The 144,179-nt window shown below is 39.4% G+C and overlaps 2 protein-coding genes across 2 annotated transcripts; one reads left to right on the top strand and one right to left on the bottom strand.

Annotated features, from left to right (window-relative positions):
• Nucleotides 1-28,510: 28,510 nt before the first annotated feature.
• Nucleotides 28,511-89,072, bottom strand: LOC149176429 (cyclase-associated protein 1-like). The gene is made up of 10 exons (XM_089419911.1): nt 88,451-89,072; nt 50,402-50,570; nt 50,195-50,259; nt 49,561-49,894; nt 49,324-49,477; nt 48,913-49,022; nt 48,594-48,649; nt 48,391-48,447; nt 47,906-48,049; nt 28,511-28,985 (listed from the first exon to the last, which is right to left on the bottom strand). The coding sequence occupies exons 1-10, from the start codon at nt 88,778-88,780 to the stop codon at nt 28,899-28,901; spliced, it is 1,506 nt and encodes a 501-aa protein (XP_089276037.1). The 5' UTR covers nt 88,781-89,072; the 3' UTR covers nt 28,511-28,898.
• Nucleotides 89,073-95,475: 6,403 nt separating this feature from the next.
• On the top strand, nt 95,476-110,438 carry LOC149176430 (uncharacterized). The gene is made up of 2 exons (XM_089421466.1): nt 95,476-99,117; nt 109,491-110,438. The coding sequence occupies exons 1-2, from the start codon at nt 95,476-95,478 to the stop codon at nt 110,436-110,438; spliced, it is 4,590 nt and encodes a 1,529-aa protein (XP_089277592.1).
• Nucleotides 110,439-144,179: the final 33,741 nt, after the last annotated feature.

Below are 144,179 nucleotides of genomic sequence, written 5' to 3' on the forward strand. Positions count from 1 at the left end.
GAGGATAGATATAGTCCATTGGAGCTCCAACAAAAAGGGTTGTTAAGGCTCACTGCCGTCTCATCTGGGATTGGGGTGCAGTCCATGACTAACCACCAAAAACACGCATTTCTTTATTTCATGATTGCTGCAAACACAGTCACGTTATGTTAGATGCTTCCTTGTCATTCACACCTGCACCACACTCCTTTACCACAGCTTCATGCACATTCTCCTTCGCGTTTTGGATTGCTGTTCATTGAATTTACAAGCACAGGTAGTTTAGGTTAATGCATTTTCGGTTTGGTAACAGTCACAAGCATTTGGTTCACTTGCACTGCCCTCTCTCGTCCATTACTTCATTCTCCATCTTGATCACGCATGCAACACATCTCCTCGACCTTTACCCGCTCTGTTATCTCCCAAAGTCTTCCACTCCTCACGTAACTTCATTTCCTAGCCTCTTGTTGACCTAGCCCTCTATCTTCCAACCTACTCCCTACACTCATTTCTCATCTCATTCCTCCACTTCTAGAGCCATCACCAGCCTCATTCCCACCTTGCACATCTCCCCCTACCATTCCATCACTCCTCCATCTCTTCAAACACTCACGGTAGGTCATCCTGTAGCAGTTTATAGACATCCTGTAGAAACCTCTAAGTATCCTGTAGGATCCCCTGCAGACATCCTGTAGGAGGCCACTCACTCGGTTGCTGAGCTTCTGAATGTGAGGAACCTCTGTGGATGGATGCTAAGGATCCCTAGGGACCTCTCCTAGCCTTCCCAACCCGTCCCACGTTCTCCTTCCTTCTCCATTCCATCTGCACAACCAAACCCTAATTAGCACACAATCACAATCATTCCACACACTTAAAGGAAAAATACAAAAACATGTCTTTTATGATGCAAGCAGCTTAGATCCATGCATTTTCACTGATTAGAGGTAACAGCAGCATTGGTAGAAGTTTCCTTCACATTCTTTGCATTATAGAGGTTAGACTAGTTAAATTAGGGTTTCCTAGGTTTACATGCTTTGATTTGCTTTCAGTTCGTTTTTGTCAAGTAGATTAGTCTCCTTTGAGCTAGCTTTCGTCCATCATTGATAAAGCTTCTTCTGTGAGCCTATAGAAGTTGGCTTGAGCCCTAGCGGACTTGTGCCAGCTGACCAAGTGACAGCTGCGACAAGAGCTAGTACTTGTGCATACATCACCGTCGCTTCCAAGTTTGTACGAACTACCGGGTTGATAAAATGAGAGACAGGAAGCCCCAGGAGTTGTAGCATTATTGCTACAATACTGGAGCTCACCATCTTTTTGGCGCCGTTGCCGGGGAAGCGTCAGAGTATTAGTAATTGTTGCTTTTCTTCTACTTTCGTACTCTTACTTCTGCTCAGTAGTTTATTTCATTTCCATTCTGCAAAAGTAGCTTAGTATTTCCTGCTTTCATAGATTAGCATTTCCTGCTTTCATAGCTTAGTATTTCCTGCTTTCATAGCTTAGTATTTCCTGCTTTCATAGATTAGCATTTCCTGCTTTCATAGACTAGTATTTCTCGCTTTCCTAGATTAGCTTTCTAATTCTGCAATTTCATTTGAGCAATATAGTTAGTTGTAGATCACTTTGTTTCAGTTTTGCAGGTACCAAAGAAAAAGCAAAAGCACTCAAAAAAAAAGAAAAGTCCTTTCCATTTCATGCCTCGTAGGAACCGAGATAGATCAGGCAAATTCCTACCTAACACCCCCACCACATCACTTAGTCACCCTTCACTCTTCGGTGGCGACAGTGATCCAGAGGAAACTATAGGTGAACATCCCGAGACATACCAAAATCCTATAGAAGAAGAAGAGTTAGAGACCACTCCATCCGAAGCTATGGCTGACAATAGAGAAGATGAGAGAATAGAAGGAGCTTTCCCCATCCGAGAGACCAACGGAGAGATGAAAATGAAAAACATTAGCCCCTCTGCTTTGCCTCACTTCCATGGACTGACCACTGAGGATCCTGATACCTTCCTATTTGAGTTTGTTGTCCTCTGTAGAACCTATGACTATACTGAAGATGAACAAAAGCTAAAACTTTTCCCTTCCACTCTCAAGGATGCAGCATTACGCTGGTTCATGGGTTTGCCTGGGAATAGTATCCCCACTTGGGCTCAGATGCAGCAAGCCTTCAATACCAAGTATAGGGATTATTGTAGGTCCAAGGAAACCAAGGGAGAAATCTTTCGGATGACCATGGGAAACGATGAGTCTTTAGAGGATTATGAGGAAAGGTTCCAACTTAGTTACAAGCGGGCCAGGTGCACACTTGACCCTGAATCCCTTAAGTTGGTTCTGCTCCGAGGAGTACCTGAAGAACTCTTAGATACCCTTCACATGTTAGCTGGGGGGGACATTTACCAACTGCCTTATGAGGACATCAAAACTGTGTTTAGAAATCATTCTAGGGCAGCTAGGAAACGAGGTAGAGGAAATCTCCTCTCCACTGGTGTCCCTTTCTCCAAACATGAGTTTACAAACCAATTAGAAGATCTTAAGAGTGAGGTGAGACAGACCATTGCCATGCAGCTGGACACATTCAGGATCCAGCAGAAGAAAGAAGAAGCTGAGAGAGCCCTGGCTGTCTTCTGCCCTAGGTGCACAAGAAGACATCCTAAGAACGAATGCCCATTGCATTCGGTTGAAGTGTGTTTTGTTTGTGAGGAGGACCATCCTACCAATCAGTGTCCCACCTTACCTGGGTTTAAATCCATGTACCAAGGGACTGAAGCCCCCACTGAACCTCTCTACTTCATCAACCAAAGGAGACCACAAGGATCTAGACCCTATCAGCAGGGAATGCAAGGGGCACCACAAGCCTATTACAACCCCAACCAATCGACTCCTATGCCTTCCTGGGGTCCCCCTGCTCATCCTTCTTGGTCCATGCCTCCTCCATGGTCTTATCCACCTCAGTATCCTACTCAACCCACTACTCACTCATATCACTCACATGCCCAGTCACAGCCTCAGTGGAGTGCACCTCAGTCGGGGTGGAGGCCCCAGTACAACACTCCTCCCGCCATTCTGCCTCCACCTCCAGTTCAGCCACAACCATTACCTCCTGCTCCTCCAAGGCAACCTCAAATGCCTGCTCAACCGAACCCGAACCCCAACAATAGACAGGCTCAGCAGGTATATACTGGGGAGACCTCATGCCCTACCTATGCTGTGGAGATCCAGGAGATCAATCTTAGATCTGGAAAGACTCTTCCAGATCGCCAACCTCCTCCCCCAGAGGATGAGGAAGACCATCAGGAAAGTGAACCAAAGCCTATTCCACCCTTTCTTGAGAGACTTACAGCCACCACACAACCCAACCCGGAAGAAGATGAGCTTCTGGGAGAGCTCAAGCAGTTGTGTGTGAAGATACCCCTTCTCCAGGCCATCAAGGATGTGCCAATCTATAACAAGCTGGTTAAGGAGAAGTGTTTCAAACATCCAGGCAGACGGAAGAAAGATGCTTCAACTATCAATGTCATAGGACAACTGTCTGACCTTATGTTAGGACAAGTCATCTGCCCAAAGTACTTAGATCCTGGAAGTCCTGTAGTAGATGTCCACATCAATGGCACCATCATACCCCACACCCTGATTGATCTGGGGGCTGCCATTAATGTAATGACCAGGGATACCATGCTCAAGCTCAATCTTCAAGGTTCCTTGAGGAAGACCTCGACAGTACTGCAATTAGCAGATCGCTCCACTGTGACTCCCGAAGGGATTGTGGAGGATGTCTTGGTCTCTATTGACTCTTGGGAGTATCCTGCAGACTTCCTGGTTCTGCAACCAAAGGCAAAGCTTACTGGATATCCTCTCATCTTGGGAAGGCCTTGGTTAGCTACTGCAGATGCTTACATAAGTTGTCGGGCAGGAAACATGACCATAAAAAATGGTCCCATGTCCAAGCAACTAGTCCTATACCCTCCTGCCCAACCTTCTTTAGAGCATGATTTACCACTCTGGTTGGAAGAAGGAGAAGAAGACGAGGTGTATTCAGCACCTCTGTGTACCATAGAAACCAATAGAAGAAATCCCCCAACCGAGGATGATTTGATCGAGAACTTGATCCAAAACCCACCTACCAGTGCACTACCTTTAGAGAAGTTGGTGGAGGATGCCCAAGCTAGCACCTTAGTGGATCTTTGTACAACCAACCCTGTCACTCCCAGAGTCAAAAGTGTGGAGTTCGGCCCTGAGAGAGCATTAAAGATCAGCTCCTCCCTATCTCCTTCCCAGGAGAAGGAGTTGTGTAGCCTATTGGCCAGCCACTTAGATGCTTTTGCTTGGAGCTATAAGGAGATGAAAGGAGTCCATCCCTCGGTCTGTACCCATCATATATACATCAAAGAGGATTGTAAACCAGTTAGGCAACCCCAGAGGAGAATGAATCCAGCCCTTAAGGACATTGTCAAGGAAGAATTGCAGAAACTGTTGGATGCCGAATTCATCTACCCCATCTCAGATAGTGAATGGGTGTCCCCTCTAGCGTTGGTTCCCAAGAAGAATGGGAAGTGGAGGATCTGTGTAGATTACCGTGAGCTGAACAAAGCTACCAAAAAAGACCATTTCCCTCTACCTTTCATAGATCAAGTGTTGGATGGACTGGCAGGAAAGAAGTTCTTCTCTTTCCTGGATGGGTTTAGCGGGTACAATCAAATCCAAATCAGCCCGGAAGACCAAGATAAGACCACCTTCACTTGTCCTTGGGGTACCTTTGCCTACCGAGTCCTTCCCTTTGGGCTATGCAATGCTCCTGCTACGTTTCAGAGAGCTGTCTTGAGCATCTTCTCGGAGTTGGTCCATGATGCAGTGGAAATATACATGGATGACTTTACTCCTTATGGGGCCAACTTCCAGGAAGCATTGTCCAACCTGGGGAAAGTCCTAACCAAATGCACCGAGATGAACTTGTCCCTCAGCCCTGAAAAATGTGAATTCCTAATGACTGAAGGGACCGTGCTAGGCCATACCATTTCTTCCCAAGGATTGCAGGTGGATCCTAACAAAATTGCTCTCATCAAGAGGGTTCCACCTCCTCAAAAAGTAAGGGATGTCCGGAGTTTCTTGGGATTAGCAGGATACTACCGGAGATTCATTAAGGACTTCAGCAAGTTAGCCTCACCATTGTTTGGTCTGTTGGCAAAAGATGTGGAGTTTAAGTGGACTGACGATTGTCAGAGGAGTTTGAATGAGTTAAAGGACAAGTTGGTGTCAGCACCAATCTTGAGAGGTCCAAACTGGGCCCTACCTTTCCACATCCACACTGATGCCTCGAACAAAGCCATAGGTGCAGCCTTAGGACAAGTTCAGAAAAAACTTCCATATGCCATTTACTTCGTTAGCAAAAACTTGTCCAAAGCAGAACTGAATTACACTGTAACCGAGAAGGAATTCTTAGCTGTGGTCCATGCACTGAACAAGTTCCGACATTATATTACTGGTTACCAGACTTTTGTACATACTGACCATGCTGCTATTAGATATTTGATGAATAAACCCGATGTGAATGCTCGTATTATTAGATGGTTACTTTTATTGCAGCAGTTTGATCTAACCATTGTTGATAAACCAGGAAGAGAAAATGTTGTTGCTGACTTCTTGTCTAGATTGGATTTGTCTGCAGATGAAGATGGGACGGTGGATGACCAGATGCCTGATGAGCATCTGTTTGCTATCTCAGTACTCTCTCCATGGTTTGCTGATATAGCGAACTACCTTGTTTCAGCTCAGTTCCCTCCGCACCTCTCTTCAAAAGAGAAGAGCAAAATCATCAGAAAAAGTGCCTCATTTACTTGGATCGGGGGCAACCTGTTCAAGCTTGGCCCTGATCAGATCTTAAGGCGTTGTGTAAGGGAAGAGGAAGTCTTTGACATCCTCCTCACCTGTCATGACGGGCCTTGTGGAGGACATTTTGCAGCAAAGAGAACTACCTTCAAGATCCTGCAGGCAGGCTACTATTGGCCCACACTTCATCAAGATGTCAGAAGATATGTCAGCCAGTGTGACCAATGCCAAAGAATGGGGAAACCGACCCAAAAGGATGAGATGCCTCTCCAACCTCAAGTGACTCTTGAGCCATTTGAGAAGTGGGGCATGGACTTTGTGGGTCCAATCAATCCCTCTTCGAGGCAGAGATCCTACATCATTGTGTGTACTGACTACTTGACAAAGTGGGCAGAGACTAAAGCAATCAAAGCAGCAACAGAAGAGAAGGTGGTCGAGTTCTTAAGAGAGAACATCTTCTACAAGTTTGGCTACCCAAGAGAGCTGGTGACCGATCAAGGGAGCCAGTTCACATCCAACTTGGTTGAAGATCTGCTAGCTCATCACAAGATCAAGCACAGGACTTTCACCCCCTATCACCCTCAAGCAAATGGGCAGGTGGAAGTCACCAATAGAGCATTAGAAGGGATCTTGACCAAAGTGGTGAGCAGCAGCAGAAAGGACTCGGCAGATCGCCTGGTTGAGGCCACATGGGCTTACAACACCACCTGGAAGACCACCACCGGCTTCACACCTTATGAGCTGGTCTATGGGAAGAAAGCTTTGCTGTCCATTGAGTTTGAGTATAACACTTTGAGGATGGCAGCTCAGCTGGACCTAGATCTCAGCCATGCACAGCAAGAAAGGTTATTGCAGCTGAATGGACTGGATGAGCACCGCATGCAGGCCCTCCTTCACTCAGAAGTGGTTCAACTTCAGAGAAAGGTGTGGCATGATCAACATCTCCATGACAAGCAGTTCCAGCCGGGAGATTGGGCTTTGTTGTATGACTCCAGATTCAAAGATTTCAAGGGGAAGTTGAGAACCAGATGGCTAGGACCATATGTAGTGGAACAGTGCCATGACAATGGATCTGTCCTCATTCGAACCATTGATGAGGAAGCCATTCCCATGCTTGTCAATGGGCACCGATTGAAGATCTACAGAAGACCTCTCTCAAGACAAGAGTTTATCAGCACTATGGAGAAATCTGTTTTGGTCATAGAGAAGGGTTCTGCCTCCACTTTGGGCATACCCTGAAAAAAAAAAAAAAAAAAAGAGAAAAAAGAGAGAAAAAATAAAGATCCTTGGGTGAAAACCTCTCTGAGGCGCCCAAGGCAGGCAGTAGGGGTGAAAACCTCATTGAGGCGCTCCTATTGTCTTTCAAAAAAAAAAAAAAAAAAGTTAAAAAAAAAAAGATCCTTGAGTGAAAACCTCTTTGAGGCGCTCAGGGCAGGTAGCAAGTGTGAAAACCTCTTTGGGGCGCCCCTGCTATCTTTTCAAAAAAAAAAAAAAAAAAGAGAGAAAAAAAAAAAACAATAAGCACAATAAAAGTTTTGCATGCAGATGTTCTATGGAGGAGAAGAAGCCTCTCCACTCCAAGCCAGGGGCCTTCATCATGCTATCAAAGGATGTCATCAACACCTCCTCCAAGAATAACAATGCTTTTCAAGGTATGTGCAATTTTTATCATGATTTGGATCTTCTACAGGAAGATACAGTTTTCTACAGGAACAGACAGTCTTCCTACGGGAAGACGCGGATCTTCTACAGGAAAGTGCAAAATTTCTACAGGAAGCTCTGTGTTCTACAGGAAACTTCCTGTAGAAGGTTGCGATGGCCGAAATGTGTTTCAAGTGAAGATCTAGCGACTGAGGAGTGGATTGAATGCATGCATGCCACTGATGGCACCCCTGAACATTGCTATTATCTTGCTCCACCATCCTCGTCACCATGCAACCAAGATCCCTGCAGCAGCACAACAAAGCAATGAGTTCTCGTGAAAAAACATCTGTCAAAGAAAAACCAAGCACCGAGAGCCATACCACATCCACGTTATGCATCAGAAGCACTGGGATCGTGATCGAGAAGCCAGAACCGCCAGCATGCAGCATGTACCCAAGGAGAAAGGACTGTGACAAGACCCCTCGCGGGGATCCTGTAACAGTTCAACCTGCTCGAGTGAATACCGTCCACAGCACCACCATCCGAGATAAAACACGGGCGCATGAACGCGAAACCATCCACTCCAGCGTCAGCAACCGGTAGCCATGTGCCTCCGGGTCTGTGTAAGCCGTGTGCAGCAGGTAAATCCATCGTCCACAAACTGGAAATCATGTGCAGCCGCGCGCAGGTAAGTGTTCTAATCCTTCTCTCCATCAAATCGCATGGATATTACTTTGATTTGTTTTGCATGGCATAAAGGTGAATGGTTGAGCGGCCGTAAGGCCAGTTGACTGGCCACATCGGCTAGTGAAAGGATAGTCAGATGATGAGGTGGCAGCCACGACAAAAGACACACATAGCACGCACGTGAAGATTAGTCCCGTCAACCGTGAAACGAGTTTAACCGAAAAGGGCGGCGGCAAATCTGTGGGAATGAATGCGGCAGCAAGCGAATGTGCAGGCGGATGATGGGTGACGTCACCCAACGGTCCGGCGGGGACAACTCACCCCCCGCGCCACGAGCTGCGCCGATTCAAAATCTAATCGGCTCGATTAAGCGTGTATATCCATCAACCTCACTTCAAAACTCGAGTAGCTCCTCTGATTACCTCTGCATGTTGATACACCAAGCTCTCGGCTACCTGAACGCTGGTAAGGCACCTCTCGACCGCTGTCCAACTATAGCTCCCCCCGAAGTCTGCGCACTGCTCCTACAGGAATGCAGTCCTACAGGAAGCAGTATCTACAGGAAAGCAGTCTCTACAGGAAGGTGAAGTCTTCACGTAAAAAAGGTGGCGGAAAAGAGGTAACCCTGAAACTCCTTCCGCAATTGGTTTTCAAAGGTGGCAAGGTCATTATTCACAGTCTGGTCATAAAAAAATATTGGATTGTCGTGCCCATACTATCGCTTCTACAGGATAGAGGTATAATTAGACTGTGGTTTTGTGAATTCATTGCATGCTCTGTCTATAAGACCGAATTCCCTTTATATTTACCACCTGTGGTCAAAACCACCGTGCTCATCATGCCTGGTGGGTTTATCAGACGAGAGCCCACTGATTCAACCACATTGAGGAGAAATCAGGCAGTGGTGGAGCTCTTTACACAAGCACAGTGGATGTCTTTTTGTGATAAGTTGCAGGGGTACGATGAGGAAGTGGCCGAGGAATTCTTGCAGGCCCTGAGGCCAAAATCCAAGGTGTTGGCCACAGTCAATTTCAGAGGCTTAAGCCTCAAGATAACCCCGCAGTCCATCAGTAGAATCACTGAGCTTCCTATGGGTCTCTCGTGGGATAAAGAAGAACGAAAACAGAGCCAGCAAGCGAAGAAGGAATTCTTTCCACCTGAGGAAGAATTCTCTGAAGATAAGAATGGAGTACGAAGGAATAGTTTGACACCACCTTGGAACGAGGTCAGCTTGCAGATTATGAAATATATTACATGTGAGGGGCGCTATAGCATCGTCTACGGGTACCATTTCTGATTGTTGAACGAGTTAAGGCACCGAAGTGAGCTTCCTGTAGAAAAGAAATTAAGCATTCCTTATTTCCTGTTGCAATCTTTAATGGAATGTGCTACGAAGCTGAAGGGTGGCGTCCCAGATCAGGTGGCACACCATGGGCTGATCAAGTTGCTTGTAGAAGATGCACTGCACTCCTATAAAGTTCCCCTCTCCTGGGAGTCATTTAGAAATCTAACACGAGATGGGGACATCAAAATGCTGGTCGAAGATAGTGGCTCCTCCAGCAGTGAAGACAAAGAGGCAGTGGCCAAAGAAAAGAGGGAACCAGGTCAGAAGACCCCTGCCACGGTGCAGAGGAAGGAACAAAAGAGGAAGCAAGAAGAAAAGGAAGACGAAGAGGAGGGTGACACACCTGTTTTGACAGCAAGAGAACAGAGGATGAAGAGCAGAATGGACAAAGCGGAGGTGGTCCTTGTCAGCCCAAGCACCTCGTCAGCTCCTGCAGTCAAAGCCAAAAGAAAAATCCATGCAGCCAAGCAATAAAAGGTGGTGACAGTTGCATCTACAGGGAAACAAACGCAGGCTTCTACAGGAAGCCCCAGAACAACGCCTACAGGAAAGCAGACGAAGGCTTCTACAAGAGGCTCAAAAACAGAGAAGGGATCTTCTACAAGAGACCCACAGAGCGTAAAGAAAGAGTCTTCTACAGGAGGGCCGAAAGTGGACAAAGTAGGGTCTTCTACAGGAAGCCCGAAAATCACTAAGGAACAGACTTCTACAGGAAGTCTGGAAACAAAGACAAAGGCTTCTACAGGAGGCCCAAAAATTCAAGAAAAGGCTTCTACAAGAAGCCCAAAACTGCTAAAGGAAAAAGCTTCTACAGGAAGCCCGAAAGAAAAAGGAAAAGCTCCTGCAGGAAGCCCAGACGTGCTAAAAGAAAAGGCTCCTACAGGAAGCCCAAGAGCTAAGGAAGATGCTCCTACAGGGAGCCCAAAACCGGTCAAGGAAGGGTCTTCTACAGGAAGCCCGAAACCAAAGGAGGAGGGACCCTCTACAAGGAGCTCTGAGAGAGCAAAGCACAAGAAAGAGAAGGCTAGCATCCTCGAAAAGGAGGCAGCAGCGGCACTGGCTGCCCTCAGCACACCGGCAAAACCCAAAGAAAAGAGAGAGAGGGAGATCCCTCTACCTTCCGAAGCAAGGAGGAGTCAGAGAATGAAAACAGACAAGTCGCAGCCTCCACCCAGCAGCCAACCCACTTCAGGAGACATCCCTACTTCACCCAGTACAAGAACTCCCTCTAAAACACAGGCCACCCCTGAGAAGGGAAGCCCAAAAGTCACTTCCTGGACGCGAAAAATAAGCCAGTCGCCTTCTGAAGCCCGGCTCAAGGAAATGAAAAAGGGGGAAGAAGCACCACCCTCGTCTCCACCTGAGGCAGAGAAAACAGAGGCCCCAAAAGTAGAGAAGAAGGAGCAGGTTCTGGGCCCCAGCTCTCGGCTAAGGACAAGGAGCCGGGGCAAAATTGCTCAAGGATGAGCAAATGGTTCAGCTGGGGGGTGATGATGAGCCCCAATTTTGGTACAATTTGGGCTCATTTTGGCCTATTCTACTTGCTCAAACCATTCATTTTTTACTGCTTATGCATGCATTTCTTAGTTTATTCATGTTGTTTGTAGGAAGAAGGGTAGGCACTCTATCTACGTGACTAATGCATTGTGATTCCAGGTTTTGGCATTAAAAGGGAGCAAAAGACAACGAAAAGGAGACAAGGAGACAATGAGGTGGCACTGCTGACTTTTAGGAGAGGATGTCCACGGTCTTGGGGACATTCCTCATGATTCCCACCAAGAACTCCGAGCTCCAATCCATCTCCCCTCCGAGCTTAGAAGCAGCCAGCTGTCCTACAGGAACAACAGTTATAACTGTTCTACAGGAACAGTAGTTATGACTGTCCTACAGGATCAGCAGTTAAACTCGAAGTTGGACAGCCGAGCTCCTAAAATCAAGGATACTTGTTGGATCATCGTTTTTGTATAAGTATAGAGGCCTTAGCCTTGGATAGGTTGTTGAAACTCTCGTATTGCTATTGTAATTTTGGAGCACAGTTCAGTTTTCGTTCCTTTTTGTAAGCCAATTTGGCATGATATCAGATTATGAATAAAGAAGGCAGTTTGTGATCTAGTTCTGAGTTTCTTAAGGAGACTATAGCTCTCAGGTTAGGGCCCAACCTGAGAGCCATAGATCCCCTCTGCTGTAGTGTTGTTTCCATTTCATTTCAGCACTTTGAGCTTTTCATTAGCACATGCAATTCGAATTACAGGTTGTTAAGTTGGTCTTTTTCATGAGTTAGATAGGATTTGCTTATGGTGAGTTTGTTTACAGTTGTTTAGTGTAGCAGAGGATAGATATAGTCCATTGGAGCTCCAACAAAAAGGGTTGTTAAGGCTCACTGCCGTCTCATCTGGGATTGGGGTGCAGTCCATGACTAACCACCAAAAACACGCATTTCTTTATTTCATGATTGCTGCAAACACAGTCACGTTATGTTAGATGCTTCCTTGTCATTCACACCTGCACCACACTCCTTTACCACAGCTTCATGCACATTCTCCTTCGCGTTTTGGATTGCTGTTCATTGAATTTACAAGCACAGGTAGTTTAGGTTAATGCATTTTCGGTTTGGTAACAGTCACAAGCATTTGGTTCACTTGCACTGCCCTCTCTCGTCCATTACTTCATTCTCCATCTTGATCACGCATGCAACACATCTCCTCGACCTTTACCCCGCTCTGTTATCTCCCAAAGTCTTCCACTCCTCACGTAACTTCATTTCCTAGCCTCTTGTTGACCTAGCCCTCTATCTTCCAACCTACTCCCTACACTCATTTCTCATCTCATTCCTCCACTTCTAGAGCCATCACCAGCCTCATTCCCACCTTGCACATCTCCCCCTACCATTCCATCACTCCTCCATCTCTTCAAACACTCACGGTAGGTCATCCTGTAGCAGTTTATAAACATCCTGTAGAAACCTCTAAGTATCCTGTAGGATCCCCTGCAGACATCCTGTAGGAGGCCACTCACTCGGTTGCTGAGCTTCTGAATGTGAGGAACCTCTGTGGATGGATGCTAAGGATCCCTAGGGACCTCTCCTAGCCTTCCCAACCTGTCCCACGTTCTCCTTCCTTCTCCATTCCATCTGCACAACCAAACCCTAATTAGCACACAATCACAATCATTCCACACACTTAAAGGAAAAATACAAAAACATGTCTTTTATGATGCAAGCAGCTTAGATCCATGCATTTTCATTGATTAGAGGTAACAGCAGCATTGGTAGAAGTTTCCTTCACATTCTTTGCATTATAGAGGTTAGACTAGTTAAATTAGGGTTTCCTAGGTTTACATGCTTTGATTTGCTTTCAGTTCGTTTTTGTCAAGTAGATTAGTCTCCTTTGAGCTAGCTTTCGTCCATCATTGATAAAGCTTCTTCTGTGAGCCTATAGAAGTTGGCTTGAGCCCTAGCGGACTTGTGCCAGCTGACCAAGTGACAGCTGCGACAAGAGCTAGTACTTGTGCATACAACACCGTCGCTTCCAAGTTTGTACGAACTACCGGGTTGATAAAATGAGAGACAGGAAGCCCTAGGAGTTGTAGCATTATTGCTACAATACTGGAGCTCACCAGAGAGCAACAGTGATGAAGAGCATGATGAAGAATTTCAAATGAATAGAGTGTCACAGTTTCCACTTAGTCCTAATCCTATGGACTATGAAAGCAGCAATGATGAAGAACATGATGAATAATTTCAAATGAATAGAGTGTCACGGTGTCCACTTAGTCCTAATCCTATGGACTATGAGAGTAGTAGTGATGAAGAACATTATGAAGATTTTCAAATAAATAAAGAGTCGCATTTCCACTTAGTCCTAATCCTAAGGACTATGAGAGAAGTAGTGACGAAGGACAGGATGAAGCACTTAGTCCTAATCCTAAGGACTATGAGACTAGCAGTGACAAATGGGAGGATGTAAAACTTTCAGTAAGTAAACAGTCACATTTTCGACGTAGCCCTAATCCTATGGACTATGAGAGCAACATTGACAATGCACATGAGGAAGAATATCCAATAAACATCGAGGCAAATTTTCCATTTAGTCCTAATTCTAAGGACTATGACAATAACACTAAAGAAGGGGAAGATGAAGAATATCCTCCAAATTAGTGTTTCAAAAGCACAGATAAGCATAGTGAGGATAACATTCCTCATAATGATGATGAAAATGCTTATACAAATGATGATCCAATGATGGAGATGTTGCGAGGAAATATTGTATCGAGGAGTAGGAGCAGACCTTTTCGTATCAATCCAAGATGTTCCAGTTATACAAGGGGTAGAGCAGAATACCTGACAAGAATAAGTTCTATCCGCGCTCTCATTTCAAGTGAATGTTGTCAAAAAGATTGCTTGAAACATATGGATTTCAAGTTTGCATTAGAAAAAAGGAAGAGATATTTGTCAATGAATAAAAGCTTGCAAAATTCATATTTAATGGGGTGCATGCAATTTACATTGTTAGGTTATGATTATCATATTGGGTTTTTATTTATTTGTAGAAAGGCTTTCAAAATTTTTCCTTTAATGGGTAATTTTCGTCTCTCAAGAATCCAAGAAAATTTGGAAAAGGATCCCACATTTTATTCAAAAGTACGTCATAAGTGACAATTTAGGCCATTATCAAATACTGCAATGTCATGGATGAAAGATTTATTTTCAAAGCATGGAGAGTGTATGCCAAATAGAGAGATAATTCATATTCCAGATAATTTCTCAAGACGAGAAATCTACAACTTATACAAAGAATATGCAAAAGGTGCTAAGGGACATGGTCAATTTATTACATATCAATATTTTGTGAAGGTATGGAAGAAAAAATTCAATAATGTCTGTATTCCTAAGAAGACAAGGATGGGGATTTGCAGTACATGTGCTTCTCTTAAATAAAAAAGGGATAAATGTGAAGGGTCTGAAAGAGGTAATCATTCATAACTTTAACTTTTAAAATTGTATAGTCGTCAACTATGAAAACGTATTTCTTAATGACTTTCTTTTATGTTGTGTAGATTCCATGTCAAAGAACTTTAGGAGCATCGCGAACAACAAACAAGTGAAAGGAAAAATTTGTACAAGCATCGAAATAAGTGTTATGATAATCCGAAAAATATTTGGGTTTGATAATTGATGGTATGGATCAGAAGAAAACTCTTTTACCACATTTTGTTTGCACACCCAAAAATTTACAGGAGGAAAATTTTATTTAGTATCACTTGGTCGGTTGTATGGTCTTCAATAGGAAAATGTTGCCAAGGGTGTACTTCACAGCTCCAAATATTCATAATGATGCAAATATGACAATAACCATTATTCATGATGTGCTTTCTCATTGGTCTGGTAATCTTCCTGAAGTTTTGTATCTACAATTGGACAACACTTGCTGTGAAAACAAAAATTAGATTGTTTTTGGATATTTAAACATGCTTGTTGAATTGAGAATTTTTTAGAAGGTAAAGGTTGGTTTCCTTCTTGTTGGGCACACTCATGACCATATTGATTAGATGTTCAGTGGTTTTTCAGTCACATTGAGGAGGAAGGAAGTTGGGAGCTTGCCATCATTAATTGAATGTATTAAGAAATCATACATGCCAGAGCCTACTTTTGATGTGTTGGATGAAACTATTGACATGCGAAGGTTTATTCTGGGATCGCATGGTGAGGAGAAATGCATTGAACAAGTTAATGACATTAGCTTCTAACATCAATTTCATATTAAAAAAATTGATGGGAAAACACTAATATGGGGCAAGAAGTATTCAACTACTGCAGAATGGGCATCATCATCAGGTTTGGAACTTTTTGAAGTTCATTCCAGATCATCCAATATTTGCATCAAATATATTGTTATTACAATTAGTTGGTGAAGTTCATAATGCATGCAAACATAATAGAGATATAAATTATTCTGATTGCCTAGAAGAAATTAAAAAATGTATTAGATATACATATGAGTACTTTGACATTGTTGATACAGTTTGGTGGGAGTCATTTTTCAATAATCAAAGTGATATCATTTCAAGAACAAAAAATGAAGATATACCTTTGAAAAATCCATTTATTTGGCCACAAAATGTGTCAAATGAACATGAGGAAAGAAACATTGTTGAACAACAACAATCTCAAGGTATTATTAATTATTCACAGACAGAGGAAAGAGAGATGTATATTTGTTCCAAAAGATCTCATGCACAACGTGAAGCCATGGAAGACCTTTACAGGGGTTCAGTACAGGATATTAAGGAGGGTTGCATGATTGCAGTGCTAGCAGATGGAGATCCCAATGGCTATCCATTATGGGTTGCTAAGGTTATAAAGGTCATTACAGAAAATGAAGATGTTACAGGTGTTGAAGTACATTGGTATGCCACAAATACACACCCATTCAATGGTGTGTATAAGCTAGAGATGGTAGTTGATAAAAAAATTGGCGGAAAGAGAAAAAGAAAGGGTACAAATATAAATCGTCGCCGCACAGACCTCTTAAAATTGGAGGATGTTGACATACTTGTTTATGACTTCAATTTAACAAAGAGAGGAACTCTTCGCTTCAAGACGATAGAGATTCTGAAAAGGTTGTTACCAGAAGGAACAATGTTGAGATGGGAGTCTGTTGAAACCAGTCGTAGATCCAGAAGAATTTTGAAACCTGAAATGGTGGGCATGCATGTGGACTCAGATGGGGCACTAGTTGATGAAAGAGAAGAATATGGAACATTTTCGTCTGCTTCCAGTCATTCATCTGAAGATGTGAATTTTGATGGTGTGCAAGAAAATACGAGTGATTTTGAATAATTGTCTAAGACAATTTATATAACTGATGTTTGCATCGTATCTTGAAATATAAATTTTGATTTCCATATGGTGTTAAATCATAAGTTATGAGTCATTTTTATGTTGTTGGATTATATGTTTTAATTATGATTATTTTTGTTGTTTAGAATATCTACAATGCAACAATAAACATAATGTATGTTTCATTCAATTTACAAATAATGACATTTTGATTAATTTAGTCATGTAATTTGTTCATAATGTCATGGTTTTTAATTTTATGGTTGAAAATTTTCCAACTTTTTTTTGTATCTTTAATGTTATGGTTGAAAACAATTAGAATTTTAGCGATATTTAGTGTCATGTTATTATATGTTTAACAACATTGATGAAAACTAATAGAATTTTAATGTGTTTGAGATCCCATTATTTTATCTTTATCGTCATTATTAAAACCTGTTGAAATTATACTTAGGAAAGAAAAATGTAATTCTACCAAAAACAGTAGTGTGTTTTTTTCCTCAAAAACAATTGTTTTTTTGCACATAAAAATTCGATTTCACTGGCATTTTAAAAAAATGTTGAAAATTGACCCTAAAAAAAAACCATCATTCCAGTATCAACACTTTTCGTTTTCAAGGTGTTTTTTTGCACAAAAAATTCGTTTTCACTAACATTTTTAAAACATGTTCAAAATTGACCCTAAAAAAAACCATCATTCCAGTACACACACTTCTCGTTTTTAGCACTATTTTTCATGTTTTTTTGGGGTTTTTTGGCCAAAGTTCCTGTTTTGGGTTTATAGTTCATGTTTCAAAGTTTACATTGTTAAGGTTGTAAAACTAAACTAGTGTAATTAAAGAGAGAAAATCCTGCTGCACTCACATCATCTGGGACCGCTCCTCTAACACAGGAGTTAAATGCGAGAAAACATCAAAGTATGAAAGAAGGTAGCCCACCTTCGATTTCATTTCGGTGGGTATCCTACCCAGATAGCATACTGTCTACGACAATGTCCCCCTCAGTGGTGTCTATGATTTGAGGTGAACTTAGTGGCCATATTCCTAGGGACTTACATAAGGTGATTGGGGTGGGCTGCCTTGGTACCTAGACAGATGAACCTACTCTGTCTTTGGTTTTTTGGGAGGGTGCTCGTCTTCACGAGAGTACTTGGCCCCTTCTTACCGAGGTTCGGGAGAAGCTCATGAGTAATCATAACTGTCTCGTTTTGGCCAACTTTCTCTTATAGTCCTTCGATATTGGGTTTCATCTCCAGCTAGTTGTGACTATCAAACAAAGTTTGATTGCTTGTTGATATCATAGAATTTTTTTCTTTTTTAGGAGTGTGATGTTTTGATTACTGAGACGATATAAGAAAATCACTTAATAATTTTTTTGTAAATATCTATATCATTCATTGTGGCTTCCACCAGACCTCATCATAGATCTTGATGACTGTAGGGTCTTCCTCCACTTTCTATGGAGGAATTTCTGAGTGAATCAGATTCTCCTTTTACTCAGGGGAGTCAGTCTCTAGTTTCTAATTTTGAATCATTACACACTGACCCAAAGTCAACTCTGACCAAAGACCCTTTTACTAAAGGTCTAGTACCTCCTTTTAATCCTCCTCTAACAGATCTTCTTGGGCTTGTTTTGATCCAGGTAGCACCTTTCCCTACAATGTCTTTGTTTGTTTCCACTCCAAATATCCCAATGACTACTAGTGAGTCATGGTATTTTGTGGACACTTTTGGTCCACATCATATACCCCACTTGTTTCAGATTCTACAACATTTTTCAGTTATCACGTTGTCCAAGCTATATCTAATCCAGGAACCTTACCTACGCCAACTGTGGGTGGCGGGTTGCAATTCGTGCCTCTTGCCAACCCTTCTCCTTTTATTTTGACTCTTGGACCTTCGACTAACACTCCTTTCGGTGTGAATGGTTCACTAACCTTCAATAATACTTTCAGCTAGAATCTGCTTCTAAGATCAATCCCACCTTTACCACAAGGCAAGGGTCTAGGATAGAATCTTAAATCACTGACACTACCAAACCAAGTATCACAACGAAACTACTTTGCACAATAGAATATAAACAATAGTAAATATACTAGTGCACAAATTATAGACAACTTTTTACACAATTTTGTACAATAACCAAACTTAGTTATATTAATCAACCTAAATAAAACAACAATCTGGGGCTCATGTACCAGGGATAATGGCCCTCAAATATCCACAAGTACAAGAATACAAAACTGGGGCTTGGTGTCAATCCATCAACAACCAATCTACCCTCAACAAGATTTTATGACCATTTGGCTGATGTAGCATGCACTCATAGCTCCTCTCGGTCCTACCCTGTACATGCCCTGTCCTTTGACTCCTTATCTACAACATTGCCTCTATCAATGATCCAAGTCCATCTGGCCACTAAACCTCAGATATTTAATCTTCTCGCTAGTTGTGCTTTAGCCCATCGAGGGAAAAACACATTGAGATTCATGTTGATTTGTTCACAACTTCCTTTGTGAACAACTCACAACTGCCCATTGTTTCTCCTCAGTTGCTAAGGGACTTCAACCCACTATAGTCTTCCTGCGCTACTCCAATGAAGACTAACATAGGGCAGGAGGGTTGCCACCTATCACCATCAAATTTCCCTTCTCCAATGATGAACATGGGCTGCATCAATCTGCTCCTCTGGCTGATCAGACCTATGAGCTCCAACAAACAACGTCTCCTAGGCTTACACTTGGTCCACTCTCACGCTACCCTCTAATAGACCACGAGTGACCATTCCCTGTTGTAGCATCTGCTCCTAGTATCATATGCTTATTAGTGTCTCTAATGTGTATTATTTTCTTCTGTTGTTCCTTTATTATTCCGTTGCAATGTTGATGTTTATTGTTATCTCTATATAATTGTTGATGATAATATGATGGGGTGAATGAAATGTGTAAATGATGAAAAAGTCTTAAATGGAAATTATCTACAACAGACAACAATCTAGCCCTAAAAATTAGCAGTTTGTTGCTACAAAGGTATAGAACTCTCATGTTTAGTGCTCAACAACATTGGTCCGCTTCTTTGTTATCCCTTTCTAGATTGTAGACATTGGTTATATTTTTCATTTGTACCCATAATTTCTCTTGTATCTTGGTCAATAGAAGAAAAAACTTATGATAGATATACTGCTACTGCATCAACCAACTCAACTTCTTTTGTGATTGCTACTTCATCGACTAGCTAAGCTTCCTATGATGCTATTGTCTCTATTGTTGGTGTTGGTGATGAAGGTGCTTCTAGTGGTGGTGCTTAAACCCGTCTTTCCATTTTCCTTTGCTTCTATCGCATATACCTCTGCTCTAGTTGTCTGTGTCCTTGTCTTTGCTACTAATCAGAATCAACTGAATCAATAAAGTTCATTGAGTCAATGGCTAGGTTGAGTACAGTTTAATCAATAGGCTCCCTTGCTGAAACAACTAAAGGGGCTAGAGATGGTGCAATTATCACGAAATATAGTAAGGAATAATTATTGAGGGAAAATAGAACACTTGGGGAATGACCTTATAATCCAAGGATATTATAGATTATTAATAGTATTATAGCTACTAGGAATTGGAATCATTAGTTCACTCCTTTCAATATAGAAGTTATCTTATCCTTAGCAAATATATTCCTAGGTATTCAATACTCACTATACAAAACTGGAGCATGTAATCTAGAACTAGATCTCTTCCTATATACAACTTACCTAGGCCATTGATAAATCATCAACTATCCTATCACAATTCAACAATAACATACACTAACATACCAATACCTTCAAATTGACTAAAACAATGAATTTGACTAGTCTTTGAACCAATAAATCCATCCTCCCTCATATATCCTAACAATACTATTTAGCATGGAATATACTAGTAGATATCCTATTACCATAGTTACTTATTTCTTTTTCTTTTCTTTTGTATGGAACATGAATAAAACCCTCTTTCTCTGTTTATTCTCCTTGCTTTCCCTGAATGTTACTGTCATTGAGTGGATAGTCTTGGAAGAGATGCCCATGCCCATGACATTTGTGGAATCTTAATGGAATGTGCTTGTAATTCAGGGTATGGATCCCTTTTGAGTCTTAAAAAGTTATACAAATTAACTATGCCAAAGCATTAGACACATTCATATATACACAAATATGGGCATAAGTAATGTACTTGTTCTTGTTACATGTAAGGTTTTAACAAAGCTTCCTAGTGTATTCCCTATCCCAACAAACATTTTGTCTTCACAAAACTCCCGAGGCAATGAATAGAGGCATATCCAAGCAAGAACTTTTGTGAAGTCTTATTTTTCTAAATGAAATATTCTCGTCTAGAATCTTTGATGCAACCCAACTAAGTTGAATAAATAGGGTTTGTCAAAAAATACTTGCTCTTTATCCTCCATGCTTGCAAATATAGTGGTGAAGAAACCCTTGCAGCCTAGCTTCATGTCCCCTTGCCCCTTTGGCTTCCACTTGGAGTTTATCCACCAAATTAGGGCCTTCTTTGAAGGCCATATACCCATGGGCTTGCCAATTGCCACATGGTCCTTTATGTGTTGTAGATACCCACTTATTCCACTGGAGGTTACCTCATATATAGGGTTTAAGGTTGTCTTTAATAAACTATACCCTCTCCAATATGTTTGTTCTCTCTTTTAAGAGGTTCCTTCTGCACCTTAAGCATGTGGACCCTACTGCTTCTTTGCTAACATTTTCTATCTCTTCGCCAAACATATCTAGTTGCTACCACCTAGAAATTAAGTTCCTTTAATCTACTTAATTCCCCAATCATTATGCCATTATCCTTGACCATGGAAGGTATACCCATTATAGCCTATACGATATTATAATTCCTAGATCCATAGACATAGGGAATATCCCCTAGGGACATAACTATAGTATATATGTTATCCTAATAATATTATAAAAAGGGAATATCTATAATTGGGATCCCCCTAAATAGGCCAGATCATATGCTTACTTTAGTGTTACTTCTAGGGATAGTCCCTTATAGATTACATGGGTATTAACTTCACCTTTATCACTCTACTAACATAATCAGGATAGAACCTCATAAACTATATGCTGATTAACCCTTTTAAAGTTATTTGTGAATTGTTTCATGGTTGAATCTTCAATGTTGCTATCATAATGCTTCCAAACCCTGATAACCAACACTCTGATCATGCCATTGTCTTCCACATACTTTAATCATATGGCCAAATTTCTATGGTAAAAACACTTGTTTATCCTCCAAATTTGTTCATATTTGATAATTTTTTACCCTCTTTTGATTTGTAAAACTTGTCATTTTATTTGAACTTTGTTTGCAAAGTAACTCTAAAAATTCACTACCATTGTCATTATGAAACTACTACTTGCTTCCATACATTTTTAAATTTATTGCTTTACCATTCAATAGATTTTAATATGACATTCAATGTCTATAAAACATCCATAAAGTGATTGCAAACAACAAGTTCTTTTATCTTTTGGACAACCTCTTATATATATATTAAACGTGTTTATGTTTTTCCAATTACATAAAAATAAAAATAAAATTTAAGAAACAATAATAATAGTAATAATTAAAACATTTTGACTCAGTGAAATTACATAAAAATGAAATGAAATTAAAATAAATAAATAAAGTTACTAATTATAATTAATCATTAAACCAATGTAAATCCATCTTAATTTCAGATTTAACTTCAGATCTACCAAGCTCCGTGAGAGCTCAAATTCATTTCCTTTTACTCTAAAATAGGTTTGCACCTCAAGAGATTTGATCTCTCTTAGGGCTTAGTAGATCAGAAATTAAAATGTATATTCAGATTTAACTCTAGATCTACCAAGCTTTGTGAGAGATCAAATTCATTTCCTTTTACTCTAAAATAAGTTTGCACCTCAAGAGATTTGATCTCTCTTAGGACTTAGTAGATCAGAAATTAAAATGGATATAAGCTGGTATTAATTAAAAATGATATATTTTTAAAGAAGCCCGTTATACCTTTCATCTCCGATGTTTACCTTTAATCTCAGACATTTTGTGCATCTTTAATAGTTGTTTTCCATAGTGTAGGCATCCCACACTTGTACTAAGACATCACCAATGAAAGTTTACATGGATCTGTTTAATGATTGAAACATAAATTTCTAATATGTGGAGATCACTTGAAGCCTATTTTTAATATCAAATATTTCATTCTTTACAAAAGATTCTAGTTTTGAGTTTTGAGTTTTTATTATTCATAATATTAGATTTTAATTTACATGTTTTCCCTCCCCGATCGGGGAGTGTGCGAGCAAAAAGGAACCGTGGGGATTTGTGCCATGATTAATGTCAGATTAGCAAGGGTTGGAGGGCGATCTTGCTACAACCCTCACACATTTGTATTGTATGGCAATGTGGCATCATGCATGCAGAGAGTAAATGTCGTAGGGTATGGCCAAAGCGGCACCTTAACGCTAAGGTTTTGTGTCGGCAACTCTTCTTCCTCGGGTGGAAGTATCCTTGTTCTTCTCTCTGGGATCAGTATAGGGTTTCTGGTTAGTTCGAAGCAGAACGTGAAGGAGGCTTTTGTGGTCCGCCACCCTGGTGCTGTTGGTCCCTCTCGCCACATGGTCAACGTAAGCGGGTATGTTCTTTCTCTTCGTCTCTCTTATAGTTCATCCCCTGTGTTCCACATTCATGTGTCATTTCGATGGGGCAACTTTTATAAGTCGAAGCCTGGAATCAATTGGAAACCCTATCGTGAATTATGGAAGGAAAAAATTGGGTTTTATTATGAGTTGTCTGCATACTATATAATTGTTTTTGTTTTCTTTGGAATCTTGCTATCTCGCATGGGGATGTATCAGAACTCTTTTGCATGAAACTCAATATCTATCTCATGCATGGATGTCTGTGTTTATTGTTTGGCTTATTCGTTGTCTCTGATGGTTATTAAGTATCATGGTTTCTTAGGTAAGGCCCTACTCGTTTTACCTCTGTTTCTAGTCTTCAGAGGGCTTGGGGAGCCTTGGGTTACTGTCGTCGGCCTCTTGCGTCATATCCAAATCATTCTAAGGATAATTGTGGGCTTTAGGCCTAATGTTCAATGTTATATGGCTTTATGTTGTGGTACCCTTACAGGTTTACAGTTGCAAAGTGCACGTCGATACCTTAAGCTTGTTATCTACCTCGAGCTTGAGGTTTGGGCTTCTTGTCATAGTGCTTTATACTTCTGTGTGGGTTGTTTGAGTAGCAAGATGGTTCGACCCTCTTCTGGTAAAGGCTCCTCAGCTAATGGAGGTAGAGGGCGTGGCAGAAGCGCGAGGCAGCGCGGTGAAAGCAATCAGGCCCAACCTCGCCAAGCGAGGGGCAAGGGCCACAAATCCTCCTCTAGACTTATTCGTGACTTTGCCCAGTATTTTCAGACTGGCATTCTATTGCAGGTCCGTCAGCTAATCTCTAACTGGGAGGCAGAATTAAACCAATAGGCAAATGCAGAGATAAATTTGGAAGAATGGAGAGACTTGGTGCCAGATCCTGGCCATTCCAGGGGCCGAACTTCTCAATATAAGCAGATTGTATACCTCTACTGGTTAATGAAGAATATCATGGCCAAAGCTATGATGAACCCTCCAGCTGGCTCATCCAAGTCTGATCCTGGTTTACAAGAAATTCATAAGGAATTTCAACTTATTCAGTTTCAAATCCAACAACAGAATGCCCGCCTCAACCGCATTGAGAAACATATTCCTTGTCTCCCTCAGTCTGAATTACCTGGTTCGAGTGCGAAAGACCCAACTCCCGTGGACTCATCAGATGATTAGCAGTATGCTTGGCTCAATTTTTGCTTTAAATTTTGTTATATCTAGATGAAGAATCCGCAGACTATGATATTTTGGTTTAGGTATTTAGATTTTAGAAGGCTTCAAGACATTCAGTCATATATGGCTTTGTTAGACAATCTTAAACTTTTATGCTTTTGGATGGCTTATAATGTTGTTAGGTGGCCAACAGACCTGGTTTCACTATGGGCAAATTGAGGCCACTTAGAAGGCTTCAAAACATTCAGTCATATATGGCTTTGTTAAACAGGCTTAAACTTTTATGCTTTTGGATGGCTTATAATGTTGTTAGGTGGCCAACAGACTTGGTTTCCCTCTAGACAAGTTGAGGCCACCTAACCACTTGAATTATGGATGTAACATGACTTTTAAATAAAATTGATGCAATTTGTTCTTCATTTTTTTTTACCATTCTAAATAGGAAAGCTCTCTAATATCTTAAACTCGAGAGGTCAATATTAGGAATAAGTGTTGAACGGGGAAATCGATGCTGGAAATAAAATAAACATGTCTATTCTTGTGAAAATTGATTTTTCTTTACGAATTTGAATATAATAATTTTTATTTTTTTTTAATATAATAATTTTTTTTTTATTTTTTATCTTCTTTTTTTTCCTGAAAAAAAAAACACACACATTGTAAGTGTATTAAATTTTAGATAATGAAATTTAGTGGATATCAAATCAAATTCCACTTGGTAACTATGCTGTAAATCAAATATCCCTTTCTCCAACATCACATTCCTTGTGGATGCTTCCTGTTCCTCTTCGTCATGCTTACGCTCGCTTCTATCCCCGAGACAACCACTCATGACCATTTATATGGGAAAATGGGTATCATTCTCTACTTCCAAGCACTGAAATTATTGCCATTAAACGTTTGACCAGACTCCAGCATGATATTCGACAGTCGCCAAAATTCCAACACTAAAACTTCATGAACCAAAATCCAGCCTCACACCAGCGAACTCAGACGAAGTTCGTTGCCACTGTTACAGTGCTTCTATTGTACCAGTACCAACCAGAATATCTTGTTAACCAATCAACAAACAAAGTAGTGGATGGGTTGTACCTCTTTTCGAGCAACCTGCTATATTTGTCTCGCTTATGCAGCCTGTTCAAACCTTATCTCACAACCTCTCTCACAGATTTTCAGCTTGCTCTCAACCTACTTGACTTCGATGCGGCCTAAAAATGTCTACATCTATTCCAGTCTGCTCCTCCCTACATCTCCCATGTGCCGTGTTCAATTTCTAGGCCAAGTTAGTTACCTATTTCCCAACTGCACCTCTTGTTCCTGGGTTTCTGCACCATGCGACTCCTGTGTGTATGTATGCTATTTGTGCCCTTCATATTGTTTCCAGAATTTAAACAAATCTAGGACCTATGCACGAGAGGTCTCAGAAGCACCTCGGTCTGGAATTTCGCTTCGAGCTTGCCCTGTTGAGCCTCCCCTGCGCTTCACGGCACATTATTCTCCCTCCCTGATGTCTGCACTATTTTCCAAACAAATTATTTATTAAAAGCGAGATATTGCTCTTTTTAAATTTTGTGCCTGCTTTCCTTGCCTCTGCCCAGTGTTGACAACTTAGCCGCCTTCCCAGTCCTGTGCGTTACTATGCCTTCACTCTATCTCTTTCCCAATTCTCCAGAATCCTTCACCATGCGTCCCGAATTCACAAATAATAAAATTGTAGAGAGCCGTAGTCTAACGAATCCTTCACCATGCGTCCGGTATTCACAAATAATAAAATTGTAGACAGCCGTAGTCTAACGAGATTGTTTTTTTGCCCTATGGAAATTTCGATTATATTTTGATAAATTTCAGTTATATTTTGAATAAAATCGGGTAGAGATTTTTATAAATTGATAAAATTTGGTAGGGATTTTTCTAAATTCATATTACAGTGGTTAAACTTCAATAATTTCAAGATTTTAGGTTTCCATAAGTTTTTGATTGTGCTGAATTTATTTCCATTATCATGATTCGAACACTGCCTCTACAAGATTTTTGAAATTTTTTGAAATTTTTTTTGCCCAGATTCCCACCACTTCGGTTTTCGATTGAAATTTTTTTGCCTAAATTCCGATGACTTAAGTTTTTGATTGTGCTAAATTCATTTCCACTATCATGATTCAAACACTGTTTCTATAAAAAAAATTTGAATTTTTTTACTCAGATTTTGACCACTTCACTTTTAACAGTACAGGCAATGACAATCCAGTCAATTACTCCCCTCCCTAAACAAGTCCAGAAAGAAAAGGTAACTTGGATGATGAGCTTATTCAACGGTGTAATGACATTATTACGTACGAAAAAGGGATATTAACGAATTCATAACTTGTAATTAATAAGCTAACCTGGAATTCCACGTTCTACAGAATTGATTTTTTTTGCTTTCATTAACGTGTTTGATAGGGAATAAATATTCCGGAACGATAACAATGATAGGTAAAAAGAATTTAAAACTGTAAATTTGATGTGCAAGTATATATGTCAAACTAGTTTACAGCAAAGGCAAACACTGATATTACGTAAGGCATGTCCGAAGTTGTTTATATGAGAAGATTGTTTAATAGGTGTTGTCTAATGAGGCTAAAATTTTATCTCGACATTGCGTAAGGCATGTCCGAAGTTGTTTATATGAGAAGATTGTTTAATAGGTGTTGTCTAATGAGGCTCAAATTTTATTTGGACGGCAAAATTTTTTATTGGCATTCAACAAAAAATTTTATGAGAAAAATTTCAAGAAATTAACTGTGGGAGTGTTTAAATCATTTTTTTTGGCAAAAAAGAATTCAGCACTATCCAGAACCCCTGGGGCACCCAAAATCCTAAAACTTCACAACTGTAACCCAAATTTTCTCAAAATCATGTAAGAATTTCTATTATTTTCCAGAGAAAAAATGACATGTTTAAACTATGCGTATTTGTAATACTTAATGTTTAAATAAATAGTTTTATAAGGGATAAACGGCCACTATCCCAAATCTGAGGATTTCAAGAATCCTTTTCATATTTCATTCCATAATTTTGCCATTTAATGAACCATTGAAAACTTCATTTTAAAATCCAACGAAGAAGAAAGGTTGGGTGGTAGAGGAATAATGCAATCTGTATATAAAGATATGAATATGGAAGACATTGTACATTAGGAAAAATCGAAGGCTGTGAAAGTCTTAGGAAGGAGGGCCATTGGAAGACATTGTACATTTGGAAAAATCGAGGGCTGTGAAAGATATGAATATGGAAGACATTGTACATTTGGAAAAATCGAAGGCTGTGAAAGTCTTAGGAAGGAGGGCCATTGGAACTGTGTTTCTGGTTATTGATGAGAAGTATGAAAGAATATCCTTAACACGAGAGTGATTCACAAAATATGCAATGGTGGAAAAGGAGGGCTGGTCAAAGAGAACATAGGAAGAACAATTTGACACTCACAATTCCTACATAAAACATCAAATGACAGGCATGAAAAGCAAATGGCTGTCATCATGACCGACAAAATAAATTTGAAATTCCAAACCTGTTTATGACCTCATATTAGTAACATATTATTAATTTCTTACTGACAGAAGCACACCAAGTACATTAAAAATCTCTCAAGTTATTAGCATTATAAAATTAATAATCTTATGGCCATTACAAATTTCACAAGCTAATCAACCTGAGAAAATCAAGCTTAGAACAAGTACCACGCCTAAGAGTCCAAAATATGAACAATGTCAAAGATGCTTATGGTTGAACCTGCAACTTTCCACTTAAGCAAGATCATTATGTTATATTTATCTAACTTTTGCCAAAAGCTTTTAAGGTTATCATATTTTTTTTTAAATCACCGTGTCATTTTAAAATCTAAGTACTCCTGCACTTGCAAGGATCTAAGCAAGCATATGCCTTTTTCCATACTTAAGCAAGATCATTATGTTATATTTATAGTTTATCTAACTTTTGCCAAAAGCTTTTAAGGTTATCATATTTTTTTTTAAATCACCATGTCATTTTAAAATCTAAGTACTTCTGCGCTTGCAAGGATCTAAGCAAGCATATGCCTGTCTCCACAGAGATTAAAAAAATCAACATAGAGCTGTCATATTCATGCTTGAGTGGGCACTACTCTTCTCTCCATATTTCTTTCCCTTGACTAGAATTGGTTTAAGTTTATTTCCTTGATTAAAACAAATGATGCTCATATATCAAAGTCATCCATACTCACAACGACACCCTTCATTGTTAAACATGTAGCTGATCTCTTACATTCTTTAAACTTTGCAACGTTATCCAGAGAGTTACATTAGAGCAAATTATGTCTAAACTTAACACGAAAACTCGAAAATGTGCTTTATGCCTTGTCACATACAAATAAAAGATCATCACTACACATAATTTCCCGTGCAAAATACAATTGCACTCGCACAGCATCTCCATAATAACAGAAACTCGACTGTGTCGACAATAAGGATGAAAATAATATTTAGGTTTGCAGGGACACCTTTATGATACAATTTCGAATGCCCAAAAATTACAGAAGGAAACATTGAAGCTTCAATGTCTATCTGCCGCAATAAGAATATGAGCCCAAAAATCTAATGATACTACAGACAAGGTCAGAAACAAACATAATACAAGGCTCAAAATGCTCAACATAATTGTACATCTACTGACACGTCACATATTCTTTAAATGGGTGAATGAGTGAAGGTGCTTAAGTCATTCAGCCAACTGAGTGCAGGACGGGGCAGGTTATAAACTGCCCATCCTTGTAGGTATGTATGAACTGTTCAGGTAATGCGTGCTCCAACTGCAGAAAATGGGAACAAGTTATTCATGCACATAGATATTAATGTTGTTTGAAAGTTGAAACTATAGGTAGAACAAAACAAGCTCAGAGTATGATAACCTAATAAACTATTTTAGGTCAAGTATCCGTCCTTAAGCCACATGCTGTCTACAGATTTAGCATAGCTAGGGAAAACAAGTTAAAATTTCTAGCATTGGTTAATGAAGGATGATAACATAATCCTAACAAAATATTTTCACAAAAGCTGAGCTGTATATTACATGCAATCTGATATTATCAACATTTAACAGCAAATAAATCCAAATAAGTTAGCTCAAGTTTCAACCACTTGTCACCAATGTTGCTGGGCATTTGATTAGTTCTGTACCAGTAGTTGCCTGGTTCAAATCCCCCTTGTCAGGGACATTAGTATATAACAACGATTTTACTAGGATGCCATCATGAATGTGGGAAAGCATCCCTTCGGTTTTCCTTAGGAACAAAATAATCCAGATAAATTGGCTCGTCTTTGTAAGAATGTAACATACAATTCGATTTAATGAAGTCAATTTTACATGTACCATTGAAGCAATGAGAGAGTTCCAGTCCTACATCAGTGAAGGCTTGGTTAATACAAGTCATGACAAGCGACGTTTTCATTAAGTTAAAAACAATCAGTTAACATGATGCATTCTGTCACTTCTAGCATATAGTACATATAAAAGTGATACTATTTTAAGAGGTGCTGATGAATGTGACCATTCATGTAATTGCATAAATAGCGATGATGCTGGTGTGAACGTCCCTGGAGATGTAGGAGCTACCGAGGCTTGCACATCTAATGCCTCGGATAACAGATCACATATTATGAGCAAACTTGAATGTGAATTAGAGGAGAAACTTAGTCTTTTGAGTATGAAGCCTAAGGGGAAATCATGGCCATGAAATGGCACTATTGGCAATCAACCGACATATAGGCAGGGCCCAGTGGTGGGTTCCACATTTGATAGACAGGATGTTGAAGGACCATTGTTAATTGAAGGACCATTTGTAAGAATGTAACATACAATTCGATTTAATGAAGTCAATTTTACATGTACCATTGAAGCAATGAGAGAGTTCCAGTCCTACATCAGTGAAGGCTTGGTTAATACAAGTCATGACAAGCGACGTTTTCATTAAATTAAAAACAATCAGTTAACATGATGCATTCTGTCACTTCTAGCATATAGTACATATAAAAGTGATACTATTTTAAGAGGTGCTGATGAATGTGACCATAATTGCATAAATAGCGATGATGCTGGTGTGAACATTCCTGGAGATGTAGGAGCTAAAGAGGCTTGCACATCTAATGCCTTGGATAACAGATCACATATTATGAGCAAACTTGAATGTGAATTAGAGGAGAAACTTAGTCTTTTGAGTATGAAGCCTAAGGGGAAATCATGGCCATGAAATGGCACTATTGGCAACCAACCGACATCTAGGCAGGGCCTAGTGGTGGGTTCCACATTTGATAGACAGGATGTTGAAGGACCATTGTTAGTTTATGGATTTGGGGTAGCATCAAACAGGTGTTCTAGTCTCTAAGGTGTTAGAGAGGCTAAGGAACACGAGATCTCCAAAACCCAGAAAATGTTTCAAGAGAAAACACTTAGAAACCTCTCAATTAAATTAATTGATCAATAATTAAAAAGTTCCTAAGTCTAACTTAGGAAAATTGAATAATTAATGGGTATTAATTGAGGAAATTGACTTTTGCTCTAGAGACTTCGAGAAAAGTGTATTGGAGTCAAATTGATCTTAGCCATCGATTACGATTAGATCTTGGTCGTTGATGCTCCAGGGAGAGATTATAAGAGCAAGTCGATGGGATGGAGATAGACACAGTGGAAAGAAAGTAAGCAAGGCAGATCGAGCTACCCAACTACAAGCTTCAGTGAGGAAGCAGTTCGAGCCAGAGGAAGAGCATCAGAGAGAGGAAGTAGCAGAAAATTTGGGAGCAGGATTCCGGAGAGTTTTTCAGTGTTTCTTTGGTGTCGGAGTGTCAGGAGATAGGAGGCCGAATTATCTGCAGAAAGGCCATAGAAGCCGGTGCAAATAGCCAAAAACCCTTGAGCGAGTTGCTGGAAGAGAGTGGATTTAGTTGCCAGAGGCCGGATTAGCTTCCACGAGGCAGAGCAAGTCACTTCCAGAGGCAGAGGGAGGTAGGACGGCTCACATGGAGCCAATTTCCAGGTAGTGCAAATTATCCAGAGCCAACAGTGCGAATTCCAAGCTGCAGTGCAAGTAGCCAGGCTAGGGTTCAAGCAAGCTAGAGGAGGCCGAGTTGTTAACAGAGATCTGGGATACCCAAATTATTTTGCCAATGTATTTGCCGAAGGATTGTCAGTTGGGCATCCAGATTATTGTACTCTCAAATTTGTTGCATAATAATAAAATAAACCCTCATTTGTCGCACTGGTTTTCCCTTCGGGATTTTTCAGGGACTTTTTAGTCCAAAAATATTGGTGTCTATTTTTATGTGTGCATCTATTTCCCAGTTCCTTATTTTACTTTCGCATCGTATTTTATTTGTAAAGAATGCATCAACGAATTATTTGCTATTTGTCATAAACAAATAAACTATTAATCAGTTAGGATAATAATTTCCAGTTGATGCATTTAGGGAAATTTCACATGGTATTAGAGCATTGAAGATCAGATCAGAGGCTCAAAAGCGAAAGAAGCAAGATTGTGCAGTTTCAAAGGGAGATATGAGCACAATAATTCCAGATCTACGCAGGCTAGCCAAGCAATGCAAATTGTTGGGCAGAAAATCGATTTCCAGAACCAGTGAGGTGGAAAAGTTCGATTTGCTCAGTAGCAGTTCTAGTGGGAAGTGGATTTGCCGGACAGAGGGTTCCAGTGAGTAGATCAGTTGATTCGCAAAGTAGATCTAGGCGCATAAGATTTGTAGCAAGGGTTGCAATATGCAGATCTACGCAGGGTGGGAAGAGAAAAGCACACATGAGATTTCTAGAATTTCTCAGAGGGTTTCCAACTTCTAGTTTCCAGGAGGAGATCTGAGATTTCCAGTTGCAGTAGGTCGAAGCATACTTGTTAGTTCAGCTAGTACATGCTTCAGGAGTACCAATACATGTGGCAGAATCCGAAGAAGAACTTTCGAAAGCTAGAGCAAGTTGCCCAATGGAGGAGTAGTAGGAAGTGCGAGTACTAGAGAAGGATTTTTGGAGGCAGGTGAGAACAGATCTGTGGATTCCAAAGGGAGTGCAAGTAGCAGTAAGAAGGTCGAGCAAGAAGGAGAAGGAGATTTTCAGCACTAGTCTCCAGTTTATTTGAGTTTCACAGAGATGGCCACAATAGGACTTAGGGATCAAGACAGACTTGACGGATCTTCTAATTTTGGCGTCTAGAAGGTCCATATACAATTCCTATTGGATGAGCATGGTTTGAAGGAGTTTGTGACAAATGTCATGGCAGAGCCAACAGATCCACAACAGTTGGCAACCTTCAAGAATGAGATGGCCAAAGCTAAGAGAATGGTCCTGGATGGTGTTCGTGTTAGTTTTTGTAGCATCGGAGGTGTTCTAGTCTCGAAACTTTGTGGAGAGGCTAAAACACAAGAGTTCTCCATAACTCAGAAAAGGTTTCAAGAAAATCCACCTAGAAATGCCTTAATTAAGTTAATTAATCAATAATTAAATTTTTCCTAAGTCTAACTTAGGGAAAATGATTAATTAATAGGAATTAATTGAGGAAGGTGAGATTTCTCTAGAAACTCACACGGATCGATCCAAAAATAATCTCAGCCATCGATTATGTTTTAATCTTGGTCGTTGGAGTCCCAACTGGAGATTATAAGAGGAGGTCGATGGGTAGATGGAGAACACACACTTGAGATTGATTTCCTTGGGCAGTTCAATTTTTTAGAGAGCAGCAACAGTTGTCGGAAGAGTTTGAGCCAGACAAGGGAAGCAGAGACAGAGAGGGGCAGGGACAGTGAGTTTGAAGGTATTTTTTCCAGTTCCGGAGAGTCAAAAAGAGGAAACCGAGATTTTCTCCAGGAGCCTGTGCAGAGGTAGCACAGAGCCTCAAGAGGGCAATTCGATCTAGCTGAAGAGGAGCTCATTTTCAGTTCCAGTGGTCAGGAAAGTTTTCCAGAGGGCCGGAGAGAATTTCTCAGTCAGCCGCAGGCAGGATGGCTAGATTGCAGTTGATTCAAGGAAAGCATTTGAGGGACTGCGCTAGGGTGACATAGGGCCTACACAGACCTGATAGAATGACTAGCTTTTCAAAGGCAGTCAAGTGCTAGGATTGCTCGAAGTGAGGGTAAAACTCCCTCAAATAATTTTTGCTAGTATTCCTCTTAGATAGATTCGCCAGTTTGGCGATATTTATTGTACTCGTAATTTCTCACTGTTGCTTAATAATTAAAACCCTTAGTTGTTACACCAGTTTTCCCAAGTTGGGTTTTTCTAGGGACTTTTGTCCAAAAATAACTTTGTCAAATTTATTGTGTGTCAATATCTTCTCAGTTTCCACTTTATCTTCCGCAGTATTTTTTATTTGTGAAGGTTGCAGTATGATTAATTCGTTGTTGTCATAGCAATAAATTGTTATTTAATTTACAATTAGAAGAATTAATTCCAGTTGCTGCAATAGGATTTCAGTAGTGAATTTTTCACAGTTCAAGATCATGTCGTCCCGCATATTGCAGATAAAAATATAGCAAAGGACATGTGGGATGTCGTCAAAAAGTTGTATGAGGATCCATCAGAGAATCACAAAATGATTCTCTAAGAGAAGTTGAGGACCACTAGGATGCAAAAGGGTGAAGGCATTACTTCCTATCTCACCAGACTTCAGAATGTCCGAGATGAACTTGCAACTGTTGGCGAGAAATTGTCAGATGATGAGCTGGTGCGCACAGCTCTAAATGAGTTTTCCAAGGAGTGGCGTACATTCGTCTAAGTTATTTCTAGGCAAGACACACCTCTAGGATGGGATTTCCTATGGAGTGATTTCACTCGGGGGGAGCTACGACTCAGCCTCGTAGAAGGTACTATCAGCAGCAACAGCAAAGGACCGAAAGTTTAGGAGGAGGAAGAAGAAAACGTAGCCCTTGTAGAAAAAGGGAAGGCGAAGAAGGGTCCCAGTCAGGAACAAAACTCAAAAGGAGGTGAGAGGAAGAAAAAGGACATGTTGAAGGTCAAATGCTTCTGATATGGTGAGCTTAGTCACTACGTCATCCAATGTCCCAACATGAAGAAGGACAAGAGGGGGTAGCAACTTCGACAGAGATAGATGAGTTGACCTCTAGATTAGAGGAATTCACATTGATAGCAGCGATACCTCCAAATGGAGGAGTGTGATGCTTCAAAAACTAGTATGGGTAGGGTCCATGGGTGAGTAGAAGGAAGTCTAGTTCAGATCCAGTAGTTGTTCATATGGATCAGTTCCTTTGCTACGGGAGCCCACAGTATAGAGTAGCAGAAGGGTCGAAATGTCAGCAAGGTGTAGTCAGATCTTGAGAGACAATTGCAGAGCTAGTTGCATTCAGATGCGTGAGCGACAGTAGCAGAGTCAGTTGAGCGCAATCAAGTGCTTAGTAGATAGTGCAGAGCTAGTTGGAGTCAGAGGACTCAAGGGACGTTTACAGAGCCAATTGAAGTGGCACAAAAGAGATCGAGTTTCCAGTTGCAATTGCAGAAAATTTGTGTGTTAGCTGTGTTGACCACTACCGATCAACTACCCATGTAGTACACCCCCCTTTTCTTGCAAAAAGGGGTAGCACTTGATCGACATGTCCGTGCCATCCTGCAGTCATCAGCAGCTTGATCGATTTAATTGTAAACCCAGTCTGCATGTATGAATTGTAAATAATCTTAGCAGATATGAGTCGTGTATGTAAATTGCCTAGGTGGACCTAACTTTCTAATGGTAATCTACGTCCCGGAAGGTTTTTCGTCTCACCGATCCATGATCGGCAGAGTTTTCCTTCAGCCTGACCCCAAAGCCGGGATGGATTTTGTCATTAGAATTTTAGGAGAATCCTAGTGTGTTAATCTGCTAGATTATAGTTGTGTCGCAGAACTGGGTGGTTTATCATTTTATGAGGGTCTATGTTAAAGGGGTTTTCCCCCTTAAGATGTAAATTGTAAAAGTCATGATGTAAAGTGTCTTGAGGGTTGGAGAATGTTTTAAATCCCCTCATGAGTCCTAGGTCCTAGGAGATTTTTCCAAAGGCTAAGTTCGAGGATCCATTTTAAAATGAATTAAAAATTAAAAAATTAAAAATAATAATAAAAAATAAAATATAAAAATTATAAAATAAAGCAAAAACCCTAAAATAATAAAATAATAATATTTTGAGTGAATGCATGTAAAATATCATTTTTTAATAAATCGACGGATGAGATTAAGAGATGTCTTGATTCTCATCGACGGTCGAGATCATTTCGACATGGATCACTCGAACTAGCCGTTGGGATCATTTCCTTTAAGTAGGGTGCTAGGGGTCATTTCAGAGATTAGATTTGAGAGTCTGGTGCTAAAGAAAGCTCTCTTGTAGTCATTTTTTGTGCAATAAAAAAAGACTTTGGGGTTAAAAATCTTGTTGGTGTTACTCTTTTGGAAATGCTGTAAGATTGTTTTATTTTTCTACATAATTTTATTTTCAGCCATTGATGATAGCTTAATGAAGATTGATCTAGGCGCAGGTATCTTGTCTGATATTTGGGGTTTGAATGATAGTTTAGATTTTGAAATATAGTGGTAGGTATCTCCATTTGATCTGGGTTTCACTATTGTTTTCTCCCTCTATGTTAATGGTTGATTTTAAGCTGTGCAGGAAATCTTTTTTTTTTCAAATTACCGGGCGTTAGGGGAAGTTCTCGGCTGAACCAGCCAACTCCCGGATTGTGTTTTCTGAAAGAGCCCAGCTAGTTTTTAATCCCGGGCTTATCATCTGAATTTTTTTATGAATGCATGCAGGGTTTTCTGAAGTATCTCACATTAAAATTAAATTCTGATAATATTACTGTGATTATTGACAAATCTGGCTGCTTAAGAGTCGAAAATCTATAAATGTTGTAATTATTTAGTTAGGGTTTTCAGTTTCGTTTTTTTTGCACATATTATTTTGGGTTTTCTTTTCTTTTGCAGATTGCAGGTACAGGTTTTGAAAAATATTTCAGGGTTTCGTTCAGACAATCTGGAGCAGCTGATTCAAAATTTTATTAAGATTCCTGGAAAATATTGAGAGGCTCTGGTGGAAGTTCTGCAGATTGACTGCCTGGTTTCTTCTAAGCAAGAAGATTTAGATTTTGTTTTCGAGATTTTCTTTTGTGATCTGGGTTCGAATTTTAAGATCTGGAAAATTTCTGGGCTATTTTCCACTATTCAAACCTTCTCCAAACGCTGCCCACAAATATTCCTACGCAACTCTCCACAGCCATCTCCTTTCTGTCCCCACGCATGCTTCTATTCCAGAACTGCAACTCCATTACGCTGGCAAAGAAACCCTTCACGCTGGTTCATCAAACTTTTCTCTGCCAAACCTTCTTCTCAGCCATTCCTCACGCAATCCTCGCACCTGCAAACCCTTTTCTGCGTATCCATCTCTTCACCCTCAACCCCTGCTATCCACGCATCCTTAAACCTGCAAGCAAAAACCGGCAAACAACAAGACAAACGTGGGTTTCCTTCTTGTGTTTCTGCGTTGAATTGCCCCACGCTGCCAAAACCTGCAAATAGCAAGACAAACGTGGGTTCCTTCTTGTGTTTACGCAGCAAACAGAACTCAAAACGCTGCCATTCCTGCGTCACTTCCACGCTCAGCTCGTCGAGAACCTGCACCTGCAAGCACAAACAAAGCATTCGAAATTCTTTTTTACATATGCTACGGGTTTTGGTTCAGGTTTTGGGTATATTTTTGTTGTTGCGTTTCATTTAAAAAATTAAAATTTTAGCTTTAGTTTTGTTCTGCGTTCTTTTTTTTAAGATAGCATTCACGTATTCTTTTTTTTTTTGTATTGTATATAGATTAGTTAGGATAGCGTATGTTTTTATGTAGTTACGTTTTTGTTTTGGTTTTAGATTTATTTTAGTTTTATTTATTTAAAATTTGAATATAAAACTTCAAAAAATAAAAATAATAAAAAATTCATAAAAGGTAAAAAAGTTTTTTATTTTTATTTTTTAGACTTTAGTTTAGATTAGATTTTATTTAGGATTTAGGTTTTGGTTTATTTTGATTTAGAATTTTTTTTAAATATATAAAAAAATTTTAAAAAAATAAAATAAAATAAAAAATAAAAAATAAAAAAAAAATTAAAAAAAAAAAAAAAAAAATTGAAAAAGCTTTACAAAAAATTGAAAATTTCATTTTTGGTGTCTCTATGTTCCATTTCTCTATAGTTAAACGCACTTAATGTTTATCTTGAAGTTAGCTATGTGAAAGTGGTAACTGATCAGCATCTAAATTTTATGATCATTTAAAGCATTTAATTTTTCTTTAAGTTTAATTGCTGGATCACCGTTAAGGCGTTGTGCATTTGTTGAAAATCTTACATCGCTTGGGTTATTTGATGATAAATGATTGTTCTACATGGTTTATATTTCTGCAATATTCAATAAATAATCATTTAATCATCAGCTCCTTAAGGCACTGGTCTATTAACTTAATAAAATCAATTAAGTGCTTGTTTCCCTTCGTGTCTCCCAGCCCAACTGGCTCTCAGTTGGTCATCCATTTTCCCATAGGGTCTACCCCCCTTAGCCGCGGGAGACAGGCTTAAACGGAGAGATCGGGGATCAGGGTGACAGCCCCCGGTCTGAGCGTTGTCGTGACAATCTCTACGACAACAAGCTAGAAGCAGTGCAAATTGCTAAGTTACAGGTTGCAGGATCAGTTCTAGCCAGAGCGAGACTCCGTATGGAAGTTTCCATCCAAGAGAGATTTACCAGCTTCATTTTAGAGGGAGATCTGGTGAAGATTCACCATTGCAGTAGTTGCAGCAGCAGCGCAAGAATAGCAGCAGCAATGTGAGGTGGACCAGAGTATGCGCAGTAGCGTGATGGACAATGCTTGCCAGATTCACTTCCTCATTATGATTTCCAGTGACAGGGAGTTAGATCAAGAGGTGTAACAGATGTCAGACATCAGCAGCATGGGTAGTCCAGCTACAAGATGTCGAAGAGTATGTTGGGGAGAACACTTTCCTCGCTAAGAGGGAGTGTTATTTTATAAATTTTGAGGTAGCATCGGACAGGTGTTCTAGTCTCTAAAGTGTCAGAGAGGCTAAGGAACACGAGATCTCCAAAACCCAGAAAAGGTTTCGAGAGAAAACACTTAGAAACCTCTCAATTAAATTAATTGATCAATAATTAAAAAGTTCCTAACTTAGGAAAATTGATTAATTAATGGGTATTAATTGAGGAAATCGACTTTTGCTCTAGAGACTTCTAGAAAAGTGTATTGATGGAGTCAAATTGATCTTAGCCATCAATCACGATTAGATCTTGGTCAATGATGCTCCAGTGAGAGATTATAAGAGCAAGTCGATGGGATGAAGATAGACACGGTGGAGAGAAAGTAAGCAAGGCAGATCAAGCTACCCAGTTCACAGCTTTAGTGAGGCCGCAGTTCGAGCCAGAAAGAGCATCAAAGAGAGGGAGTAGCAGAAAATTTAGGAGGAGGATTCCGGAGAGTTTTCTAGTGTTTCTCCAATGCAGGAGTGGCAGGAGATAGGGGGCTGAATTATTTGTAGAGACGGTCGCAGAAGCCAATGCGAATAGCCAGAAACCCTTGAGCAAGTTGTTGGAAGAGAGCAGATTTAGTTGTCGGAGGCCAGATTAGCTTCCAGGAGGCAGAGCAAGTCACTTACAGAGGCAGAGGGAGGCAAGACGGCTCACATGGAGCCAATTTCTAGTCAGTGCAAAATATCCAAAGCCAACAATGTGAGTTCCAGGATGCAGTGCGAGTAGCCAGTGTGGGGTTCGAGCAAGTTAGAGGAGGCCGAGTTGTTTAGAAGGGGAGATATGGGATCTCCAGATTATTTTGCCAGTATTTTTGCCAGAGGATTGCCAGTTGGGCATCCAAATTATTGTACTCTCAAATTTGTTGCATAATAATAAAATAAACCCTGATCTGTTGCACCGGTTTTCCCTTCACGGTTTTTCCAGGGACTTTTTATTCCAAAAATATTGGTGTCTATTTTTTTGTGTGTGCATCTATTTCTCATTTCCTTATTTTACTTCTGTGGCATATTTTAATTGTGAAGAATGCATCAGTGAACTATTTGTTATTTGTCGTAAACAAATAAACTGCTAATCAATTAGGAGAATAATTTCTAGTTGATACATTTAAGGAAATTTCACATGGTATCAGAGCATTGAAGATCAAATCAGAGGTTCAAAAGCAAAGGAAGAGAGATTGTCCAGTTTCATAGGGAGATCTAAGCACAATAATTTCAGATCCGCGTAGGCCATCCAGGCAGTGCGAATTGTTGGGCAGAAAATCGATTTCCAAAACCAGTAAGGTGGAAAAGTTTGATTTGCTTAGTAGCAGTTCCAATAGGCAGTGGATTTGTCGAATAGAGGGTTCTGGTGAGCAAATCAGTTGATTCGCAAAGTAGATCTGGGTGCAAAAGATTTGCAGCAAGGGTTGCAGTTGCAAATCTACGTAGAGCGGGAAGAGAAAAGCACACAAGAGATTTCCAGAACTTCTTAGAGGGTTTCCAGCTTCCAGTTTCCAAGAGGAGATCTGTGATTTCCAATTCAAGTAGGCCATAGCAGACTTTCCAGTTCAACCAATGCGTGCTTCAGGAGCAACATTACGTGTGCCAGAATCCAGAGAAGAACTTCTGGAAGGTAGAGCAAGTTTCCCAGTGGAGGAGTAGCAGGAAGTGCAAGTACCAGACAAGGATTTCGAGAAGCAGGTGAGAACAGATCTGCGCATTCCAGAGGGAGTGCAAGTAGCAGTAAGAAGGCCGAGCAGGAAGGATAAGGGGATTTCCAACACTAGTCTCCAATTTATTTGAGTTTCGTGGAGATGGACACAGCTAGACTCAGGGATCAAGACAGACTTGACAGAGCTTCTAACTTTGGCATCTGGAAGGCCCGGATGCAATTCCTATTGGATGAGCGTGGTCTGAAGGAGTTCATGACAAATGTCATGGCAGAGCTAACAAATCCACAACAATTGGAAACCTTCAAGAAAGCAATGGCCAAAGCTAAAAGAATGGTCTTAGATGGTGTTCAGAATCATGTCGTCCTGCATATTGCAGATAAAAATACAGTAAAGGACATGTGGGATGTCATCGTAAAGTTGTATGAGAATCCATCAGAGAATCACAAAATGATTCTCAAAGAGAAGTTGAGGACCACTAGGATGCATAAAAGGGTGAAGGTGTTACTTCTTATCTCACCAGACTTCAAAATGTCTGAGATGAACTTGCAGCTATTGGAGAGAAACCATCTGATGATGAGTTGGTGCACACAACTCTAAATGGGTTTTCCAAGGAGTGGTGTACATTCGTCCAAGTTATTTATGGGCGAGACACAATTCCAGGATGGGATCGCCTATGGAGTGATTTCACTCAAGAGGAGCTAGACTCAGCCTAGCCGAAGGTACTATTAGCAACAGTAGTAAAGGACCAAAAGTTAAGGAGGAGGAAGAGGAAAACCTAGCCCTTGCAAGAAAAGGGAAGGCGAAGAAGGGTCCCAGTCAAGGACAGGACTCAAAAGGAGGTGAGAAGAAGAAAAAGGAGATAACGAAGGTCAAATGCTTTAGATGTGGTGAGTTTGGTCACTACGTCACCTAGTGTCCCAAAAGGAAGAAGGACAAGAAGGGGTAGCAACAAACAACAGCTTCGGCAAAGATAGATGAGTTGACCTCTAGATTGGAGGAATTCGTATTGATAGCAAAGATACCTCTAGATGGAGGAGTGTGATGCTTCAAAGACTAGTATGGGCAGGGTCCATGGGTGAGCAGCAGGAAGTCTAGTTCAGATCCAATAGTTTTTCATATGGATCAGTTCCTTTCAATAGCAAGAGGGTCGAAATGTCAGCAAGGCACAGTGAAATCTTGAGGGACAATTGCAGAGCTAGTTGCAGTTAGATGCGTGAGCGACAATGGCAGAGCAAGTTGGGTGCAGTCAAGTGCTCAGTAGATAGTGCAGAGCTAGCTGTAATCACAAGATTCAAGGGACAATTGCAGAGTCAGTTGCAGTGGCACAGTAGAGATCGAGTTTACAATTGCAGTTGCAGGAAATTTGTGTGTTAGCTGGAGGCAATGCGAATTGCCCAGTTACAGTTTGCAGGATTAGTTCCAGCCAGAGCGAGACTCCATATGGAAGTTTCCATCCGGAAGAGATTTCCCAGTTTTGTTTCAGAGGGAGATCAGGTGAAGACTCACTATTGCAATAGTTGCAGCAACAGTGCAAGAATTAGTAGCAGAGCATTAGCAGTAGCAGTGTGAGGTGGATTAGAGTATGCGCAGTAGCTTGATGGACAGTGTTAGAAGAAAATCCACAAAATTTTGCAACTGCTAATATGAACAATCTGAAAACTACTTTCTTTTCATATAGACAGAATTTCTCTACTAAATTTTGCAGCGGAATGGGAACATAAATAAATCACAGTCACACAGTAGCAAAACACAATATTTTTTCTAGGGAACCCAACTAGGAAAACCCTCTGCTTGTATGAGAATTTTATTGAGAAAATCTGAGCAATAGATCTCTTACAAATACAACTTGTTTCACTGGAAACCAATCTGGTTTTCTCTGCTTGTCCCAAGTTGAAACACCCTTGCAAGACCTGATCTGCTTCCTAAATAACCTCTACCAATTTGTGCACAAGCTTCTCTTGGCACACCTTTCTCTCACAAGCTCCACACATAAACCTATGCAACCTTCTCACAAACCCATGAGCTCTATTGTCTTGTCTCACCAACTCGTGCTCACAAGACAATTGATCAAATTGTGCCTTCATTCCTCCTTTTAAAGCAATTAAAATGGCTAAGTTTAGTGAGTTTCTAATTAAGGAGCTTGCTTTTGTGATTGATTGAGTTAGAATGATTTAATTGCTCATGCAACTCGTCCTATCTCAAATCGAGGACTTGAGACTCAAACACACGTTCTTTTCCTCAATTAAATCGCACTAGAAGACTAATAACTCAGCCTTCCACTTTAACACATCAGTTAACTGCTTCATAACTCCTAATTTTTATGAACTGATCCTAAATTATAGGAACTCGTCCTAATTTGTAGGGATCTCCTAATTTTTAGGAAATTGAGTATGACAAAGAAGAAACTCGAATTTGACTCCTTGAATTAAAGCACAAATACAAGAATCACTTTCTTGCTACTATTTTCAACAGTGTTTGCCAGATTGACTTCCTCACATTGATTTCCACTGATAGGGACTCAGATTAAGAGGTGTAAGAAATGTCAGACATTAGCAGCATGGGCAGTCTAGCTACAGGATGTAGAAGAGTATGTTGGGGAGAACAACTTCCTCGCTAAGAGGGAGTGTTAGTTTATAAATTTTGAGGCAGCATCAGACAAGTGTTCTAGTCTCTAAAGTGTCAGAGAGGCTAAGGAACACGAGATCTCCAAAACCCATGAAATGTTTCAAGAGTAAACACTTAGAAACCTCTCAATTAAATTAATTGATCAATAATTAAAAAGTTCCTAACTTAGGAAAATTGATTAATTAATGGGTATTAATTGAGGCAATCGACGAAGACTTCCATAAAAGTGTATTGATGGAGTCAAATTGATCTTAGCCACCAATCACGATTAGATCTTAGTCGTTGATGCTCCAGTGAGAGATTATAACAGCAAGTCGATGGGATGGAGTTAGGCAGATCGAGCTACCCAATTCACAGCTTCCATGAGGGCGCAGTTCAAGCCAGAGGGAGAGCATCGGAAAGAGGGTGCAGCAGAAAATTTGGGAGCAAGATTTCAGAGAGTTTTCCATTGTTTCTCCAGTGTTGGAGTGGCAGGAGATAAGAGGTCGAATTATCTACAAAGAGGGTCGCAAAATCCAGTGCGAATAGCCAAAAACCCTTCAGCGAGTCGTCAAAAGAGAACGGATTCAGTGGTCGAAGGCCGGATTAGCTTCCAAGAGGCAGAGTGAGTCACTTCCAGAGGCAGAGGGAGGCATGATGGCTCACTTGGAGCCAATTTCCAGGCAGTGTGAATTATCCAAAGCCAGCAGTGCGAGTTCCAGGCTAACTCACATGGTTCGGGTTCGAGTTTGAATTTTTTGATGAGGTTCGGTTGAGGTTCGCCATTAGGTTCGTCCAGATACATTTTCTATATATATACATATATTGAGTTTAAAATGAAATATAGGATAAAATAGTAAGAAATCAACATCAATAAACATAAAAAATGTTATCAAGGACATCGAAATTGCAAGGATAGATTACAAGCTTGAATTGTGACCTAAGGTTATGAGTTTTGATCTATGGACTTGGTCAATGGCTATGAGGTTCAATTAGGTTCGCCATACCTCAAAAAAAATTTAAGGTTTGCCAAAATTTGAACCTCGAGGTTGAAGTCCGACGAACCTTGTGACACAGGTTCCAGGCTGCAGTACGAATAGCCAGTGTGGGGTTCGAGCAGGCTAGAGGAGGCTGAGTTGTTTAGCAAAGGAGATGTGGGATATCCAGATTATTTTGCTAGTATATTTGCCGTATGATTGCCAGTTGGGCATCCAGATTATTGTACTCTCAAATTTGTTGCATAATAATAAAATAAACCCTCATCTGTTGCACCGGTTTTCCCTTTGGGATTTTTCTGGGGACGTTTTAGTCTAAAAATATTGGTGTCTATTTTTATGTGTGTGCATCTATTTCTCAGTTCCTTATTTTACTTCCGTAGCGCATTTTATTTGTGAAGAATGCATCAATGAATTATTTGCTATTTGTCGTAAACAAATAAACTACTAATCAGTTACGAGAATAATTTCCAGTAGGAGGATCTGTGCTGGTGAGCCTTGGAAAGAATTTGTTGTGTGCGTAGATGCCAGCTTTGAAGGCATTGACGTAGTATTGTTGTCGATGAAGCTAGCATCGGCATGCATGCACCGAGACTCTAGTTACATTTTGAATGACTGATAAAATAATTTCAGATCTTGTTGACATCGAAGTATCTTATTGTATGAATAATTTCAATTCTTGTTGACATATTAAATAACTAGGAAGAAGTTCCTTTGTGCATTTAATTTAGATATCAACTACATCAAAAGCTAAGATGATAAAGTTATCTACCCTAACCCAACACCAAGAAGAAAGTGAGTAATAACCAGGATCAAAATCAACCTAGAACAACATCAACCCAAGGAAGACAGACCATTACAGTGCTCATCAGTTACAGAAGATATACTTTTATAACCATGGATATTTTTTCCAAGAAAAACCTCATGGGAAAAACCTTGACACTTCTCGTATTTTTTGGATAGTGTTTAGTGTAAGCCCAAAGGAGTTTATTAAAATGTCTGACCCAGAAGGGACACTGAGTGAAGCAGCAACAGAGGCAGCCAGCCTGAGGGCTAAGTCACACAGTTTGGGTTCAAGTTCGAGTTCTATAACTATTAAGTTCGATTCAGGTTTCAATTTTCCGATAAGGTGCGTTGGACAGAGGTTGGAAGAAGCCCTAAATTCAGTCATCTTGGAGCACCAAGGGGACTGATAGAAGGCAGATGATTGTGAGCCCTAAGTACTGTGACTGATGTGGCAGATCATTGTTGTGAGGGCAGATTTGTAGAAGACCTTGTGAACAGTGACCTTTGGAGAAGCTAAGGGACTGTGTGAAGGCAGAGTTTTGTAGCCTAAGTTCAGTGATCCTTGAAGCAGCATAGACCACTGATAGAAGGCAGATTGGTGAGCTGATCGTGCAAGAGAATCTGAAGGTGCAGAGGACCTTGTGAGCAGCATTCGCAGTGGTGTTGGAGCAGCAAGATCTTTGCGTGTATAGGTGGAAAAGGACCTGCCAGGTGTTCAAGGCAAGTGGACTGAAAGGGCTGGTGTAAGTGTTTCTTCAGCAAGTCAAGTTGTTTTTGTTCAAGGGCATATTGATGGTCATGTGTTGTTGACATCAAGCCTTAGTTTTCCTTGTATCAGGGCTAATCGTAAGGGCCATGATCCCCGGTACAGGAGCCCTATGTTTGTTGTATTAAAGTTGTAATATAACAAGTTTTGGGTTGGCGAAAATTTTGTGTACTTCATTGGTTCACTGCTGTACATTTTCCGCTGTGCAAAGTGCTTGGTGTTGTGGCATTTTAGTGTGTCTGTGATCATGTTTTAGGCATAGACCTGACTCTGAATTGCCAAGGAAAAATCAACAAGGCACACCACTTTGAGGACAGGATTTCTATTTAATTACTTTTCAGAGATGGAGAAAACTTGAAAAGGGTTGGATCATAAGAGTTGATTCTCCCACGCACTTGTAATCACCTATTGGGACTTTCAGCTCATGGTTTAATTACAGTTTGCATGCATCAATATTATTCCCCAAGGCACACCACTTAGAGGAGAGGATATCTATTTAATTATTTTTCCAAGATGGAGAAAACTTGAAAAGGGTTGGATCCCAGGAGTTGATTCTCCCACACCCTTGTAATCACCTATTGGTACTTTGATGTGAATGATAATTGATCATTTAGTCTCCACTCCATCTTTCTTTTCTGTGCATTAAATATCTGTGTTAATCTTGCAGCACTCTCAGTTAATCATTTTTTTACAAAAACTGGTGAATTTTATTTATATAAAAGATTGTGGCAAATACACACAGATGGGTTACATAAATAGATAATCCCTGTAGTGTTAGGAAGCTGCAATAACTTTCCATTCGTGATTTATAATTTCAAAATACCCATTCATATAGAGATTTACCAAATACAAAAGGATTGGAACCCTCAGAATTAGGGAATTGGCTGGTTGACAAGTTGCCCATTAATTAAGAACAATCATTTGTCTACTAATTGGATAGCCAAATTGGCTTGGGAGTCAGCCATATTGTTTTTATGCCATTGCACATGGAACCATTCAATCTTGCAGTTCATTTTTTTATTATCAAAGTTCTAATTCTGCTAAGAGTGGCTTCTAATCTGAGATCTCTGGCCTTTGTTCCAAATTGCATGTGTCTCAAGATGATAAATGAGTCCCCTAGAACAAGAAGATGCCTTGGATCAAATGTACAAGCTAGGATAATGCACCAGTGCTGTTTCTTCAAACCCCAAAGTTTCATAGTGTTAGAAATCCTATCCCCTGGTTGGTTTCAAGCAGTCAGGGCAAGGTTGTGAGCAGATTTTATCCCTTAGTATAGGGATTCTCTAATCCCAGCATTGACAGTGATTAGGAGGCCTTGATTTGGTAAAATCATTCGGAGCAAATGCCTCATCCTCATCAGATTACTCTGTTATCAATCAAGCACTTGTTTAGTTTCCCCCGACTCCATAGCCCATGGGCAGGCACCAATGTTTCTGGATCCATCCCAAAGCCTTTGTTGATTTATGTTTCATGAGTCTTCCCTATATACTGATCTAACTTCTTGTTCTTGAATTTAATGGTAGATCAGAAGCAATATCAAGGGATACCCGCCTGGAGTTGGCATGAACCAACCCAAAGCAAGAGAGAAGAATACTGAGGTAACAATGGGGATTGTCTCTAGAGTTGCACTCACTTGTCCTGATTGAGATTCTGGATTTTGTATTTTGCATTGCAGGTTTGAATATTAACAGGGAACTATAATAAGCTAGGCAGAATGCAAAGATCTCAGAATTTTGGTGTAAAGATCAGTATAGAGAGAGAGAATGGGAAGAAAATTCTTCGGCACAAGTTTCAACTTTAATAAATAGTATCTATAAAATGTGACAAGAAAGGTGTTGTAAGCTTTTACACATTCTTCTCCTCCTTTCAAAATAGCAACTGAATGTCTTAATTAGTCACCTCCACCAATCTGTCTTACCTTCCTATAATAGTGTTCCTGCAATCATCCTTTTCTTTCCAGTTTGTTCATAGAGTAGCTAACAAAAGCATTAGATTAGCACATAGCTTCCATTGTCACATTCTAGAATAGTACCAATGTGATGACAAGAGCCAGCCGCACATGATGATAACAGCCTTTCCACAATGCATTTCCAACTTTAGTTTTCTATTTCCTCCCAACTAAATTTCGAGTAAAAAAGCACCATTGTTACGTGATGTCATCACAGTAATCCAAGAAGAAAATTTCAAGTTTGGGTTTAGCATCAAAATTTTCAAATTTTAAATTATTAAATCCCAAAGAAAATCAGAAACTTCATCAAATGTTTTGCTACATGCAGAAATTTCACTGCATTCTCTCAAAATAGAACATCTATCATGAAAATTGAGAAACCATTTGTCTTCTTATTTGTTCCTCTGAAGATGAAGCTTTGATATTAATTTCATGTCATCTCTACTCTCTTGGTTTGTCTTCACAATGTTCTTGCCCTATTGGCTTGTCTTCACCCAGTGTTATTGCTGTGTCCATCTTTCGAGTCTTGTTCTCCTCGTGTATCCCATTCTTACATCTACACTGCTTAATTTTATGTTCATATCTCTGCATTATTTTATTTTATATAATAATTAGGGTTATGGAAATCAGAGAAGGTTTAGACCTCAATTTCTTTACGTCATGATTTAGTGCTTCAAACCTACAGATCAAGAGTATACTAAAGTATTCAAAAGTTTGTTGGATTTCAAGATTTACATAATTGTCAAAAATCGGAATGTTGGCCTAAAATTACTCACACATCAAACCAGGAAAGGAACTAAGAGTCCTAAATATTTCTTATGATCTAATTGATACAGCAAGAGAGAGTTTTAGTCACAGACAAATGAATGGTGTAACTTTGCAGTGACTGAAGTCTAGAGTAATAAATAGCATAGAGATATATACCATGTCAGAATTATCTGTTGCATCCGGGACTAGTACATTAACTTCACTTGACTTAGCTGTTGTTATAGATGCTCCTATTGAACTCCTGCTTAAGTATAGATGACAACCGGCTGTATTATCGACAGAAACAGTTGGAACTGTACCCTGATACAAAACAAAAACAGAAAAGTCAAACAAATAATGCAAAGGATGACATGTTCATAGCAATCAATTTGAGAGAGCAAGGGCTCCTTCAATAAAAAGCTCTAAATTCCACATGATCACTCAAGTTGATAGCCAATGCAATGCAGAGTACTGGACCAAAAAAAGTATCATAAAGTCTTATCTATTGCTACAATATGTATAATTCTTCTGTAGGATGCATAATATGGAACCAATAAAAATCAGCTTTCCTCCATCCTGTAAAAGCAGATCCCTACTCCAATGCCTCAACCACTTGAGTACATAGTAACCAGTTCAAAGAAAATAAGCTTGTAATGAATTACCTGACACTGCACTTCAACTCCATTACAGTTAACTATCTCACAAGCTGCCACAACATCCTGCATTATAGAAAAAGCATCATTTTTAAAAGCTTCTTGTAACAAAAATGGTATTGTAACCTAAATTCTATAAAATCCTATAAGAAGGAAGCAATCACATGAAAGCATCAACTTTAATTGCCTGGTTGTGCAAGCAATCTTATTACCATAAAGACAACTCCTGTTTTTGTGCATTTGTCAATGGAAATATTGTTAACTTTACCTGAGCATTAATAAAGAAAACAATAAAAAGGTCATTATATTAGAAATGGGCATTTAGAGGAAAATGTTGAAAAGAAAAACAGAATAAAACAATATGGTGTCAACACTGTATGACAACACCAAGTAACAGTTGACAAATAAAAAAACCACTGCTCACCCTGCATTTAAATATCTGTATTTCCATTGATTAAGAAGGAAAACTAAATGGGTCAGCAATGCTAGATGCCAGCTACAACTATTAAAACCAGACACTGATGTTATCACCTTGAACTTGCACAACAGAATCTTTGCAACCAAAAATGTAGACCGATTGTTTGGAATTGCACTCATCTATGGTAAGATTCTTCTTACCAATTTGATTTTCCACTGCCCATCTACCAAAAACCAAAACAATTATGTAAATAGTAGAGCTGCAGATGCCAAAAGAAAGCTGGCACAATTTAAGAATTTGCACTTAAAAAAATCTAAAGTACAAATATGCAACTTGTGCAATGCGTTTGAAGTTTTGAACAGCGGCCCAGGTAAAAATAACCAAAGAGAACTGTTTTGTTGGTATCACAAAATTGCATCATCCTGCTTAAGCGGAAAAGATAACATCAAGCACTTATTAGTTATTACCAAAAAACACACATTTCTTTTCTCCAAATGAATACAACAAAGCAGTTAAAAGCTCACCTGCGACCCATTTGGAGCTCCAGCTTTGGAGGCCCTTCTTTAGAGAAGGCAGACCCACGAGATCTAGGTTTAATGCTTCCGCTTCCAACAGTAGCAACTCCTTGTCCATCTAGGCGATTCTTTGTCTTCATGTCAGCTGTTACCTTTCTAAGACCTGCATAATTTAAAAGCTGTAGATTAGTTTTGGGAGTTATAATTTCCGATGTCTACTCTGTTCAACTATCATTTTAAATGCACCTGCAGTTACAGTTTCTCCCTTGTTGATTTCTTGAAATACTGCACTTGTGCTTGCTTTAAGACCACCTGTACCATCTGCGGAAACAGGGAGTGATCTGGGCGGCGGTGGTGGTGGTGGCAAAGAAGTATCTTGAGGCAAAGCATTTGGTGAAGCCGGAACCAATGAGGAATTGTTTGCCTTAAATTCCTTAACATCCACTCCAGTTGGATTCCAAGTTGGTCCTACAGGATAGTTTTTTCTAACATAATCCCTCAGGCCTGGCACAAAAAACTCCTTTAAAGCCTTTGCCCACTCAACATGATTGCTATCCTTGCTCTTGTACTCCACCAGAACCTGCATTTTTGGGGAAACAATTTTCTTGAAGTACACCCCAAATTAAGTCAAGATCAAGCTACTCCTGAAAAGAACATATGGATATATGACTGCCTTAAAATTTAAATATGCCTATTCACCAGACCTAGGACATTGAGGATAGTTGTCATCCCTACCCAGACAAAAACAACCCTTATTTGCTAAATGGCTAAGAATGAATAATTCCCAGTGTTGAAGATTTATCTGAGTATCTGTTATTGTAAATATAAAGGAAAAATAGTACCATTAAAGGTTTTATGCTGAAGCTGACCGATGGCATACCTTGTTATTAAAGAACTCAGCACTTTGCCAGATTTCCTCTACATGAACAGCAGGAAGACTCAAACCTGAGAAATAGGAAGTGAGAAATTAATAAGACTATTGTTTGGCATCTTCCAGTCATTAGCAAGTCAAACTGGAGATTAACAAACCTACTGTCATTAAATAAAAACCTTTATGATTAAAAATGAATTTTAGAAACTAACTCACCGCAGTCTTTCCCAGTATAGACAACCCACAACAGTGCTGGCAGACACTCAGCAATGGTTTTTAAGAGATTGTAAGTATCAGACCGTCTTCCTTCTGTAAAAGCATTTGCCTTTGTGATCAACTCACTAAGAGGCTGGATCAATTTGGTCAAACCTTCAATATTGGGTTGCTGTGGTATCATCAATAAAACCAAGCATTATAGACCATGCATTAGGTCAATGGAACTATCCAGCAATTACAAAAGTATGAAAAAATATATTCAAAAAAGGGAACTAGATATTCACGAGGTTTTCTTTTTGCATTCTGTCAAATCAATAAACCATCTAATCAGGGTCAAGAGGAAGCCTTTTTGGGTATAATACCAAGCAAATATTAAAATGATGGTAAACCATATGAGTCTCTAAATTTTAAATCTCGTTCTTATGCATATCAGCTAAAGCAGGGCTGAAGTGATAGTGGAATCAAGGATGACCCTCAATTTTCCGTATTTGTTTGCTGCAGTAATGCAGTGCTTCTTTTGTTATTCTTCCATTTACTTTAAAGAAAAAAAAAACACAAAGGATGATTGTCTGTTTCATCTAAGAGTTTTGTACCCATTATCATAAATTCTTTTTTTCATCTTTTAGGTTTTATTAGAAGCTCAATTGATCCTATAAAAAACCCTGTCAAAAATAGCAAATGCCAAAGCAATAATGTTACTTAGTCACAAGAAATCAACATGGTTAGTTTGAAATCTACATCAACAATATAACTCTTTTAGTGCCCCCTCTTCAAACCAAGGTAATCTTTTCAGTTCTGATCCAAAAACTTGTTTAGGTTATCCTACACATCAGTCCCAAAATGCCAGGTGTAATGAGAGCCTATGTTCCCATTAAACCTACGGAAAAGAGATTCTGTCACTGGATAAGTGAAGAGCTCTGTGCCATATACCGGGGCTTTTATAAGGTAAAAGGCCCCTAAAGGCTAAAATAAGCTAAGTGTGCTTTTGAGAAGCTAGTTAGTCCCATGTGAAGGATAGACTTGAGTTGGCTAACACTTACAAATTCAGATAGGACCACCATGAGCAACAATTCGCTTTGCTTAACTTTCAATATATATTTGATCATGTTGTAAAAAGGCCAGAAAAGATCACAATTTCTATTGGAATTTCTAAGTTTGACACGTTAAAAACCCTCCATGCACTTTACTGATTTATTCCTACCTACTTGTTTTGTTAATTAACAAGTTATTTACCATGTAAATACTGGAAATAAATACAAGTACATGCTCAACACATTACAGATCATCAACTGAAGGAAATAGAAACAAGCACACAAGTGACACCATTGTTTTTGGACTAATGTCCCCGGAAAAACCCAATGCGGGAAAACCGGTGCAGCTATCTGAGGGTTTGATTTATTAAGCAGTTTCAGAATACAATCTGGGTGCCAAATCCGGCTCACCCAACAGAGAAAAATCTCGGCAGTAGTACCTCTCTACTCGAAAGCAGATATTCTGGCTGAAACCCCAGATAAACACTCTGGCAGCTCCACAACTCCAATCTGCCCCACGAAACCCCAGCGTCAACCTCTCTCTGGCCCAGCGTTAGCCCAGCATCACTCTAACTTGTCCTGTGCCAGCCTCTGGAGGCACTGTGTCAGCCCTCTAGCCCTATGAGGCACTGCGCAGCTCCTGGCTGGCTCTGCGTGAACCCTTGGCTGCTTCTGCATCCCTCTCTCCGGCTACTACGTTGATCCTCCCAGTGCTATCTCTGCCTCTCTGCTTTTGTATTCACTGCCCCTCAGCTGCAACTCTAATCACTCTCTCAACTTTCTCAGCAAACCCAGCCCCAGAAAGTCAAAATCTTGATCTCTTGGTGTGTTCTCCAAGTGACCCTCAAGCCTCCTCTTATACTTTTCTCGTTGACAAATCAACGGCCGAGATTAAGTCCCTAATCAACAACTAAGATTAGATCTGGCTTGATCCATGACTTTTGGACCATTCTAACACAGTTTTATATTAATTCACATTAATATTTTATTTTCCCTAAGTTTATACTTAGGGACTCCATTAAAAATATTAATTATTTTAATATCTCCCAAACTATTTAGAATCTGCCCAAACCCTTTCTGAGTATTGGAGATCTCATGTTCCTTAGCCTCTCCACCAATTTTCGTGGCTAGAGTACATCCGATGCTACCCCAAATCAACACTCCCTCTTAGCGAGGACTATGCTCTAGTAATACTCCTCACTGAGTATCACCCTGATCATCCGGCATCGATCCCTGTGCTGATGCTAGGCCTGCTACCCATCATCTGCATTGTTGCATCTTGTACTGCTACCCATGGCCCTGCCACTGCCACTGTTGCATCCGTACTGCAACTCCCTCTGCATCCGTGCTGTTGCCCATGGCCCTGTCACTGCCACTGTTGCATCTGCACTGCAACCCCTCTCATCATGTTGCATCGTGCTGCGCACTACCATTGCTAACTGTTGCACTGCAACCCCTCTCATCATGCTGCATCGTGCTGCGCACTACCATTGCTAACTGTTGCACTGCAACTCAGTTACTGAGAAGTCAGTAACTAATCTCCCAACTTTGATATCCCTGTCAAGCTAGAAACACTCCTGATGCTGAAGCTCCCTCTGTCACTGACAAGTGCTCCCTCTCTGACCTCTGCGCTGCTGCAACAACTCCATGCATCTCGCACCGTTGCACACCTCTCTGTGCCATCTTGCACTGGTGCAACACTCCCATGCCTCTCGCACTATTGCAACCTACTAGCCTCATGCTGTCTTGGGAATCCTGCACTGTAGCTCCCTCTGTCGCTCCATCCGCATCTGTCTCTACTGACATCGCCAGTACTGCTACTCCTCTTCGGGGCTCCCGTAGCAAGGTCTAATCCAAGAGGCTGGGTACCTCGAGGATCCTGCCCCTCATCACCTATAGTTTGCCTGACTGCAACTCGATGTCTCCCCACTTCCACTCAAGTGGTGTGTGTGCACTCACGGCACAGTCATCGTCTATCTCCACTTCCTTCTCTGCCCTCGTTGGCGCTGCCTTGGTCTCGGAGGCCTCTCCCTTACTTTTCTTCCTTGGACATTAGGTCACATAATGACCCAGCTCCCCACAGTGGAAGCATTTGACCTTGGAGAGGTCCTTCTTCTTCCGTTTCTCTTGCTTTCCCTCAGATGCTAGGGCAACATCCTCCTCCTCCTCCTTCTTGATTATGATCCCCTTGTCGCTACTTCCTGCCTTGCTCAGCCTTTTGCTCTCTTCTTGGCAAACAACAGCCCACATTTCCTCCCAATCTGGAAGGGTCGCCCTGCCCAGTATGCTCTGGACAAACACCTCCCAGTCTTCTGAGATTGTGTTCAGGGTTGTTCTCACCATCAATTCTGGATTCAGCATTGCCCCTATGGAAGTTAGCTGATCCCTGATCTCCTTCAATCGACTGAGGAAGGGGTCGATCTGTTCTCCCTTCCGCATCTGGTATGATCGCAGCTGATTTTCTAGTAACATCCTCCTCTGCATGGAAGTATTCTGATACAACTTGGTCAGGGCCTCCCACATCTCCTGTGTCGTGTTCTTCTCGGCAATATGTGGTACTATATGATCCTTGACCCCGTCAAGGATGATACTCTTAGCCCTCGCCATTGCATCCTCGTACCTGTCGTTATCAGCCAAGTCAATTGGGATAGCTATCGTCCTCAAGGCAAAGTGCTTGACACGATTCCTGTCTAGTACGGATAAGATTCTGACCTTCCAGACTACGAAGTTTGAGGCTCCGTCCAGTCTGTCCTGGTCTCTTACTCCGTGTAGTGCCATTTCGCTGCTCCTCTACTTCCCTCCTAGAAGTTCTCGGTGTGACTCCCTCTGAGCCTCGATTTCCTTCCTGGAAACCCTTCTGCCAATGTCGAGATGCCCCCACTCTGATCGTTTGTGCAGCTACACCACTGATCCGGATTTCTCGGCTAGAAACCCTCGGTAGCAACTCCCTCCTCCTTGGCCTTGCCCTGTTAGGTACTATTCTGACTACAGTACCCCACCAGCTCCACTCTGCAACTTACCCACAACCTCCTAAACCCCAGCAAACTGAAGGTTAGAGCTCCTAAGCTCTGCGCAATCCTGGCACCAGCAAATCAACTTCCTCAGCCAACTGCGTCAGCCCTCCTGGCCTCTGCGTGAGCCTGTCTTTGCCTCCCTCAACCTCTGCGCAGCCTCTTCTTGGCTCAATCTTGATGACGCAGGCACTGTGTCACCCCTTCCTTGCTGCTACTCTGCTAGGAACAGCGTCTATCACTCGAGACAACGGTTTTCTATTGTTGTTGCTTTGCTTGGCTATTGTCCTCAGTTCTCCTGTGATCTGCAACCACCCTTTGATACCATGTTGGAATTTCTAAGTCTGACACGTTAGAAACCCTTCATGCACTTTACTGATTTATTCCTACCAACTTGTTCTGTTAATTAACAAGTTATTTACCATGTAAACACTGGAAATAAATACAAGTACATGCTCAACACATTACATATCATCAACTGAAGGAAATAGAAACAAGCACACAAGTGACACCGTTGTTTTTGGACTAATGTCCCCAGAAAAACCCAATGCTGAAAAACTGGTGCAGCTATCTGAGGATTTGATTTATTAAGCAGTTTTAGAATACAATCTGGGTGCCAAATCCAGTTCACAAATAGAGAAAAATCTCGGCAATAGTACCTCTACTCGGAAGCAGATATTCCGGTTGAAACCCCAAATAAACACTTTGGCAGCTCCACAGCTCCAATTTGCCCCACCCAACCCTAGCGTTAGCCTCTAGGGACTGCATCAGCCTCTCTCTGGCCCAGCGTTAGCCCAACGTCACTCTGGCTTGGCCTGTGTCAGCCTCTGGAGGCAATGTGTCAGCCCTCTACATCACCCACGCTAGCCCTCTAAGGCACTACACAGCTCTTGGCTGCCTCTGCATGAGCCCTGGCTGCCTCACACCCTTGGCTGCTTCTGCGTCCCTCTCCAACTACTGCACTGATCCTCTCGGTGCTATCTCTGCCTCTCTTCTTTTGTATTCGCTGCCCCTCAGCTGCAACTCTGATCACTCTCTCAACTTTCTCAGCAAAGCTAGCCCCGGAAAGTCGAAATCTTGATCTCTTGGTGTGTTCTCCAAGTGACCCTCAAGCCTCCTCTTATATTTTTCTCGTTGATAGATCAACGGCCGAGATTAAGTCCCTAATCAACGGCTAAGATTAGATTTGTCTTGATCCATGACTTTTGGACCATTCTAACACAGTTTTATATTAATTCACATTAATAGACTCCATTAAAAATATTAATTATTTTAATATCTCCCAAATTGTTTAGAATCTGCCCAAACCCTTTCTGTGTATTGGAGATCTCATGTGCCTTAGCCTCTCCACCAATTTTCGTGGCTAGAGCACATTCGATGCTACCCCAAATCAACAATTTCAGTCTAAATTCCATGCAGACAGGGTATCAGATTTAATCTCTTTAAAACTCCAAGTGCACCAGTTCAGAGCACAAACAAAAGATACTTGTAACAAGTGATTGTCACCAAATAACAAAATACATAATCATTTAAAACATAAAACTTATAACGCATTCTTGATAACTTAGAGAAAATGTTCAGGGGAGGATGAGTGAGCGTGAGGGAAAAGGTCCCACTTTCACCATGCTGTCCCCCAGGTTGTCCCTGCTTTCACAAGGGTGAGTGCCAGGTCATAATGTGCAAGAGCATCTTCTATTATCACCTTAGCCTTTAGGCCTTTGAGCCAGTTCTCGAGCCAGGGGGTGGTTACCCAAAAATATCCTCAAGATGTTCCCATCTGTTGTGAAAGAACAAGTTTTATCTATGATGCTCCGACTGGATTTATTGCAAAGACAAGGCAGTGCAGTGTTTGCCTATGCAACTTTTTAAATATTACACTTGTATTGTATGTAGTCAAAAGGAAAAATTAGTGAAGATTGCTAGATATAAGGTTTATTAACCCAATGCAGAAGTGTGCCTTAATCATGTTTCCATCTTCAGAAGTCAAAAGAAACATGAACATGTCATAAGAGGAGGCTAAACACAACTTTCTTCTTTTACATATTCATGACACAAAATAAATTGGGCATGCACGCAGACATAGATCCATTCATTCATTCAATATAAGAATAAGACAGAAAATGAAAAAACACCAGCATGACTTGCTTGAAATTTTCACCAACGGCAATGTGCATCAGTCCCTAATTACGAAATGAATTCAATAGTTTTTCGGATTACAATGAGGGCACCAGATGGAGACTACAAAGTCTCAATCTTGGGCCTCTATTGCTTCCTTCCCAGAATCTATGGTTTACAAATATGTCTACACAGAGCAAGAAAAAGACAGTAAAGAGATGCAACAAATCCTTCCAGCATGCTGTCAATTAAAAATTATATAATGAAAGGACTCAGGTCTATCAAAATTCCAGCAGCCTAACATTATACAATTTTCCAATCCTTGGTCCTGCTGCTTGTTCAGGAAAACAAGGTATTCCATATAGAACGAACACCTTCAATAACCATTCACACAACCAGATCAAAGATCATAACACCAATTTTTTTAGGTGATTAAAACCATCCAAGAGGGAAACAGTCCATGGCCCAAGCCAACATGGCTGCTTGAGGAAATTTTATTAATACACAAAGAAAAAATTTACATGAGTTCTCACAATTGATCATTTGCCATGACCCTCTATGCTCTTTAAATAGAGATCATGGACCAATCGGATGTTAAGCCACAGATCCATAGCTGTTAGTATCGAAGAGAACATGAGCCATCAGATCACTCTATGTCTAGAACATATCATGACCGTCGGATTACAATGCAACTAATGCATACTAAAGAAATACACTTTTCCCTAATAGACACATTAGACCAAGTTGAACTTAACTAATTCCCAGGTGTCTAAATATCCTAGCATCCCCCCTTAAGAACAACTTGGGATAGGATTGAAGGATTTACAAAGGTAACACAATAGGAGAAGGAAGAAACATTCAAGCCTACCCCTCCTTAATGACAACTTCCTAAACTCCTAACATAAATCGAAGTTTAGAAAACTTTGCTTTTGTAAGAAACTTCATGAAAATGTCGGCAACTTGATTATTGCTAGGGCAAAAGAGCACTTCAATAACTCAATCATGAATGAGTGTTCTAATGAAGTGCACTTGTAGCTCAATGTGTTTGTTGCATTGATGCTGAACTAGATCTTTGGCGAGCTTGATGGAACTTTGAATGTCGCACCAGAGGGTGGTCGAATGTTGCTGCTGGAATCCAAACTATAAAAGGATCTATTAAAGCCACAAGACTTCTTAACTTGCATTAATTGTTGCTCGATACTCTACTTTTGCTTAAGAAAGAGCAATAGCCTACTGCTTTTCACAATCCCAAGTGACAGGTCTAGAACCAAGACTGAAAACATAAGTTGCAGTAGACTTCCAATCATCAAGGTTGTCAGCCTAATCTGAATTAGTGAAACCAACCAACAAAGGAGCCCCCCCCTGAATTGTAATGTACCTCAAACTAAATTGTACCCCAAATATAGCGAAGTATATTTTTTATTGTTTTTCAATGAATTTCACGAGGAGTTTGCATGTATCGAGTAATAAAACCAACGGCAAAGGAAATGCCAAGATGGGTATGAGTCAAATACAAGAGGCTACCAACAAACTGATGGTACAAAGTGGCATCAACTTCAGGTGTAGTGCAAGTGGTTGTAAGTTTGACTCTAGACTAAAAGGGAGAAGAGGAAAGGGAGATGGTTTACGCTAGACTGAAAGGGAGATGGTTTACAATCTTCCATGTGAAAATAACAAAGAAGGTCGTATGCATACTTAGATTGGGAAAGAGAAATTCCTTCCTTGGTTTGTAATACTTGGAGGCCAAGAAAATAATGCAAATAACCTAACTTTCATATCAATTTTCTTCTTAAGGATTGATTTCACATGGGTTAAAAGTTTAGGGTCACTACCAGTGAGGATAAGGTCATGAACATAAAGAACAAGGATTATGAGATGGCTTCCTACTTTCTTGGTGTAGACATTGGGGTTAGAATGACATCTAGAGAAGTCGGTGTCAAGAAGAAATCCATCCATTTTTGCATACCAAGCTCAAGGAGCTTGTTTAAGACCATAGAGAGATTTCTTAAGGTGGAAAACAAGGTAGGAATCACTTTAAACATAGCTAGGAGGTTGTTCCATGCAAGAAGGTGGATTTAACATCCATTTGATGGACCTCCCATCCATGTGAGGCAGCAAGGGCTAGAACAAGGTGGATGGAATTCATTTTGGCAACAAGGAAAAAGGTTTCATTGTAGTCGATTGCTTCAACTTGAGAGAATCCTTTAGCAACTAACCAGGCCTTATGTCTTTCAACACTTCAATCTAATGCATACTTAGTTCTATACACCCATTTACATCTGACAAGTTTTCTACAAGTTTCCAAGTATTGTTTGCCACCAAAGAATGATATTCTTCATGCATTGTTGTTTTCCAATCTGGATGACCTTAAGCTTCTGCAAAAGTTTTTGGATCGTGTCTTTGAAACTTGAACCAAAAGAGAGGAGGCTCACTAGAACTGTGAACAAGTACGACGTTGATCTGTAGGATCACCGACAAGGTCACTAATTGCTTCTCATGTTGGATGGACCCATCGGGGAAGTTGTGGTGCTAGTGCAAGTTCATGATCGATGGACTCATCTTGAGGAAGGTGAGCAACTAGAGGTGGATTTTCATCCACATTGTCATCATTTGAAGAAGAAACCATATTAAGAATAAAAGGTAGCACAAATGTCGAAGATGGCTCGCAAGCTAAAGAGGGCGCAACTATCGAATTAGGCTTGCAAGCCAAGAGATTTTCATCAAATTTAACATCTCTTCTAATGATTATTTCATTTGGGTGAAGTTAATAAAGTCTATAATCTTTTGTATCTTCGGAATATCAAACAAAATTACACTTCTCACTTTTAAGTTGTAAAGCTTTCCCTTTTCCATCATGTGAACCTATGATACACTACGAAAGATATAGAAGTGGCTTACATCAAGCTTAATGTTATTCCATGCTTCTTCTAGTGCTATATTTTTTAAAGTCTTTGTGGAAGTGTGATTTAATATGTAATTTGCACAGTTGATTGCTTCTACCCAATAACGAAGACTTAATTCCTTAGATTGAATCATACAATTATCCATTTCCTTTAATGTACGATTATTTCTTTCAGCAACACGATTTTGTTGTGGTGTATATGGAACAACATGTTGCATTTGAATGCCCTGTGTAGTGCAGTAAATTGTGAATATGTTGACATATTCACCTCCATTATATGTTCTTAATCTTCGCAGTTGATGTCCAGATTGTTTTTCACGGACCTTGTAAGTTAAGAACAAGTCAAAAACTCCACTCTTTAGTTTTAAGAAGTAAACCCATGTGCCTCTGAAGAAGTCATCAATGAAAGTTGAGAAGTACTTGAACCCAGAGAAGGAAAGGGAAGAAAGCGGACCACACAAATCACTATGAATTGGTTGTAAAGGGGTTGAGGCATGCTAAGAGGCACGTTTGTCAAAAATGTCTAGATGACGTTTATCGAGAACACAATCGACACAAACACCATCTTTGCAACAAACAAAAAGAAGATCAGTCGCTATATTTTGATTACATAGTTGTTGCAATGGCCGATAATTTAAATAACCAAATCGCTCATGCCAAAGTTTGCTCAAGTCATTTCCATGAGCAATAAAAATTGACGGAAAAGGTGATGACCCAAATTTGTCAAACTTGTACAACCTGGTAATATCATCAACTATTCCAATAGCAAGGACATGCTTAGGATCTTTTAAATCCTTAATTACAACTTGGTGAGATGAAAACTCTGTTGTTTTACCTTCACCTGAATGAGTGATCTGATAAAATGATAGAAGGTTGCAAGAAAAACTTGGAACACATAATACATTTGTTAGTGTCAGTATTGTTCGCCTGTCACCTGGATCAAATGTGCTTTTACTATGCTTGTCAAGACTATCAAAATCAATTTTTTTATGTCACTAGGTTTACACAGCAAAATTCGGTCATTGTTTGGTCAGTCTAGAGATGAAGTCAATCTTTTGGAAATTCACTTATGCTGGTCACCTATCACACTTTTATGGAGGTGTCATAATAAAGACATGTCAGTCATCATCATCATTCCATTTAGTCTCAGGTCATTCATTAGGTCGCTAGGGTTTCCAAGGTCCATCATTTTCATGAATAAATCCAGCAGTGAATAGAGCATGACAAGCAGCTCTTGATTATTGATTTGTGAATTTTCACACATTCATCATTTCTCATGTTCAAAAAAGTTCCTCCAGCACTCAGGAAAGTAAAAGACAGCTCAAGTTTTCAGTGGTAAAGGTAACTCTATTTTCATAAGTGAAAAATCATTTTTAAAAGGATGGTGGGTCCCATTTCTTTTTTAAAAGAGAAATACTTTTCCCTATATAAACTCAAAATCCCCCAAACTTGTTCATTTACCTCCTATTCACTCTTGAGTATCGAGCTATCTCGTCCAAGAGAGTAAAAAAGTCGGTTTCCTAGGCAAATTTGGCAAAAAACTTGAAGCGTTGCGCTCAAGAACAAAGCGTTGCGCTCAGAGCAGAGGCACTGTGCTCAGAAGAACTGCGCTGCACTCAGGTACAAAGCATTGCGCTCAAAACAGAGTGCCCATAATTCACCAAAAACTCTCCCAAATTTCATTTTTTGGCTTGCAAGCTTAATTTCATTGACTTCTAAGCCAAGAGACAAGTAAGTACACCGGCATTATCCCTCATTTGCTTTTCAAAATCATCTCATGCCAATGATACTTCAAATTAGGGTTTGTAGTGAAATTTTTCATGGGAAACAATAGGGTGATAATGGCCATTTTTATTTTTGGTTTCTAAAACATGTAAAATGTTGTCCTACACCTGCATACATGTTTAATAAACCATTTTAATCATTCAATCCATCTCAAAACAAAATTTTACCCCTCAAAAAGCAAAGCCCTAGCTCATTCCTAAAGGTTTTTGGGCATTTTTCATTACAAACCTTGTTTTTCCTCCTTGCAAGCAAATCACTCTTCCACTATTTCTTCACTCATTTTCATCAGCTTCCAAAGTTCATATCCACCTTTTTCAAACCTCCTCTATCATTTTGTCAAAATCCACCTTCACATCACTTCATTTCCATTCATACCTCACACTTTATTTTTCATTGCCTGCTGCTAGGGTTTTTTGTCATCATGGAGGCAGAATCTTCACCAGAGAGGAAAAGACATCATAAGGGAGGGAAGATCCTCAGATATGAGCCATCAAATTGTAATGAAATCAACTCCTATCCTTTCATCAAATAGTGCTTCGAGGATGTACATTGCTTAGAGTTTTGCAAAAGAGTGAGTGAGGTGGGTGATCCAGGTGGATGTTGGTGGCCACCCACCTATCCCATTTGGACCCCCACGACTGTCTCTTTCAGTTTTTCAGTTTCCGTAATTGTAGCACAATTTACTATTTTTAGCAGTTTTTTGGGTCCTGAACTTCCGGAGCCGTTTTGAGGCCCTAAACGACGTTTTTTGGGAAATCTGGGAGCAACATGGGTCCATGGACCGATGTTGCTCTTCCCAAAGTTATAGTTCTCGGATAGATCTTTCTAACGAGCTATTGTACGCGTCAAACGGAGATCGGGTGCCAAAGTTACGACCCCGGGAAATTGATGTACCAATTTACCCAAACGAGGCCCACAATTTGGCGTTTCATCTTCTAGGGTTAGGTTTTGGGATGTTAAAGGTTTTCCATTGTTTCTCAACAATAAATAGGCCTTCGAGCCTCATTGTAATACAATTCAGAGGCATGTAGCCGCCACATCTCTTCTCAGAGATAAGCTACCATCGCCCTAGCTGGTTTATTTCCATTTCTGTTTGTAAGCATATTTCAATATTTTACATTAGCTGGTTTATTTCCAGCTACTGGAAATAAACCAGCTAATGTAAAATACTGAAATATGCTTACAAACAGAAATGGAATAAACCAGCCAATGTAAAATACTGAAATATGCTTACAAACAGAAATGGAATAGCTGGAAATAAACTAGCTAATGTAAAATACTGAAATATGCTTACAAACAGAAATGGAATAGCTGGAAATAAACCAGCTAATGTAAAATACTGAAATATGTTTACAAACAGAAATGGAAATAAACCAGCTAGGGCGATGGTAGCTTATCTCTGAGAAGAGATGTGGCGGCTACATGCCTCTGAACTGTATTACAATGAAGCTCGAAGGCCTATTTATTGTTGAGAAACAATGGAAAACCCTTAACATCCCAAAACCTAATCCTAGAAGATGAAACGCGAAATTGTGGGCCCCGTTTGGAAAAATTGGTACATCAATTTCCCGGGTTCGTAACTTTGGCACCCGATCTCCGTTTGACGCGTACAATAGCTCGTTAGAAAGATCTATCTGAGAACTATAACTTTGGGAAGAGCAACATCGGTCCATGAACCCATGTTGCTCCCAGATTTCCCAAAAAACGTCGTTTAGGGCCTCAAAACGGCTCCGGAAGTTCAGGACCCGAAAAACTGCTAAAAATAGTAAATTGTGCTACAATTACGGAAACTGAAAAACTGAAAGAGACAGTCGTGGGGGTCCAAATGGGATAGGTGGGTGGCCACCAACATCCACATGAATCATATAAATATTAAAATATGCAGATAATATGGTTTCAAAAGTTGAAACTAACTGTCTGGAAGGAAAGATCTTGAACATAATAGGTCGTTTAAAAAAAAGGTACCAAAAACCGACATCAAATGTGAAAATTATGCCCTTTTCGAAAAAGGCATTAACGGTAACAAAGAGCCATGTGGCAAGTAGAAGTTGGCCCATGTGGTGATGAATGTTGCCGAAAAATAAAATAAAAATATTTTCTCTCACTAGCTTTGCCTATAAAGTGACCAGGGAAAATTTTAAGGACGGAAGTTTATCTCAGAGTTTATAGACTTTGGAAAATCTTACTAGTCCCTAATATGCAAATTGTAGAATGTTTGGCAATATTTTGTAAAAATATTTATATTTCTAATGATCTTATATTAGGGTGCATAAAATTTTGGCGATTTTTAGGGTAAAATAATTTTATACTATAAAATTTGGGCGAATCATTTTTTTTAAATGGAAATTAGTGAATCTCTTTTTTGGAATAAGCATAAAAAATTAGCCCACATGTGAATATTAGCCCCTAAAATTTTCCTTGAAGCTGACTTTTACAAATAAGTTACTTTAGGAAGTGACCCAATTTTATAAAACAAGTGCGAATCACTTTTACCATACAAGTGAAATACACTTTACAATAATGTTATGAAATAACTTAAGTTTGCATGACCTTTTTCAAAAAGTAAGTTAATAAAAGACATTTCAACTCAAGACCTCTTACTGAATAAAGTAACTTTTAACCAAGTAAGCTAGTGCAAAACACATAATAATAGTAGTGAAGGATGGAGGTAGTGTTGTTGTTGGAACTCCACATTGAAGTGCATGCTTATCGAAAAAGGTGTTCATCCAAAAACAAACAACAATTTGAAAAAGAAAATCAAAAATCAATAGCAACAGGGTTAGATCTCAGTTACCTTCCCCAGAAAATGAAAGTTTTCTCTCTGTTTCTAATTTGTCGAGATCGCAAAGAGCACATGTAGTCACTAAAACGCTTTCCGCTCTGTTTCTAATTTGTCATGTAGTCACAAAAACGATTTCCGCTCTATTTCCAATTTTCCAAGATCACACTGAACACAAAGCAAAGAGCACACAGAGATCGAAAAAAAGTAACAAATCAAGAATATAAATAGAAAACCAAAAAATGAACTCTATAAAAAATTAATTGTAGAAAAAGGTGTATTCAAACTATATACCTTTAAAATTTGAATCTGGCCAAATAATCCATATCTTGGGCAAATAGACACATTTTTTATTGAAATGAAAGACATTCTTAATTGAAAGCAATGCTCTGGACATAATGGAATAGTTTGTTTAGTCATAAATATATGGAAATAGAAAATCTCATAAATGCAGCAACATGGGCTTAAGATCTTGATAAGAAATGAGAGAAGCTCTTCAAATAGGCCCTAATACCATGTTCGAGAAAACACAGTATTTCATATAGGACAAACACCTTCAATAACCATTCACACAACCATATCAAAGATCATAATGTCAATATTTTCACGTGGTTAAAACCCTCTAAGAGGGAAACAATAATCCTAGCCAACATGACCACTTGTGGCAATTTTATTAATGCAAAAGAAGAAAAATTACATAAGAGAATTCTCACAATCGATCACTAGCCATGACCCCCCATGCTCTTTAAATAGAGATCATGAACCAATATGAGTCGTCAAATCACTCTGTCTAGAACATATCATGACCATTGAATCACAATGCAACTAATACATACTAAAGAAACACACTTTTACCTAATAGACATATTAGACCGAGTTGAACTTAATTAACTCCTAGGTGTCTAAATATCGTAATACTACAAAGCTTTGTTCTTATAGACATTGCCAACCCATTGTTATTGCTAACTAATCCCCTCTTTCTTATGGGTTTAATTATCTGATTTGGAACACCAATTTCTCTTAATGCCACAAAAATAGGCATCATGTGCGAGAAATAATAGAAAACAGTTTCTTACTGTTGTTGTCCCCTTCCTCTTTAAGAACTACTATCCTTTAAGATTTGGGATGGTGGTTTCATGTGTGAGGAAGCTAGCTATGTAGGTGGCATTGGTGGCTAAAAAGGGCCTAGTTGTCCCAACATCACTTGATCCAAGTGATGCACATCATGTGATACATCCTATTGTGGGGCTTTGGTGGTATAATTATAAACAAAATCAAGTTGTCACCATCCCTCCTTGCCGATCATTCTCCCATCTATGATATATGGGGGTATGAGAGCAAATGAGGTATTTCATAAGAATCCAAGTGGATATATAACAATGAAGTTGATCAAAAACTTCTAGGAGATAAAGGAATACTCCCTTTGTCCATCACACTTGAGAGCTAGACCTTTATGGTCTTCAATAATTCATTGTAGACCTCTCGAGCATGCAAGGACAATGGAGGCCATTGGATACCACATTTTCCAAGTCACCCATGAAGTCTCTGATGTGGGTTTCTGCTACTATGGCTTTCCCATTTGAAATTTTGAAATTTTTTAGCTTGATGGCATAGGCATCAACATCCATTGACACAATAACTGCTAGCAACCCTAGGTTTTAAGAGGGAATTATATTCAGAACCTTATTTCCTTCATTTGACACTAAAGTGCTCTGTTCCACCTCTTTTTGAGTATCGCTTAGATGTTTTTTTACCTATCTATTTAAACCATCAAATTCTAGGTAGATTTATAGGTGATCTCTAATTTTTGGGGCATCCTCAATGATATAACGCCAAATGGTTCTCTTGATTTCTTTTATTGTTGGCTGCAACATAGCTTCTTCCAAAATTTTCTATACCTAACCTTCCAACCTTCTCTCTTCTTTCTCTACTATTAGCTCTTTCTTGTGTCAATTTTTTCTCAACTTCCTCCATTTTTTGTCCTTGCCTTTTGAACTCTTCAATTCTCTCATCCGCTAGGGCCTGTGCTCCTGCCTCTTTGGTTGTGTCATCTTGATATTTATTTTTCCAATCCTCCACCCCTTTATCTAGCTCAATAACTCTTTGTTGGAGCTAAGCCATGTTTGAATCTCCCACTCCAAGGATCACAATATAAGCAAGGAAGAATCTATCCACCCATGCTTCAGTAACTTTAGAATGCGGAGTTTTGATCAATTCCCTTGCTTTATCCAATTGCGTTGCCATTTTTATGGCCTTAGCTTGCATTTTTTCTAGATGCTACCCTTTCTTCAAAGAACTAATTTTTTATTTTAAAATGGCATTTTCATTGCTTAGAAAATCAATCTCCTTAACCAGCTTTTTCTTCTCCTCTGTCATCTATTGAATTAGTGGGGGGGCAAATCTACCCTAAGCACTCTCCAAGGCATTGATATTTTCTTGCTTCTCCCTAAGAAAAAAGATAGCCTTTGTAGAATCTTGCAGGTCCTTTCGAAGAGAGACCAACATGCTTTCTAATAGTCCTTTCTCGACATCTAAAGCCTTCGCCCTTGTTATAAGGTATTGATTTTTAGTGACAATGGACTATCTTCTCTTGAGGTTCTCACTCTCTTGAGTTGTTCTATAGTATTTGTCAAAGGCCATGTTGTTGGTGGTTTTGGCCATTCAAATATGATCAAAAGGAGGCAATTGGGCGGTTTGGAAATCTAACTTGAGAAGATCTCCATTCTTTTGGTCTCATCTTGAAATACAACTTTTGTGCTAATGGATCTAGGGTATTTATGGTCAACTAGCCACTCACATCATCATAAATAGGGAAAAGTCTAGGTTGGCTTACAGGGTCAAAAGGTTCTAGCACAACCAAAGAAATTTTCTTAGCACAACCCAAGAAATTTTCCTAGATTTTCTCTTTCCCTTTATTCGCTAAGCAAATAGATGGGGTCAACAAAACCAAGGGTTTGGATGCAATTGAGTGAAGGAGACAAAGGGCTAGTAGCATGGGATGCACCAACACTAGGTGTGCTTGGAGCCCCACCTAGCACAGCTAAGGAAAACAAAGATACTTGGCAAAGAGTGAGGGAGAAGATTGAAAAGTGGGGAAGGATGTAACTATTGTTTCTGGTTGGGTTTGCTCTAAAAGAGTGTTCTCAACTCCTCCTTATGTGTTTCTTCCTGAATCCTTTGTCCTGACCTTCTTCATCTCTAGCTCTAAGCCACCTTATCCTTCTTCCCTTGGTCTTTTTCTACTTTCCTCTTCCTCTTGCTACGCATTTTCTTACTTGATTTTTCCCTATCCATTGGCTCACCCATCTCCTCTTCCTCGCTAACCATGGCCTCCATATCCTTACCTATCTAATGTCTCAAGCCCTGCCTTTTCATTCCCCTCTTTCTCTGCTACTTTTGTTTCGTCATCCCCTATAGATTTTCTTCTTTGTTGTCCTTCCACCTTTGTTGGTCAAGATGCTCGGGTTTCATGTTCTATGCAGAGTTGTTATTTGCAGTGGACTTGACAGAGTTGCTTATGTTTGAACAATGGAAGTGTTGATAATTGTTGACTTAGGATTTGATAGAAACTATTGAGCAGTTGGCATATGTGGACAGTTGTTCAATTCTAGGGTTTTCACTGTTCAGTGCTTGCTTGAACCAAGATTATATGGCTAGATGTTTGATGACATGTTGATGTGTTGATGATTGAAGCTAGGGTTTGATGTGCAGATTGAGCAAAAGCATATTTGATTGACTAGAGATTGTATTGCGGGTTATTTTATATTGACATCTAGTACAGGTGGATCCAGTCTAAAAATTGTAAAATGTGGTTCGTCGTGGTGAGCTGAAGGTTGGAGCCTTCAAGGGAAGTGGCAACTTGTTGAGTGGGGTGGCAAGGTGGTGCAAGGAAAGAGAGTGGAGTCTCCTTCAAGTCAGAGCCTGAGAACACTCCAGGGTGGCAAGGTTGTGCTAGGGCAAGTTGAAGCCTGCGCAGGGCATTGGAGCGTCCTTCCAGTTGGCGCTGGAAAATAGGTTGTTGGAGCATCCTTCAGGTTGGAGCCTGTAAACTAGGGCATTGGAGCATCCTTCCAGTTGGAGCTGGTAAACAGGGTGTTGGAGCATCCTTCCAGTTGGAGTTGACAAATTTGGAAGCTAGAGCTTTCTATTGATGCAAAGCATTGAAGACAAATATTAAGAAGTGTTCAGTGGTTTTTCTCCCAAAAGGGTTTCCACCTAAAAATTTGTTGTCTATTGTCTTGATGTTTGTGCATTGTTGAATGGTGTTGTTTACTGTTCATGTAATGTGATGTGAATTTAATCCTTTGAAGATTTAAAATTTACTAATTAGAAGGATATAATGATTCATCCCCCTCTCAGTATTTCCAACAGGCACGCCCCACATTTCCCACACTCTCGAGATGCGAGGACACCTAAGGAAATGTTTCCTCATGTCCCCCTTTTGGGGAAATGTGGGGAAACACAAGGGGGTCCCTTTTTCCAATGTGAGGAACATGTTTCCCTAAAAGGGGGTCTACTAGGTGTTTCCACCCAAAAAAATGGGTGCTTCTAGGCGTCTCCCCATTAAAGGAGGACTTCTAGGCATCACACCTAGAAAAGGGGCATTTCTAGGCGACCTCCTTGAATTTTTTCCTTAAAAATTTAAAAAAAAAATAAATAAATAAAACAATATATAAAAATACCCTATCTCACTTTCACTTTTATTCACTTTCACTCCTTGATGCTCATTTTATTTTCAATGTTCATTGTCCATTGTTAATTTTCAGTTTTAACTTTTGAGTCTTGACTCTAGATATACTAATGACCTAGATAGTCTTTGATTTGTCACTCATTACTATTTTTGAGTTTGAGTAATTTCAATTTACTATTTCAAATTTTAGCATCTAGTTTTATTATTTTTCTTAGTACTAATTAGATTCTATAATGATGAATTTTAAATTTTAAATCATTGTATCAACATTTTACTATTTTTATTTCTTTATGGTTTATGAATCAATGTATTTTGTTATTGATGCTTAATTTAAATCGTGTTTATATCATTTACAAATTTGAATTTAGTACTATTTTAGTGTTTACTATTTAGTATTTACATTGCACAATGATGAATTCGCATGAGATGAATTGTTATTTTTGAGACTTTATTATTAATATTTTTAGAGATGGGGACCCCTATGCTAGGTACCCAATGCTCCCCCATCCCCCCTGAATCTCCCCAAAATTTGAGGGTACTTCCACATGTCCCCATGTGTATCTCCTTGCTCCCTTGTCCCAGAAACGTGGTGGAACATTGCATATTTTAATGCAAAAATCCTTAAAGTAAGGAGCATTGGAAGCTAATAAGGGGCCAACTCGTACCCATACATTCTAAAAATAGTAAAACACCAAGTTACTCTTCTATCCTCAATGCTCACCTCTATATAATGTTTAACTTCCTCAAGAATTCTTCTAGGTTCTTTCCCTATTATGATTGAAAAAGTTGTATACATGACCCATGATGTAACTAAAATTGGAATGGTCCTCATCCTTCTACACCCAAGGTATCCAATCAATACATCTTAATGGTTTATAATTCTTAAATTGTTGTAACCCTAGGTGGGCCAAGGAGGCACTCTAATACAAAATGAAAAGGTAGACTAAGTTGAAAGAAACATGGAAAATCTCATCAATAATGAAATTCACCAATTGATCCCTCACATTTTTGGCAATAGCTTCGATGTATATGGAGGGGACTTGGTGGCCATGAAAGATATCTAAGAGGGCCAACATGGCCTTCTCTATGGTGGGATCACCATCCCTTCTTAAGATAATGGTGACAAAGCTACTAACTCCTAGATCCGTCTAGGAAAATTCTTGGTTCTACATGGGCAGATTGTGTTGAAATTCTGAAGTTCTATGCTATAACAATTACTTATTTCAAAAACTTCTTTTTGTTGCAATATTAGTTAAGCAATTGTAGATAGAACATAAACCAAATGCACAATAGAAGACAACCAAGAACAGAAACAAGACACAGAGAATTTAGGTCCAATGACCAGGGCAAAACCCACAAGGGGAAAACCCAACCAGATTCTTCTTCTATTAGATATCAATTGTTCAACAAAGATACAAAGTACAATGAGAGATCAAGAGAATTTGTAAGTTCACCCAAATTTGAACAAGTTGCAGCATAAAGATCATTGGTAGCAGCAGCAGATGGAAACACTGAATCAACCTTCCCTTTAACTGAATCAACAATGAAACACTGAATCAACCTTCCCTTTAACTGAATCAACACTGAAACATTGAATCAACCTTGGCTTGCCAATACTGCTCTTACTCTCCAAGTCTCTCTCTCACAATCTTCTTCAAGTCTCTCCAACTCTCTCTCACACAATCTTCTTCAAGTCTCTCCAACTCTCTCTCTCTCAAGTTCAAATTCTTCTTTCACAATGCACAAGTAGTGAGAATGAGATACATATAAAGGAGGAGCAACAAATTTTGGTCATAAAGAAGGAGCAATATGCATGCCTTGAGGAGGAGTTACATATGCCATTTAGGGAGGTACACATACCTTTGTAACTCATGCCATTAAGGAGGTACGCATGCCTTTGTAACTCATGCCATAAAGGAGATCAACACATGCCTTAGTAACTTATGCCATAAAGGAGAGAATGTAACATATGCATTAAAGAGTGCATCAGAGGAATTTTTTATGACATGCTTTAATGAGTGTGTAAGAGGAATATACCATGCTTTTAATGAGTGCATAAAAGAGAGTTTAACGTATCTATTAAGTGAGAGAGAGTAACATATGCATTAATTGAGGGGAGTTAAATATGGATGATTGAGTGCCATGATTGAGAAACATGAATTTCCTTTTAATAGTAATATAATAGTGTCATAAAGGATAATTGTAATAATAATAATATTGATGATTAAGTCGAGAATCAAGATTGAACTATTAGGATTGATTAATAATAAGTTAAGTCATTTTCCATCAACTATACTCGATTACCAATTGATGCAAGGTGATTTACTATTTTTGTAAAGTTATACTTGAGATGCTAGAGATGAATTTCTATTTTTAGAAAGTCACTCCAGAATTGTCATAAATGAGATTTTAGAGAAGGAAATTCATCCCTGAGCTGCCAATTTTCAATAGATTGGTCGGGAGCAAGGCCTTGATTGTGCAACGATTTTAAGAGTAGGTTCTTCCTCTGGACATTTGATAGGACGAGGTATCTATTTTTCTAGACTTCAAGGCAAAGTAGCATTGAACCAACTAGGGTATCCAACATGGCATATTTGGACTTAGCAGTTATGGCAGAAATCTAAGAAAATTCTTGGTTTTATATGGGGTATTGGTCCGAAGCAAGGCCTTGACTATGCAATGATTTTAGGGGTAGGATCTTCCTGGTCATTAGATAAGCTAAGGTATCTAAGGGCCTGAAGCAGGGCCTTGACTATGTAGCAATTTCAAAAGTAGGTTCTTCCTCTATTCATTAGATTTGAGTCGGTCGACAAGGTATCTATTTTCTTGGACTTCAAGGGAATGCGATATTGAATCGAGTGAGGTATCCAGTGTAGCAAATGTACGTAGTAGTGATCAAAAAAATCTAATATTTACCATCTAAGGGCATGAAAGATGAGTTAGCAGAATTGTAGTTCTCAATACATAACTCGACAAATTCTGGGAATAGGTATGTCTAAGGAACAATGTGTTGAGCTATGCTGGAGGTCCAGTTGGGGGTTCTTTCATGTTTCTGTGGGAATCAACCGTAAGTGGCCCCTATTTGGGGCATATTGGACGGCAAGAGAATCCACTATGGTGAAATTATATATTAAACGGGTAAGTTGAGAAGACAAAATGCCACTCATGTCCAAATGGCGACTCGAGGAATGGGAGGAAACCTCTTCAAGGAAGCATTCTTGGCTTTTCTCATGACAAGTAAGGTATCAGAAGGGAAATGTACAAAACTTTAGTGAATGCAAGGCTTATCCAGTGGAATCGAAGATACCGAGTTGGCAACAACAGAAGCTTGTTTCAACAATGATAGATACATCAAATTTTGCAGGTGGTATCAAGTAATATCTCGAATGTCACCTTTTCCACCAAAGCCTTCTTTTTCCCCAAGATTTCACACAAAATGCAAGATGAGGAGTCCTATTTCTTTGCTTTAATGGTGAAAACAACCCTACATGCAAGCATTCATTCTGCATGCGGCCCATTAATAAGAATTTATGTACATGGACCATCATTTTTTTTTGCCAGAACACGTGGCAACTTCCCATTGGCAAGAAGATCCAATCTGTGGAATCCCTACTAAATCTTTGCCCTAATTGGGTCTTTTGATTATCCACGGATGAATATTCTCGGGGTAGTCCCACAATTTTTGGGACCCCAACGAACCTAATCCCTACGATAAGACATGAACAATTGATCTACAGACCTCTGCAGTTAGAGACATTTCTTACTTCGGGGCCTATGCACATTGTGATTTCCTGCATGCAATCCTCAATCGTAGATCTGCTCGAGAAGAGATAACATTGACCATTCATAGTGCCATAACCTTTTTTGGCCTCCAATGGACTTGGCCCCCACGTGAGGATGTGGGTTGTCAATATATTTGAACAAAAGAAATCTCCATTTAGAATATTCTTGAGATTTTCCTTTATTGATGAGCCAAAGCCCCCGTGCATGACTTGTGAACATTGATTTATCCCCATGGGGTTGAAACTCACCTGTTGATGCTCCCCTGGTGTAGAAAATGTATTCTTCTTGTTAGAATTTCCCAAACCCAGCACCTGATATTTTGTTCCCAACGATTATTAACGGAATGAATACACGACCAAATTCCTAACACAAAAAATATAGCGGAAGCAAAAAAATTACTCGATCTAAATCAAATACACATAAATAGATTTATGCCCAATCAACAGTTCTTCATTAATAAATTAATCACGAAACTTACTTGGGCTCCCATCCTAGGATAATGGCCCAACTAAAAAAATAGAATACTAATCACCAGCCTCACTGCACTCTCTCAGACCCAGCACACGCTCACTAAGAAGTCTCTCTCAATCTTGTGTTATTGTTGTGTCTTAGCCTCAACACTTAGGCTCAATTTATAACTTTCCTAGGTTAAGATTGACAACGAAAATTAGCTCGTTAAGTTAACTGAAGATAAGTGACTTTACTTTAGTTAACTATCATATCTTTAGCTTTCTCTACTTTAAGTCAAGTACAAGTCATAAATTTAGCTTGCTTTACATGCATGTCACATGAAACACATTCACATGCATGTAACTCACTTGCACGCTTTTCATGTCACATGCAAGCTCCTAAAGAGGCAAATCAAGGTCCTTCTAGTCAAGACACAAGACTAGAAGTACCTTCCAAGCTACAAAACTCAACACTCTCTCTTAGCGAGGGAGTTACTTCTGGAAGAACCTCCTCCACCTGGATCTGTCTCCAATATCATCACATTATTTGCTGCTATAGTTGCTCCCTCGGAACTAGAAGACTTACCCACTACCTGCTTTGGAATCTGATCTGAAGACCTGCTCCTTGTTGATTTATGGTAGCATCGGATGTGCTTTGAGCCTCAAAATTTGCAGGAAGGCTAAGACACATGTATTCCACAATACCCATAAATCGTTTTGGGAAATTCCACCCAAAGGCAGTTTTATTAAAATAATTAATTATTTTTAAAAGGGACCTAAGTCTAAACTTAGGAAATTAAAATAATTAAAGGGTATTAATCAAACTGTGGGTGAAACTTCTAGAAGAAGACGAGGATCAAGCCAAAATGATATGAGCCATTGATTAGAATCTAATCTAGGCCATTGGTTCTCAATGAGAAGATTATAAGAGGAGGCTTGATGGGCATTTGGAAATAACATCGGAGAGAGATCAAGAGATCGAATTTCTCAGAGAGGGCAGCACAGCAGTTGCTAGAGAATCAATTGAGGAGATTTCTTGCAATGAGGGGCAAGGATAGTTTCTGGGGAAAGTTTTCCTGGACCGGAGAGTACAAGGCAGAGAGGGCAGAAAGATGTCCAAAGAGGTTGTAGCATGGCCACAAGAGCTACGTTGTGGCAGCGCAAAGCTTCAGAGGGAGATCGAAATTCTGCTAAGGAACAGTCAGGATCTAGTGCCGGAGTCGGGGTGTGAGACCGGGAGGCCTGAGAGCTGAAGTTTCCAGCCAGCAGAGGATCAGAGGGAGGTGCAACGCAATCCCAGCTGCAATGACGCAGTGACTGCGTAGGCTTGATGCAGTATTGTGCAGAGGCAGCACAGAGGCTCGCTTCCAACACAGATCAGTGCCGGTTCTCCCAGTGACAAGGTGAGATCATCTCACTACTCTTTTTGAACAATTTCTCTTTGTATCGGATAGTCAGTTGGGCTTCCAGCGAATTGTATTCAAAAAACTACTGCGCAATAATACAAACCCTTAGTTGCTGCACCAGTTTTCCTGCATTATGTTTTTTTGGGGACATTTGTCCAAAAATAACGGTGTAATGTGTTGTGTATTTCTTTCTTGCTCAGTTTCTTCTTTCCGCATATAATTTTAATTGGTGAAGGCTGCAATGTATTAGTTTCGATATTTTTTGTAGGATGCAGTAAATAATTTGTTCAGTAATTAACAAACAGAAGGAACTTAATTAGTTGCCACAATAGAAATTTGGGCTTCCAAAATTTCACGTGGTATCAGAGTTGCAAGTGAAGCAAGAGAGCAGAGTCGCAAGAGCCTAGCGCTGAAGAGAAGGAGAGTCTAAGCGTTGCGTAGGCAACAAATCAAATCCCCAGAGGGATTGCGCAGTCCAAGCCAGGAGGGCAAAATTTTTGAGGAAGGTCTCTCTCTGAGTGAGTTGACAAAGAGGTAAGACTTCCAGATCGAAGTTTGTCAATGTCAGAGGGAGCAGCGCAGAAGCTTCAACGAAGAGGAGGTTTCTGGTGAGACGCAGTTTTCTACAGCAGTTGTTGGGGCAGAAAAACGTCAGAAGAGAGAAGGAGACACTATTTTGAGGGAATTCTTCCTCAAAGGACTTCCAGCCAAGGAGTCTGAATTCTCATCTGCTGAGCAGTAGCAGGGAGAAGTAGATCTACTAACTCCAACAGGGAGTGCATAGGCCAGCCCAGCAGCAGCACAGAGGAGAGAGGAGGCAGTTCGACATTTCATTGGCAGAGATGGCAGCTAATGGGTTGCGAGATCAAGATCGGTTGGAGGGTGCATCCAACTACGTGATCTAGAAGGCAAGGATCTCATGCCTTTTGGATGAGCACGATCTCAAAACCTATGTCGATAGTGTGGTAGTTGTACCCGCAGATCCAAATCCGCTCAAGAAGTACAAGGCTGAAATGGCGAAGGCCAAACGATTGATCCTCGACGGAGTGAGAGATCACGTAGTGTGTCACATTGTTGGCAAGGATACTGCCCGACAAATGTGGGAAGCATTGGCCACGCTATACGAAGGATCTTCCGAGCAGCGGAAGATGTACTTGGAGCAAAAGATGAGATCCATGCAAATGCAGAAGGGGGAACACATTGATCCATTCCTAATGAAGCTTCAGGAAATCCGAGACTCGTTGGCAGCTGTGGGGTCAACACCTCAGCCTACCGAGATGGTGAGGCTGGCCCTGAATTCAGTCTCAAAAGAATGGCAAGTGTTTGTCCAGAGTATCCTAGGCAGAGAGAGATTGTCGGATTGGGAAGGAATGTGGGCCGCTCTTCAACAGGAAGAGATGAGGAGAGACTTGGTCAAGTGCAAACTTGATAGCAGCAACAGCAATGGAATGAAGCCCAAGGAGGAGGAAGAAAATGCAGCCCTTGCATCAAAGGGGCAGCAGGAGCAGCGGAAGAAGAAGAAAGATGTTTCGAAGATCAAGTGCTTCCGGTGTGGTGAACTTGGTCACTACGCTATGCAGTGTCCTCTCAAGAAGAAGGACAAGGACGAGAAGCATGATCCGAAGGTTGCATCCACAAAGATCGAGGAGGAGGAGTTTGCCATGGTTGCCCAGATACCTCCAGGGGAGAGGTGGGGTGATCTAGTACTATAGTTCGAAAGAACTACAGATGGGCAGGATCCTTGAGGAGTCCACCTCTTGGATCAATACCTTTCTACAAGAGCCCAGATCAGAAGTAGCAGGATGGACTGGTGTCAGTTGGTGTAGAGGAGTGTCGGAGTGACAGTTGTAGTGGCTAGGAGCTCCAGAGACTGAGCAACGCAGACCAGAATTGGCAACAATGCAGTTGGCACAGTGCAGAGTCAGCAGCAGCGCAGAGGCTTCAGAGGGTCAGCGCAGAGACTAGCAGTAGTCAGAACTCCAGCAACAGATGCATCATGCTAAACACCTGTTCAGTAATTTTGGATGCTTTTCCGTTGTTGATGCAGTAGCAGTAGCAGTTGGAGAAGGTTGCAGTGCAGATGCAGTATTGGCAATGGCAGTGCCAGCAGCAGCACAGATGCAGAACTTATGAGGGTTGCAGTACAAATGCAGTGTTGGCAGTGGTAGGGTCAGCAACAGTACAGATGCAGCATTTGCGCAGTAGTTGGTGGGCAGCGATGTCAGACATCAACAGCGCAAAGGGAGATGTTATAAACAAGGGTGATGCTTCAGCAGGTTGCATTACTAGAGCACATTCCTCGCTAAGAGGAAGTGTTGATTTCTTGTAGCATCGATGTGGTGCTCTGAGCCTCAAAATTTGCAAGGTGGCTAAGGTACATGTATTCCACAATACCCAGAAATCGTTTTGGGAAATTCCACCCAGAGACAGTTTTATTAAAATAATTAATTATTTTTAATGGGTGCCTAAGTCTAAACTTAAGAAATTAAAATAATTAAAGGGTATTAATCAAACTGTGGGTGAAACTTCTAGAAGAAGACGAGGATCAAGCCAAAATGATCTGAGCCATTGATTAGAATCTAATTTGGGCCGTTGGTTCTCAACGAGAAGATTATAAGAGGAGGCTTGATGGGCATTTGGAAATCACATCGGAGAGAGATCAAGAGATCGAATTTCTCAGAGAGGGCAGCGCAGCAGTTGCTAGAGAATCGATTGAGGAGATTTCTTGCAGTGAGGGGTAGGGATAGTTTCCGGGAGAAGTTTTCCTGGACCGGAGAGTACAAGGCAGAGAGGGCAAAAAGACGTCCAGAGAGGCTGACGCAGGGCCACGCAGAGCTACATTGTAGCAACGCAGAGCTTCAGAGGGAGATCGAAATTCTGCTAAGGAACAGTCAGGATCTAGTGCCGGAGCCGAGGTGTGAGACCGGGAGGCCTGAGAGCTGAAGTTTCTAGCCAGCAGAGGATCAGAAGGAGGTGCAACGCAGTCCCAGCTGCAATGACGCAGTGACTGCGTAGGCTTTACACAGTACTGCGCAAAGGCTCACCTCCAACGCAAATCAATGTCGGTTCTTGCAGTGACAGGGTGAGATCATCTCACTACTCTTTTTGTCCAGTTTCTCTCTATATCAGATAGCTAGTTGGGCTTCCAACGAATTGTATTCAGAAAACTACTGCTTAATAATACAAACCCTCAGTTGTTGCACCGGTTTTACCACATTGTGTTTTTCCAAAGACATTTGTCCAAAATAACGGTGTAATGTGTTGTGTATTTCTTTCTTGCTCAGTTTCTTGTTTCCGTGTATAATTTTAATTGGTGAAGGCTATAGTGTATTAGTTTCGGTATTTGCTGTAGGATATTGTAAATAATTTGTTCAGTGATTAACAAATAGAAGGAACTTAATCAATTGTTGTAGTATAAATTTGGGCTTCCAAGTTTTCAAACTCCTTTCAACCATGCTCCCAGAATCTTGCTCTTGAGGATCTAACAATGTCATATCATACCAATTGAGGCTCATGGCAATACCTGAAGAATCACTCTTCCTCACCACCTGCTCCCTCCCAACAACTGACATTGTTCCTGTAACCAAGATCCCCTTGGATATACCCACAGGTTGTCCCATCAACCTGTATGACTGCCCCTGTCTGATGCCAAGCACTATAGCTACATCTAAGGTCGCTCCCTTTGAATATAGAAGCACCTATCCATCCCAAAACAAAATTTTATATCAACCATCCTCCATGGTTGATACTGACAGCATGTGACAACCCCACCCAAGGTTCTCGTATGAGCCACCTTGTAAATATGATGTAAATATTGTGCAATGTTTGAAATAAAAGAAAAGGGGACTGAGTCTAAGGGACATAGATTCCAGAGTTGGGGTGGAGAATTGTTGCTTGGGATGTGTGGTTTCTTGTGCCAAGGAGAAACCTGGTTTGATAAGGCAATCATTGATGGCTGGCTAGTGCAAGGAGTTAATGAATTGGCTCCTGAAATTAAATGGGTTGAAGGAAAGTACTCAGGCCCATGCTTGCTTGAGAAAACACAATAAGCAAAGAGCCTGTAACAGCTTGGGTCCCTGAAAGATAAAAAAATAAATGAGTCATAGTTAATAAATAAAGTGGTTAACCCGCATAATGTAAGGGACCACAAGTAATTAGGAAATAATGTGATAAGCCCATAGTATTGGATATATGGTATTGAGAGACCCATGGGTAGTTAGGAAATAATGTGATAAGCCCATAGTATTGGATATATGGTATTGAGAGACCCATGGTTATTACCCATGGTATTGTATGTATGAAGCCTATATAGAGGCTAGAGACTCTCCATTGAGGGATGTCAAGTATTATTGTATTGACAAACATATGGCTTGTGGAGTGTTCTCCTTCCTTAAGGAGTAGTTGTATGGTGTTACCCTACCTCAAGGGTTTTGATATTAATAAAGAAGCATTTCCATTTTATATTTTTGGATCGATCTTGATCTTTCTTGGGCATATTTTGCATGGTTATATATTTTCAGGTCAGATATACTACAAGTGGTATCAGAGCACTTTCTTGGGCAAAGAGGGGGAGATTTTTTTTCATTTTTTGCAAGAATTTTTTGGGCGGCGAGTTTGCAGATCAGATCTGGAAATTTTGATGCAAAAATTGCAAAAACATACCCAATTTCAAAAAAAAATCAGTCGAATCGGAATCCGGATGAGGGAGATATCACTAATTTAAAATCAGTTATTTTCAAAAAAAAATCTGGCGGCAATTCATGGACGATGACTCTCCAATAAATTTTTGCAGTTTCTATAGGGAATTTTGGAAAAATAATTGCAGATTTGAGCTCCTCTTGAAAAATTACCCAATTTCAAAAAAAACAATTGAATCGGAGTCTGGACGAGGGAGATATTGTTGATTTAAAATCAACGAATTTTATAGACGGTGAGACAGTTGCAGTGCAAATATGAGTTTTCAGAGTGCCCAGATCGGGATTTCAATCTCAAGGGAAGATGCAAAATGACCGTTCCAATTCCGAAAACAGACTATAATAAGGATTCTGAGCCATATTGACCGAGTTGTGGCCATTTTAAATTTGTCGCACAAAGTAGGTAAATTTTTACCAAACCCTCATTCTAATTTAAGGGTTATACCAAGATGATTTTTACAGGATGTGCTAATGGTCCCACTATTGAAGAATTTATACAATCTCAAAAGATTGACCACCCATAATTTTGGAGCGTCTCCATAGGGTATTATTTGGAAGATGAGACTGCTCTATGGTGGAAATCACTTGACAGTGAGTTTCTGAAATTATGTCCTCCTAAAGAAATTGAAAAACTATTTTTGGACAAATGGTCTCATACTGGAAAGAAGGAAAACAAGAGACCTAAAGGGTTATTTTCTGTTGGTATCTCCTTATTACAGGTTCATGGATGTATTCAGAAGGAGCAGATCATTGTGTCTATCAATCCTAGTTGCAAGTATAATTTTATCAATGTTAATGTGGCAAAAAAATTACAAGTTTCAGCAAAACATATTGCAAAATCACAGGTTGATAATGAGGATGTTCAAATTTATAAAGATTTGAAGCTTTCTATGGATAAGTATGTGTTGCATTCTGATTTTTATACTTCAGATATGGATAATGTGGATGTTGTTTTGGGATACCCTTGGATGGAATCGGTGGGCACTATCAATATTAATGCGTAGAAGAAATTCATGAAGCTCTGGTATAAAAAGAAGAAAATTACATTGCAAGATACTTCCATTAAGAACCAAGCAGAGATTGTATTAGATGATGAGTCCTTGATGGTCGACAACCAAACACAGACATCAAACCAGGTACTAGAAAAAGCACCAGACACCAATAGTAGAGGAATTAACGAAAGATATTCCATCAGTTAAAGCTTCAACATATCACCACTTGCATCACCCAGCAAGGCAACAACTAGCAAGGTGGCAACAAACTAGCAACAAGGACAACAACCCCTGGGCAATAGATAGAGAGGTGCGATGATCCACCCACAGCACATCAACACAAAGGAACCACCAGAACCAGCTTCCATCTCAAGCGAGCGAGGCACCGGCTAGATCAAGTGTTCACCTTTCTCTGGGATGGCTAGATGCATGTGCATGGTACCAATGGACTACTCTTTTGAGTACATCTTATTATTTGTGTTCTTCTCATGTTTTGGGGACGAAACATGTTTAAGGGGGGTGGAATGTAGTATACCTAGGGGGTAATATGGGGTACAGAGAGAGGTACCCAAGGTAATAATGAGATGTAAGGATAATAAATAAATGGGTCATAGTTAATAAATAAAGTGGTTAACCCGCATAATGTAAGGGACCACAAGTAGTTAGGAAATAATGTGATAAGCCCATAGTATTGGATATATGGTATTGAAATACTCATGGTTATTACCCATGGTATTGTATGTATGAAGCCTATATAGACGCTAGAGACTCTCCATTGAAGGATGTCAAGTATTATTGTATTGATAAACATATGGCTTGTGGAGTGTTCTCCTTCCTTAAGGAGTAGTTGTATGGTGTTACCCTACTTCAAGGGTTTTCACATTAATAAAGAAGCATTTCCATTTTATATTTTTGGATCGATCTTGATCTTTCTTGGGCATATTTTGCATGGTTATATATTTTCAGGTCAAATATACTACAAGGCACTTGTAGTAGATTTGACCTGCAAATATATAAAACTTACTGAATATACCCCAAATAACACAAAAGCTTCAGATCTTTATTGATAAAACCCTTGAGGTAGGGTAACACCATACAACCACTCCTTAAGGGAGGGGAACGCTCCACAAGCTAATGTCTGTCAATACCAAACAATACTTGACATCCCTCAATGGAGAGTCTCTAGCCTACCATGGGTCTTTCAATACCATATATCCAATACTATGGGCTTATCACATTATTTCCTAACTACTTGTGGTCCCTTACATTATGCGGGTTAACCACTTTATTTATTAACTATGGCCCATTTATTTATAATCCTTACATCTCATTATTACCTTAGGTACCTCCCTCTGTACCCCATATTATCCCCCCTAGGTATACTACAAGTCCTGTAATAGTTTGGGTTCCCTGGAGGCTATGGGTTGAGATAACTACTCTAGAGCCATATAACAGCTTGGGAGGAGACCATCCTGAAGCCGAGACAGAGACAGGCTTGAAGACAATTCCTGGTTACTGCCCGGATTGGTACAGTGGTTTATGGACTCCCTGGGAGGGGGTGAAACACTATATGTGCACGAGGGGGTGAGGTTGGGCACCTCTGGACTCCCCATGCAGGCAAGAAGGAGGAAAAACAGTTATGGGATTGAGGCAGGAGGTCCTCTAGAGTACCTGACTTAACTGGCAGCTTGTGTGTGGTCCCAGAAGCAAGCATTTCCCCCTCAGACTCTGGAATTTGGCTCGGGGGTGGCAACTGCAAGTATTAATGGTTGCAGTTGTCTATGGTTGGGTGGAGAGTCATAGTCCCATACTGAGTTGCCCTGCAGACTAAAAGATAAGTGTTTGTGAATACTACTTGCATTTAATGGCTTGTGTTGCATTGTCATCTGTAATAGATATGGAAAACAGGGGTTGTAATTGTGTTGTTGTGTGTATACCTATGGTGCAATCATGAAGGGATATTTCCCTGGCTTGTATGTTGAATATATCTGTGTATATGTAGGTGTACATGTGTGCTTGTGCTTGCACTTGGAAGTAAATGTGTTTAATAGCTTACGACCACAGAGTATCAGATGTTTACTACGCGAAAGGAACCCCATAACACTAATGCCTAAGTTGTAGAGTTGAGGCAGACTCTTACTCTGAATAAGATGCTTAACTGTGTCAGAAATAATACAGTGGCAAAATTCAATGAATTATTTCAGGCCCAAACCATGAACAGTTAAAAGAAGTGGGTTATGAGACCCTTTGCATTAATGTACAAATTATAAGGAAGACCCTTTGTTGGCCAGAGTCGATCATTGTATACATTGAAGTTGTTGTGCCAACAGGCAAGCAGTATGTGAAAGATTAAGGGAGTGTTCCCAAGGTGTGCCCAGCGGCCTCCTTCAATGGCCTTTAACCTTACATGTGCAGCAGCCTCCATTCCCGCCACAGGGATTTTGGCGATGAGGACTACAGGTCCCTACTAATAGCCAAATGCCCCAACAACCCATGGGCGGCGCTAAGAAACTGCTTGCAGAGTTCGTGAAGACTCTGGAACTGTTGGTGTGTAGCAGGAGAGGTGGGAGCCTCCCAAAAGCTCACACCAGGCCTCTAGTAGATATTAGACGCAGGAATTCCTATGCCGCCATGCGAGGAATTCCCTACTTGAAGGCAAGGAAGGCCCACGGGATAGGAATCCCTCAATGTAGCTATCACCCAAGCTCGAAAGGGGTAACACTGGGGAACGCTTTAATCTGACTATGATGGAGAGGCGAGATCTTGAAGAAGATCTAGAGGCCGACCAAACCTTTGAGGCTGAACGGCGGTCAAGAAGACCAGCTCGAGGAAGCCTACGGAATGGTAGATCCGGCCTCCGAGGAGAGCACAAAGATCACTGTCGAAGACATTGTATGAGGCAGAGCCGAAGTCCCTTGACTAAGCCATCGTAGAATGGAAGGGAAAAGCATTCGCTGCAACATAAGGGAGCGAAGCCCTGACCTTATAGGAAGGATTGGATAGATTTATGCCCTTGCAGATCAGAACCTCAGGCGGGAAGACTTCCAATTGGAGCAGTCGGATTTCCCTCTTATGCGATTGGTCAAAGAAAACCGATGTGGACCTTTTGTTGGGCCCATGCAGCTAGATGTACGGCCCAAAGGACCATTCAAGTCCTAGAGGTCAGAGGTCGAGACCGATGCCTCAGTGGTAACAAAAGTAGAGCGATGTCGACCCTGACTAGTTGGAGGTCGGGTTGTGTGCTAACAAGAAGGGAGCATGGTTGATACGTCAACTCGACTAGGTTGGAGGTCAAGGGTCGGGCAGTCGGGAGGAAGGCAAGGCCTGAACTCTTAGGATGGGCCGACCTCGACTCAGTCGGAGGTCAGGAAGTCGGGATGTGAGACGACATTGTGAGTAGGGAGACGTATATGTCCCGAACATCCCGCTCACCTTTTGGTTGGGCAAACCCGTGGCGAATCGTCGTGTGGCAGCAAGAGATAGGCGACTGTCATTCCCTATGCGAAAGAAAGGAAATATAAAAGCGAGTAAAATAAAAATAGAAAAAAAACAGGGGTTCGAGCCTTGCAATCCGTTTCCATGACCGGACAATGGAGACCGGATTTGCCAGTGACATGGGAAGGGGGTATGTTACACAGCACGTGTACCATCAACCCTAGAACAAATAACATCCCTATCACCTCTAGAAATCCTCCTGACTCTAGCTGGAATTTGACACATCCAACCCCCTTCACTGCATGTATGGTGCTAGCTCCACAACTCACATGGCAGTCTGAGTCTATCTTTGAAATACTGCGAAACACTGACCTCATCCCCGTCATGTGATTGGATGCTCTATTGTCCACTAGCCATAACCCATTGTCCTCATACACAACAGTATTATTGTCAGAAGTATATGCAACAAGAGAAAATTCTTTCTCAAATTTCTTCGTAAAGTTATCAATCTCAGTTGATGTTGATGCAGCCACTTGATCCTCCTCCTCCTTGTATGGACACTAGCTCGCATAGTGACCAGTCTTGTGACACGCAAAGCACTTCACTTTGCTCATGTCCTTCACAAAAGCAGATCCCCCACTTCCCTTTACTTTACCTTTGCCCTTTCCAACAAGAGAAAAATTCTTCTCATCATCCTTTCCATCATGTTGGCCTGCAGTTTTGGAACGTCTCCTTGTCTCCTCTTGTACAAAGTCATCCCACAATTATCCCAACTGGGCAGATTCTCCGATGCGATGATACCATCAACAAAGGCATCCCACTTCAAAGGAAAGCCACTCAAGGTTGATCTGACCAACTCTTCACTATCAATAGTTTCCCTCACTACTGCCAAATCATCTCTAATCTGAGTGATCCTGGTTAGGTATGATGCAACTGTGTCAGTTTCAGACATCTTGGCGTTTCTCGATTTCTCCTTCAACACCATCTTCCTGTTTTGGTTTGTACTCTAGCACAACCTTGTTAAGGATGCCCACATCTCATAGGCATACTTCTTCCTCGTCACATGAGGTATAACATGGTCTCTAATGGAGTCCAGGATTATTCTCTTGGCCTTCACATTTATCTTATTAAATGCAGCCAACTGAGTAGGATCTGCAGGAATTGGGACAACCTTCTCCACGATGTCCTACAACTCTTGCTCCTCAAATAACAGAACAATTTTCTCCCTCCAAGGACTCAAATTTCCTGCCTCATCTAACCTGTCCTCGTAACGTAGTCCAGTAGCCATCTCTGTCAAACTAACCAACAACTAATTTTCTCACCCTCTACACACTGCCAAGGACCGTTGCTCGAAATTGCTCGAAAATTTATTTATTTTTAATTAATTTTAATCTGTGTAAGTCTGCATTGCCCTGTCGCAGGTTGTGTTAGCCGCTACCGACGAATCCCTTCACCCGTGCAACACACTCAGACCTCTAACACACTTCTCCTGTCTACCTACTGCCCTCACCTCTAAGCTCGACGACTTCTTTGTCGGCTCGACCCCCCTGCAACACAGTCTTACCTCGTCGTTGTAGCCTAGCTATGCACTGCCTCTAGTCTGTCCTACGGTCAATTTGTCCCTTCCTCTCTTAGCACAGACAAGCCTCAAGTACAAGTCATAAATTTAGCTTGTTTTACATGCACATCTCATGCATGCCAGATGCAACACATTCGCATGCGTGCAACTCACTTGCACACTCTACGTGTCACATGCAAGCTCCTAAAGAGGCAAATTAAGGTCCTTCTAGTCAAGACACAAGACTAGTAGTACCTTCCGAGCTACAAAACTCAACACTTCCACCCACAATACTTTGAACCTAATTTATTATGGGGATGATGTACGAATTTCTAGCCACAATACTCTGAACCTAATTTATTATGGGGATGATTTACAAATTTCTAGCGGGCTTTGGAGGATTGTTGTTGTAAACAGGAACTTCATTGACCCACAATGTAGTTTTTGTTGGAAAAAGTCCATAAACAAATGCAATCACTAACTAAAAATAACACATAAAAACACAAGATACATGGTAAAACCCTAACAACTCGTCAAGGAAACATCCATGGGCAAGGCAATTAGATATTATTATTCAAGAGAATTATTACATTCAGGCCTACGGAACAGCCTATTCATCTCTCAGAACATATATGAAGTAGGCTCCATTACAATAGTTTTGGTAACTATATTTTCATTTGTAAAACTGAATAACCGCAACAACGTTTACTTGCATATACATAGAATTTACAATTACTAATTGTTGTCAAATTTTAACAATCTCCACCTTGACAACAATTTTCCTAAAGCCTTGGCAAAGTCCTATCACCTTTTTTGCAAACCAAGAGAAGCGAGACACCACCGCAGCTTCTCTATCAGCACCAATGTTACATTTATCATCATCGGCAATTTATCGTCGGGGGTCCAAAATTTAAATTATCGGCAATATCGAGGAAATATCGGAAATTATCAGGAAACTTAAAAAATACAAAAATAATCATTTTTTCAATTTTTTAACTTATAAAACAACATCAACATCAAACAAACTCATTGCTACATAAATATGAAAATAAAATCAATATATAAGATGTATAAGATGTCAAGTGATACATCAGATATCAATATTGAAATATGATATTTGTCCTAAGTCATAAGATCTAATAGAATGATACAAAATCATATCAAAACAAAAATAAATGTATCTCATGAGATGAATCATGGCAATGAAAACAACGAATTTCCCTTTGTTTGCTTGATGGAAAATGGTCACATCATCCTCAATAATGTTATCACAACTGGACCAAAAGATTGGTCAACCAAAAAACACATAAAATATTCAATTTTTTAAAAGAACATATAATTCATGTGCATCCATATGAATCCAAATTATTATACACAAATATGCAAAATTTCTCGTGTGTATAGCAAGGGTGCATATAACCAAAATATCACCAAGTGCAATCCATCTCTAAATCAAAATAGATCAATAGAGGCTCTAAATGGCCTCTAAAATCCAAAGAAAATCATGCCACAACAAATAGCTACATAACATCAAAATCATTGCCTATATTGGGATCCTACTCATCAAGATCACCCACTAATTAAAATAAGATAGAAAAAGCTTAACATCCTAATCAATAATTTTGCTTGTGAAGTGTACATTTTTACTAGGGTCATGAAGGAGGAGCTCAACAATCAATGCCACCAACATCGAGGTACATAGAGGGCTTGGTGATCTTGATTAAATGTTAGTTTCATGCCCTCGTACATCATAGAATCCAGTAGAAACATTGCAATCCCGCCAATCCTAAAATCCTAAAAACTGTTAAGTCTATTGGATTTTGAGTGGGATCTAAAATTTTACTTTCTCCATATGAAATCCAATGAGGTCGAAACCATTCTCAAACATCCTAAGTCAATTAATGGTAATATTAAAAATTTAAGTAAAAGGATGAAAATAAAAAATAAAGGAAAATGTCACTAATTTAATATTACCATTAAGCATAGTTACACGGGTACCGCTCCCAGGCATTGGAGAGCACGTATCCCACGCTTCTGGGAGCTTGGGAGCTGGTAGGAAACGCTCCAAAACCGTCGAGAGCTTCAATGGGTACTTTGGAGCTTTTCGGGAGCTTCACTGCAACAGATTTTTGACGTTTCGGGAGCTTCACTACAATGAATAAGTGCAAACTTAGGTGTATTTGACGCTGCCAGCTTGGGTGTTGTTGAAATTGATGGAACTATGCGAAGGGAAGGGTATGTCGTTGGGTCTAGATCTGGATATGGGTCTGGAACTAAGTGAAACAACCCGTTTATGGAAACACCTTCTATCCAAATGAAGATGAGGCGCTTAGCCAATCCTGATCTGTGTGATTGGAAAGTTATTCATTCTCCTCAGATACGCAGATGGCAGATGGATATAAAAGCATTTAGGCAGACTCTTGGCCACTTGCAAAACCATCATTATCACCTGTGGCTGAATGGACAAAAAATGGAATACGAAAGAAAAAAAATTGTTGAAATTATGAAATATAAATATTATTTAAAAAAACATTTTATAATTTAATTTTTATATTTATTTATATATAAAATATATATTAACTTAGAAATTTATAATTTTACTATACAAACTCTCTTTAAAATAACATTTTGAACTCTATTGTTTTAATTTTGAACATCATTGGTGCGGAATTGAACCGGTAACTTGACATATAGCATTGCATGAAATCACCTAATATTCGAGTAATATGCAACCTTTTTCTGGTTTGGGGAGTTCTGCATGTTTCTTTGCTGAGAAGGAATTTGATTCGCAAATTGTTGATGGATTAATATTTTGATTTTTTTGTAGTGTTTCAAAGTTCAATATTTTACATATTTCTTTGCAAGATGAAATTTGATTGGCAAATTTTGGATGGAAATAAATTAATTATTTTAATTTTTTTAATATATATTGAATTTTAATATATTATATCATTGCCTCTACCAACTTGACATTTCTGTAAATTTGAGCAAAGCTTCTAGCTGTGTCGGATACTTGTTCCCCGTACCCGAAGTACCCGCATACCGGAAACTCGTGCAACATAGCCATTAAGAGATGAATCTTGGGAAATGAAAACAATAGATTTCCCTTTTGCTTGATGGAAATAAGCAGTGTACTCACAACTCAATCCCCTGATTCACTTTTAAAAAATTAGGGTTAAAAAAATAGCAATAATTTGCAGCTAACAGAAAACAGGGCGATAATTTCAAAAATATCGCGACAATTACCTAAATTATCATGATAGATTCAAAACAAGCAAATTATCGCGATGATTAAAGGCAAATCCGTGTCAGTGTTCTTGATAATTCCCAATCATGCAACCAATTTAATTATCAGGCAATAAAAGGAAAACACTATTCAATTAGACTCAGCCTCCAAAGAACAAGATTCAAACACACACCTTACATTTGCTGAAGTGAAGCATAACACTCTTTTCTACGGCCAGAGCCTCTCTGAGCAGATTGGTGGGTGCAAGGACTCGATCCCCAATTTTCTCTGCTGCGGTCAACACTCGCCCGAATGATGTCTGAACCAGTGCATCATATTCCAATATTTTTGAATCATCGAATGACGGTGAGATATTCTGAGGCACTGAGGACGATGGACAACTCAACTGGGCAGAAGAAGAAGAAAATGAGGGAGAGAAATTGCTAGGGACTGAGCCCAATTTGTTCTCCATGGTGGAAACTGCAATCTCTAGTCTACCTACAAGGGCTGTTAGAGATTCCATTTTCGTGACTAGGAGCCTTCTTTTTCTGAGTACGTGAACCCTCCCTAGTCTATGAATATGAGCCCGCTACAAATGCCATACAATTATTTTTCAGCTCTGTTATCTTGCATTTTGTTCCATTCCCGACCTGCTGGCGTCCTCCCTCTGTCATGTCTGATGGGGCCTTGTCTGAACTGGTATTCTCATCTCCGAATATGTTATAATGTATTACAGGTCGTTGTTAGAGATGGCATATCCCTGTGGATTTTGTTGAATATTATTATTCGTTTTATACTTTTCTGTTTCGCGAAAAAAATATGCAAGTCCCAATACATTGTGAATATTATATTAATGGGTGTCAGATCCGAAAAAGTTTGTGTCATATTCAGACATTAATATAATTATGATAATGGGTGATTAAACTGATAATTCAACTTTATGTACCTTTAAATTTTGGTAATCATAAGGGAAGTTTGCAACAAGATTACAATGCTCCTATTAATACTTTTCATGGGCATACAAACTATGATTTAGGTTTAGTGGTGTCTGTGTAAGGATCACCTAAAGAAAAACTCGGAATAATTTATGCTTTAGGTTTAGGAAAGTTTACAATCATTTAAGTTAAGGATTACATTCTTTATGGGCACCTATTCATAGCAATTGAATTTATAATAAAGAATTTGAATGTTATCGATGAATCGAGCATAATCTTAAATATAATGTAATGTTGTCAAAGTTAATTTTGTCTAATAGCAAGTGTGCATCTGTTCTAGCTTACACTTTTAAAATGTCTCGTTCTACCTAGTTTTAGGAGGACACCATTATCAAGTTGATACTTTAGCTAACAAGGCTATGACCCTCAAAATAGGGGAGTTTAGGAGAAATGGGGGCTTTTTCTATCAACCAATGTCTTAATCTTCATAGGTCATGGATATGAAAGCACATAACATCACATTTTAATGCAACATATGCCACAACACCATAACCATTGAATTATAGACAAGGTGCCTGTATACAAAACAAGTTGACCATCCCCTTCTTGCATGCCTAAACTAAATTATAATATGTCTCTTAACAATCTCAACAAGGTTTACTAAAGGCAAGGTGGAATAATGGATTTTGGTATGGGAAAAGTGAACATCGCCATTTGCAGCAAGGCTATTCTACCATAAAAATGCCTAGTAAGAGTTTCATTTAGCATATGGTTGTTTTTTTGGAATTTTTGCTTATGGGTTGCAATCTCAAGGCATGTTTTGTGTGTGAATTTTTCCATGTTCAAGCCCTTGGATATATTTTTTGTGTATGGTTGTTTGGAGTTAGTGTATCCTTGGTTTGCATTAGGCACTCATTCATTTGGTCTTATAGGCTATAAATTTGTTGTCCTTTGGTGTTCTACTCACCCTCAATTGGGGATTGGCACTATGGTTTTCCTTAGCATTGGGCATTCTATTATTAGAACTTCATGGACCTTTGGTGCCCTAGTAGTGTTGTGTGGATTGTGCTGCAATGGGGTACCTCATATGTTTTGCTTTTGGGCTTTTCTTAGTGGAAGTTTGGGCTCCTGTATCCTCTCAGGGGTTGGCAGCACTACTTCATTCTATGTAATGCACCCATGGACTATAAGGAAGTTCGAAGAGTGCTTTGAAGACATGAAGGATCCATTAAATGTAACATAACTTCTCTCTTCTCTATGACTTCAAAAGTACCTGAGAGTGAGCATAAGTGCACTTCTAAAAAATTTGTTGATTTTTGTAGCATCAAGAGGAATTCCCACTTGACAAGGAGCCTTTAACATCAACAAAATAAATTATAAATATTAAAAGGAAAATTCAATTTTTATATCGGTTCATGTAGGCTCCAAGTAACCTGAGTCAACCCCATCATTAAAGGTGGCCCTTGGTCAAAAAGGCACCCACTTAACCATTATAAATAGACAAGTCGACCTCCTCACTTTGGCATAATTTTGGATCACTCACAAGAGCAAGAATTCATATGTTCAGATGTGTGAAGGAGCAAAAGAAGCTAGAAGTTGACCACTGAAATCTAAAAGTGAAGTTTGACTCATTGACCAATGTTGACTTTGGCATTATTTGGGCCGCTTTGATTTGGAACCTTTGATTGGTTATTGGGCATCTTTGAATGGACTAAAGACTAAATATTTGAGTACAAATAAGGACATTGACCGAACATGTTTGATCAGCGTTGACCACATGTCAATTGTGATAGTTTGATTGAGTTTTGTGAGGAATTTGCAGGGCCAAAATTCGGCCTCCTTGACCACAGTTGACTAGAAGCAAAATAGACTGAAATTCAGCTTGTTGACCAAATTTGACTAAACTAAACAGAACTTTGATATTCTCTCTCTCCTTAGACCGTGTTTGACTGGTATTTGAGCTTGGAAATTGGTACAAATTTCTAGACAAATTATATTGTAAACTTTGTTGAAGATTTAATTCTCCTTAGAAGAAAAGTTGGGTTTTTCCCGAGGTTGGGTTTTCCCAGGGTAATCTTGTGTCTCTTAATTGTGTTTGGCCATCTCTTTATGATCCTATGAATATTATTGCAATATTATTGAGATTTTTTTATGTATAATTACTTAATGATATAAGTGACATAAGATAATGTGAGAATACAAATCATTAGAAGTAATTATTAGATTAGAAAATCAGCTTTTATTATAAGAAAAATCAACATGGTATTAGAGGCTAGGTGAAAGAGCAGCCACTATACTACTTTGAAGAAGTCAAGCTTTGGAATAATTTGAAGTCAGTCCTAGAGAAAAGGGTTCACAAATACTTTGTTCCTTATTGTTTGATAAATGGCTCCAAACCTTAGAATTGAAGACAGACTGGAAGGTGCAATTAACTATCAATCTTGGAAAACTAGAGTACTTCTCATCTTGGAGGAAAATGGCCTTCTAGAACATGTCTAGAAATATATTCCAAAACCATAGGGAGGGGAGGAGAAGGCAAAGTTCAAAAAGAGTGAGGCCAAACCAAAGAGAATTCTTGTAGACTCCATAAAAGACCACTTGATTCATCATGTTAAATGGCTAAATACTGCCAAAGCAATCTTCAATGCTCTAGTAAAATTATATGCAAACAACAATAATAATAGGAAACTAGCCTTGAAGAATCGTCTTCACAATATTAAAATGACTAAATTAGATTTTATTACCTCCTACCTTATGAAAATAACTTAGATCAAAGATGAACTTATAGTTATTGAAGAGAAAATTGAAGATTCAGATTTAGTCATAGTTGCTCTAAGTGGCATTCCTTCATCATGGGAACCATTTATTCAAGGAGTTTGTGCACATGGAAAACTACCATCGTTTGATGATCTATGGGATGATTGTATTCGAGAATAAACCAGGCTGGTAGCTAAAAATGAACCGCATAATGAAGAAACTCAAGCACTTGTTGCTCACACAAAGAAAGGGAAAGAAGGAAGGAATCCTAGAATATTCGATAAAAAGGACTTTGGAAATTTTGATAAGAACTTTGGATATTTTGATAAGAGGAACTTTTGGAAAGTTTGATAAGAGAGATCCAAAAAAAACAGATCAAAAGAAGAAAGACATATCAAAGATTAAATGCTTCATCTGTCATAATCTTGGTCACTATGCATCACAATGCCTTGAAAGAAAAAATGAAGGAAAAAGAGCAAGCCTCCAATGCCAATGTCAATGAAGAAGAGAATGATGCAAAGCCACCTCTAAAGAAGTCAAAGGATTTCTTCATTTGAAGATAAGTATTTATCTTCCTCTCTTTCTCATTTTTTTTGGATAGTTGATATTTTATTTGATTATAGCCTTGGCACTTTCTTCCTATTTTTGCTACAATAAAACGAGATTTTTTTAAGATTGTTGCAGTAAACAATGTAAACTTTGAAATGAGAACTATAAACTCAAAACAAGAACTTTAGGCAAAAAACCCAAAAAAAACATGAAAACGGCCCAAAAAGAAAAGTGTTTATTCTAGAACGATGTTTTACTTTTTTAGGGTTAATTTTTCAACATTTTTAAAAAATGGCAGTAAAACCAATTTTTTTTTGTGCAAAATAAATGAAAAAAACACAGTAATGTTGTTAGTAGAATAAAGCTTTTTATTTCTCAAGTATAATTTCAACATTTTTTAGCAATGGCATTAAAGATAAAATAATGGGATCCAAAACATATTAAAATTCCAACAATTTTCATCCATGTTGTCAAGCATATAATAACATGAGGTGTGAAATTGTTGCCTCCCAAGCAGAAACAGGGTGGAATTGTTGATTATCGGAGAGGTAATTTTGCTCTGAATCTAAAGGCGAAAATGGTTGAACCCTAGCTAGGGTTTGTTACAGATCTTCTTCCCATGGCGGATTACTGGCACAGCATCTGGGTTTTAGGTGTAATGTCGGCTTGTTTGAGGCATTGTTATCGTAACTCGCGGCGTTTTTTGTCACTTTCTGCGGTCCCCCCGGTGAACGCTCTGCCGCACTGTCTTTCCCTTACACCTCGCAGACGGGCCCCCGTTCGAATCCCTCTACGCCTTCTACCGACAGTTCAATATGGGTGACGAGGAGTTGGTTGATTACGAGGCGGACCCCATGCCGCATCAGGATATATGGGCACATACAAGGCGGCCACAAATGATCCCAAGAAGCGTTGCGCTGGGTATTGCGACAGGTGCACAGTCTCAGCATCCACATTTGTCTTCATCAGGTAAAAACAAAGAGCCGGTTCATTCGCCCGCGGACGCCTCGCCCCTTGACTGCCCTCCTCTCTCCCCAGCGACGGCACAGCTCTTGGGCACTTGCCTCCTTAGCTCTCCATTTCCCGACGCCCCGCTTCAGTTTCACGCCCGCCCTGGTTTACCTCCGCCTCCTCCGCCTCCGCCCCCATCGAGCTCCCATTCTCCTTCTGTATCCTTTATGCCGCAAGCACATCTGCCATACATCCACCCCTCTGCATCCTACTTCCCCGGCACCAGCTCTACAACACCCTGCACTCCGATACATTCAGGCTGTTTCACTACCCCGCCTCTTCCGGTGCGCTCAGCTGCTTCCGCACAGCACAGTACCTCTGACCCGTGTCGCAATTTGCTGAAGGGCATCCCTTTTGGCAAACGCTCTGAGAAGGTGACCAAAGGCCGCTGCCTCCGGTCCATTGATCCTGACTACAACATCAATTTGGGGCCTGAAGCTCCGCTCCCGGATGTTATGGACGCCGCTAAGAAAGTTCTGGTGGGACGAGTCAGGGGCCGAACTTACACAGCGGAACGACTAAAGCTTTGGGTGGATGAGATTTGGGGGTCTTTCTTCAAAGAACTACCTGAGATTATGGTGCTTACAAGAGGCTGGTTTGCCCTGCATTTTCAGCGGCCCGAATACACACAGTGGGTCCTTACCCAATATTGGCACATCGAGCTCGCCCCGGTCTTACTCAAGAGGTGGGATCCCCTTTTCGACCCAGAACGAGAACAACTGGGGGAAGGACCCATTTGGGTTCGCCTTCCTGGGCTACCATGGCAATTCTGGAATCAGTATACCTTCAAAAAAATTGGGGACACTCTTGGCACTTACCTGGAACACGATAGGTCATACGAGAAGTCAGGTACTAGGACTATGGCGCGAATTCTAGTCCATATGGATATCAGGCCCGGACTGGTGGAAAAGATCACCCTGCACCATAATCATGTATCGCGCAAGCAGCCTCTGGATTATGAGGGCGTTCCATACCGCTGCCGGAGGTGCCACAAAGTTGGGCACCTCTACAAGGATTGCCCACTGATTTCAAGGGTGGTTTCTGAGGACGCCAAGGGACCCCGTCAACAGGCCACGGTGAATCAAAATGTTGGTGAGAACATTCCTACGGAAGGAGCTCAGAATCTACAGGAGAACCCTTCCATGAAGAAGGGAGTCAGCGCTACAAAAATTGCTCGCAGTAAGGACTCGGCTGCACCTGGACCGCCGCGAACCCGCTCGAAGACCGCTGTGAAGGCAACTAAACCGGCCGAGACTGCACCTACTCGAACGGGTAATGACTCCATTTCCCCTCTCACTCAATCTTACTCTATTGATTTGCAATCTATTGTTCATACTTCTATACATGCACCTCAATCTGAATTTGTGCCTATCCCTTCCATACTCTGCACCATCGCCCCTCCTCCGCCCACCATATCTACCACCCCTCCCTCGCACAATCTGATTCTGGGAGGTCCTGACATCCCATCTTCGCCGGATGTTTCTGGTTCTCATCCTTATCATCTGAGACCTCGAGCTCGGCCTCGTATTTTAGGGCTGGGCTCTTCCCCCGGGCGCCATCGTAAACAGAAGCGCGGCAGACCCTCCCATATCTCCTCGGCTAAGTTAAATGCGGTCGCTGATGTCGCCATGGGGAGACAAGCTACTATTGAACGGGCACTTAGAGCTATTGAGCCCATGTCCTGTGGTGACCCATGATCTGGCTCTCCTTCAACTGCAGGGGATTAGCCAACCCCAAAAAGCGTCTGGCTCTGAAAAGACTCCTTCATGTTTCTAGATGTGATATTATTTTTCTTCAAGAAACCTTATGCACTGCTGAAGTGGCGGTGAGATGTCTTCATGCTTTGCTTCCGGGATGGATTCTGCATGGTCTGGATGCTTGTGGTCGTTCAGGTGGATTACTCATTGGTATCAACCCAAGGAAATGTAGGTCTCTCTCTGCCTGGGGGGGCAGAGGGTTCCTCGGTATGGATATTATTGTTGGTGACCTGGGTATCCCGATCAGATTTATCAATATATATGGACCTAACCAGAACCGTCTCCCCTTCTGGCAAGATTTTCTCTCTGGTGACCATATCACCCAGAATACTGTGATTGGGGGGGATTTCAATTTTTCATTGGGAGCTGGTGAATCCTGGGGACATAATGCACAGTGGGATCCCATTACGGATCAAATGAAAATGCTCCTAGACTCACATCACCTTGTGGATATCCCTATGAACAAGAAGCTACCTACTTGGCACAATCAGCGCACTGGGGAGGCTGCTTTGGGGAGGCGACTGGACAGGTTTATGATGCATCAGGAACTAATTCAGATATGCCCATTATACAGACAGTGGGTTGGTACAGGGGGACTATCCGATCATCAACCGATTTTTCTTCAAATTAGTGATAACAATCCTAAGCCGCGGTCCCCCTTCAAATTCTTTGCTGGTTTTCTCCAGGATCCGGATTATATCAAGATGGTTACGGATTTTTGGGCATCACAGCCCCCTATGCGGGAGCAGAGGAAAGCATTGGATTTCTGTGAGAGACTCAAAAAACTCAAAGGATTAACAGAGAATTGGGCGACAACCAAGCGGAACAGAGATGAACAGATTCTGAAAGAGACTGAAGCTCAGATAGCTTCATTGACTGATGACAAAGGGACTGGCTATCTTAATGACGATTCCAAAGCTCTTCTCAACCAACTGATTGGGCAACAAGCAAAAATTTTACAAGAAAAGGAGGAGCAGTGGAGGCTTAAAAGTAGAGCCATTTGGCTCAAAGCGGGGGACTGTAATACTAAATTCTTTCATAACCTTGCCAACGGCAGGAAGGCATCGAACACTATATGGCGACTACCTAGGGAGCCAGACGGATGGGCTACTACACACCAGCAACTGGCTTGTCTCGGGGTATCCCATTTCAAGGGTCTCTTCACAGCTCCACCTGATGTTAACCTTCCTGATATCATTAGAGTTGCAGAAAAGTTTCCCCGGTTTGTTTCACAGGATAATATTGAAGACCTCACAAACCCAGTCACTACTCAGGAGCTTGAAAGTACACTTAAATGGTTCAAGAAAGACAAGAGCCCGGGACCAGATGGATGGCCTGTGGAATTCTATCTGGCATTTTATGATCTGCTGGGAGAGGATCTGCTAGCTGTTGTGGAGGAAAGCCGGATCTCGGGACACATCCATCCTCCTATGAATCAGTCCTATATTGCCCTGATCCCCAAATCCGATGAACCCTCATCTTTTAATGATTTTCGTCCTATCTCCCTCTGTAATTGTCTATACAAAATCATTGCCAAGATTATAGCCAATCGTATTAAGCCTATTCTTTCCTCCCATATTTCTGCTGAACAATTTGCATTCCTCCGTAATCGCCATATCCAAGAAGCTATTGGCACTGCCCAGGAAACTTTACATTCTATCAAGTTGAAGAACCTGAAAGGGGTATCCTTAAAAATAGACCTTGCTAAGGCATTTGACAAGGTGAACTGGCTATATCTCAAAATGATCCTTATCCACCTGGGGTTTCCTCATCAATTAATAAATTGGATTATGGGATGTGTTTCTTCTGTCTCCTTTGCCATCCTCATCAATGGTGCAGCTTCGGATCGTTTTAACATCAACAGGGGTATCAGACAAGGCTGCCCTCTCTCCCCACTACTCTTTCTCATTGTCATGGAAGGTCTGAGCAGACTTATTGCGGATGCAAAAAGGAATGGGGAGCTGAGTGGTCTCAAAATTACTGATCAAATTTCCATTACCCACCTTTTGTTTGTTGATGACATTCTCATCTTCCTCAATGGTAGTGTCAGAGATAGCACTGCATTACATAATATCCTCCTCCTCTTCTGTAAAGCTACGGGTATGGAAATCAACAGGGACAAATCCACCAGATCATTGACGAGATGTACGCAGCAAGAAACTCAGTTGGCGGTTCAGTTCTTTCCCTTTCTGGAAATTAATCTACTGGAAGGTATTAAGTATCTAGGATTCAGATTAAGGCCGGATGGATACAAATCTGAACACTGGCTGTGGCTCATTAACAAAATTGAAAATAGGATCAACTGCTGGCACCACCGCTTACTATCAAAAGCTGGCAGATTACAGCTGATCAAATCTGTTCTTGAGGCCACACCAGTTTATTGGATGTCCCTCACATGGATTCCGAAGGGCATTTTACAAAAAATACAACAAATCTGCAACAGATTCCTGTGGAATGGAAACAAAAAGGGAAAGATTTTTGCATGGACAAGATGGTCCCTTGTATCCATGCCTAAAAAATGGGGTGGGTGGGGACTAAAATCCCTCTCAGAATTCGCACAAGCCTTAACAGCAAAACAGGGCTGGTCACTACTCAAGATGGACAGTCTATGGGCCGAAGTTATACATAAAAAATACATTTGGCCTTCCAATATCACAGACTGGCTTCGCAGACCTACATGGAACCACCAGGGCGTTTCTGTGATCTGGAGAGCTACGCTTAAAGCTATGCCTCTCATCAAGGATAACCTATTATGGAAAATAGGTAATGGTATACAAGTTCGCATAGGGCTGGACCCTTGGCCTGGGTCAGGGAATGCTCATCTTTTGCCAGAAGACATGATTCGACACCTCAACAATAAGGGCATCAAACATCTAGCACAGGTTGGTGACCCACAACGATCAACCATTTTCACTCAGGCTTGGATAACGGATCAACAGTGGCAGTTGACAGATGAATGGGCGGATCATTGGCATCGATACATTCAGGCTCTTACTGAAACCCATATTAAGCTACATGAGCAGGAAGATGAACTCATTTGGGCACCAGCTAAAACAGGCATATATACACCAAAGTTGGGCTACTTAAAGCTCATAGAGGACAAGAAGCCTGATATACTTAAAAATTGGTGGTCGGACATCTGGCAGCTACAAGCTCAGCCAAGGACCAGACTCCTTATGTGGAACATTTTGGCGAATAAAATTCCAACAGGGGAAAACCTTAAAAGAAGAGCTTTTGCAGGACCCACCTGGTGTGTACTCTGCAACAAGGCGGAGGAAACTACATCTCATCTTTTCCTCACCTGCGAAGTCACCATCGGGATCTGGCAGCAGGTCAAACACTCCCTTAACATCACTACCGACTGGCACGCTGAAGATATCCTCACAGCCTGGGCACATTGGTGGACTGCTGTGTCTGCGGAAAAAGCAAGAAATCTACCGTTAGTAGTGTCCGCGTACATCTGGTTCAAACGCAACGACATCATCTTTGCAGCTGGCAGGCGCAACTGGCAGATTCTACCGCCTTCCATCTGTGCAGCCTACACAGAAATCCCATTCGAAGACAAAACCAATACACCCAGGCACATTATTCCCGAAAATATAAACAGGGATTTGCCCTGGGCCTATTTCGATGGTGCCGCTTCGGCTCAGGGATGTGGAGGGGGTATACTTTTTCACTTAACAGATACACATTTCTTCCACCTGAGACTGGGTCTTGGTCTGGGTACCAACAATCATGCAGAGCTTATCACTCTGAGACACCTTCTTTACTTTGCACTATCTAAAAATTGCCGACAAATTCAAATTTTTGGGGACTCTAAGATTGTGATTGATTGGGCAAACAATAAATCCGTCTGTCATACTTATTCATTGAAACATATCTTGGAAGAAATTGTTTTTTTCAAAACACATTTTGACCGGATCACTGTTTCTCATATCTACAGGGAAAGAAATACAACTGCTGACCGGCTCTCGAAAGAAGCGGCGGATCGGCCTCTAGGCGATTGGATGATTGAAGAATACAGTCCGGATGGGGTGCACAGGTTCTACCATCGCCCCTACATCGATGGCCTACATCAAGGGGACATCCTCCCCTTATGAATTTTTGATACACTTGTCTTTTATTGTATAAATCGGCATGGCTCTGATAGACGCTATTTTGTTTAGTACTTGAACAGAGGTACACCTCTATATTATGCATAATTTTGAACTTCTATGTAATACTGTTTATTTTTTGTAATGGATACAGCCCCATCGTATCCATAGAGACACCAACAGGACAGATATATGTAACTTTCAGATCAGTGGAATACCACTCTATGGCATATGCCTTGGCATCTACAGCATGTAATATCTATTATACCTCTTAATAGAAATTACGAACTCTATTTTCCCCGGAAAAATATAATAACATGACACTAAAGATCATTAAAATTCTAATTGTTTTCAACCATAACATTAAAAAAAAAATAACAATTTTTCAACCATAGAATTCAAAAACTTTAAGTTTTAACATATTTCAACCATGAAATTATGAACAAAATACATGACTAAATTAATCAAAATATCAATACTTGTATATTGAATGAAACATAAATTATTTCTCTAAGTTGTTGTTGCATTGTGGATATTCTAAACAAATAAATTCATCATAATTAAAACATATAATCCAACAAACATAAAAATGACTCATAACTTCATGTAACATCATATGGAAATTAATTTTTTTATTTCAAGATACCATGCAAACATCAGTTATATAAATTGTCTTAAAAAATTATTCAAAATCACTCATATCTTCTTTCACACCATCAGAATTCACATTTTTAGATGAATGACTTGATGCAGATGAAGATGTTTTGTATTCTTCTCTTTCATCAACTAGTGCCCCATGTGAGTCAACATGCACGCCCAACATTTCAGGTTTCAAAAGTCTTATAGATCTACGACTAGGTTTAGTAGACTCCCATCTCAACATCGTTTCTTCTAGTAGCAACCTCTTCAGAATCTATATCGTCCTAAAGGGAAGAGTTCTTCTCTTTGTTAAATTGAAGTCATAAACAAGTATGTCAACATCCTCCAATTTTAAGAGGTCTATGCGGCGACGATTTATATTTGTACCCTTTCTTTTTCTCTTTCAACCAATTTTTTTATCAACTACCATCTCTGGCTTGTACACACCATTGGGTGTGTGTTTGTGGCATACCAATGTACTTCAACACCTGCAACATCTTCATTTTTTGTAATGACCTTTATAAACTTGGCAACCCAGAATGGATAACCATTGACATCTCCATCTGCTAACGCTACAATCATGTAACCATCCTTAATATCCTATACTAAACCCCTGTAAAGGTCTTCCATGGCTTCACGTTGTGCACGAGATCTTCTGGAACCAATATACATTTCTCTTTCCTTTACCTGTAAAGAATTAATAATACCTTGAAATTGTTGTTGTTCAACAATGTTTCTTTCTTCATTTTCATTTGACACATTTTCTGGCCAAATAAATGGAGTCTTCAAAAGTATATCTACATTTGTTGATCTTGAAATGATATCACTCTGATTGTTGAAAAAAGACTCCCACCAAAATGAATAAGCAATATCAAAGTACTCATATGTATATATAATACATTTTTTAATTTCTTTCAAGCAATCAGAATAATTTATATCTCTCTTCTGCTTATGTGCATTATGAACTTCATCAACTTATTGTAATAGCAATATATTTGACACAAATATTGGATGATCTAGAATGAACTTCAAAAATGCTAAACATGATGACGACGCCCATTCTGCATTAGTTGAATACTTCTTGCCCCATATTAGTGTTTTCCCATCATTTTTTTTATACGAAATTGATGTTAGAATCTAATAGCATTAAGTTGTTCAATGCATTTCTCCTCACCATGCGATCCCAGAATAACCCTTTGCATGTCAACAGTTTCTTCCAACAAATGAAAATAAGGCTCTGGCATGTATGATTTCTTAATACATCCAATTAATGATGGAAAGCTCCCAACATCCTTCCTCCTCAATGTAACTGAAAAACGACTGAACATCTGATCAGTATGGTCATGAGTGTGCCTAACAAGAAGGAAATTAACCTTTACCTTTTGAAAAATTCTCAATTCAACAAGCATGTTTAGATATCCAAAAGCAATCTGATTTTTGTTTTCATGACATGTGTTGTCCAATTGTAGATACAAAACTTCGGAAGATTACCAGACCAATGAGAATGCACATCACGAATTATGGTTATTGTCAGATTTGCATCATTATGAATATTTGGAGCTGTGAAGTAAACCACTGGCAACATTTTCCCATTGAAAACCATAAAACCGACCAAGTGAAACTGAATAAAATTTTCATCCTCTAAATTTTTGGGTGTGAAAACAAAATGTGGTAGAAGTGTTTTCTTTTGATCCATACCATCAATTATAAAACCCAAATATTTATTTGGATTATCATAACACTTCTTTCGATGATTGTACAACTTTTTCCTTTTACTTATTTGTTGTTCGTGATGCTCTTGAAGTTCTTTGACAATGGAATCTACACATAACATAAAAGAAAGCTATTAATAAATACATTTTCATAGTTGATGACTATACAATTTTAAAAAATAATGTTATGAATGCTTACCTCTTTCTGCCCCTTGACATTTATCCATTTTTATTTAAGAGAAGCACATGTATTGCAAACCCCCATCCTTGTCTTCTTAGGAATACAGACATTGTTGAATTCTTTCTTCCATATCTTCACAAAATATTGATATGTAATAAATCGACCATTTCCTTCAACACCTTCTGCATATTCTTTGTATAAGTTGTAGATTTCTTGTCTTGAGAAATTATCTGGAATATGTATTGTGTCTCTATTTGGCATACACTCTCCATGCTTTGAAAAGAAGTCTTTCATCCATGACATTGCAATATTTGATAATGGCCCAAACTCTCGTTTATGATGTACTTCTGAATAAAATGTGGGATATTTTTCCAAATTTTCTTGGATTCTTGACAGATGAAAATTACTAATTGAATGAAACATTTTGAAGGCCTTTCTACATATAAATAAAGACTCAATATGATAATCATAACCTTACAGTGTGGATTGCATGCATCCCACTAAATATGAATTTTGCATGCTTTTATTCATTGACAAATATCTCTTCATTTTCTCCAATGCAAACTTGAAATCCATATGTTTCAAGCAATCCTTTTGACAAGATTCACTTTAAATGAGATCACTGATAGAACTTCTTCTCGTCAAATATTCTGCTCTACCTCTTGTATAACTAGAACATCTTGGATTGATATGAAAAGGCCTCCTCCTACTCCTCGACACAATATTTGTTGGCAACGTCTCCATCATTGAATCATCATCATTTGTATAAGCATTTTCATCGTCATTAGGAGGAATATTATCCTCACTTTGATCATTTTGAACATAGTTAGGAAATTCATCTACATCATTATTTGAAAAATATTCATTACCATCCTCAGTTGTAGGAAATTTTTCACTACCATTATCTGTGCTTTTGAAATACCAGTTTGGAGGATATTCTTCATCATCTTCATCGTGCCCTTCGTAAGTGCTACCCTCATAGTCCTTAGAATTAGGATTAAATGGAAAATTTGACTCTTTATTTACTAGGATATTCTTCATCATGTGCTTTGTCAGTGTTGCTCTCGTAGTCCTTAGGATTAGGACTACGCGGAAAATATGACTTTTGATTTACTGGAAATTATTCATCCTACCCTTCGTCACTACTGCTCTCATAGTCCTTAGGATTAGAACTAAGTGGAAAATGTGACTCTCTATTTATTGAAAATTCTTCATCTCGCCCTTCATCACTATCTCTCTCATAGTCCTTAGGATTAGGACTAAGTGGAAAATGTGACTCTATATTTATTGGAAATTCTTCATCTCGCCCTTTGTCACTACTGCTCTCTCAGTCCTTAGGATTAGGACTAATTGGAAAATGTGACTCTTGATTTATTGGAAATTCTTCATCCTCGCATTCATCACTACTGCTCTCGTAATTCATAGGATTAGGAGTAAGTGGAAACTATGACTCTTTGTTTATTTGAAATTCTTCATCCTTCCCTTCGTCAGTGCTACTCTCATAGTCCTTAGGATTAGGACTAAGTGGAATATTTAACTCTCTATTCATAGAGAAAGAATTTTCATTATATTCATCAATATGAATAGAGTTGTTACGCAACGAAGATGTTGATGTTTCACAAAGCGAAACTTCACTATTAGAAGAATCCAAGGCTCTCAAATAGAAGAGGTTGAATGATTTAAATGCACTCTTTCCTAATGATAATATATAGCCTAAAGAATGAAAAATTCCCCCCAAAGTTTCCCTCCAAAAAATTTGCCGAAAATTTTTTGTCCAAAAATTTTCACCGAAGTATTTCCCTCCAAATTTTTCTTCTACAATTTATTGAAAAATTTCTCTTGAAAATTTAGACTCTAATTTCCATTCCAAATTTTCCAAAAAAAAATCGTTTAATACATTCCTTCAAAATTAAACTAAATCTTTTACTTAAACTATATAACATTTACTAAACAATTGTTTTTTTTTTAATTTCTATTATATCTTTTATCCCACATGTAACATAAATTACTGTATCGTCATTATACTAACTATATATTAAGTTTTTATATATAGAAAAAAAAATTAATACCACATTCGAGAAGCTATAAAACAATTCCATAATTTTTGCTATATAATAAATTTCATTATCGCTATTCCTCACATCACATCAAGACTTCTCAAGGTTTCATTAAAAATCTTGGAGCAATTTTGTGGAGCAGCTACATTGTCATCGACAATACATTCAACGAGAGATTATCACATTTCAAAGGTTAGTTTCCCTTTTACTTCGTTAAAAATCTTGGAGCAATTTTGTGGAGCAGCTACATTGTCATCAACAACACATTCAACGAGAGATTATCACATTTCAAAGGTTAGTTTCCCTTTTACTTCGTTAAAAATCTTGGAGCAATTTTGTAGAGGAGCTACATTGTCATCGACAACACATTCAACGAGAGATTATCACATTTCAAAGGTTAGTTTCCCTTTTACTTCAATCATTCAACGAGGAATTTCGAGAAAATAGTTTGTTATATGCCGACAATTCATTTTTTTTCTAGTAGTTATGTGTCAGCTGGGTTGTTATGTTCACGCAAGATACAAGACAAAAACCCATTCCATTAAAAAAAATTAACATTTAGTTAAAGAAATATAAATTCTTAAAAAAAAAAAAAAAATTACATGGGTCAGGCTTGCTCGATGGCCCCCTCGCAAGCAGGGGGCTGCTATGTCACTGGTGGGCTTGGCCTTAGGCGTGCCCACCTACAACTCGATGGGCTTTCCAGGCACGACCGTTGTGTCGCGGGTGGGCCACCCACGATCGGGTGCTATGGGTAGGGGTTCATTTTTCCCCGGACGAGCAAGCCCACAGTCGGAGGTGCTCGCCCACAGGCATAGGCGCCTGGCATGTGCCTGTGGGCGGGCGCACCCAACCGTGGGCATTCCTGCCTGGGGAAAAACAGCCCCCTGGCAAGCCAGGGGGTCGATTCCGAGAATCAGCCCCCAGCAAGCCAAGGGGTCGATTTACCCCAAGTGGGCCCACCCACTATTGGGCACATCCACCCAGAGGGCCCCCTGGGAGGCCAAGGGGTCGTTTTGCCCCGGGCGAGCATGCCCGCCTAAGGTATTGCTGCCTCCTGCTTGCCAAGGGGCTAATTCGGCCCATGCCTATCAAGGGGTCAATTTTCAGAATTATCCCCTGGCCTGCCAAGGGACAGGGGGACAAATGTAAAAATAAATAAAAAATAAAAATAAATAAATAATAAAGAAAGAAAGAAATTAAGGAATGGGTTTTTTTACCCTGGATGAACTTAACATCCCATTTGTCATGGGAGTCGATGCGCATGTTTCTGGTCTTTTTTCGTTTTTAAATTTGGTTTTGTTTTGCTTGTTTACTTAAGATATTGGTTTTTTTGTAATTTACTTCAGATATATATATATATATATATATATATATATATATATATATATATATATATATATATATATATATATATATATATATATATATATATTTGTGCAGGAAAATGGCATCAAGGAAGGTTTCTGTGAATATTTTTGGACCAAAGATAGCTAAAGTTGGAGGTGGATCCTCAAAAAATATTGTTGAACGAACCCAACCTGAGCTAATAACTAAAAATCTAGCAAGTGGCTCCTCAAAGGATAAGAAGTTGGTTTCTCACTGGAAGAAATCACAAGAAGTGAAGTGTGCAGAATTAGCATGGTTTGTGAAAGATGGAAAAGGCGAACAGGATCTGAAGATATATCTATATGGCGATATGATTTATGATGGTGGAAGTTATGAGGTGTTGGGAATAGTACTTGACATACGTTTGATATCAGATACTAAAGTTGTTTATGTACTTACAAAACCGTTGAAGTCACATGACAAGATTAGATATCAGTTTTCATTGTCGATGTATGATACGGTGGATGAGTCTACAAGAATGTGTAAACAAATCATAAACGACATTGCACAAGATGCCATAAGTATTGTTATTTATATTTATGTGTTTCGCGTTATTGTAAATGTATCATTATATTTTTTATAACTTAGTTTTTATTGGCATATGATCTTTTGTTTAACATATTTTTACTGAAAGTCTTTCAATTATGTTGGGAGGAATTTATTTTATAGAGCGAGATATTATGAATGTTGTTGGCAGTTTCTACTCAGAGTTAGAAGAATATATGACAAATAAGCAAAAAAAGTACTTCATGATGCTACAAGACTACATCCAAGGGATCAACAAAGAACGCCTATAATGGATAAATCTAGAAAATCTAGACATGTTACTTTTGAAGATGAGAAAGTTGACACTGAAGCTCAAGAATATGTTGCCATTATTGAGGATGAGATTAGAATTGATGTTATAAAGGGAAGAGCCATAAAAGACAAAAAGAAAAAATGCCCAAGGATGTCTCCCTTCTAGTTGATAATGAGGAGGTTGATTATGTAGAAGAAAATATGACAACCAAGAGGAGGTAGAAATTAAAAGTTGATCATTCTCAAAAAATCATGGCCAAGAGTGAAGATCCTAGTGAAAACTTGAAAAGAAGTAGAGAAATCATTACACCGGGAGCTGATTTAGAGGATGACATTATTAGAACAAAACAAAATGTCATTTGACATTAGTTGACGAAGACAAACTTAATTGAGGGTGGTCATACATTTCAACTTAATGTTAGTCAAATCTATAAGCCAAATGAAAGACAATTTAAATATAAAATTAGAAATCCACACCACCTGCATGTTCACAACTTGAAGACATTGATGAGGTACAATCCATATGCTCATGTGGTTGGTTATGTGCTTGTTTTTTGTCCAATTCAAGTTCCCAACAAAGAAGCGTTTGATAAGTCAAAGTGTTTTGAATACAAATATTATGTACTTGGGAGGAACCATTTTGTATAAGCTCAAAGGCAATTGATGGAGGAATATCCCAATAACCCGCTTTTTGAAACAATGAAATATATCATTTATGTTGGTTTAATAGATATAGAAGCAAAGTTATTGGCATGGGATCATAATACAAATAATGAGCATAGGATGTCTATGACTTTCATCCCAAGGGTTATATCTATTCATAATGAATTTGAAGAAAAATGTGGGGGGGATAAGACAAAGGCTAGTCTAGCCTTTTAGAAAGAATGTTGTATGGAAATAGGTTATCAAATTGAGGAAAAAATCAATTCAAAAGGTGACAAAGTAAATTCTGATATATTCAGAGGTATGGATAACATTTTCCAGTTGGCATTTAGAACTAGAGAGATATGGGAATTGATTAATGAGATTTTTGAGATGTGGGAGAACATTGGCATTCGAAACCAGAAGGTCAAAAAGTTTAAACCATTGATATGTAGCAACAATAAATCAGGTCTTGGAATGAAGCTCCTTCCAGAAAATATGACTATCACACCTTGAAGAACATTGCAAGGAATGAAGGATGAAAAACTTGTCAAAACAATATTATCTCATGTGAAGTCACGGGAAATATCATTGGACGAAATGTTTGAGGAATTTGAAAAGTAAGTTTGTTGAATTATTTTTACTTATTTCTAGATTATAAGTTTTTTTTCAATATAACTATTATTGTTGGTAGTATTTGTTATACATATCATTATATTAAAAAAATTTACTTTATTTCTTCAATCACAAGGTTTACGTGAGAATACAAGAATAAATGGTTAAATTGTTGAATGAAGATAGTTGGGATGATGTTGTACGCAACTACCTAGATTCAAGTTCTACATCAACATTAAAATATTTTTATTTTGCATTTAAAAATGTATGTTGATTTATACATTCATTTTTATTCATGTGTATATTGTTTTTATTTTATAACTTATACATATATTTGTTTATTTCATTAAAGACAAAGAAGGATGCAAATGGAGCACCAAATAGTTTCAGAAGCTTTATTGAAAAAATTAAGATGGAAAGAATGAGAAAGCAACATCTTAGTAATGTTGAACTTGATCATAGTATTACTCATTTCATTTGGAATGGGCTCGAGACTATCCAATATCAAATAATACAAGGTGATTGTGAAGACATTGCAAAACTCATACCTAAAAGGGATTATTCCCTAGTTATTGCAGATATTCCTCATGGTTTCAATATCCCAAACATTGAGTATGATAGTGACCTTTATACTTATCAAGCTCTTAGTAAAGTGGTTACGAGATTTGTAGAAGTCACAACATCACCATTATGGATATTTGTGACATTTCATTCAGACACACAATTTGCAATGTTATTGACAAGCTTCAAGGGAAAAACAAACTCAAGGATGCAACTTACATGGTAAGATGTTGAAATTGTATGTTTGATTAATGTTAAAAAATCATTTATGTACAAGTTAATTGAACTTTTACTATTTCATGTTACAGGCAAAAGTCAAATCTTATTAACCGCAGAGATCAACCAATTATAAGTGATTGTGAGTTCATCCATGTTGAAAGTTGGACAAAAGATTATAGCTATAAGCCTATGCTTCTTAATCGGTAGATGGAAAGAGTCATAGCCAAGTACTGATTTATGATGTTGTTGTAAAAAAACTAACATATGAAGATAAAGAAGCAAAATGAGAGATAGTTAACATTTATCAAAAACCACAATCATTGATTAACTATCTTATAGATTTATGTTCAAATGAAGGATATTGGGTTTTGGATTTATTCTCATGCTCAAGTAAGTTTTATTATATATATGATTATACTAATTTACTTCGTTATTTCTTTCGTGCTTGATGATTAGGTATAGCACTAGCATGTTGCCTACAAAAATGAAAAAATTGCATTTCCATTGAAAAATACCCAGTACAGTGCAAATTTATTTAGCAAAGAATTAATGCTCTTCAATTTCTTCTAGATGCAATGCAAGAAGTTAGTTTGAGGAAATAAGATTTTAATGAATCACGTATGACAAAAAAGGCAAAGGAACCTCAACCACCATTAGATGGAATGACTGGAAAGGCATACATTGTGAGATTCACAGACATCAAAGATCCATCAGAAGAAGGAAATGAGCAAACTAAAGTAGAAAATATTATGGAAGAAAACAATAATGAAACTCTAGAAGATGAAGAGTATGGGTTACATGATATTATTGCTTAAATTTAAGTTATGCTTGGAAATCAAGCTCATTTTTTGTAACTATTAATTAGTTATACTTGTAACATTTTGACTTTGACATTTTATGAGAAAAATAAGTATTTAATTATGGTTGTTATATGTTCAATATTTGTATTATGTGATTTTCACTTTAATTTTTATGTGAATCATTACTTTTTGAAGGAAAAAAATGTGATTATTATTATTTTTTTACATGAAATTCATAAAAATGCTATTATTTAACCATTTTTTGTTAAAAAATTTCTATAAAAATTGTTTATTCGACATGTCATTTTTAGCAAAAAATTCTCAAAATGTGTAATTTTTTTGTTATATTTATATTCAAAGTGTGTATTTTTATGTCAACTTAAAAATTATTGGTTTTTTACAGACAACGATTTGATATGCATTGAAATATTAATTAACGATATATAAATATATAGAAGATCGAAACTTTAAAATATCGACCTTTTTTTTAACTATGCAAAAAAATCCCCGGATGCAGGTGTCTAAGGCCGTCTTCATTGTGATGGGACTGGAGTGCGCTGAGAAGAGCCGCCACCTTCCAGCCCTATACAGCGGAGCCGAATCCATGTGGAGGGAGGGTCACAGGCAGGTGGGTTTCACTTGGTTTAAAGGAATGTATGATGGCAACATTAATACTCCGTTCACCTCCGCACGCGCTGTCTTGTTTTGGCTCTCGGCTCTCATGAATGCCACAGTTATGGTGGGAGCGTCTCGAGGTAGGGGAAGGTGCATAATAACCAGACTCCGCCATGGGTTTCTTCCGCTGTCCCTTGTGTTGAGTTGGTTGGGCTCTGGCTCAGCTCGCTCGAAGCCTCTGTCTATTTCCCCAACCCCTGTTGTTGCTTTGGGCTCCCGTCCGATTGACTGTGTGTATGGTCTTAGTCATATCTCTCCGGTGGTCTGTTCTGTAATTCACAAAGGCGTTGTCTTTGCTGTCATGCCTCGGCCCCGCCAAAGAATGCTCAGCCGCAGAGGCACCTCTCGGGGTGTGCCTTCTCGACCTTCTACCGATGATGCTACTTCTAATCAACACCCTCGCTCTCGCAGCGGAAGAGGGAGCATTTTGAGGCCCAGTCAATTTCTTGAACCCAGCTCTCCAGGTTCCTCGTCCTCGCCCTCCTTCGGTTCTGCAATCTTCACATTCAACTGCTCCCTGAACCGTCCTCGGATCATTGCCCATGTATCTGTGCTCTTTCTCGAGGAAGCCCAAGAAGAGGGCGAATCCAGTGTTCTTCGGGAGGACCAGGGAATAGTTTCGATGCCAATTGTAGGTTCCTCGCGAGACATGGAAATGCCGGCCAGCAACGTCAATGACACAATGATGGAGCCTGCGCCCCCGGGTTCGACTGCGAACGAGGAGGCCCAAGCTCAGGACCTGGCTGATGGTGGATGGTGTAGGATCCTCGAGGAGACTCTTGAAGCTTAATCCAAGCCATGCAACTTCTTTTCAGGTTATACGGCCCAATAGCGAGGGCTTTTTGTCAATACTGACAATTTTTTGTATATGTTGTTATGTCGAGGTCAATCATGTGTGTCTTTTTTGTAAAACTGGAAAGCTCAGAAAGGCTAAATTGTGTTCCTTTGGATCCCTTGTGAGGGACTGCAAAACACGATCTTGTCCAACCTCTATGTTCTGGACACTTTCTGTTTCATGCTGCCTATCCTTCTGGATAGCTGGTTCTTTTTGCTCGTCATGTTATAATTGTACACCTTTAATGTGAATAATAGAATAGTCTTATCTAAAAAAAAAAAAAACCTATGCAAAAAAAATAAAGATCTCACTACAAAAAAAATGAAAAGAAAAATAAAATTAAAAAATATGAAGAAAATGACTACTTAAAAAATTGTTAAATTTAGAAATTAATTATTCACATTTAATACATCAGAAAAATTAAAGTCAAAAAACAAGTCTTCTAAAAAAAAGGCTTGACGTTGCATCAACACTTTTTAAAATCAGCATTGAAATCACTAACATTTTAAAAATAATGTACATAAGAAAATTTAGTCAAAAACTATATATATATATATATATACTGAGTCAACACTCTTCAAAATCAGTTGATTTTTTTGCTACCTCAAAAAAATGGGTAATCTTATCAGTTCTCATTTCAAAGTTTACATTGTTAGTACAAAAACAATGTAGTAGGAAGAAGGAATTTCCTACAAAGGACAAATAAAAAAATCTATAGAAAAAACTAGGATCATGGGATGATAAAAAAGAACTAACCTCTATGAATGTTAAAGGCAAATGACAACCTATTGAAAAATTATAGAAAGTAAATTCTAGAATTATATTTGGAATATTGTATATAAGGTTTGCAGAAGAATTTGAAGAATATCTGCAAGGAGGCAAGGTTAAAGAAAACTACTCTATACAACTCTCAAAAGATAAGTAATCTATATCCCAGATTTTAGGCATCTGTGGTTCATTTCTTTTGTGTTTAGTCTCAGAGTATCCACAGTAGAAACCATATTTGTCAATGTTTCAAATCCTGACAAGGATTTATCATGACCAATTTGAATGATGAGAGAAGAAGAGCTTTGTGATAGGATAAATAGTTAGAAGAAAATATTTGATTTCTTGGAGATGATGATCGGTTAATTATTTTTATTATTATTATTTATAATAATTATTAACAACAATAAAAGTTTTTATCATAATCTTTAAATAAATTGTTTCTTATATTTTAATAGATTTCATATTAGTTGAATATTGTAATAGTTAATTAATTCTAATAAAAAAACTATTTTTTTTATTATTATAAATAATAATAATCATTATTATTATTATCATAAATAAATTATTATTAATAATTATTATAAATATTTAATAAACGATAGTAATAAGAGTTAATTAATCGAATAGATTTTATACAAATATTCAATAATAATAATGAAAATTATATTAGGGGGTTTATAATATTTATCTTAGTGTTGCTTCTGGGTCTAAGGGAGTTGAAGGTAAAAAAATAAAAAACTAGGGTTTTCGAGTTGTTGCAAGGGTGATGATCCATGGAGGGGCGCAAAGGAGGGAGCTCCACTCCCTCCTTCAAACATGTCGTGACCAGCAGGGGAAAAAAACCTATGGAATATGATAGAGGACCTTCAAAGGGAAGGAATAGGAACAGTGAAGAGGAACAAGATGGACAGAAATCCAAGGAGAATATTATTAATAAAGAAAATGAGGAAGAGGACAAGGAACAGGGAACAAAAAACAAAGCACACATGGGCCCATGTAAGCCCAAAGCTGCTGTAACTCCCAGAGTTACGTTAAATGAGCCTGCTCTGCAGGAGCACAGGGACCATATGCAAACCTATGCAATCATTTGCAAATTCATGGGTTTATGGCCCACTGAAAAAGCCTTACAAATGTGGATAAGATACCACTGGAAACCAAAAGGAAGCATTGACCTACACCTAGGATCAAAGGGTTTCTTTACCGTGGTTTTTGCGAACATCGAAGATAAGGATAGAGTTTTTGAAGGCAGGCCTTACTTCTTTGCTGCTGCAGGTCTCTATATGAGACCTTGGATCATGAATTTTGTCCCAGAACGTGAGACCTTTACTTCAGTCCCGATTTGGGTAAGGCTCTATTCTCTTCCGCTTGATTATTGGCAAACAAAGTCCTTAACAGCCATAGGAAATAAGTTAGGACGGTTTGTTAAAGTTTCTAAAGCCACTAGGAGGGGAAAGTATACTTCCTTTGCTCGGATATGTGTGGAGATGGATCTCTCAGGAGCTCTTCCAGATGAGATAATCTTGGAAGTTTATGATGAAGAATGGGTTCAAACTGTAGATTATGAACATATTCCGTTCAGATGTCGCAAATGTCATGAACATGGGCACCTATTCAGGGATTGCCCTCTCACTAAAATAGAGAATAAGAGTAAAGCTAACACAATGAAAGACTCTGAAAGCTTTCACAAAGTGGCAAACAAAGGAAAAGGAAGCAAGAAGGGCTCAAAGGAACAGAAATTTGAAGGACAACAAACCAGCCAAAACAGGTTCCAAGTCCTCGAAGAGGAAGAAGAAGTTATTACAGCAGACCAGACGAAGGGAAAAGAGTTAATGGAAGAAGAAAAAGAAGAGGACAAGGAACAAACACTAGATAAGAATCTGCAAACAGAAACGATGGTGAGCAATGCAGAAACAAAAATGGATCATGAGATGACCCAAAGTGAGATGGAAACGGAGGACCAAGAACTTCAGGTGATTCTTGAGAAAGAGAATCTTGATCTGGAGGATTTCTTGATTCAAGGAACTAAAGACGGGATAGACTCTTTACCTCCAGAGGAGTTCAATAGAGTCCAGCAACTATACATATGGAAAACCCAAAACAAAGGACCAGAGAGGCAAAGAAGCAAGGAAAAGCAGAGCAGTGAAGGGGTAAAAACGACAAAACCCATACCTGGATTAGCACCCAGAAACCGAGGAAAAAAAGAGGTAGGAAAAAGAAGAACGAGCTATTAATGGAATGTGGAAAGCTAATGATAGACTCAGGTAAGATGAAAGACCTAACTAGCTACTCCTTTACCAATCTTTAATAATGAAGTTCACTTCTTGGAATATCAGAGGTCTTGGTAGTAAAAGAAAACAGAGACTGATTAGTAACAGAATGAAACAAATAGCTCCGGATGTGATCTTCATCCAGGAAACCAAATGTTCCATTCAAAAATTAAAAGAGATTCATAGCAAGTGGCTCAATTGTTATGAGTTTCTAGAAGTCAAAGCGGAGAATACAGCAGGAGGTATACTCACCCTTTGGAATCCTAAGAAAATAGATATTTTAGATGCTGAGGCATCTCGAGAATATCTTTCTGTGGTCATCCAGCCTGTCGGAGATAAGGAAACCTACCTGATCACTAATGTGTATGGACCCCAAAGACTGGAAGGAAAACTAAAATTTCTTGATTCTCTGGAGGAACTCAGAGACAGACATGCAGGCATGCCATGGATACTGGGAGGAGATTTCAACATGATTAAATCACTTTCAGAGAAAAAAGGTGGAACCAGAGTTCAAAGTAAAGACTCTCTGAAGTTTCAGTCTTTTACAGATATTATGAAGTTAGTGGACATTGTAACTAGTAATGGCATATTTACTTGGAACAACAAAAGAGGAGGAGAATCTCAGGTGGCTTCAAAATTAGACAGATTCATGATATTTGAAGACCTTATGCTCAATAATAAGGAAATATCAGCAAGAATTCTACCCTTTGGAGGATCTGACCACTGGCCGATTCATCTGGAGGTGCAGAGTATTGGTACTCCAAAGAATAGACCTTTTCGCTTTGAAAACATCTGGCTTTCCCATCCAGATTTCAATAGTAACATTGCCAAATGGTGGTCAGAAGATTTGAACATTCAGGGCACCAGAATGTTCCTTCTTCAAAAAAGACTAAAACACATCAAGCTTAGGCTCAAGGAATGGAACAAGAATGAACATGGCAACATTTTTGTAGCTAAAAAAGCAGTAGAGGGTAAAATGCAGGAACTCAACCAAGCCCTTATCACAAACGACTTTGATGAAACCATGAATGTTTAGGTCACCAACTGCCATCAAGAATGGGAGGAATTATGCAAACAAGAGGAAATGTTTTGGAGGCAAAAATCGAGGGTTCAATGGCTCAAAAAGGGAGAAAGAAATACTAGATTCTTCCATAGATCCACTATGGCGAATAGAGTTCACAACAGAATTTCAGTGATCAAGGATGAGATAGGTATTCTTCACAATTCTCATGTAGAGATAGAAAAATCTCTTGTCAAGCACTTTCAAGGCATTGCCAAAGAAACTTGTTATGACAGAGAGAATTCCATCAGAAACTTCACAAGACACATTCCTAGGCTGGTGTCCAGTGAGGACAATTTCAACCTCAACAAGCCAGTAACCGAAGATGAAGTCAGCGAAGTGCTCAAAGAAATGCAAAATGGTAAAGCACCTGGCCCAGATGGTTTCAATGTTGATTTCTTCAAGGCCTGCTGGAGTATTGTTAAACAGGATATTCTGAATGTGGTAGAAGATTCCAGGATGAATAAAACTATTCTAAAAGCTCTGAACACTTCCTTCATTTCCCTTATCCCCAAGCAGGAGGTTGCTCAGACTCCTGACAAGTTTAGACCAATAGCTTTATGTAATGTGGTCTACAAGATAATATCAAAGGTGGTGGCCAATAGACTCAAACCTCTCCTTCCTTCCCTGGTTTCTGTGGAACAATTTGGATATGTGGAAGGAAGGCAAATTCTCAACAATATCATTCAAGCACATGAGGTGGTTCATTCTCTGACTATCAACCGAAAGGCTGGTATGATCATGCAATTGGACATTGCTAAGGCCTATGATAAACTGAGCTGGAACTATATCAGGAAAATACTCATAGCTTTTGGGTTTGATCACAACTGGGTGAGATGGATCTTGGCCCTGGTCACCTCCTCCAGTTTCTCTATTCTGGTCAATGGATCACCTTCTGAAACTTGTCTACCCTCTAGAGTCCTCAGACAGGGGGACCCACTCTCTCCCTTTCTCTTCATCCTCATGATGGAAGGATTGGGTCGGTCTATCAAACATGCTAAAGAAGTAGGTAAGATCAAAGGTCTCCAACTTTCTGATAGGGGACAGGCTTGGACACATCAACAATTTGTGGATGACACCATGCTGCAAGGAATCCCCACAGTTAAAGAAGCTCATGCATTCAAACAGATCCTAACCGATTTTGCCAAGGCTTCAGGTATGGAAGTTAATCTCTCCAAATCCAAGATCTTTTTCTTCAATACTAATATTGCCATTCAAAAGAACATTGCTAAAATTCTGGGCTTTCAAAGAGATTCTCTCCCCTCAAAATATTTGGGGATTCCACTAACTACTAAGCCTCTTCACAAAAGCATCTAGGAACCAGTGATCAACAAACTACAAGACAAAATAAGAAAATGGACGATAAGGTCCTTAAACCTGGCTAGAAGATTAGTGCTCACAAAGGTTGTTCTACAATCAATCCCAGTTTTTATGCTTTCTACTCTTCGAGCTCCTAAAGGAGTCTTACATCTTTTCAAAAACATACAAAGAAACTTTCTTTGGGGAAAGGGGAAAGAAAAGAAAAAATGGGCCTTGGTAGCCTGGGAAAAAATTTGCAAACCTAGAAATCATGGAGGCCTAGGATTGGATGATCTTGAAATTTTAAGCAAAGCTCTAGGGGCTAAATTATGGTGGCGATGGCTAAAAGAACCAAAGGCTCAATGGGCTACAATTTGGAAAGAAAAATATGCCAGTTCATGGCCAAGTGAGGATCACATAAGAATGGATGGTAATATCAAGGGATCATACATATGGAACAAGGCCTGGGACAATAGAGGTCTAGTCCAAGATAATGGTTTCTGGGAAATTAGAGAGGGAAACTTAGCTCTGTTTTGGGAGGACAGATGGCAACAGGAACCCATTCTTTTAAAAGAAGAATTGAAGGAGCTTAAGACAGAGGCAGATGCTAAAGGATTAATCAAAGTTAAGGATTTCTGGGATCAAACCAACAGTGTAGGAAAGTGGAGAAAATGGAGGAAATTTGATCTTAGGGATAACAACCCTTTAAAAGACAAAGTTGAAATGCTAATGCAAGAGTTAGATCGAAGGAAAATTCTAGTTTTAGAAGGGAATGACCAGCTAAGATGGGGCAGTAACAATGAGGGCACCTTTAATCTTAAGGATGCTAAAATAATTCTCCTTGGTTTGGCTTCCCAGGCTTCGGACAAAGCATGGCAAAGACTTTGGAGACAACAAGGCTGGATGAAAATTAAACTCTTCATGTGGCTGGTGCAACACAGGAAGATTTTGACTTGGGACAATATTAGGAAAAGAGGTGTTTTGGGGCCTTCCAGGTGCCAGCTATGTGAAGTGCAAGAGGAAACAACAGAGCATCTTCTCAACAACTGCTCCTTTTCCTCCAAGTTGTGGGATTCTTTCGCCTCCATCTTCCAGCAGTCGGATAGAGACCAAGGAAGCATCATCAACACCCTAAGCAAGTGGAGAAGCAATTTTCCGAATAACGAAGTCCTTAGCATTGCCTGGGCTCTAACGCCGGGCTTCATCATCTGGAACACTTGGAAAGAAAGGAATAACAGGATTTTCAAGGAGGAAAAACCGCCCCTTTACCTTTTTTATCAGATCCTAAAACAACTTCAAGAGACTGTGGGTTCTATTGTCCGAAATCTCCCTGAGAATCCTCCCTCGGCTCCTGAGTGGAGGATTCTATGCTAGCTAGGATTACAGGGTTTTATTCCTCAGAGCCTGGGCGGGAAGAATCTCTTTAGAGACTCTGAGCTCGATTTTTGGCAACCTCCCCCTAAGGGTTTTTTGAAGTTCAACATTGACGGAGCCTCAAAGGGCAACCCGGGCACAACGGGTCATGGCGGAGTTTTAAGGGATGAAAAAGGAAACATCCTGTTTATTTTCCATGGTCATCTTGGAAAGGCCACCAATAATATGGCAGAAATTCTGGCTATGGAACATTGTTTAGAATTCTTGCTTCAAGATAATCGACACAATGTGATTGTTGAAGCTGATTCTGAGTTAATCATTAACTCAGCCAAGAGAATCAGCTGGGGTACGGCACCGGAAAAGGTCTCAAAGAATTGGAGGCTCATCCAGATCTTTCAACGGATCCACAACCACCTTCTAGGCCTCCGTACAATAACTTTTAAACATGTTCGAAGATCGGCCAATAAGCTGGCGGATCTCCTGGCTAATCAAGGAGTGAATTGCGTAGCGGAAAAGTTTGCAACAAAATGGCAAGAGCTACCTCAACTCAGTCTCAAGGCGAAATGCCATGATCAGGCCGAGGAAGATTGGTTGATGTTCAGAAGCAGGACCATGGAGGGCAGCACAGATAACTCAGAAGCGTGATGAGCAGAGGAGTGTACATTTTTGGTTTTACAGCGAATAGTGAGCTGTGGCGGTTTAATGTTTGGAGAAGTGAGCTCAATCAGGGCTTCAGTGGTGGCAAAGCGGGTGGCTTTTCTCTAAGGGTTTCAGACAGGCTGGCAGTGGCCTCTTCTCACAATGTCACTGGCAGAGTTGGTTTGTCGTGCGGTCGGGAGCAGGGAGCTCTTGGCGCCCCCGACATCCTTAATCTCTCGCCTCCGAGAGGTTTTCCGTATCCTGAGCGGTTTTGGAGTGATCGCAAGCCCCGCGAGCGGGAAGCGGTTTCACCTTTTTTGCAGCGATCCCATTCAGTGAATAACACGTGGCATGGGGACCGTTTGGAAAATTGCCGTGATCGCACATTAAATAGCGGCATGTGGGGTTGTGTGATTTTCTTTTCCGCCATTGGATCTGTTGATTGAGATCAACGGTCGGGCTTTTTCGGGCATCTTTGTGGGGCCGGGGTGTTAAGTTCGGTTAGCCGTTCCTGGTCAGATGTTCATCTCCGCCGTTGGTTTATGATATAGTTTAGATCATGTCTTTTTTGGCATTTTTAGAGAGTGCTGCTACGAACAACTGTTCGTTAAGCTTTTGTCTGTTCGTTGGTCTCCTTTCGGGTCTGTCGTCCATTTGTTTTGGGTTATAAGTTCGTACCATTAGTAGACAGCACCTTGGTTTTGTGTCCACTCGGTGCGTGAGTGGTTGTAATATATGTAAGTTATTTTTTGAATTAATGCTATAGAAGGTTCGTCTCTTGCACCAACAAAAAATAATAATGAAAATTATATTAAGAATAATAATTTTATTTTAATTTCTTTTAATAATATAAGATTAGATACTTTTGATAAATTAATCCATTAGTAGATATTATAATTAAAACTATTTATTATTATTATTATTATAAATAATCTTTATTTTTAAATAATAATTATTATAAAAACCTAATAATAATATTTATTTTTATTTTATTCTTATGTATTAATAATATAAGATTATATAGTTAACCGACTTTCATCTCCAAAGATCAAATATTTTCTTTTAACTATTTATCCTATCACAAAGCTCTTTTTTATCAGCATTCAGATTGGTCCTGATGATGGATCCTTGTTGGGATTTGAAACGTTGAAAAATATGGTTTCTACTATGGATACCGTGAGATTAAACTCAAAAAAAAAAAAAAAAACTATATCCCTTTATCTTGAATTTTATTTCCTTCTCTTACATTCCTTTTTTTTGTATCTTTCCGCTGAGAGGTGTGTTGGGAATCAAGATTGTCGTTAAACCAAAAACCGCAGGTGTTATTCAATGATCACATCATTAGAGATAAGGATCCATGAGAGTCGGTTAGTCCATGTTGTGAAACACACGGAGAGCGTTGGTTTATCCAATGTCCAACAATCTCCCCACCAACATGAGTTGGGTGTGTATCGAACTCATGACCTAGCTTTGATACCACTTGTTGGGAATCACAATTGTCGCTAAACCAAAACCTGCATGCATTAGTGAACGATCACTTCGCCAAAGATAAGGATCCATGAGAGGCGGTTAGTCCATTTTGTGAGACACACGAGGAGCATTGGTTTATCCAATGTCTAATAAGGCATTTTACAACCCAGTATAGGGGGAGATGTGTAGGTGTAAATGTTTGTAAATTTTAACATTTAACATAAACATTTACATGTCAGCTCAGTTAAAAAATTAAAACATAATATAAAGTATAAGGGGAGATGTGTAGATGTAAATGTTTATAAACATTAAACATTTAAGATTTAAGATTTACATGTCTGCTCAATTAATAACAAAAAGCTAAAAGTAACCAAAATAATAAAATTCAATAAAATTTAGTTTGTTATATTGTAATTTTGTTTCTATAAATAAATTATGAACAATTTTTTAGATAAAAGAAAATCATAATATACATATCACATATAAATAGTAGCAATAAATTAAGATTCATTTTACCATATAAATTAAAACAAGTGTTGTAGGGCGGCTTAGTCCCTACCACTCAAGTTATAAATTAAGCTATGTGAAAAGTTACATAAAAATTTATAATCTACGTTGGTCAATGTTGAATTAAAATGGGGTCATAAGAGGTTCTAGCCTACATAAAAATATAGCAATAGAAATATAATCACTCAATATCTAGGGATTAATAAGGGGTTACATGGTTAACATGGCGCTTATATAGGGCTTAACATGAGTTGCCAAGAAGTGTGTAGGCATCTTAAGAGAACAAGTGACAAGTTGGGAGCATGCAAATATAATTTTTGTCTTTAGGTTATTGTGGGTAATGTTTGGAATTCATCTTTTCTGGAGGTTGTGGCGGGGTCCCAAGCCACGCCATGATCTATAACCAAAGGGGCATGGTTGTTGTGAATATTATCTAAGAATTAAGTTGTGTGAACAAGGAAATATTGTTGTTAATAATTCTTAGAGTCCCCAACAAATATATTTCTTGACTGACTTGCAATGAAGTCCTGGAGGGAAGAGGGGTAGCTCGAGGGACTACATAGCATAAAAGAGTATCCCTTTCCTTAAGTTTCAAGTTAAGGAAAAGAGATCCAATGGATTGGAATTGGAGAGTTTATAACTTGTGTATTATGGGGAAAATTGGCCTATGTGAGAGCAATAGAGCTAGTCATAAGCCAATTTGGCCTTGTGAACTCATAGCCTTAACACGGGGGTAGTCATGTTGTAGAATGTGTACAAGCAACATAGAGCCTATAGTTGGGGGGAACGTCCTTCGTTTACAACCATTTGTTTAGTTCCACAAAGAGAAACATTATGACATATTTCTACTTACGTTGAATTTGATTATATGTATGTTGTTACTTGATTGTTGTTATGTTTACATGAAAAAAATCTACTTCCATAACATTGAATGTATAATTATATTTGCATAGGCCTACTTGTCATGTTGCATGTATTCATTCAATAATAACAAGGAAAAATGGATTTATGGTATCAGAGAAGGAAGAAAAATGGAAAAATTTAGATTCAAGGGGTACCTCATGTCCACAACAGTTGATAGAGGGTACCACGTACATTGCAAAGTGTTGATTTTTCAAGTGCAGTAGATACAAGCATAATATTTATGAAAATTGATAATTACTTCTAATGATGTTGATCTTATTTTAATTATTCCAGTATATCGTTATTATACTTCACAAATTCAACCATGTAAGAGCAGTAGAACAACAAAGATCACAATGCATAAAGAGAGCACAAGATTTACATTGGGAAAACTCACTAAGGGGAAAAACCCAAAAACCTTTTCAATAGATAAATTATTTTGTTAGACAAGAGACACACCTAGACTTCTAGTCAACAACTAGGTCAAACTAACCTTCAACAAATCTATGGTCAAACATGGTCAAACCCTCCAAGACAATCCTTCCAATCTGATCCAACAACTCACCTTCTTGTTCTACCCTAGGCCAAATTTCAACCTCCTAGAAACTGCTAATTTCCCAGAATTTCGACCCTGTGCAACTGCCCAGAAAGTTGGCCCCCATGCAACTACAATTGCCCAAAAAAATATGTGAACTGGAGAGAGAGAGAGTGAGAGAGAGAGTCATTCCACCCGTGCGAGCTAGATAGAGAGAGAAAGAGATGGATTTCATCCTTTTCGTTCTCTTTGTTCTTCTTATCCTTCGCTTAGATACCCAAAATATTCTTGATGAGAAAGATTGAATTTTTGCCTTGTGGTGGAGGTTGAATGTCTATATCCAATGTTTGGTTAGGTCAAATGGGTGTGTCCTTTGCCTGCGCTGACTTGTCATGGAGGGAGGCCGACTTGACAAACATTGGAGAAAAAAAATTTCAAATTTTCTTCTTTTAAAAAGTCAAAATGGACATGACTCAAAAATATATTTTTCTTCTGACTCTACCATGAAGAACATGCTTTAAAATAATCAATATAAATACATCAAGGGCTAAAATATACATTTTGAAGACCAGCCATAGATACAAAATTCAACACTCCCTCTTAACTAGGGATGTATTCTAATCGCTATCACAGGTGTTCTTGAGTTGAAAAATTTCTTTATGAAAAGGTTATAACAAAATCATCAACATCTTTGACATCAACATCATCTCGTCAACATCTTTGGCATCATCATCATCTCGTCAATATCTATGATATCAATCATCGAAATCATCATCAATATAAGCATCAACTAGTTGCCACAACTGGTTGGTACGACTGACCCATAATATTGGTCAACACTCCTAACATGTGGCAAAACAGTTAGCATCAACTAGTCATCATAACTCTAGTCAATACCACTGACCCAACTGGTCGGTACTCCTGACCTAGACTAATCTTGGTTCACCATCTTAGTCAATCTCTTTGACTCGTGGTTAAACTCCAAAGGACACACTCTACCTGAGCTACTGGGCCTAATGCTAATTGAGCCACTCATCCAATCTGGAGAGAGTGAGCTTGATGTTGAATCCCACACACTAAAATCAATGATCTTGGGCTTCTATGACTATTCTTCCCAACTGGTCAACATCCTTGACATAGGAAGAATAACTATCCTCTGTTGGACCATTTTCCCCAACTGGTCAACATCTTTAACATAGGGACAATGATTTTCCATATGTTATCAAATCAACACTCCCTCTCAATGAAAAGGGAAATCTCATAAAGCCCTAGCTTGTCCCTGAAGTATATGGAATTTTATTTAGATAGAGGCTTTGTCAAAATATATGTTGTCTGCTCATTAGTGGAGATGTACTTGAACCTTACCATGTCATAGATGTAGTGGTACTTGATTTCGGTGTGCTTTGACCTCTCATGGAACACATGATTTTATGAAAGCTTCACATAACTTTAGTTGTCACAATATATCACAGTGGGTTCCATCTATTGGTCGAACAATCCTGAAAAAACTTGCGAAGCCACATTGCTTCAGTACAAGCTTCATTGGTTGTAATATATATTATGATTATTTAATGATGAGTGTGACATATTTATGCTCCCTACTCATCCAATATATCATGGAAGAGCCCAAACTGAAGCATACTCCTGAAGTACTCTTCATGACATTTGCACTCCCTGTCGAGTCAGAATTTGTATATCCCTGCAATTATATGTCATTGTTTGAGACATATGTCAAACCATAATTTACATTGCCACGTATATATCTCAAAATGTGCTTTGCTGCAATCCAATTCTCATGTCTCGATTCCACCTGGAACTAGCTCAATGTGTTCACTGCAAAGCAAATCTCTAGCATGGTATTAGCTAAATACATCAACTAGCTAATCAACCACAAGTACATGGATGGATGTATGAAGGTGGACTCAGAGTATCTCAACTTCTTCAAATTAGTTACCATGGGAGTTTCCACGAATTGACAGTCCATCATGCCAAATCTCTAAAGGATCTCAATGACATAATTTCCTTAACCAATGAAGATTCTGCCTGGCTTCTACCATACTTCCAATCCCAAATAATAATGCATCATGTCAATATCCTTCATGTCAAACTCAGAGGCCAACTATCTCTTACAATTAATAATGAGATACTCAACACCTGTTATAAAAAAAGTCATCAACATATAACAACAAAATCAAAGGTGACATTCTTCACAAACTTGGAATATAGGTTTGGATCAACATCGCTCTTAGAGAACCCAAGTCTTGTCAGGTAGCTATCAATTCAATCATACCAAGCTATTGGAGCTTGCTTGCGTCCATACAAGGCCTTCTTCAACCTACGAACATGAGACTCCTTCCCATGCACCTCAAAACCTTGAGGCTACTCTATGTACACCTCTTCCACAATTACACCATTGAGGAATGTAGTCTTTACATTCATCTGATGTAAATTCCAAACCAACAAAGCAACAAGAGAAATAATAGATCTAATAGAGGTGTACCTGGAAATTGGAGCAAAGGTCTCATCACAGTCTTCTCCCTCTTTCTGGGAGAACCCTATTATACAGGATTTACGATTACGGACAAAAGTATCTCCCCTAGGTCAGTGGCTAACCTAGAAAAACAAAGAGACAAGGAACACAATGTTTTTCCTTGAATTAAATAGATGATGGAGTGAGACCTGGAATCCTTCGCACGCCTTGCTCCTTCTTTGGATTTAAAGCTCCAATCCCAACTTCGATTGCCAAAATTAGAACGTGCACAGTTAAATAACACATGCCAAGAAACTGCGAGATCTATGCAATATCATCTAATTACTTCATTCAATAGATCAACATGGTATTGAAATAAGTGAAACAAAATCACATATAGGAAAACAATGAATTCTTTGCATTACTATAAATGGAAGGAGATTACAACCATAAGTAGCAGTTGATCTTGTAAAAGAGCTCCTCCAAGTTGTTGACTTGTCCTTTCCTCATCCTAGTATGCACCTCCAATCACCTTAAATGCATGGAATGATGACCACTCACTACTATAACATAAGGGCAGAATAAATCTCCAAAAGCCAACCCCAACCACATATAGATAAGTATGGTAAGTTCAAATTTCTTATCTAATTACCAATCTAGGGTAAGAGATCCACCTTTGATGGAGGGATAGGACCAAAGGATAAGTGGTGAAAACTCCAATGTAGGGATGGATAGGATATGAATGTTTTATCCAAGGTAAGTAGTTGTAACAAGTTTTGGAAACTCCTAAAAGAGGAAGCTTCCGAAATCCTGATCATTCTCCCACATTTCTAGAACCAACGCAGGTGCAAAGGGGAGCAACTTGTTGGTGACCAATGCAGGCCACAATGGAGCAAACTGCTGGTGAACACACCCCAATAGGCTTACAGGGAGCGTTGGTCCTCAAATTGGCTCAGATGAAGCAATTTAGGGCTCAAACTCTAGGAAATTAAAGGTACATGCTTAGGGATTTGTGCAAGATGGTGACAAGGGGGAATAGGATGTTGATTGATCCCATTTGGAGGGTCCCTGATAGGATGTGACAAAATGGCCTTTAACAGAATGCCACATAAAGAGAAAAGTGAGAGATGATGACTGATGACTGAAGTGCTTTACCTTGTGACAAGTAGGGATGAAGGATAATCGACGAGCTTCATCTTTTACAATACATTTACAACATGACATCTTTGTTTGTTGAGGGATTCATACCCATACTCATCTCATAAGCTAACATAACATGTACAATGATCAAATGACACATCCACATATGCAACTGGTGGACCCATGACTGGATGATTGTCTATATGATCACTGCCATCATACATTGTGATATTTGTATAATCCTAAAATCACAGCCCAGATGGATGAAACTAGATCCGGGGTCTTTTATCTCGTTCACACGACCAACCAATGTATGAGTCTAACCATGTGAATCAACGTGATGGAGTCAAACATGGTAGACACCATCTGATTATCGACCAATGATGTAAGCCATTAATGGACACAAGAGAAACCACTAATGATGTTAATGGCTCTTAAGGTACTATAGTACAATATGTATGGTGTGAGTAAATGAGTTGATGTCGAACACTACACATAATATTTTTGTCAAAGGCCACTGATGTAAACCTGTTGCCGAGAGTGAGGAAACTTTCCATTGATGTATGCAAGCACCAAGGTACCAAAGGTGTTTTTCGAAGTCAACTTCCCGGATGATGTGCTGATGTCGATAGGAAGTGACCCGTCATAGGAAGGCCTTGATGTATCCCCCATCAACAACATGAAACAGGTATCATGATTGAGACAAAATGATTAGAATGATGCTTACATGGAACTGGATCAGGAAAGGCAGACATGAAATGAAGGCTTAAGAATATTGTAGCAGAGATCAACTGAATGAATTCTCTTGAACACACTGGCAACACTCAATGGAGTTGGCAGCATTGACCCAAAACCAAAAAGGAGGCTATGAAAATAGTATGATAACCAAAATACAAGAAGATTATCCAACCCAATAGCCATGGATATGAAGTGGAGGAGTGTCGTGTTCAAGAGCGACTCACTGCCATTAGCAAAATGGAATCCCTTGTTTTCCCAATTTCCCCATCCATACTCGTCAGTACCTCTTTATTTTTTAACAAGCTTGAGGAGGATAACATATGCTTGAGCTGTAAGTTCATCCCTCGGATGAACCCCTCAGAGTATATTAAACAAACCCTAAGAAGGAGTGGTTCGGCCTCGTCATGATCAACGAGGCCATCATTGTTTAATGTTTTAACGAGTCCAACAAAGGTAAAACTTAACATCTTTTTCATGTTTAGAGAGTTTGAAAAAGAGGCAAAAAAGAAAACTCTAGATGTCCCTTTTCGTAGGTAGTCCCTTAGGTCCAAAAAGGTAGAAAAAAGTACCCAAGAGAACCTCTTAGCCATGTTCGACTAAGGTATTCCTTTTTCGTAGCTAATCTATCTCAGTGTGGAAAAGGGTTAAACTTATACTGAGTAGATGTATTTTCATTTACTTTTACGACTTCAAAAAGACAAGTGCTCGACAATCTTTTCATGTTTTGGGAGTTTGAAAAGAGCCGAAAGAGGACTCCTCCTAGAGGAATGAGTGGTATGAAAGGTAGCAATTGGTTCCACTGATGATGGAACTGTTAAAAACATGCAAAGGTCAAGAGGCTGGCTAATAATACCACTCATCGCAACGGTTCCTCAGGAAATGATAAAAACAACCAAGTGATCAGCCAAGCAGATGGTGACGATGGAATGAAAAAATCAAGGCTCATCTGGCAAAAAATAGGTTGCTAAAAATGGTCATCATGAGGGATAAAATGGGAATGGTTTCATTTTTATAGAAGCTTGAAACATGGGAAACTATGCTTGAAAGTGATTTCATTTTTACACAACTTGAAACATGGGAAACTATGCGTGAAATTGGTTTCATTTTTACATAAGATTGAAACAGAGAAAAAACTATGCTTGAAATTTGCATGCCCCCATCATAATGACTCAATTCAAGGTACATTCCCCCCAAGCTTCATCTCATGCACCTGAGTAGACTACTATGTACTAACAAGTGTATGGAATGAAGGTTCATTTACGATATCAAGTGAAAGACTCGATGGGGATACGATATATAATCAAAGAATCTACTTGAAAGGGGATTTGTTTCATTTTTTAATGAGCTTGACACAAGAAAAGGAACTCTGCTCCGACACCTTGTTTCATTTTTTAACGAGCTTGACACAAGAAAAGGAACTCTACTACGGGACCTTGTTTCATTTTTTAAGGAGATCTACACAAGAAAAGGAACTCTGCTCGAGGAACCTATCTCATTTTTCAATGAGGTTGACATAGTAAAGAACTATCCTTATAAGAACTTGTTTCATTTTTCAATGAGCTTGACACAAGAAAAGGAACTTTGCTCTGAGAATCCCGTTTCATTTTTTAAGGAGCTTGACACAAGAAAAGGAACTCTACTCCAAGGACCTTTTTTCATTTTTTAACGATCTTGACATGAGACAAGGAACTCTGCTCTGGGAACCTATTTCATTTTTTAATGAAGTTGAGATAGTAAAGAACTATCCTCATAAGAACTTGTTTCATTTTTTAACGAGATTGACACAAGAAAGGGAACTCTTCTCCAATGACCTTGTTTCATTTTTAACGAGCTTGAAACAAGACAAGGAACTCTGCTCTGACATCAGATCATGGAATCCAAGAGACCATGGCTTCCAAGAGGTTCTCATCATATGGGAGAACAATGCTCTGGAAGGGATCAAAGGATCCAGTGGAAATATCAGACTCCAATGCCCCTAGTAAATCATGCACAATATCACCTACTAAATTATTAGTAGAAGCAAACATGGAATAGGTTACCACATAATTAATATGTAGCGGGGGAGATACCGCTTGCATATAAGGACCATTTAGGGAAGTTGATTGATTGGGAGTCAAATTAGGACTAACGAATGAATGTTGGTCAATGGTTATAATTCTTCCTTCAAGAGGGAAACACATCACACGAAAGAGTGAAGAGACAAGAGCTCCCATGACATAAACATAGTCATGCCCAAGGAGTAAATTAAAATCCAAAGGGCCTTTGACTACCATCACATTGATATAGACAACCTTTCCTCCCAAAGTAATAGGCAACTTATGTAGGATCCCTAACGGTTGATTGGTTCCTCTGTTAAAATCCAACAAATTCTGGGTAATGAGCACAAATTGCGGAGAACCTAAGTTTTCCAAGAAGTTGAGGGCATAATACTAACAAATTCACCTTCATCTATTATTGTGCTAGGTACAACCACATTATAAGCTTGTACCATGATTTGGAAGGGCACATAAGGAGGAAGATGATACCCTATCAATTGACTCCAATCAAAGGAAGTGACCATACTACTTGGAGGGGGTGTCATGGGAATGGGAGAACTGCCCTCTTATGTTGTGGGAATGGGAGGATGGTCCCCCTGTATCGTGGGAACGAGAGGATTTCCCCCCAATTCATTGGAATCTGAAGAAACAATAAGAACCTGAGTGGTATGAATTTGACTCTCTACTTGAAGGGTACAATCAACTGAAGGTGGAATCGATTCAACCATTTCCTCAAGCAATGATTGGTCGGGAACGAACTCATGGGATTCATGTTCAAAGAGAGCGAGAATGATTGGATTTAGATTTTGATCAATCACTACATCAGCTAGTGGAGGATCGAGAGAAAGCTTTCGATAACCAGTCAGAAGAGGAGGCTGAGAAGCTGTAAGGTTCTCCAACACTTTTGTGGCTTCATCCATATAAGGACAAAGGTGTATAGGATGATTCCCTTCACATAACTTACAAGGAAATTTGACTTTAACCTTTTTCCCATGTACCTTACTATCACTAATTGAGGGTTTGTCACCAATATGGTCTCCAAAGGCTGATGACAAAGGCCGATGTGAGCCTATGGACCACACTTCTAATACTTTGGGAATACTAGGACAATCTCTAAGAAGGTGGTTACCCTTACATAACATGCAAGGGAATTTAACTTTATGGGGCAGATTGGAAGATTTTCCCATACTAGTTGTGTTCGTAGCAATGGTTGCTTGGTTGCCCCCCTGCTTATTTTGCTTCTTCTTCTTCATCCTTTTCTTCTTATTCTTAGCTTCCTGGTTACTAGAATCAAGACTTTCACCAGTCAAAGAGGAAGAAGGGGATGAAGAAACAATAAGTGAAGAAGGCAACGAGTCAAATTTAGGATCAACATGAGGTTGATGTTGTTTTGGTGGAGGAGAACTCAGTTGAGAAGCAATTTGGAAATTCGGAACCATAGGGGTCGAAAATACCCAAACTGTCAAACCAATGGTAAATCCGGGAAGGGACAACGTTGCCATATAAGGAGAACCAATATTTCCAAAAGAAGGAAAAGAACCAGGATTCCCATCAGAGGGGTTCCCTTGATTGGTAGACTCTGTAACTGTTGCCATTAGTTTCAACCTAATATCCACTAAGTTGTTCCATAGTAAGGATGTTGTTCCGTAGTCAATTAATTTCTTTTAGAAATTAAAGACACAAACAAAAACAAAGAGGGGTAAATAGGAAAAAGGGTTTACGACGCAACCATGAACTGAAATATACACCTTGGTGAACCAAGGACTTAACGTATGACAACCAATCTCCCAGAATGTTGTGTTTAGTGTATCATGGTATGCAAGGTGGAAGACTCGGTTACTTATGGATGGAGAGCAACCTATAAGGGACTGCCAAAATATACTCGACAATATGTGGGAATGTAGTCTGTAGTAGTGTTGTCTAATACGTAACCGTTCGATGAGGGTGTTGCCATATAATTATCATGTGTGGAGTGCCATTTGATATACCCAAAGGTACGTGGAGAACAATCCTATACACTTACATATGTGGAACGAGATTTCACCCTCGGGATAGAGTGCTGGAAAACAACACAACTCCTACATTAAACGACGCTGGAACACGTCTCTAGCCTAGACCTCTATGTGTGTCGTTAAGTTTTAAATGATCCTTAGGTTAATTGAGATGAATTTTAGAGTTGATCTTGAATTAGATTTCAGTTTCAAGGCTCAAAACTTGATGTCACTTGAACACACCTACAATGCAACTAATATGACAAAAAGAACTCTTTTCATTTTCGAGGAAAGTTATCTAGTGTAGGGAAGAGGTGCAAACAATGATGCAACAATCAAATATGTAACCAACAAGAGATTCCTAATTAGATCTTTCAATTTCACTATTCCAATTCAATTCAAAGCATTAAAAGATGCCAAACCATGCAATGTAATTTATGCATGATTCCCCTGAAAACTATGCAAATGTAATCTATGCAAAATTTTCTTTCATGTTGTGAAAATGAGAATTCTAAATGTGAAAATGTGATATATGCAAGATAATTCTTCAAAATAAACATAAGAGGATTGCAATGAAATCAAATGTAATCTCAGATTTCATGAATAGAGGACTCAAACTGAAATTGGGTGATAATTCCAAAAATAAAAAGAGATGTCACTCAAAGGCGATTAACACTCATACACAATTTGGGGGATTTTTTTTACAAAAATGAAAGAAAAAATATGCAATTTCACACTAGGGATTTCCAATTTCACACACAAAACCTAAGATGAAAATGCAAGAATTTTTTATTTTTATTTTATTTTCAACACACTTAATTTTCAAAATGAATAAAACTAAGATTCAAATGTTTAATTACTGATTCAACTGCACTTTTTAGAATGAGGACTAGAACAAAAATTCATCCAAGTGATCAATGATCAAATGAAACAAGTTTACAAGCGACCTAATGATAAGAAAAAAGAAAAATCAAAATCAATTCTTACCAAGGCAATCAAAAAAATGCAAACCAAACGTAGGCTTTAGAGAGACCACAAGACATTGAAGACTCAGGGAAGTTCAGCTGGAAGTAGACTAACCAAAAATAGGCTTAAGAACCAAGGCAAAATTCATGCAAAAACTGGGGCCAACGCTGGTGCAAAATGGGCCAGGGTGAGGTGCAACGCTCTGTTAAAGGCACAGGGGGTGCGTTGGGCCTGGGAAAGAGGATTCTGACACAAAAATTGCAAAAAAGGCTCAATGAAATCAATTCCTAGGTATGTTCTTGGTTGGATGATACAACAAAGGTCTGTCAAGGAGGTAATCAAACACAAGGGACAAGGAAACCACCAAGGGAATGCTTTGTTCCCCAGTGGAGTAGCCAATTTGTTATACGGGATTTACGATTGCGGACAAAAGTATCTCCCGTAGGTCGGTGGCTAACCTAAAACAATAGAGAGACAAGGAACACAATGTTTTTCCTCGAATTAAATAGATGATGGAGTGAGGCCTACCTAGAATCCTTTGCACACATCGCTCCTTCCTCGGCTTGGAAGCTCTAATCCCAGCTCTGATTTCCAAAATTAGAACCTGCATAGTTAGATAACACAATCCAAGAAACTATGAGATCTATACAATATCATCTAAGTACTTCATTCAATAGATCAACATGGTATTGAAATAACTGAAACAACATCACATATAGGAAACAATGAATTCTTTGCATTACTATAAATTGAAGGAGATTACAACCATAAATAGCAGTTGATCTTGTAGAAGATCTCCTCCAAGTTGATGAATTGTCATTTCATTGTCACAATATGCACCTCCAATCACCCTAAATGCATGGAATGATGACCACTCACTACAACAACATAAGGGCAGAATCACTCTCCAAAATCCAACCCCCAACCACATAGAAGGTTGGGAATATATAGAGAAGTATGGTAAGTTTGGAGTTCTTATCTAATTGCCAATCTAGGATAAGAGATCCACCTTTGATAGAGGGATATTACCAAAGGATAAGTGGTGAAAACTACAATGTAGGGGTGGATAGGATCCGAATGTTTTATGCAAGGTAAGTAGTTGAAACAAGTTTTGGAAACTCCTAGAAGAGGAAGCTTCCGGAATCCCGATCATTCTATCGGATTTCTAGAACCAACGTAGGTGCAAAGGGGAGCAACCTGCTGGTGACCAATGCAGTCCATAATGGAGCAACTTGCTGGTGAATGCACCCCAGTAGGCTTACAGGGAGCATTGGTCCTCAAATTGGCTCATATGACGTAGTTTAGGGCTCAAACTATGGGAAATGAAAGGAACATGCTTAGGGCTTTGTGCAAGATGGTGACAAGGGGAATATGATGTTGATTGATCCCATTAGGAGGCTCCCTGATCGGATGTGAAAAAATGGCCTATAACAAAATTCCCTCTAAATTGCAAAGTTAGAGATGATGACTGATGATTGAAGTGCTTTACCTTGTGACAAGTAGGGATCAAGGACAACCAACGAGCTTCATCTGTTACAATACATTTACAACATGACATCTTTGTTTGTTGAGGGAGGCATACCCATACTGTTTTCAAAGTTAATCCTCCTTGCGGACAGAGACGATCCCTCTAGCCCAATGAGTGGGTCTAGCAACTAAAGTGACAATCAACTAGACATCTTCCTAGGTTGCAATTGAAAAGAAGAACAGAGGAGATGACCTACCTCGTTTTGATGTTATTCCAATTTCCTTTGTTGAGGACTCTAAACTGCTTGTATCACGAGCTTGTTCCTGCTTCTCTCAGTGTTTATGCACCTACACAAGCGATCAAGACACAACAAGGCATGCCAAAACAAATATCAAATCCAATAACAACCTACTTAATTGATCGAGGAATGTCAAGCTAAATGATATATGAACATACACATTTGGGAAGATGAACCATCAATTGTGTATTATTAGAAAATAAAGGGAAGATTACAACCAAAGCCTTGATGTTGATAGGCTCTCCTTGAGTGGTAATCCAAGTCCAAGCCAAAAACTCTCCAAGCACTCCTTCTCCAAGTCAAATGAATAGCCTCTAGGCACAATCTTAGCATAAGGGTGCAAATAGACATAAACCAACCAGACCAACCATTTGGGAATGGGAGAGGATGAATTTATAGGTTGGGAAAGGGAGCTAGGACCTCTCCAAAGATAGGATTAGGCCCTCATCTCAAGGAGGTAGCTCATAGGGATAAGAATAAGAGGCCAAGTTGGGAGGATTCGACCTCATCTATGCCAAACAACCTCCAACTCGTTGCTCTGGAAGCTTATAGATCACGAAGCTTCTCATCCTCTTTGGGATATTCATGGGTATTCAAGGGAACAAAGTGATGCCATTGCTAGTAAAGTACAGTGCAACCTGCGACGACTATTGTTTTAAGCCTTATAAGAGTGATGATTCTCCATTTAGGGTTTTAGAGCTATTTCTTCAGGGAAATCTCAAGGTATTTTCCAATCAATGTCTTAAGAGGGATCTAAGTTGTATACATGAATGAGTCTACTGCATAATGGTCATGTTTCAGGCACTTTGGGGTATGTCACAGGGAAGTGCAGGAGGTGTGACTAAATACTGTGTAACAGATGCCCCCTAAAGCATGAAGGTAGAACGAGGAGCGATGACTAAGATGATTTACGAGATTTTGCAAGGACGAGGACACACACTGTCAGGAGACCTGGAAATCAAGGACACATATACATATACATATCTGAGATCAAGAAATGAATATACAACATGGGCACAACCATACTAATGTTGAAGACTAAATGTAAAGATCCATGGTATGGGCGCAACCATCTAGATAATGAGGATCATTATAAATATACAGTCCCACGGTATGGTTATAGCCATCAGTATAGTAGAAACATGTATACAATCACGAACAACATATAACTCCACGCAACCTGAATCATATTAGACAAGATTCAGGGTCTTGCGCTCCATCCCGTCCCGATCAAAGTATGAATTCTAACATGTGAATGAATGTGTTGAAGTTGAACATGCTAGAAAACCACCTAATTACCAACTAATGATGTGGACCGTTAACAAGTACGAAAGAAACCACCAATAATGACAATGGCTCTCAAAGTACAACAATACAATTCGTGAATGTGATAATGAAGCTGAAGTCGAACACTCGTGGAATCACCCGATCGAAAGCAAATGATGAAGACCTGTCGTTGGATGTGAAGAAATTACCATTAAGGCATGCAAGCTATAGGGTACTAATAGGGATTTTCTAAGTCATCTTCCTGGATAATGAGCTGAAGTCGATAGGAAACGACCCATCGAAGGAGGGCAATGATGAATCCCCCATCATCGACATGAAACAAGGAATAAAGTGGAACAATTTTCAAGACTATAATATTGACTCAAATATTGTATAGGTAAATAACTGCATATTGGACTTCTCTTGAACATTGGCGACACGACTCTAGAGTGCAGCAATATCTGACTCGACATAGGACTAAAGGTCATGATGAAAAAATGGAATAGTAAATGAGAGGCAAACATGGATCACCCAAACCCGAGAGGACAAGTGACTCAGTGAGGATATCCTAAACCCGACACGAGAGCAAAAGAGTGTCATGTTCAAGAGTGACATGTTGCCTATACAAAGGATGTTTCATCTTCATTTTTCCGTTGCTATTTCTAGCAAGTACCCCAATTATTTTTATCACAAGCTTGAAGGGGATAACATATGCTTGTCATGTAAGTTCATTCTTCGAATGAATCCATCCTAGTAAGTTTTACGAGTCCTAGGAAGGAGAAACTCAGTCTCATCATAATGACGAGTCTTTCATTGTAAATTTTTAACAAGTCCAACATAAGAATAACTCGGTATCTTTTGCACATTTAGAGAGTTTGAAAAAGAGGAAAAAAAAAACTCCATCATGTCCCTTTTCATAATTTGTCTCTCGAATCCGAAAAGGTAGAAAATAATATCCGAGAGAACCTCTTGACCATGTCGATCAAGGTGTACCTTTTTCGTAAATAGTCAATCTCAGCCCGAAAAAAGGGGTAAACGGATATTGAGGTGACATCGATTCATTTACTTTAATGAATTCAAAACGACAAGTACTCAACAATATTTTCAGTTTTTGAGAGTCAGAAAAGAGCTCAAAGATTACTCCAAGGGGGTTCCTTTTTCGTTTATTTAATGAGTCCATAAAAGAGATAAAATAAAACTCGCAAGAATTAGTCAATAATGATCACTGTTCACCTGAAGGTACCTGTAACTGCACAAAGAAACACACCCATCAATGATATCAAGACATAATAATAAAATATTATGAAAACATTGACAAAAATGACTTGCAAAACTTATAAATAGCCAAAAGTAATTTTATTTTTTACCATTTTACCATAGTAAGCTCTGAAAGTGTATTTGTGCCCTAATTTTCGAGTGGCTGTTACGAGAGATCCAGAGTGCCATTTCGCGAACCGTCTGCAACAGGTAAGAGGCCCATCCTTGCTCTTGCATTTTATCACCTTTTTATGTGTTTTTAATGGTAATTTATCTGCTATAAGGGAGGATTTTCAATTTTTAGGGCGTCGATGATCATCGCGGGTATGGTCATCGGACACGCGATGATCGCACTTGAGCCCAAAGGCTCGCACGATGATATCGCTCTGTTTGTAAAAATAGGCGCGATGGTGATGAGGCAAAGTTTTTGGAAGAAAAAACCCTCTTTTCAAGCAATTTATTTTATTTTATTTTAATCCATGAAAAAAACATTAATTGGTGTTAAATGATGTTTTGCAGGAGATCATGGTTCTGGAATGGAAAGAAAGAGGCCATGAGGCTGAAGACCACCAAGTAACTCAGAATCATGAATGCATCAACGCTCTGAGGAATTGCGGGTTGCTAAAGTTCTTCAGGACCATAGGGTTAAGGGCCCAGATGGAATCGCTGCCCTATTTGATCAGTCTCTGGGATGTAGATCGAGAGATCTTCATCATAAAAGGTTAGGAACTAGAACTTGAGGAGGCAGATATCTACTTCATCACGGGATTGTCCTGAAGAGGAGAAGCGATCCAACTCTTTAGATCTCACCCAGGGGATGAGAGTACAAGAACTCTAATCCAGAGGCATTGTTCAGGTGCCGAAATGACCAACAGAGGGAAGGTGAAGACAATGAAAATCACCAATAAACTTCCCTTGAGAACGATCTTTTTCACTATGGCACGTGTATCTGGCACACAAGCCTTGCATGAGGCTTTGAAATCCTAATTTCAGTATGTTATTGCGTGTTTGTCTCTCACCATATTTAACTAGTGTGGAGGCCTTCTAGCAAATATGAAAAGACAACTAACCAAGGGGAAGCATGGACACCTGAAGAAATTCGGGTTCGGTTCAATACTGGTGACCTTATTTTTAGAGTGAGTGCCCTTATTCTGGTATCAGTGGGAAGAGGTACCAAATCCTGCCCCCTGAGATTCGAGACTAGTGAGATGGAGTCAACTCATGCCTCGAGGAGGAATGGGTCAACATATGCATTATCCACTATAAATTTTTGCTTGGTTAGAATGCCAACTACTCGTAGTAGATGACTATGCTTATGTTGGCACAGATTTCAGGTGGGATCCAAATCTACCTCTACCACCAGGATAACAATGGACCGATGCAGTTAAAAACTTGTTTTTTGGATATTTTCAAGTTTTATGATTTTTTTGTAGAAGTGTAAATTGATACTCAACTTGCGATAAATGTGGGACTAGAGATACCACTTGGCATGTCGCCAATAGCACGATGAGTTTCTCATCAGATAGTGGGCATAGACTATGAAGAAGGGGAAACCCATTAGCTAAAATGGAGCACAACCTAAAGGCAATAACTTGAGGAGTCCTAGAGTATGCCACTATTGATGAGATTCCACTGCGTTGGCAGAGACACAGTGGGAGTATCTGCAAGACTGCGTTAGCTATTAGGCCGAGTGATTAGAGTAGTCTCGTGCTATCATGAGCACCGTGCAAGCTAATAGCCTTTCTAGCTCTTTTACACATTTTGTAGGCTTTGAAAGCCAAGTGTCCCAGAACACTCTATTTTTTTATATCTTGATGTAAACACTCTAATAGACGCAATATATATATATATTCATTTTTTATTTTCTACTTATGTGTCCATAATATGATCAATTTTATAAATGACGCAAATGCCTATCAAGAACAAAATCTGCTAATGCATCTATTAATTTATTTAAATTACGTGGAATTGTTGATATGTTATGAAATCAAAATTTCTTTCCAGTATTCTGACACGTAGATACATACGCGATATTTGTGGATTTCTCACTGAGTAATGATTGTTTAATTGTAACAAAACGAGCTGTGAATCCATCTTGACAACTAAATCCCTAATGCCAAGAGCAACTGCTTTTGACAAGAGTTCAATGATTGCATTGTATTCAACAATATTGTTAGTTGTTTGACCAAGCCATATACATTGTAAGTTAATCAGCTCGCCATTAGGGTCATAGAGTACCCATGTTGCGGAAGACAGGTTCCGTGTGCTATGATAAGCACCATCAACAAAACCAACGTAATGGCTTGACGACATCTGCAAACCGAGTGGAACACAAGGTAAGCAAAAAACACATGTCTGCAAAGCAAACAAACACACCAAAACTCAAAACGCACACTAATGAATTCACACACTAATGTACAAAAGTCGTTACACGAATTTCACACGTAAAAAAGTTTATATGGAGTCCATTTTTGGACTTGGGTAATCGATCAACAAAGAATAAAAACGAAGTTTCACCGTTGACATGACGTGTAAGCATCGACTTGGCCAAATAATATAGTAGAACTCATAAAAGGCTATGCCCCCAAGCCCCCCAGGCGAGTGAACATTACGAGTCATAAGATGAAAACCCCATAGCGATAACAGGAAAATGGTAGAGACCTGGTGAAAAAATCTCATGAGAGGAGGCAAGAAAAACTTGATCTTAGGACGAGGAAAAGGTGACACCATTTGAAATATTTTGACGATTTCAAGGTGAACAGAAATGTCAATAAGCAAGGTTGTAGTAATGTTTCCCATATTACCCTCAGACAAGACTTCATGCACCAAGACAAGTGTTTTAAGTGGATGCATTGGGCAATGAGAAACAAACACTTCAAGACACAAAGGCATCTCACCAAGGCTGGGAAGAAATGAGGAACGACGATGAAGATCGTTCCAAGGAGTTTTGTCCAGAGACATGACCTCAACGATACTCTCGTCAGTGGGGAATGTCTCGTTCAAAGGATTCGGAGAATCCCAAGAACCAAGCCAAGGAGATGACACATAAGTATCTAGGTGCATACTGAAAACAACATGACTTTCTGAAGCGACCATTGAAGCCAAGATAATTTCTTGATAATTTTTCTCCAATGGACTTAAAGGCATAGAATCACCAAATGAATCAATTTGATTTGGAGTAGGAATAATCCAAGGATCCGTAGAAACCAAGATAATATTGATTGAATTAACATTCGAAGGTGGGAGAGTAAAAGTACCCATTAAAACAGAGTCTTTGAAGAGACTTACCCCACACTTCCATAAGGAATCTCAGTATTTCCCATGTAAGGGACATTGTTGTTTGATGAACCAGAAGAGAAGAAATACAATTGGTCGATGGTGACAATTTTTCCTTCGTGAGGAAAATGAAGCACCCAGAATAAAGAGGAAACCACAAAAAATATAGAGTGGGTCGAGTTTCCCCCAAGAAGAAGGTTGTAGTTGACATTTGCATCTACAAATTCCACTTATAATTCAACGGTCTTTCCTTCCAATGTAATCAGCAAGTTCGTGAGAATATAGTATGGACGGGAGCCTCTGCCATCAAAGGCCTCCAAAATGTTCGGGGATTGGTTAAGAGAAGGAGAGCCAATGGCCTTCCAACACGAAACAGACATGATGCAGGTAGAAGCACCTTCATCAATAACAATTTGATGGATTGTCTTTCCTTTGATAAGAACCTGTATCAGAAAAGCAATCTGATGAGGAAGACGAGGAACATGGTTTTCAAGATCAAAGGTAATCAGACTCGAATCAGTAGGATCAATAGTGCCTATAGCAGACAACAATGATTTCTGCTGCATTGGACAGGTTTGAAGAACCTCCAAGGCAAACATCGCCGAAGGTGCTTGAGCTAAATCCTCAACAATATTGTAGTGTTGTGCAGCTCTAGCATTCAGATTATAAGATGATTTCCGAAGTACACCCTTGGGAGGTGGTTGAATTACAGACTCACTATTAGGACGCTCAATATGGAGTGAACCAGAACTGGACGGAGTGGAAGTAGAAGGTATATCGATGAATACTTTCTCCATCATCTTCTTATGCGTGGTTTGATAGTCCTTTGTTCGAGTAGCAATCAAAATAGGTGATGAACCTTGCATCATGAAAACTTGGGAACCAGAGGAGGCAGAGGATTGCAGTTGGTCTACCAACTGCGTCTGCTGAGATGGAAAAGGTTCTTTTAAAACAGTCGAAGTCCCTTTCAACAAGCGGTTAACTTCAGAACATCAGGGACAATCCTTGGTGTAATGATCTTCCTCACATATGAGGCAAGGATATTTCGGCTTCCTCTTAGAAGCATCATCAACAGATGACTTGGGTGGATCCTGTTTTGGGGCATTGACTTTGGCTTTACCTTTGCCCTTTTTCTTACCTTTGGAGGCCTTATCTACTGCGGTAGACTGAACAACATGTACCTCATAGGTTTTACCAGGACTTGATGAATTTTTTGAGGGATTATTGGAACCAATGTTTGAAACAGATTTCTGCTTCGAAGAAGCTTTCGTGGAAGTTTGAGACATGGAACCAATTACACCATCAACAGGTGGTACATCAGGAGACTTTGATGCTATCAGATCCGAAGATGGTCTCGAAGCATCAGGCAACATCTCATACAACGTGCCAGATTGCGAATAGACTAAGTCTAGATACTGAGCATGGGCAATAGCTTGCTCTTCAGTAACACATCCACCCATAGCTATATCCTTAGCAATCTTGTTAACGAATGATTTTGTGAACCATTCAATCAAAAACTCATCAACAATATCGAATTTGATGAGGCGACGTTAACGTCTCCATTCATGGATATGATCGGAAATGTGGGTTGCGGTATCTTGCTTAAGGGATGTGAGAAAATGAGTGCCAATTTCATACCGAACCGACAATTGGAAGTGGGTGAGGAAGGCCATAGATAGAGAGTTAAAGTCAGCATAGGTAGCTCGAGGCAACTTGATATACCATTTTACGGCAACACCTGTTAAGGTTCTTTGAAAGATGCGAAAACAGATAGAATCGTCAACATATGAATTAGAGGAGCACCATAAGCGATATGTCATCACATGGGCTTGCGGGTCCTCTTTAGACTTTCCCTTAAATTTGGGGAAATCGCTTGGAATTTTAGATGGAACTGGAGGCTAGTAAGGCGAATGAAAAATAGGATCATTTGTGAGCCGTGAGACATCAAGCAATTCCAACGTAGCTAAGAAAGGAAATTGTGTTTTGAATGGCATATAGGGTCTTTGAGGAGACCCAAACTATGGGTTCCAACCTTGTTGGTATGGGTTTTGCCCCCACAGTGGAGGATTTTGTCCATACGGGACCTGATTTTCCCCCACTGAGGGTCACCTTGACCATAAGGTGGATTTTGTCCAGGGTAGGTTTGATATTGACCTACCATAGGCTGCTGATAAACCTTGTACGCGGCATATGGGTTATAAGGTTGTTGAACCTGTTGACCCTGAACTTGAAAAGACTGACCCTGCTATTGTAAGGGCTGACCTTGTTGATATGCATATAAAGCTTGTTGTTGCAAGTTGACCTTGTTGCTACAAAGGCTAACTTTGCTGTTGTAAAGGTTGACCTTGCTGCTGCAAAGGTTGACCTTGTGAGTACAAAGGTTGAGTAGACTGTTGAACAAACTGAGTTTGCTGCTGCAAAGGCTGCTGAGACTGTGGAAAAGGTTGCCCCTGCTGCTGTAACAGTTTCCCTTGCTGCTACAATGTTTGCCCTTGTTGCTGCGAAGGTTGCCCTTGCTGTTGCAAAGGTTTCCCTTGCTATTGCAAAGGTTGTCCTTGCTGCTGCAAGGGTTGTTGGACAGTTCCTTGGGATATACCCTATGGGTATTGATAATTTCCAAATTGAATCTGACTATATCCACCAGGAATTGCGGATTGACCAGGCTAGACATAAGCGCTTGCTTGAGGAATGTAAGATGGATTAACCAAGGCTTGCGAACCATATGGGACATAAGCCTATTGGAGTGGAATTTGAGCCATATAAGGCTACTAATATTGGATGTTACCTGACCCGAATGGACCAACAGGGTTAGGAATACCACCATAATAAGGTTGATTAACTCCAACCATGTGAGTTTGTAATCCACTCACATTGGTTTCACCTGACACAAGAGGAATATTCAGATCTTGCCCCCAGGCAGTGGCACATTTTGTCCACTTGACGGAGGGGTAGAAGAACTAACTGAAACCTGACCTAAAATAGTTGGTTGTACCAAAAGGGTCGGTTGAAATGACAAGACAGGCTGTGATGGAATCGTAGGTTGAACAAGAACTGACGTGACAACAGTTTGTACAGAAGTTTGAGAGGTCGCGTTTGGAATGAACGGATTGGATGTAGGCATATCATTTGAAGACCAAATGGGATTTTGATACAATGACGAAGCACTAGGAGTACCTGAAACTAACTGAGCTAAGGTTGTATAACTAGGTGGCAACATGGGTCCACTAGTTTCAAGAAGGGTGAGAGATGGGACTCTTCCTACAAAAGGAAAGCCTTCTGGAGGAAATTCATACCCTTATTCATCATCGATATGAGGAGTATGGGTAGCGGAAACTTCCAAATGACCCGAAGAAGAGGTTGGGATTTCACCCTCTGACTCCATAGATGGAAACAACTGGTGATGAGGAATCTGAGATGTGCAAGGAGATAAATCCAAAGGAATACCAGGCTGATCGTAAGGACTGTAAGGATGATGAGGAGCTATCATAACAGAATTGAATAACAGATTCAACAGATGAATAACAAGCCTCTGCGGACTCTCATGGGTCTGAATAGTATTGTTTGGGGTTTCAGGATCAGATTCTTGAGGTGACCAGGAATCCGATGGAGGTGGTCGAGAAGACAAGGTTGGATACTTGGAATAATCCCAAGTTCAAAACCTTGATCTTCAAGTGACTGAGGAAGCTCTGGATGAACTCCTTGGGAGGACCCTTCAGTATCAGACAATGAATGGGAACTATGAGATGAACTGAATGGTTCAACCACAATGACTTCCCCTCAAGAGCAGAAAAGGAAAGGAGATTCCTTGAGGACTTTATTAAAAATCTTGAAATTAATAGGGAATTACTCAATATTGGTACAAGAAGCAACTGCTTGGGTTCAGCATGTTTATCGTCGGCGGTTATTTATAAAAACAAAAAAATTTCCTTTTCATCTTTTAAGAGTCGAGAAAAGGACAAAAAAGTGACTCTAGTCGCTTTTGATGGTTTAGCAAGCTTGAAAGAACAAGTGCTCGATGATATTTTCAAATTTAAAGAGTCAGAAAATATTGAAATGACCACTCAGGTAACTCTAGGCAAAAGGAGTACCAAGTAACCGTGAACTGCAATATACACTTCAGCAAATAAATTTACCAAGGACTTGATGTACATGCAGACAATCTCCCTGAATGTAGTGTTCGGTGTATCACGTTTACAGGGTGGAAAACTCGGCTTCCTATGGATAAAGGTTTGCAACCTATGAGGGTCTCCCTTTATATACTCGATGATACGGGGAGCACAAGTCTGTGCTAACACTGTCTAATGCAAAAGAAAATGACAGATGCTAAGTTTTATAGACGCCGAAACACGTCTCTAGCTTAGACCACTAAGTACGAACGTTAATGTTCCAAATGCTCCTTAGATTAATTGATAGATCTAACATTGTCTAATGCAAAAGCAAATGACAGATGCTAAGTTTTATAGACGCCGGAACACGTCTCTAGCTTAGACCATTAAGTATGAACTTTAATGTTCCAAATGCTCCTTAGATTAATTGATAGATTTTAAATTCGATCTTGGAAATATTTTTCGATTTCAAGGCCTTAACAATGTTACATGTTCCTAAAATGAAACTATATGATGAAATGAAATCCTTTAATTCGATGAAAGCTACCTATGTAAGGAACATAAACTCTCGAACCATGCATAAAAGTACAAGCAAAAGTGCATCAATGACCATTTTCAAATGCTAAATGCAAAACATGAAATCTAATCTTTCATATCATAAGCAAATGCAATGCTAAAACAAAACCTTAAAGTGAACTACCTTAAGATATAATGATGATTTTCTTTTTCACTTTTGTGAAATCAATGTAATCTAGTGGAAAAAAGTAAAAGAGAATGCAAGCAAGCCAACAAACATGAAAATTTCTTTCACATTAATGACTTGAATGCAACGAGAAAAAACTTTGAAAACTATTGAAAAGATAAACACTTTCACTTTCGCTTTTCGAAACACAAACTCAAAGAAACACTTCCTTCCGATTCAAATGAGACAATAAATTTGTAATCTATTGTTTGTTAAATGGAACTTAAGCAACTTTCACAGTATCTACTCAATCTGACACTAATGAAACCAACTTAAGACACAAGAACCAAAAGTGACTTGCAAAGGATTCCCAAACACACAAAAGACTCTTTAACACAGGTAATTGATCTCTGATGAGAAGATCAATGAGCAGATGAAGGATGACCTAGAAGACCTAGAAACCCTAAAAGGCTAATCAAACTTCAAACACACTTAAACCAAGTTAAGAGGTGATTGTAACCAGACAAGAAAAGAGTCAACTAAAAACACACTGGTAAATCACTGGGAGAAGGTAAAAAGAACTGAAAACAAGAAGACAAACCCTAAATTTCTTTAACTTCTACTATCATCGCACCTGTTAAGAGAAAATCAATAATCATCACTACTATAATCAACACATCCACGAGACCATCGCGACTATCAGGGCCAAAAATGCGATGGGCGAGAAAAACAAAGAAAAAACACAAAATCTTCAAGAACAACTCAAATCAACAACCTTCAAGAATCTACCAGAAAGTGAGACTGACTACAGACAAACAATGAATTCTGGGAATGAATGGTTGATCAAACTTGTCAAAAGACAAGGTAAAGAATTGGAAGGAAAGGATCATAGGCTTCCTAGTGGAGTTGCCATTTTGTTGTCAAGGTTAATCCTCTTTGCGGACAAAGACGATCCCTCTAGCCCAATGAGGGGGTCTAGCAACTGAAGTGACATTCAAATAGACATCTTCATAAGTTACAATTGAAAATAAGAACGAAGGAGATGGCCTATCTCGTTCTGATGCTATTCCGATTTCCTTTGTTGAGGACTCTAAACTGCTAGAGGGATCGTCTCTGTCCGCAAAGAGGATTAACCTTGACAACAAAATGGCGACTCCACTATGAAGCCTATGATCCTTTC

The sequence above is a fragment of the Pinus tabuliformis genome, chromosome 4_1 (assembly GCF_031772625.1).
Source record: "Pinus tabuliformis cultivar Carrire ecotype Pingquan chromosome 4_1, CPIR1, whole genome shotgun sequence".
Lineage (NCBI taxonomy): Eukaryota > Viridiplantae > Streptophyta > Pinopsida > Pinales > Pinaceae > Pinus > Pinus tabuliformis.

Excerpts from the sequence above, each read along its gene's own strand:
- LOC149176430 (XM_089421466.1), top strand. The coding sequence starts at position 95,476 with ATGGATATTATTGTTGGTGACCTGGGTATCCCGATCAGATTTATCAAT. Across the intron at positions 99,118-109,490 it reads ATTGGGCAAACAATAAATCC|GTGTCTAAGGCCGTCTTCAT; the intron begins GTCTGTCATACT and ends CCCCGGATGCAG.
- LOC149176429 (XM_089419911.1), bottom strand. The coding sequence starts at position 88,780 with ATGGAATCTCTAACAGCCCTTGTAGGTAGACTAGAGATTGCAGTTTCC. Across the intron at positions 50,260-50,401 it reads CTATACTGGGAAAGACTGCG|GTTTGAGTCTTCCTGCTGTT; the intron begins GTGAGTTAGTTT and ends CCTATTTCTCAG. Across the intron at positions 49,895-50,194 it reads CTGAGTTCTTTAATAACAAG|GTTCTGGTGGAGTACAAGAG; the intron begins GTATGCCATCGG and ends CCAAAAATGCAG.